The 143,167-nt window shown below is 44.1% G+C and overlaps 3 protein-coding genes across 18 annotated transcripts; 1 reads left to right on the top strand and 2 right to left on the bottom strand.

The window, feature by feature from the left end:
- Positions 1-21,721: 21,721 nt before the first annotated feature.
- Positions 21,722-67,267, bottom strand: ZNF207 (zinc finger protein 207). Of its 15 annotated transcripts, XR_004347475.1 has the most exons (19): positions 67,084-67,254; positions 65,498-65,624; positions 61,125-61,263; positions 60,257-60,424; positions 60,062-60,137; positions 59,499-59,546; positions 58,351-58,421; positions 56,366-56,523; positions 55,105-55,197; positions 53,868-54,110; positions 53,122-53,281; positions 52,796-52,979; positions 52,496-52,578; positions 49,649-49,703; positions 45,642-45,704; positions 44,486-44,563; positions 43,516-43,630; positions 26,213-26,362; positions 21,722-25,020 (listed from the first exon to the last, which is right to left on the bottom strand). XR_004347475.1 is itself a non-coding variant. In XM_032616390.1 (13 exons), the coding sequence occupies exons 1-12, from the start codon at positions 67,122-67,124 to the stop codon at positions 52,819-52,821; spliced, it is 1,488 nt and encodes a 495-aa protein (XP_032472281.1). In that variant the 5' UTR covers positions 67,125-67,248; the 3' UTR covers positions 52,130-52,578; positions 52,796-52,818. The 15 variants fall into 15 exon arrangements, 8 of the variants coding, with proteins under 8 accessions (XP_032472282.1, XP_032472286.1, XP_032472284.1 ...); XR_004347472.1 differs by having other exon boundaries at positions 21,722-22,006; positions 24,818-24,838; positions 24,955-25,020; ... (1 more) ...; positions 60,257-60,427; positions 67,084-67,247; XR_004347470.1 differs by having other exon boundaries at positions 21,722-24,938; positions 43,516-52,979; positions 60,257-60,427; positions 67,084-67,247.
- A 3,743-nt stretch (positions 67,268-71,010) lies between these two features.
- Positions 71,011-85,571, top strand: C20H17orf75 (chromosome 20 C17orf75 homolog). The gene is made up of 10 exons (XM_032617425.1): positions 71,011-71,273; positions 72,186-72,266; positions 74,718-74,843; positions 75,744-75,884; positions 76,130-76,187; positions 78,013-78,132; positions 78,913-78,977; positions 79,131-79,267; positions 80,284-80,387; positions 83,417-85,571. Exons 1-10 carry the CDS (start codon positions 71,134-71,136, stop codon positions 83,630-83,632), a joined length of 1,188 nt encoding a protein of 395 aa, XP_032473316.1. The 5' UTR covers positions 71,011-71,133; the 3' UTR covers positions 83,633-85,571.
- Positions 85,572-88,045: 2,474 nt separating this feature from the next.
- RHBDL3 (rhomboid like 3) lies at positions 88,046-134,279 on the bottom strand. 2 transcript variants are annotated; one of them, XM_032618073.1, is made up of 8 exons: positions 134,082-134,279; positions 118,615-118,773; positions 114,551-114,775; positions 111,222-111,370; positions 108,870-108,982; positions 103,268-103,368; positions 94,642-94,702; positions 91,330-91,728 (listed from the first exon to the last, which is right to left on the bottom strand). In XM_032618073.1, the coding sequence occupies exons 1-8, from the start codon at positions 134,190-134,192 to the stop codon at positions 91,457-91,459; spliced, it is 1,191 nt and encodes a 396-aa protein (XP_032473964.1). In that variant the 5' UTR covers positions 134,193-134,279; the 3' UTR covers positions 91,330-91,456. The 2 variants fall into 2 exon arrangements, with proteins under 2 accessions (XP_032473963.1, XP_032473964.1); XM_032618072.1 differs by lacking the exon at positions 103,268-103,368 and having other exon boundaries at positions 88,046-91,728.
- Between the last annotated feature and the right edge of the window lie 8,888 nt (positions 134,280-143,167).

Genomic DNA, 143,167 nt, shown 5'->3' with positions numbered 1-143,167 from the left:
GGGCTGTAAAATTCCAAAGCTGAGACCAACAGGCCATATGTATCCCCACCTTCTAAACAAGCGTTACCAGTTACAGCCCCAAAGAACTTGCTAAAAAGTGACTAGGCCAGTCGTGTAACCTTCATCCACTCCCTGCCTACAGCAGGGAGACATAAAAATTCTAAAGGAATTCATTAGAAGAAATCATAGGACAGAGTGCTTACCTCACTACAAAAAGGGGGTACTACAAAAGACTAGGGGAGTCTGCCAAACTTCTCTCCCAAGCTGGTGAGTCTTGCTGACTGTAGGAAATTTTAAGTTCATCTCTGCACAACCACCATTGTGAGAGTTGGAGGTGAACCAGGTATGTTTCTCCGGGAGTTTGGGGCCTTCGTGCACATTCATGAAAAGAGTCACCCACTTTTGGACTGCAGAATTCTAAATTAGTGAAGTTGGTTGATACACCCCACAACAGGACAAGGAGAAAGGGCAGCAGTGAGGCAGCCTCCACTACCTGTGTTTGACATGGGCCAAGTGCAAAAGTAGATTACCCAGGACGATCTTGAAAGGACCTACTCAGTAGGGCCATCTGCCAGAGTGAGGAGACCTATAATTAAAGGCTGGAATGATGGACTTCAGGAAGCATTCACTGAACAGGGATTGTAAGGTCCACCAGCGGAGCTGCCAAAGAACCCACAAATGCTTTCAACAAGAGAGAATCAGCACCTATACTTTCAATCCAGTAACCATGATAGCACTCTGTTTTACTTTCTACCTAGGACATAACACAGTCTGTGATTTTATTATTTCACCTGTTTAAATCTCATCTCCCTCCACAAAGCTTCAGGGACCTCATCAATCTTGTCCAGTTATAGTCCCAACTCCTACAATAGCAGCTTGCACAAAGGGCAACCACTCAATAAATATTTGTTGGGTGATGAGTGCTAGAATCTGTCCTTCCACAATCTTCTGCTGCCCTTAATGTCCACGTCCTACACTATGTGACTATTCACTTGAGCCATTGCTGACTGCATTAGGGTGACTATGAAAGGGCTGTCACAGATTAACCAGTGACCTAGGGCATATAGGGACTGGCCTGAAATGATTAGCTGGACCAATACAATTCCTCCTTCAGGAACTGGGGAATTGAGACCCTGAGCCAGTTAGCCAAGGGAATGGAAATCAAAATCTGTCACTTGGAACCAACGAGAGCCAAGTTGGTAGAGAGAAAACTCAGTAGATGAGTGGAGAGAAGCAGGAATATCATGGAAGGAAATCCAAATGCCTCCATAGAAGGCCACCTCAGTTCCTAACAACTTTCTACTTTCCAGTTCTTCTCCCATGAGCTCCACCCACACCATATTCCCCATTCTTGAAATACTGTGACATTTCCTTTCCAAATATCTTCCAATCCTTATTATTATGTGAAGAAGAAAGGTCCAGTGAGGTGTCATTATGTTTTTAATGGCTCTCTATTAAAGATATTCCTTTATCTTTCTTTCTAACGAAGTGAGAGGAGGCAACAGTATCTAGATGGAGTTTAGATTTCCTTGTTTTTGTTTTTATGGATACATTCTAGTTATGGCCAATAATACTACTGGTTTTCCATTGAAGGTAGAGACATAAAAGTACAACGAAAAACAAAGTGGGTCAATTTAAATAACTTTTTCCATGTGGACATGGAAAAAGTCAGGAATCTGTACAATAAGCAAATGACTATTTGGGCTAGAAAACCAAATCCTGATTTTAATACCACTGTGTAGACAGCCATCTACCTTTCCTTATCATTCTTTTTATTCCAGAATCACATCTCTAATTGGAAGACCCAGTTAGTCCTTTAGGTTCCTGCCCTAGATTTATAATCTTTAAAGATGACTTTCAAGTTACTCCTGGCAAAGGCACTACATGCTGTAGAAGAAGAGTACGGAATTTGAAGTCGGACAAACATGGAGCACAAATCTTTACTACCAACTAATTGTCGAATTACTTAAACTCTCTGAGTTTGGTCATCATTAAAATTATTTTAAAAATCTACTTCACTTTATGGTTGCACAACAATGTGAATGTGCTTAATATCACAGAACTGTACACTTTAAAATGGTTAAAATTGTAAATTTTATTATGTATGCTTTACCGCAATAAAAAAATCTACTTCACAGAAGTATTTGAAGATTATATTTTCAAAGACAGTGGAACACTCCACCACTATGACTGACACATATAAGTGCTCATTAAATGGCTACCATTAAAATAATCATCAAGTTGCTGAATAAATTAGCTGTGGCACACACTACACCCCTTCCTCAGAGAGCCTACTTGGAGGGCTAAACAAATCTAATTGGTGATTTTTATAGCAATAGAGGGCAAACAACTGTCAGTTCTGTTTCCCATCTTAGACTTCCTCACCCTTGGTCTGGCCTCTTTTCCCTCTCTGTCAAGCTTCTTTCTGTCTCAAGACAACTCCCAAACACACTACAAAGCCCTAGTATCCCCTCATGCTACCTATAGTCCAAAGCTATTTCTTTCCTCTCTATACTTGTTAATTTTTCACTGAGCTTTCTCTGTATCCCATAGTTGAGCAAATAGGGAAATGCTACAATGTACTATCCTGCTAATACGAGAGTATATACTCCTCCTCTTTCTTCTGTGCCTATACTCTATGCAGCAGACAGGAAGCTAAGGTTAAGAATTCTAAGCTAGTACTGATCCCTCAACTCTACACATTCCCTGCCATTGGAGCTATAGAGAGAGAAAGAGAGAGGAAAAAAAAAAGAATACACAAAGTATGTCATTATTATGTTTTCACCCCTCTTTGGAAATCCTTCTCTCTCACACTGCCACCTCTCCCCAGACCTCCAATACCTTGCTGTATTTGTGTTTTATTATGGTTCTCCTTCAGTGAAAGTCTGTCAGTGATAAACTTTGTCTTTGATTGAAATGTCTTTATTTTACTCTCACTCTTAATTGATCGTTCCAGTGGGTACAAAGTTCCTACACTGACACTTATTTTTACTCAGCATTTCAAAGATATTAAAGATGACTCTTCTCAGTGTAACTGAAGTTCCTTCATAGGTAATCTGTCTTTTCTCTGGTTAATTTTAATATCTCTTCTGTCCTAGGCTCTCTACAGGTTCACTACAAAGTATTTACACTCTGATGAAGACTTTCTGAGGATTCATGCCTTACATGAATCCTGGAAATTTCTCAACCATTATCTCTTCACATACTGCCTCCTCTACCTCTCTTCTCTCTGGAAATCTTTTTAGACATAAGTTAGATCTACATTGTCCAACACAGTAGTCACTAGCAACATGTGGCTAGTGAGCACTTGAAATGTGGCTAGTCCAATCTGAGCTGTGGTGCAAATGCAAACTATCAGTACACACTGGATTTTATTAAAGACAGTATGGAAAAAAAGTAAAGTATCTCATTCACAATTTTTTTTTTTGCGGTACGCGGGCCTCTCACTGCTGTGGCCTCTCCCGTTGCGGAGCACAGGCTCAGCGGCCATGGCTCACAGGCCCAGCCGCTCCGTGGCACGTGGGATCTTCCCGGACCGGGGCACGAACCCGTGTCCCCTGCATTAGCAGGCAGACTCTCAACCACTGCGCCACCAGGGAAGCCCTCATTCACAATTTTTATACTGATTATATGTCAAAATGATATTTCAAATTAATCTTACCCGTTTCTTTTTACTTTCTTTAATGTTGGTACTATGAATTTTAAAACTATATACTTATCTCACATTATATTTCTATTGGACAGTGCTGTTAGACTATCTGCTTTTCACCATATTTCTTATCTATTCCATCTCCTCATCTCTCTGTGCTACATTCTAGGTAATTTGTAGAAATTATTTAATAGTTCACTGATTATATCATCAGCTGCTTCTAATCTGCTATTTAGTCCATCCGCTAAACTTTAATTTGAATGAAATTTGAAATATATATTTCCATTTCTACTAGATTTATTTGGCCCTTTTTTCAAAGTATTGTATTATTATTCTTTGGGTTCCTTCTTTCATGTTCTTAATCATTTAAACCAGTCTATAATCTGTATCTGATAATTATTTGATGTTCTTGGGGATCTAACCCTACAGGTTGTTGTGTCTGCTGACTCTCCCTCCTGGAGGATTGTCTCCTCATGTGTTTGTAATTTTGGATTGTGAGCTCATCTTCAGCAGGGTTTTATCTTCCTTATTCCTAGGAGACCTGGGTTGGGTTTGCTTCTGCCAAACCATCCTAATATCACTGTCCCATGACAGTAATTTATGTTAGTTTACAGACTTTGGGGAATTCCTACACTATACAGATAATAACAGACATGAAGAACAAAGGCATCTACCAAAAAGATAACTGATGTCCCTGAGGTAAGGAACCTAACAAATAAAATGGGAAAATCATTCAAAGAAGTAATTTTTGAAAATTTCTCTTTTACAAATGAAGAAAGTAGTTACAGATGGAACAAACCATGTTCCAAGAAGGAAAAACAAAAAAAGACACAGAATGATGACACCGATCTCTACCCCAGTTGAGTCGCTAAACATCAAAGAAGTCTTTGAACAACCAGACAGACAAAGCAAGTCGACTAAAAGGGGTGAAGTGGAGTGAGAATCAGTCTTATCTCAGATGTCTCTAAGGCAAGATTCAATGCCAGAAAACAGTGAAATACTGCCACAAATTTGAGAAAGAAAAACGTGGCCCAAGAATATTGTTAAATATAAGAGAAACAGACAGATATTCTCAACCTGAAAAATATCAGGGAATACAGGACAAAGTGCTTTTCTAGGAAAAAAAATATTGACAAAAATCCATGGATTAGGGACTTCCCTGGTGGCACAATGGTTAAGAATCCACCTGCCAATGCAGGGGACACAGGTTCGAGCACTGGTCCAGGAGGATCCCACATGCCACAGAGCAACTAAGCCCGTGCGCCACAACTACTGAACTTGTGCTCTAGAGCCCATGAGCGACAACTGCTGAAGCCCGCGCACCTAGAGCCCGTGCTCTGCCAACAAGAGAAGCCACCGCAGTGAGAAGCCCGTGCACCACAACAAAGAGTAGCCCCTGCTTGATGCAACTAGAGAAAGCCCATGTGCAGCAACAAAGACCCAACCCAACCAAATAAATAAATATTTTTTAAAATTAGTGGTTTTAGGGCTTCCCTGGTGGCGCAGTGGTTAAGAATCCGCCTGCCAATGCAGGGGACACGGGTTCGAGCCCTGGTCCGGGAAGATCCCACATGCCGCGGGGCAACTGGGCCCGTGAGCCACAACTACTGAGCCTGCGCGTCTGGAGCCTGCGCTCCACAACGAGAGGCCGCGACAGTGAGAGGCCCGCGCACCGCGACGAAGAGTAGGCCCTGCTCGCTGCAACTAGCGAAAGCCCTCGCATAGAAACGAAGACCCAACACAGCCAAAAATAAATAAATAAATAAATGTTTAAAACTCTCCTACGATAAATTCTCTACCTGACCTTTCATCTTTATAAGCTCGGTACTTCCTCTCTGTTACTCAAACTCTATTTAAAAAAAAAAAAAAAAAAAAAATTAGTGGTTTTAAAAAAATTCTATGGATTAAAACAATGAACTCAATAATGGGAAGGCACTGCTGACAGTAAGCAGTAATTCTATTTAAATATAGAACTAAGACTGAACAGGACAAAAAGTAAATGTCATAAACCTTGACAAATAATAACATCAAAAACGGGTGGGGAGAGAAGACAGAAAGTTTATCAGTATTAACTTCAATTTCTTTCTCTATCCATAGTAAGATGTTAAGTATCCAAAAATAAAACATGTGGTAAAATATACAATGATTTCAATTTTTTAATGTTTTTAATGTCCTTTTTCTTAACTTTGAAGTGTCTGGGAAATAATAGCTCTTCCAATGAAGAAATATTTACGGAAGTTCAACCATTTCTTGAATTTTACTTTCTTTTTGCTGTTGTTGTTAATTTCTGAGGAAAAAAGCAGAGAAAAGTAGTAGGAATTATAAAACAAACTCTTACATTCCTACCACTCAGAATTAATAATTATAAATGTGTCGAATGTGATGCATTGTTTTAGGGAATAAAACATTAAAGAGAGATAGCTAATGTCCCTTTTAAGCTCCATTCTTAGTCCCATCTCTCCTATGCAGAGCAAAAACTTTTCCATTCAGTTTACGTAGATAAAGAGACAGATAGATAGATATCAGTAACTGATATATAGTATTGCCTTGTGCGAACAATCATTTTTTATTTATATAATGGTAGCATATCAAACATATTAATCTGCATCTTGCTTTTTTCATTCATTGTTCAATGAGCTGCATATAAGAGCTAGTTTATTCCTATTAACAGCATAAATTCCACTGTGTGACTATTCCACATTTATTCATGCATTCCACTATTAATGAACACTTAGACTGTTACCCTTGGATTTATTTTTTGCTGTTACAAACAATGCTCCCATGAACATCCTTGCACAAGTGTGAAAGCTTCTCAGTATACCTAGAAGTGTAATCATTGGATTATAAAAATAGGCACATTTTCAATTTTATTAGATACTGCCAAATTGCTCTTCCAAATGACCAGGTGTCAATACACCCAACCCTCAAAAAAAAGGAAAAAAAAAATTTTTTTAAGAAAAAAAAAAAATACACCCAACCCTTTCTCAAGTGGTGTGACAGAATACCATTTTCTCCATATCTTTGACAGTACTTGATATTTTAGGCCATCTAAGTGAAATAGTATCTTGTTGTTTTGTATTTGCCTAATAGGAATAGGGTTGAGATTATTTGCATGGCAGATGGAGTCTTCCTTTTTACAACTGAAATTTCCTCTTAAAAAATTTTTCCTCTATATATAACACTTTGGTATTAAATTGTTACTCTAGATGACTTTTGGCTACTATTTGCCTGCCGTATCTTTTTCTATTTAATATTTAGGTTTTTTATGTTGTTTTACATGTGTCTCCTGTAACTATCATATGGCTAGATTTTGGTATGTGTGTGTAATTTTAATCCAAGCTGAGCTTTTTTATAAGTAGTGTATTTACTGCGGTAACCTACATGGGAGGGAAGTCCAAAAGGGAGGGGGTATCTATCTGTATGTGTATGGCTGATTCATTTTGTTGTGCGGTGAAGGCTAAGATAACATTGTAAAGCAACTATACTACAATAAAAATTAATTTTTAAAAAGTAGTGCATTTAACCCATTTTCTTTATGGTAATTTATAAAATAAATTTTGAGCATTCTACTTAATGTATTTTCTCCTTTTTATCTCCCCATTGCCATATTCCTGACTTCCACTGGATTGATCATTTCTTCACTCAGTTTTTTTCTACTCTCTTTTGTTTGTTTTTGGTTTTTGGCCACACCACGTGGAGTGCAGGATCTTAGTTCCCTGACCAGGGATGGAACCCATGTCCCCTGCAGTGGAAGGGCGGAGTCTTAACCACTGGACCACCAGGGAATTCCCCCTCTACTCAACTTTTACTCTTCTATGTGGCTACCTTTAAATTGTTACACATATAAACATTATTTTTCTAATAATATCTAGAGGTAATCAATATCTGTATCTCCCCCTTGAAAAGACAGGGTTCCAAAATCCTTGGCATGTTTTCACTTCCTCTTGCTGAGTGCTTCCCTGCCCCAAAATACCATACCTACCACATTGTTATGACTGGAATTTTGGCTCATAACTACTTTAAAACTTTTAAATCCAATTAATATTTAGACAATAAGTTCTGCTCATTAATTTGTTTACTGTTTCTTCTTGTACGTCATCCTTGTTCTTGCAAAGCACATCTTCTGTCAAAGAAACCAACTTAAAAAATGACATACCTGTAAGAGTATCCTTTGTGTGCACCTAGGTTGGAGCACCCCTAGGGTAAGGCAGATGTTTCACTTCTGGATAAAACTGAACCTGGGTGTGAGGCTGCAGAAAATCTAACTAAAACAACTAAACGTAGTTATTTCAGAGTGAATTTATGCGTGGCAAATCTTCTAAGCTCCTTCTGTGCCTCTAATTATTTATATTTTCTCCTCAAATTTGTGTGATGGTTTGGCTGGAATATAATTCCTAACTGCAACATTTATTTTCCTTTCAGCACTCTAAAGAAATTGTTTGTGAAATGAGCAGGTATAATTCTGACTTAAAAAGAAATGTGGGACTTCCCTGGTGGCGCAGTGGTTAAGAATCTGCCTGCCAATGCAGGGGACACGGGTTCGATCCCTGGTCTGGGAAGATCCCACATGTTGTGGAGCAACTAAGCCCGAGCGCTGCAACTCCTGAGCCCATGCACCTAGAGCCCGTGCTCCGCAACGAGAAGCCACCTCAACAAGAAGCCCGCACACCGCAATGAAGAATAGCCCCCGCTCGCCACAAGTAGAGAAAGCCCACGCGCAGCAACGAAGACCCAATGCAGCCAAAAATAAATAAAATAAATTTTTTAAAAAAGGAGAAATGCGACATGAAAAAATTTGTCTCTTGGTTGCAATCTTGTGGACCTAAAAATACTTTCTTTACGCAAGAGTTGCAACATGCTGTGACTTGCCATTCTCTATGCCAATAAGAAATACAAAGATAAAATATTTACAATCCATCCAGCTAAAGAAAGAGCCTTGATCAAGGAGAGTAAAAGGTCTCAAGTTAAATTTGACATGCTCTGTTTTCTATCATAAGTTACAGCCCTTCATGCTGTGCTTTGTGGCAGAGATAATATCTCCTTGAGATATCAAATTGTTTTATGTCAAACCTTTTCTTTAACATGTGAAATAAAATCTCCTCACTCCAATGTTTGGGTTAACTCCAAAGCTCATAAAACATGTTTCAAAGAATTGCATAAAATCAAAATATCAAATGTAAGAAATATTGGTCCATAACATATGCCTGTTATTATTCAGTTAAATTATAAATTGTCTCAATTCCTTTATGTATGCATTTTCCCTCCAATGTATAAATAATGTGTAAAACTTCTGGGCAGAGAGAGCAGTTCAGTTTTCTGGCCTCCCTGTGCTATCAAGCTTGAGTTTAAAGATACATCATGAAGTCTTCTAAAAAAAAGAACATAGCATGAAGCTCTGTTTTTCCCACATGCTCCACAGCATTCTTGTGTCAGATGTTGCTTAAGAAAAGTCACATGCCAATCTGATTCTTATTCTTTTCTCAGAAATCTGCTTTTCCTCTCTGATAATTTTAAGAGTGTCTTTTATTTTTTGATGCTCTAAAATGTCATTATTACATGACTCTGTACAGGCTTTTTCTTACTTATTCTGTCCAGCAATTATCTCCAAATCTATAAATCACAAATAAAATTCAGGTTGTTTTTCTTTAAATAAAAACAGTAAAACTACTGTAAAATTTATATAAAGGAGAAAAGTCCATGAATAGCTGAGCTAACCTTAAAAAAGAAGAGAAAATGGGGAAAAGGAGGCTTGCTCTACCAGATATTAAGACATATTGCAGGGCCATAATAGGTGGGTATCAGTGCAATAGACAAAAGGAACAAGGTAGAAACCTCTAAGAAGGACCCATTTATAATGGGAATTTGATATACAATAAAGGAGCCATCACAAATCAATGGGGAAAGATGAGATCATTTATTAGGTGGAGTTGGAAAAACTTCCCCACTACATGGAGAAGAATAAAACTGGATTGCTACCTAACACCATCTATAAGGGTGAACTCCAGAAGAGTTAAGGAAATAAATGTGAAAGTAAAACCATAAATCCAACTGAATAAAATGTAGGATGAACTTTGTGACCTAGAGACAGGGAAGAACTTTAAACGTCAAAAGCACAAACCGATACAGAAAAACAATTGAGAACTTGATTATATCAGAATTATTTCTATCCATGAAAGATACCACATAAACAAAGTTAATAGGTGACAGAATAGAAGGAGGCATTTGCAAAGTCTAAAACAAATAGGGGATTAACACCTAAAGTATACAAGGACTCAAGGTCCACCTTTCTGTTCAGCCATTCTCAGCATTGCTTTTGTCCCCATGTGGTTGCAAGATGACCACTACAGCTCCAGATAGTGTATCCTCACACAACTGCATCCAAACACAGGAAGCAGTCGTTCCTTGTGCGTCTCTTGGTATTGTGGAGAAATACTCATAGAAGTCGCCTAGCAGAACTCCTGTCTGGTCCCACTGGTCAGGACTGGATCACACATCAATGCCCCAGTTGCAAGGGTGACTGGAAAAACAATTGGTGGGCATGTTCAGCAACTATGGTGGGAGACAGCCTGGCCAGCAGGGGAGAAGGGTTGGAGAACAGCAGTTAGAGGATTAACAAAAAAACGTTGCCATATCTGCCCTCCATTTTCTCCACTTTCTCCTGTCACTCCTATTAGATAGATGTGAGCACTTGATCTACCCCCCGCCAAATGGCTTTCATTCTCCACCTACTTTCTTTTCCTACTGCGTTCTGAGAGAATTTCTCCATCCAGTTTTCCAGAACAGTATTCACTCTTCTGTGTATCCACTCTGCCATTCAACCCACCTATTGTTTTATTTCAAAAAGTATGTTTTTCATTGTTAAGATTTCCAATTTACTTCATTTTTGTAATGCCTGTTCATGCTCTGTGGATGCAATATACTTGCATCTCTCTGATGATATTATTCTAAAGGTCTGTTCCAATTCTATTAGCTTTGTTTCCTCAAGTGAAGTTCTTCTCTTTTTAATTCTATTTCAAGGTGCTACTCAAGTATACAGGGATTATTTACCCAAGATCCAGTTTTTCCACTGAGATCAGTTTTATGATATGTGAATTATATCTCAATAATGCCTTTTTTTGTGGGTTTTTGTGGGTTTTTTTAAAGAAGGAACTGATTGCTTACACTTCTGCCTCTGAGAGGAGTACTGACTTTTCCTTGGGCCTCTGAAATTACACTCTGTACTAGCGAAGCTTGTTTGGAAACCCATCCTGTGCAATCACTGGAGCATTACTAGCCTTACAACCATTTATAAAGGGCTTTGTGGCATCTACAACTTGCTCCATTTGTTTTTCCTCCACTGGGCAGAAGTAAAATGATTAAAAATAAGGATCACAAGTCAGAACAGGACTCAAAGTGCTAGTGTTACTGTAGCTAGAGGCTAGCAGTGAAGTGACATCATGCTCTGCCTATCGATCTTAGGAGCTCCTTGGCAGAAGGGAGCTTATCAAGGATCTGATAGTGAAACTTTCACATATATTACTTCACTTCATCCTTAAAGCCGCCTTTAGTAGCAGGCGCTACAGATCTGTGTTTTACAGATGAGGAAACTGAAGCTAGTTTAGAGAAGTTAAGGAACTTGCCCAGAACCCACAATAAGAAAGTTGTGGAGTCACTGTGAAGCACCAGGGAATTATACAAAGATCAAGGAGAGTGAGAAGACATAAACTTACCTCACCTGAGACAACTCCAACAAACAAAGCCACTCAGATGTCACCATTCAATGGCTGTGTTCTTGGCAGGCATTTTGATACACAGGCATTTGGTAGCTTTTCTCTGGAAGTCTCCATTTCTCCTCGATTCTTTTTTTCAGAGACAATTTTTCATGACCTTTTTATTACCTGGATCATCTCACGAGTATTTCACTGTCCCTCTCTGAAGAATATTCTAAGCCAAATAAATGTCCTACCTTTACCTGATGGTCTGGTGCAAGCTAGTAAATTCGAGGACCTCTTCCCTGACTTTGCTTCTCAGGACCTGATGAACATTTCTTCAAGATATGGCAACACAGAACCACCAGCATATCATCAGACCTGTGAAGTCTAGTCAGGGTTTCGTGTATCTCAGAGAGGGTCTTTCAAACTCATGTTTATTCTTAGGCATCACAGGGAGTCTGTTGTCTTTTATCGATTAGAGGTTGCTGCTTCAGTCGGTTTTAGCCATCTTCAGTAACTCATACCGCCGCTGCCCCTCCCCCGCCCCACCTCTACCACCACACACACTGATGCACAGAGCTGCAAGGTTTCATCCTGCACAATGCTTCTCTGACCAGCCTATAGTTTACCATTGTTTTGCCACAGTAACAAGACCTATATAACAGAAGCCTGGTCTCAGATAACATCAGGACTTGCCTCCAGTTCTTCTGACTTCTAGCCCAGGTTCCCTTTGCATTAGTCCATGCTGCATCTTATGTAGATGATTCTGACATATTATGTGCAAAATCTGGACAGAGCTGTATGGTTACTAGACAAATAAGCCATCTGCATTAAGTTGGTAAATCATAAGCTACATTTTTAGAATGTTTCTCTTCTCGTTTGGCTAATTCAATAATATAGATATCTGTCCAAATTTTAAACAAGAATTTTGTCCTGTCAGAATGAATTTTCCTAGTAGAAATTGTTTCTGATACAAGGTGGTAGCATTTCCGTTATGTAATGTATAAAGTAAATGTATTCAATATGTATAATCTGAATGACTAGTAACAGCTTTTCCTGATATCTCACAGTTTCTCTTTGTTCATCAATTTAATCAGTGAGATTAAAAGACAGAGATCTTACATATGACTCCTCATACACCTGGGTTTTCGATTCCATCTAGTATCTATAAATTTCTCTTTTCAAACCACCTCCTTAGGATCCTTATCAGAGAGCAAGGAATAGAAATTCTATGCCATTATATCAGCAGAAGGTAAAAAGTACTCTCTACATATTATTCCATTTAATCCTCCCAACCCTTTGGAAATAGACATTATATAACAACAACAAAAAAGCACATTGCTATAAAAGATCAGAGGTAGTTTTCAAATCCAGGTATTTCCAACCTAAGAACTCGTGTTCTTCCTTCTATACAATGAGTTAAGAAGCAGACACATTCATGTAATAATATGACACAACTGTAACATAATTTCTCATAAGAGAAATATAAAAATGTTCCCCCAAACTCATGGTTCCTTTTATTTAGTATAAAGAGAAAGGATTCTTGTTAGCTAGTAGAAAAACTGGAGAAGACTTTGGGAGAAAACAGCAATTAAGAGAGGCCTTTAAGGATGGATAAAATGTAACAGGTCCTGAAAATATAGGCATCAAGTAAATTCACCATGCAGATTCACAAGGACTGTCTCTCATAATCTTATCACTCTGAAAATTCCTCAGGACTCTGAATCCCTGCGCATCTTCAGAGTTCTCTCCATTCCATCTGCAAATGCTCCCTGAGCCCCACCCCAAACCAAACTTTCCTTTATAAAGTTTCTTTCAAGACTCTTAGGGTTATCATCGTTTAAAAATAGCCTATTAGCTCTGAGGCATAAGGCTTTCTAACAGCACTCTGAATTCTACTCATCCCATGCATTCTGATTCATTTGCATCTACCTAATAGTGTCTTATCTTGGTTTGTACTTCACAAGATTTCTTTCAGAGTCTGGTCTCTATTCCTCCTCAATAGCAATTCCTAGTCTAAAAGCTAAAAGCAGTAGGCCTAAGGATGTGTTTATTTAAGTGTAATATGAACTGGATAAAGAGATCTAACAACAAAGCTAAAAAACAGAATGCATTTCCTTTGATGATCAAATGTTAACAACACACAATTTCAATAACTAGTACAGTAATATTTTCATGAAAATTTCTTTGTATTAACAGCAATGGAAAACTAATGTTAGAAGGGAACTCTAACTCTTTACTGAGTTTACATACCTTTGAGGTAAAAATAAAATGTGCCAAATATTGCTCCAGCTGTTTGTATCACTGATAGTAGAATAATTGTACTTACTATATGCTAAGCACTGTGGTAAGATTTTATTTAATTTCCATTACCCTATAAAGTAACACTAGTGTTTTTTTTTACAAATGAAATTGAGATTCAGAGAAGTTAAGTCACTTGCCCAGAGTTACAATGCTAGTCAGAGTCAGGATTTGAACCCATACACTCTTGATTTGAGCCCAAATCACTCTGATGACAAAACTTCTGTTCTTTCAGTTACAGAATGCCACCTTCATCCCCAAATCCTGCACAAAAGAGGAGGTCAAATTACAGAACCAACATGAGATTTTCCCAAAATTATCAATTATCTCACGATGTCCCCATATGTGGAATGATGGTTAGTCACTAATCAAATCTGCCTCTGAATTCCACAAAAGCAACCAGAGATTACTAGGCAATGTTAACACATGCCCTCTACCAGATATTGCAAATCTATCATCCAAAGGCCAGTCCTGGTGGAAAATCTTGACTTGGCCTTGGTAAGGAGACTAGCAGAGCCAGAGGATCTCCCTGAAGGCTAGCATTCTCTGATTGGATGGTATCACTGCTCAAAATAATTCCATTATTTCCTTGGGTAGAGGTCTTATGTCAGAATAAATTATCAGAATAAAGGGATCCCATTCCAAAAGAAAACCAACTCCTAACAAAGCAGTACTCTCTACAGTGCAGGCTCAGTAGTTGTGGCACATGGGCTTAGTTGCTCTTTTGTTATGGCGCTCACAGGGTCACTTCCATATGAAGTAAGGAACTCTACACAACACATGAAAGAATCTGCAGGGACTTCCCTGGTGATCCAGTGGTTGGGAATCCGCCTTCAAATGCAGGGGACATGGGTTTGATCCCTGGTCCGGGAACTAGGATCCCACATGCCGCTGGTCAACTAGGCCTGCGCTCCACAACTACAGAGCCCACACGCTCTGGAGCTCACGTACCACAACTAGAGAGAGGCCCGCGTGCTGCAACTAAGATCCAACACAGCCATAAATAAAAAAATAGATAGTTAAAATAATTTTTAAAAAATGAATCTGCAAGAGATTTGTATATTTTTCCTTGGTGTCAGATCTGTATCAGTGTAATTAATATGTATATATGCTTCTGAAGGAGCACAAGTGTATTTAATATGAATGGACTATTTATTCATCACTGATGCCTAACTGAAAAAAAAGCAAATTTTTCTGAGTATATAAGAGACATACCCTAGGGGCTTCCCTGGTGGTGCAGTGGTTGAGAATCTGCCTGCCAATGCAGGGGACACAGGTTCGATGCCTGGTCTGGGAAGATCCCACATGCCGCGGAGCAACTAGGCCCGTGAGCCATAACTACTGAGCCTGCGCGTCTGGAGCCTGTGCTCCTCAACAAGAGAGGCCGCGACAGTGAAAGGCCCGCGCACCGCAATGAAGAGTGGCCCCTGCTTGCCGCAACTAGAGAAAGCCCTCGCACAGAAACGAAGACCCAACACAACCAAAAATAAATTAATTAATTTTTTTTAAAAAAAGAGACATACCCTAGAGGAATGGTTTCTCTCTTTCTCAAAATTTAAAAATACCTTTCTACTTAATTATGTTATTGATATGCTGATCACTTCAACACCACTGCGGAGCTAATAATGATAATAATCACAGATTTTCTGTTCTTCATTTCAGGGGCTTTTGTTTTTGCTGAAGTTTGACTCTTTTCATCTACTTCAAGCAATAGATTTGCCATGTTTTATTTCTCTCCATCTTTTTCAGATCTAAAAATAACAACACAAGGGCTTCCCTGGTGGCGCAGTGGTTGGGAATCCGCCTGCCAATGCAGGGGACATGGGTTCAAGCCCTGCTCCAGGAAGATCCCACATGCCGCAGAGCAACTAAGCCCATGTGCCACAACTACTGAGCCTGCACTGTAGAGCCGGCGAGCCACAGCTACTGAAGCCCGCGCACCTAGAGCCCGTGCTCCACAACGAGAAGCCACTGCAATGAGAAGCCCGCACACCACAACAACGAGTAGCCCCCGCTCACCACAACAAAGAGTAGCCCCTGCTTGATGCAACTAGAGAAAGCCCACGCGCAGCAACGAAGACCCTATACAGCCAAAAATAAATAAATGTTAAAAAATAAAATAAAAATAACAACACAAAGCTACAAAGCATTAATTATCTAAAATATTTCTAATAAACAAAATTGCATTTTGGATGCAAGGGGCCAAATTATGCACATAGATTAATCACTCTTTCCACAAACACAATATCAAGGAGGGTGGCCTAAGTTCAATGTTCTAATATATCACTCAGATTTTTTGGAGGAAAAAAATTATAACTGTGGAAAATACAATTTTCAAAAGTATATCAAATCAGCTATATAAATTATGAAATATAATTCCAAAATGGTGTAAATACCAATTCTTCCTTGAAACAAAAAATGTAATATATCAAATCAACACATTGTACACCTTACCTTACACAATGTTACATATCGATTATTTTTCTCTCAATAAAGTTGGAAAAAAAAAGGAAAAAATATATAACAGAGTATGAGTGCCATCACTATCTATCATTAACACCTCCCAATAATCTGTCTCTCCCCTAATCACTGTTTTCATATAAACACTTCTGACTGTATATTCCAATGTTGTCTGTTGATGTTACCTGAGGTCAGAGTTCTTGTCTTATCTTTGGTTCCCCAAGATCTAGTACAAAACCTAGCACAAAACCTACTCTATAAATGATCACTGAACTGAAATAAACATCCTTTATGTATCTTTGAGGCACAAGTGAAATAGTATATGCAAAAGTACTTTGGAAATGACATTGGATTTGTCAATGGTTTCTTGGATACAAAAAAACAGACAAACTGGACTTCATAAAAATTCTTTTACTTTTGTGCATCAAAAGATACTATCAAAAGAGTAAAAAGGCAACCCACAGAATGGGAAAAAATATTTGCAAATGATATATCTGAGAAGGGATTAATATTCAGGCTATATACAGAATTCCTAAAACTCAACAGCAACAACGACAACAAAAAACCAACTTGATTCAAAACTGGACGAAGGACTTGAATAGACATTTCTCCAAAGAAGATCTACAAGTAGTCAAGAAGCACATGAAAAGACACTAAAGATCACTAATCATTGGGGAAGTGCACATCAAAACTACTATGAGGGCTTCCCTGGTGGCACAGTGGTTGAGAGTCCACCTGCCGTTGCAGGGGACACGGGTTCGTGCCCTGGTCCGGGAAGATCCCACATGCTGCAGAGCGGCTGGGCCCCTGAGCCATGGCCGCTGAGCCTGCGCGTCCAGAGCCTGTGCTCCGCAACGGGAGAGGCCACGACAGTGAGAGGCCCGCGTACCGCAAAAAAAAAAAAAAAAAAAAAAAACCTACTATAACACTTCATACCCATTAGGATGGCCACTGTCAAAAACAAACCCAGAAACAACAAACGTCAACTGTTGTTGGGAATGTAAGCTGGTACAGCTGCTGTGGAAACAGTATGATGATCCATCAAAAAATTAGAAATAGGGACTTCCCTGGTGGCACAGTGGTTAAGAATCCACCTGCTAATGCAGGGGACACAGGTTCGAGCACTGGTCTGGGAAGAGCCCACATGCCACGGAGCAACTAAGCCCGTGTGCCACAACTACTCAGCCTGCGCTCTATAACCCGTGAGCCACAACTACTGAGCCTGCGCGCCTAGAGCCCATGCTCCGCAACAAAGCCTGCGCACCGCAACGAAGAGTAGCCCCCACTCACCACAACTAGAGAAAGCCCGAGAGCAGCAACAAAGACCCAACTCAGCCAAAAATAAATAAATTAAAAAAAATAAAGTTGTCTTAACGTTCCAGGTTTTTTACTTTTTCACACAAATTTTTTTAAATTAATTTTTAAAATATTTTATTTATCTGCATCAGGTCTTAGTTGCAGCATGTGGGATCTTTAGTTGTGGCATGCAAACTCTTAGTTGTGGCATGTTGAATCTAGTTCCCTGACCAGGGACCGAACCCGGGGCCCCTGCATTGTGAGTGTGGAGTCTTAGCCACAGGACCACCAGAGAAGTCCCCCATATAAATCTTAGATTACTGTCAAGTTCCAGGGAAAATCATTAGGCATACTGTTTAATTTATAGATTTGGAGAGAACTGATATTTTTCTGATATTACATCTTTCCATCTATGAATCTATCTCCATGACGTCAGGACTTTTTTGCTCCCTAATAGTATCTTGCAAAATTTTCCATTGCATCTTTCATTACATTAATTTCTGAGTAGCTTATGTTTTAAGTCACTATTATAAATTGGATCATTTTTCTATTACATATACTAATTTTTACTTGTAAGAATGCTAACCTTTATATAAGTTACCTCTCTGAACTTTCTAATAGTTTGTAGATTCTCTTGAACATTTAGTGTAGACTTCCTTTACAATTAGGACAGCTTTTTTTTTACTTTTCAATTTTATATCCCTTAGTACTTTTTCTTGTCCTTGCACAAAATTGAATAGGTGAGAGCAGCGACTTCTTGTCTCGGCTGTCTTTGATGTAACTATTCCTAAAGTTTCACCATCAAGTATGCCATTAACTCTAAATTTTTTATCATTAGCAAGTTAAAGACATTCTTTTCTATTTATTGTTTGCTAAGTTCTTATCATGAATGAATAATTTTATCAAATTCCTCTGCATATGAGCTTATCATATGATTTTTCTCTTTTACCCTGTTGGTAGATTTTCTGATGTTGAACTAGTCATTCATTCATTCAACAAATATTTATTGAGTGACTGTGATGTGCCAGGCACCGTTTTAGACTCTGGGAAAACAGCAGAGAACTGAGCAGCAAAAAACCCTGCCCTCATGAAGCTTAAATTCTATTTGGGAAGACAGATAATAAACAATAAAATAAAATACAGCACAAGTTATAAGTGCTCTGGAGAAAAACAAAGCAGAGCAGGAGGGTAAGGAGTGCTAGCTAGAAAATGAAATTTAACTAGGATAGTCAGAGAAGGGCTCACTGGAGTGACATTTGAGGGAAGATCAAAGTCCATGGTAGGCTGAAGGAACCACAGGTGCAAAGCCCTCAAGGCAGAACTTTTAATTCTGCCACTGAAGAATTTTGAGAAGTGATAAATATGACTTATATTTTAAAAGAATTTTTAAATTCTTGCATTTCTAAAATACATCCTCTTTGCCCATTATGCATTATTTTAGTACACTGCTAACTTTGTGAGAATGTTGTTTTTCTTTTCTCTCTACTCCTGAGATTGGTTTCTAATGTTCTTTCTTGAACACCCTCGCTCATCCTTATATTAAGGTTGTAATCTTGCAAAAAGCATCATAGAATGAGTTGGTTGTTACTAGTGTTTTCTTCCCATCACATGTACTAACTGTAATGCATGTACAAGAATGCTTTTGTTTTTTGTAAGCTGATTTTTTTTTCTTTAATCTGCTATACTAATTTCTGATTGAGCTGCACCATAATTTTCCACCACGACCAGGGAGCCTGTCAATTTCTCCTTGCAGTTATCGACGAATACACTGGAAGGTATAGTTTTTTACTTTAGTATCTTCTTAGATTTCTTTTACCACTAGGTACTGTCCCTCCTTATCCTAATTAATGGTTTTTGCCTTAAACGTTATTTTGCCTAATAATAATATGCTGCACAAGCTTCCTTTTAGTATTTACCTGAATTGTTTTCTCCTTTATTTTCAACACTTTTCAAAAATTTGTGTCTCTTTCAAGCAACATATAAATGAATTTTTAAAAATCTGACAAACTAATTTTTTACAGAGGAGTTGATTCACACTTTTGACTACTGATGTAGCTGGACTTATTTCCCTACTTTATATAGTTTTCAATATATTTGTTATCCTTCTGATTCTTTTCTCCTGCCTTCTATTGAATTGATAGATTTCTATATTCCCTTTTATAGCTCTGCTTGTTTGGAAATTATAGATGCCTTCTTTTTCTTTCAGTAATTATTTTTTTTTTTTAGTAATTACTCTTATTTTGTTTTCTTTTTTCCTTTTTAGGCTGTGGCATGCAAACTCTTAGTTGTGGCACGTTGAATCTAGTTCCCTGACCAAGTATTGAACCTGCGTCCCCTGCATTAGGAGCACAGTCTTAACCACTGGACTGCCACGGAAGTCCCTATTCTTACTTTTAGAGGGCACACTTAACTTTACCTTTATTCTAAATATTCTTCAGCTATGTTTGCCTTCCTCCTGAGCATAAAGAGGTTCTTAGTGAAGAGGTCCTCTCTCATTAGAGCAGCTGTTCTCCGAATGTGTTTCCCGAGACCCATTCAAGAATCTGCAAGGTTAAAGCTATTTTATAATATTACTAAGATGTTGCTTTTCCCCCACTCTGTTGACATCTGCACTGATGATATGAAAGCAATGATGGGTAAAACAGCTGGCGCCTTACATGAATCAGGGCAGTGGTACCAAACTGTCCCAGCTGTCATTGTATTCTTCATTGTCATGCACTCACAGAAAAAAAAGCCAATTATGCTTAAGAGTGCCCTTGATGAGGCAGTAAAAATTACTGACTTTATTCAATTTTGACCCACAAATATGTCTTTTTTAGAATCTGGGTGATGATATAGGAAACATGCATAAAGCACTTTTGCTGCACACAGTACAGTGGTTGTCTCTTGGAGAAGCACTCGTGTGATTGAGTTTAACAAGCCACTTTTTTTCACAGAACATCATTTTTATTTGAAGAACGACTGACAGACAAACCATGGTTCTGCAGACATGGGTATGTGACAGACATTTCCTTGAAAATGAAGTGCTCTTGTCACTTCAAGGAAAAGAAAAAAATTTAAGCTGTCAAGAAAAAAGGCTATTAATATATTCCCTTCTCCAACTACATGTCTGTGTGAGGCTGAATTTTCTACAGGTATTTCAATTCAGAAATAAGAATTTATGAATAATGTGATTCATCTATAACATATACATGAAAATGAATACCTGATTCATATATAAGAACCCAGTTGTCTTCTAAGCCACACATTAAAGACACTGGCAAAAATGTACAAACAATGCCATTCATTAAATTTCTATCTTGGGAAATAGTTTTCATAAAAATGTTAACATGTAGTAGGTTTATTATTTGTAAATGAAATAGTATTTTTTAAATATTAGTTTTAATTTCTAATATGGCAAATATCAGTTGATATAACCCATGTAACAAAAGCTCTTTGGGCCTACAATAATTTTTAAGAGTATAAAGGGATCCTAAGACCAACACATTCTGGAACTGTTGGTTTATTTCAGCTTTTTTATCACAAAAAAAGTGTCTACTTTGCAGTCAATAACTGATTTAAATGTACTGACTTGTCAAATCATTTTCTATGCTCAGATTATTTTTTTAGCCACCATCTCTCCTACTGCAGAAACTGCCTTTGCTTTTTTTTTTTTTTTTGCGGTACGCGGGCCTCTCACTGTTGCGGCCTCTCCCGTTATGGAGCACAGGCTCCGGACGCACAGGCTCAGCGGCCACGGCTCACGGGCCCAGTTGCTCCGCAGCATGTGTCATCTTCCCGGACCGGGACACAAACCCGTGTCCCCTGCATCGGCAGGAGGACTCTCAACCACTGCACCACCAGGGAAGCCCTGCCTTTGCTTCTTTACTCCCACATCTTCTCTCTGGATTCACTTTTCTCCTTGCAGAAATGTATCCTTTAATAATTTTTTAAAATAAATTTATTTTTGGCTGTGTTGAGTCTTCGTTGCTGCGCGCAGGCTTTCTCTAGTTGCAGCGAGCGGGGACTACTCTTCTTTGCAGTGTGCAGGCTTCTCATTGTGGTGGCTTCTCTTGCTGCAGAGCACGGGCTCTAGGTGCCCAGGCTTCAGTAGTTGTGGCACACAGGCTCGGTAGTTGCGGCGCACGGATTTAGTTGCTCCGTGGCACGTGGGATCTTCCTGGAGCAAGGCTCAAACCTGTGTCCCCTGCACTGGCAGGTGGATTCTTAACCATCGCACCACCAGGGAAGCCCTCTTTTAATAATTCTTAAGTGAGGTTCTGTACTAAACTCATGTCTAAAAATGTTTCTAACTTATAGTCATTCTTGAATGTTATTTTAGCTGTGGATAAAGTTCTAGGTCAATATATACGCCTTCAGCATTTGAGACATTGTTTCCTGGACTCTATTGTTGCTGATGAGAAGTCAGCTGCCATCATAATTGGTGGCCCTTTGTATATAGTGTCTTTTTTTTTTTTTGCTGTGTTGTGTCTTCATTGCTGTGCACGGGATTTCTCTAGTTGAGCCGAGCGGGGGCTACTCTTCGTTCCGGTGCGCGGGCTTCTCACTGACGTGGCTTCTCTTGTTGCGGTGCACGGGCTCTAGGCACGCAGGCTTCAGTATTTCTGGCCTGTGGGATCCAGAGTGCAGGCTCAGTAGTTGTGGCGCACGGGCTTAGTTGCTCCCCAGCATATGGGATCTACCCAGAGCAGGGCTCGAACTCATGTCCCCTGAGTTGGCAGGTGGATTCTTAACCACTGCGCCACCAGGGAAGTCCAAGAACTAGGTCTTAAATAGTGTTTTGAGCCTACTTTGATACCCTTAAATCACAGATCTAGCTACTGAGTCAACAGGCTACTTGTCTGTTTTTGGTTTTAAAAGACCCAAAAGCCATGTTTTTCTCATTTACTCTCATTGGGCCCAGTTTTTTATAAAGCAGCAGTCCCAGGCCGAAAGTCAACAGTTTTCCCAGCCTGCTTTCACAAACTGACACCCATCCCAGGCCCTGGCTTTGATCACTATTCCTAGCTCTTTTGCCTCGGTCATGGAGCTCTCAAAAAGATTTTTACGAACAGAGGTCATGGTCTTGGCCACCCTGGTTCTAGACCCAGAGCCCGAGTTCCCACTCACCATGAGGGCTTTCTCTTCTATTTTTAGTCACATAAATATATCTGCTTTTATCTTAACCATTTTACCTGTTATTGTTAAGTGTGTGAGGCAGGGGAATTGTGTAGAAGCATGAACTCACTTTAATATCTCAATCAGAGGTAATAACTTTATACATTTTAAAAAATGATAATGTACTTTGTAAGCAGAAAAAAAGCTTTAACAATTTTAACATTTACTCTCTTTACTGTAACAGAGGCAAATAAAAAGTGGAGTTATGGATGTAAAGAGGAGAAAGAGCCAAATGCTTATCACGGGAACTGGAAAAAGCTTCACATTTCAACCAGTTGTTTGCCCACATCCTAAAATGGTCTATGGATTCACTGGAACCATAAGGGAAGAAGTGAAACAAATACTTAGTCATATCTAATGAACTTGTTAGAAAAAAGTGATACAATACTTGGTAGAAATGTCTCATCAGAGATGAAATGGAAGCTGTTCCCCTGCAGTAGCGCAGTGGAGCCAGTCCTTTGTGGGGCAGGAGGTGCACAAATATCAATTTAGTTTGCTTCATCTATGTGTCTCTGATCTGCTCTGTCCTTTGTTATACATGGAAACTGGGGCAGTTTAGCAACTCACTAAGAAACACACAAGAAGATGGGCAGCAGATGGGGAAGCATCATGGGCTGGGGCTCACAGCAGTGGTGAGAGCAAAGCAGTCCCCAGTGAACTAGGTGTCAGGTAGGTCAAGAAAGAGGGTCAAGTTCTGAAAACTGGAATATGGCAGAGAAGGTGGAAATAAGACAAGTGCTCTGATACTAAAACACACTAAAGTCAGAATGAGTTCAACAAATGAGGGCAGGGAGGCAGTCAGTCCCAAGCCTGAGGTTTAGCTGGGTTTGTGGTTGAGACTGAGTGGCTCCAGCAGTGGAGATAAAAGACCCAGGTCAGACAAGGAGCCATACGTGTTAAGTCCATACATTCAGAGCATGAGACCTATCACCAACATGGATGAAGATCCATGAAATTAAACTTTAGATATTTTAACGCTGTGCTCTAGTTCTATTTTTTAGTATTATAAGTGGACATTAATTCACAAACAGCAAACTATAGGAACCTGCCTAACTCCTCAAGAAAGAAGCAATTTGCACACAGAAAGAGATATGAATATAAATTCAAGGTATTATTAAAAACAAGTTCATTCCCTTTTCTCCTAGCTGTCAATTACCTTAAAATAGTAAAACTTTAAAACAATGTACCCCAGGCTCAATAGTACTATTAACTTTTTTAAAAACAGCAAAAAAAAATCTACTTCAGATCCAAATTTCTTGGTCAAGTAAACCTAAGAGATTGATCACTAAATTACAAAAACAAATCCGTATGTAATAAGCTCAACTTTTAAATAAAGGTTTCTTCCCACCAGTGCCGGAAAATAAAATTTTCATGAGTTGGCCTCACAAAGGTTGTATCTGGACCAGAAACGCCCAATTAAAACAGACATAATCGAAGGTGCTGAGTTCTGAGTGGTTAAGAACTATGGACAAGGTACTAGCTAGTCAGAATGGCTACTGGTAAGGCGAGTTTGAATTATTGCCTGGAAGGGTAACAGCAGTGTCATATTAAACATTTACCCAGGGCTTCTTTTAAGTATCTGGGGAGGTGACATACCTTAAATATTAATGTTGCTGTTTATTCATCAAATATTTATGGAACCCATACTATGGACCCAAACCCTGTATTAAGCACTAGATCTGGTTCTCAAGGAGCTTACCATGAGTTACATTGTTAATAAAAGCATATTATTAACACAAAAATTAAAATAAATTATGTGCTGTGTGCCAGATATTGTACTAGGTGTTTTATAATAGTATTTCACTTAATTCCATTTTAAATGTGAGAAAACTCAGGCTTAGAGGGTGAGTAACTTGCCCAAGTTCACACAGCTAGGATCTGGTGCTGTAATTAGAACTCCAATCTGTTCCAGAGCCCCAAATCCTATCCATTATGCGTATTACCTCTGGTAAGGGAGATAAGACATAAAGAGCATAATTATCATATAAGGTCAAAAGTGAAAAAGGAAAAAAGAACTGTAGATAATTAAGGACATTCAAGAAGACGAATTTCTTCCAAGTGGGTAAGCAAGGAATGGCTTTGTGAAGCAAGTGATATTTACACAAATTTTGTTCGGATGGATAGGATCTGGTTGTACAGAGAAAGGATATGAAGGACAAGGTGTAAAAAGTATGGGTGGTGGAAGGCGTGTTTCACCAGGAATCGGAAGATCAGGTTCAAGCTTTACTCCTCCTTAACTGTGGACAAGAAGTAAGCCACTTACCTCTCTAGGCTTCAGGTTATTCTTATGTAAAATGTCCAGTATTGTTCATTAAAAAAAAAAAAAAAAACATAAGCTATATGCAAGAAGATAGTCACAGTAGAGTCATTTATAAAAGTAAAATCTAGGAAACAACTTACCAACAATCAAGAAACGGGTAAATAACTCAAATTATTATGCAGCCTTTCTGACAATAATTCTGGATACTGTAGCAACACAGAAAAGTGTAACAAACAGCAAATAATAAAAACTATTCAATACTGCACTACGACAAACATACATAGGACCAAAACTAAAGTATAGTATACAGAAATAAAATTTGAAAAATAAAAATACACATGCCAAATCTGTTCCCCAGACCTCTTAAAGTAAAAAAACTCTAGGGGGCTTCCCTAGTGGCGCAGTGGTTGAGAGTCCGCCTGCTGATGCAGGGGACACAGGTTCGTGCCCCGGACCGGAAGATCCCACATGCCGCGGAGCGGCTGGGCCTGTGAGCCATGGCGGCTGAGCCTGCGCGTCCGAAGCCTGTGCTCTGCAGCAGGAGAGGCCACAACATTGAGAGGCCCGCGTACCGTAAAAAAACAAAACAAAAAACTCTAGGGATTCTCCAAGTGACTCTGATGTATACCCAGGACTGGGAGGCGCTGATAGGATATCTAAAGGTTAAGGAGGGGTTTGGACATCATGCTGTTGGCCATGGAAGGTTTATCTATAGCTTCTGAGCTAAGTAAAATAGTAAGAACAGCACCAGCTCTCTGGAGTCTGGAGTCTTAGCAGCCTTGGGGTTTCTGCTGCCTTTGACTGGCATCACTGGATTTAAAGGGCCCTCACTGGTCTCCAAAAATGTCCCTAATTTTCTTATGAAGACAATCTAAGATAGCTCTTAGGGAGAGCAGGGATGTCAGTTACCTGGCATATTAGGTAGTACTATATTCTCCCTCACCTGAGGCAGACTTCACTAACCAATCACAGTACTCTTTCCCAATAAGCCTAGTTGGCTTCAAAATAATTCTCAATACTTCTCATAGCCCTCCAGGAAGCCAGGAGACCCTTCTAGTGGCAGAGATTTTTCCATCTCCCTACTCTTGAGCCTTAGAAGCAGAACCTACTCCTTCAATCTGGCTAAGAAGTGCTCCAAGGATTGGACAGGAACTCTAACGGTTCTAACTTCCTTTTGTGTGTGTAAGTACGTCACAGGTTCATCTCATACCAAGGGAAAAAGAAAAAAAACGGCAAACAGGAACGTAATTCCTAGTTAAGGTAGTGAACTTTAAGGATTAAAAATAAATCATATAAAAGTACAGACAAAACTAAATTTATCTATAAAGGAGGGGTGTGGGGGGAAAGCTGGCTTTGGTCTCCTTAGCTACATCACATGCCAGTAGGTACAAAACTTACAGAATATTGATGGAAATTCTTTATCCAGACTGTTGATCACGTTTGAAGGCAACAGAAAAATGTTCTCAAATATGCAAAGAGTCAAGAAATACACCAGCTATGTACACTTCTTCTCAAAAATGTATCTGAAGATATCATCCAGCCAACCAACTAATGAAAAAAGAGAACACGCTTTTGATTTGGAATTTGTGACATGAAAGGACTAACAGTTAATATTTGAACTTTTAAGGCTAAATAAGTAGGAGGATGAGAAGAAATATTAAGTATGATCATTTCCTCACATTTAATACAGTGAACAAATAAATTTTATTCTTGATGAATCAAGAAATATATATGATTATTATTAAAGATACAAAAAAGTAAAAAACAGAGAAAGCGACAAGGATTTACTGTACAGCACAGGGAATTATATTAGGTATGTTGTACTAATCTATAATGGAATATAATCACAGAAAAAAATAACTGAATCACTACGCTGTACTCCTAAAATTAACACAATATTGTAAATCAACTTTACTTCAATTAAAAAAAAGAGAGTCTATCATTTAATTTACCAGAAGACGGGAAGATATACCAAAAATACATAGAGAAATGTGTGGAGGAATATGCAACAAAATATATTAACATGTTATCTCAAGATGGCTGGATCGAGGGTAAGTTCCGCTCTCTTATTCTTTAAATTTCACCAGAGTTCCTCACCTCACGGCCTTAGGACTTGCTGCTCCCACCACCTGAAATACTCTTAACCTATACTCTTAACCTATCTTCACATGGCTAAGTCTGTCTCTGCAAGGCTGTCTCTCTCTCATTACTTAGATACAGCTCACATATGATTTATTTCCTCAGAAAGGCATTCCTTGATCATCCAATCTAGAGCAGTCCCATCCCCACAAATCACTAGTATTTTACTGTCTTATTGTGTTCATGGCACTTTATCAGTATCTTAAATTAAAAATTATCTTATTTTTTCTTTGAATACTGTTAATCTTCCACACTAGAAATGGAAGCTCCATGAAGGGAGGCGCTTGTCCCTTCTGTTTCAATGCTGTATCTCCCCTTAGGACCTTGAAGCATACTTTGGCACATAATATTTGTTGAAAAATGTATATCCATAAGTCAATTTTGTAATCACAACAAAAAATAAAGTTATTTACTTTTGAGATATGAAAGAAATAAAAGCAGAGAGAATTAAGTTAGTTAAAAAAGTGGGGCTTCCCTGGTGGCGCAGTGGTTGAGAGTCCGCCTGCCGATGCAGGGGACACGGGTTCGTGCCCCAGTCCGGGAAGATCCCACATGCCGCAGGGTGGCTAGGCCCGTAAGCCATGGCCGCTGAGCCTGCACATCTGAAGCCTATGCTCCGCAACGGGAGAGGCCACAACAGTGAGAGGCCCGCGTACTGCACACACACACACACACAAAAAAAAGTGAAATATAAGACTATACTAGGATATCATTTTATGCACACTTAATTGGCAAAAAAAATATAGAAGTACGAGAACCTTAAATGTTGGAAAGGATATGGCTCAATGGGAACTCATATGTCACTGGTGGAGTATAAATCAATTCACTACTTTGGTAAACAATGTGACATTCTCTTATCGGGCTCATCATTTGCATATCCTATTACCCAGCAATTCCACTGCTGGAGAAACCTCTTCATATGTATGCACCAAGAGACACACGTTATAATGTTCACCGCAACACTGTAAAGGCAAAACAACTGGACTCCTAAACAGCCATCAAAAATAAAATGAATAAATTCTGGTACATCAGACAAAACTGGAAATGAATGTACTGCAGCTACACAGAACAACATGGATGAATCTTAGAATGATTTAGCATAATCCCCATGATTCCAATTTTATAAAGGTTAGAAACAGAATTAAATACATTTTTGTATATAAGTAGATGTACAAATTAAAAAAAAGCAAAAACATGATAAACATGTTCCATATATTCTTTTGTGTCAGCTATTTAAAAAAAGTTAAATATGGAGACTTCCCTGGTGGCGCAGTGGTTAAGAAATCTACTGGCCAATGCAGGGGACACGGGTTCAATCCCTGGTCCAGAAAGATTCCACATGCCAGGGAGCAACTAAGCCCGTATGCCATAACTACTGAGCCTGCGCTCTAGAGCCTGCGAGCCACAACTACTGAACCTGCACACCTAGAGCCCGCAGTCCGCAGCAAAAGAAGCCACCGCCATGAGAAGCCCGCGCACCGCAACAAAGAGTAGCCCCCGCTCGCCACAACTAGAGAAAGCCCGCGTGCAGCAACAAAGACCCAACGCAGCCAAAAAATTAATTTAAAAAATTAAAAGTAAGAAAAAAATTGGACCTCACTTTGGAGTTGACCGTATCTATCATTCAAATATGAATACTACACTTTTAGGAATTTTGGTTACAAACAACGAATTTTTAAAAAAATATATTAGTTCTAAAAAGAAAAACTTTAAAAAATTACAGTAGGCCTCTGACTTAAAGCTAAGCATATTTTACAACTGTATTTCCTATATATAGCAGAGTAGTTCTTCAATAAATATATATTTGCTCAATGAATGATAAGTGATACATAATTGAAGGACTATTAATAAAAACAGCTAACTTTTATCGAGCTAGGAACAGTTTTAAACACTTCACATAAAGTGTTCCATTTAATTTTCATAATAATCTTATGAGGCAAGTCATATATATTATCCCCACTCGTGGAAGTACTAGAAAGTTCTATGAGAATATAGAGAAGAGAGTACTTGTCTCAGCCCCAGAGGGTCGAAGATTATTAAAATGTCCTAGTTAGGAGCAAACTGGAGCAATTAAAATTATTTCAATACAATTTGAGTTTCTGAAGTTACATGCTTCACTTTCTTTTCTTTCACATTTTGATGTAGTCTGTCAGCAATAAAATTAAGGCAAATGTATTGTTAGGCTCATGTAAATTTTAAAAATTGTAACTGGTACCCTTTACAAATCCTGAATTCAAAAGTACAGCACTGGGCTCCCCTGGTGGCCTGCCGATGCGGGGGACACGGGTTCGTGCCCTGCTCCAGGAGGATCCCACATGCCACGGAGCGGCTGGGCCCGTGAGCCATGGCCGCTGAGCCTGCAAGTCCGGAGCCTGTGCTCCGCAACGGGAGGGGCCACAGCAGTGAGAGGCCCGCGTACCGCAAAAAAAAAAGAAAAAAAAAAAAGTACAGCACTATTTACGTTGGAGAAAAAAAAGGAAATTACTAGATATCATTTGGTTGTTATATATAGTTTAGTGAAAGAATTGAAGGCGTGTGAGGTATAATAAACTGGTTCATTTTCAGGAACTTAGGAAATTCTTGATAAAATGTGAATGCACAAAATTTTAAGGAAAACTTCTAGAATGAAATGGGGCTTTGTGATGACTAAATATTTTAGAAATGTGCATTACAAATTTCCAGTTTAAAGTGAAAAATGTCATATCACCATGGGAACCCTCTCTCCTTCACTTCTAAAAAGAATTTCAAGTAAACAAGACCAAAAAGTGAGAAACATATATGTTTAAAAGTCCACAATAGGGCTTCCCTGGTGGCGCAGTGGTTGAGAGTCCGCCTGCCGATGCAGGGGACACGGGTTCGTGCCCTGGTCCGGGAAGATCCCACATGCCGCGGAATGGCTGGGCCCGTGAGCCATGGCCGCTGAGCCTGCGCGTCCAGAGGCTGTGCTCCGCAACGGGAGAGGCCGCAACAGTGAGAGGCCTGTGTAGCGCCAAAAAAAAAAGTCCGCAATAAAAAGTCATATTATTTAAGACATGGTAGCCTAAAGTATCACATTTAAAAAAATAAACACTTGCTACTAGTTTGGGTGGGTTACAGGTTCTAATATGCCCCATCCTACATCTGCTTCAAACAGCTGCTTCAAGCAGTTCATCTCTGCATCTCTGTAAAATGAGGTTAGACTAGATCTTTAAGGTGCCTTCTAATTCTAACATCTTATGGTTCTATAAAGACAGTACTTTTAAGCAGGATAATTAAAAAAATTCCAATCTTCAAACCAGATACAGTAGTTCTGATCCCAAATGTAAAACTTTTAACTGCCAGGCTTAAATTAAAATACAAGCTAAATGTGTCTCCCTTTCCTGGTGGGAAGCTGAGAAAAACCAACTCAGGTGTCTTGGGTTTCCCAGGACTAGGGTTTTCCCACCACTAGAGTATTTCTTAAGAGAGAAAATACCAAGGTTGTGTCAGAGAAGCAATCGGAAGAGGTCATATGAAGAGGGCCAGGGAGAACAAGAAAAGAATAGAGGCAATATGGATAAATATCCAAGTAAACTCCCTAACGAAGACTTCATTTTGTAGATATCAAATCTCCTAATATTTGTATCACTTTTACCTACTTCCTACCCACTTTCTCTAAGTTTTTTTAGGTGAAAACAAAACACCTCAAATTTAGTTTTTAACTATGCAAAGGGGCGCATAAATATTTCTGAATGAAAATCGGAATTCTGTCTCTATCCCTGGAGATCTTAAAAATCTTTTTTCCAGTAATACAAGAGGCCCTAAGGTACTTGGTCAAGAATACATTGGTCTAGAACTTGTACTAATTTTTATCTAAAAGCATAATTACTTTGATGAAATTTATATAAGATGATACACATGGGACTTCCCTGGTGGCGCAGTGGTTAAGAATCCACCTGCCAAAGCAGGAGACACGGGTTCGAGCACTGCTCTGGGAAGATCCCACATGCCGCGGAGCAACTAAGCCCGTGTGCCACAATTACTGAGCCTGTGCTCTAGAGCCCGCAATCCACAACTACCGAGCTCACGTGCCACAACTACTGAAGCCTGCGCGCCTAGAGCCCGTGCTCTGCAACAAGAGAAGCCACTGCAATGAGAAGCCTGCGCACCGCAATGAAGAGTAGCCCCGGCTCGCCACAACTACAGAATGCCTGCACACAGCAACAAACACCCACACAGTCAAAAATAAATAAGTAAATAAATTTATTTTTAAAAATATATATGATACAGTATCTATTACAAGGGAAGTATCTTTCTATATCACCAACTTGATGAGGCATATTCCATTACGGAAGTCCTACATACACAATATATTTCATTTTCAAATTGTGACGTGCTTCTGGTAACAAGTATGTACATTGAAAATAAAATTCTAAATTTGAAAAAAATTTTAAGTATCAGAGAGCAAAGCTTCACTACTTGCATAATAAGGTAATAAATTATCGTTTATTACATAATTTTTTTTCAGCCACTGAGTAGTAAGCCCAGAGTAAGACTATCTCATATTTCATAAGAAAGACTTTCCAGGGACTTCCCTGGTGGTCAATGCAGGGAACACGGGTTTGAGTCCTGGTCCGGGAAGATCCCACATGCCACAGAGCAACTAAGCCCGTGTGCCACAACTACTGAGCCTGCACTCTAGAACCCACGTGCCACAACTACTGAAGTCCACGCGCCTACAGCCCATGCTCCACAGCAAAAGAAGCCACTGCAATAAGAAGCCTGCGTATGGCAACAAAGAGTAGCCCCCCCCCAAAAAAAAAAAGAGTAGCCCCCACTCACCACAACTAGAGAAAGCCGGTGTGCAGCAACAAAGACCCCAAGCAGCCAAAAATTAAAAAATGAATAAGGACTTTCCAAAGAGAAAAAATAGAAGGAAAAAAAACATTAAAAAAAGAATACTTTCCAGCAAAAACTCAGTCAAGTTTTTAATGATTATAAAAAAACCCAGAAGATATAAGATTAAGGAGACAAGTACCAATACTCTTTATCCATTCACTAACTTTACCAAAATGAAATCCTCAAGGAAGCACTTGAGTACTGAAATACACCCGAGAACACCCAGTTATTGGTGTTTTTGGCACCTTATACTTTAAAAAATTGAAGATGCCCAGATGAGGTCAAGAAGAAAGTATTTGTAATTTACTTTAAAATACTTCAGGGGCTTCCCTGGTGGCACAGTGGTTGAGAGTCCGCCTGCCAATGCAGGGGACACGGGTTCGTGCCCCGGTCCGGGAAGATCCCACATGCCGTGGAGCGGCTGGGCCCGTGAGCCATGGCCGCTGAGCCTGCACGTCCAGAGCCTGTGCTCTGCAACAGGAGAGGCCCGCATACTGCAAAAAAAAAAAAAAAAAAAAAAAATACTTCAGTATTTGCAATGTGGCAAAATGTATTATTTAGGTTAAGCTGTAACCCAGGTGCTAATCAAGAATACACAGTCCCTGAGAGGTCTAGTGATGTTTTAATTAGGAAACATATGACCAGAAGCTGTACCTACAGGCCAATCTGACATCTCTAGTTACATGGATCAGCTACACTTAAACAGTCCTCACTTCTGCAAAAACAGACTGGATAAGAATTATGAGGTCTGTATCCTTTACTCTTCGATTGATACTCTAGGTTAAATTTCCGTACGATCCTGTATCTAACAGTTAATTTTGGTTGTTGTTTGCCCAGGGCTTTCTATAAGAGAGCTCGACCTCTGAAATTTTATAATTTTCTCTGAATTCACTTTTCATGGTAGATGGTGGTTGGATTATCTAGAGGACAGACAGCTGCAACTTGCTTAGCTCAATCTGCTTCTTTCATCTGGACACGGGATAAATGTTTGCCATGCAAACAGTGGCGTTTACCATATGCTGACCTCTCTGCAATAGATTACCTTTCTCCCACTCCATCTACTGTCTGCCCAACATCCTTCAAGACTCAGAAGTAATCATTTCAGTACAGTCTTCCCTCTTCAACCAACCACCACCAGACTGAATTAAGAAGTACTCCATTTCTATTTTTACAGCCCTTCGCTCACCACACTATTTATACCACATTTTACATCACTAAAACCACTGTTTCTTCCAGTGGACTGTACGTTCAATGAGAACATGTACCATTTCCTTAATTACAAAATATTGCAAACATATATAAGTATATCCACATATACACCACCCAGCTTTAGCACTTTGCTGTATTTGCTGCAGATCTTTAAGAAATAAAATATGACTTGGGCTTCCCTGGTGGTGCAGTGGTTAAGAATCCGCCTGCCAATGCAGGGAACACAGGTTCGATCCCTGGTCCAGGAAGATCCCACATGCCGTGGAGCAACTAAGCCCGTGAGTCACAACTACTAAGCCTGCGATCTAGAGCCCGTGAGCCACAACTACTAAAGCCAGTGAGCCACAACTACTGAAGCCCGCGCTTCTAGAGCCCATGCTCCACCACCAAGAGAAGCCACCGAAAAAAAAAAAAAGAGAAGCCCGCCCGCAGCAACAAAGACCCAACAACACAGCCAAAAATTAAAAATATATAAAAATATGAAAGATAATAGTTGAAGCACTTTGTTTACCTCCACCTCCAAGAGGTAACTTACACCCTGTATTTGGTATTTACCATTCCCATGCAGCTCTCCATACTTTTGTTACATCTGTATGCATAAACACTAGTGTTGTATGTTTCCAACATTTAAATACTATAACATTGTACATACCTTTACTCAACTTGCTTTTATCACGCATTATTTGATATTCAGGTTGATAGTTAATTTTAACTATTTATTTTGCATTTACCTCTATTTATTCATTCCTCTACTGATGAGTATTTTGGTTGTTTCAAATTTTTCAGTTGCAAATAATATCACAGTATTTTTGTACATCTCCTTGTGCACGTATGGTTTCTGTAAGACATATATCCAGAGGTGGAGCTGGTGGATCTAGGAATATGTCATCTCCAATCTTATTCATAATCTTGCCAAAATGCTTTCCAAAGTGACTGAACTAGTTTATGTGGCAATATCTGCTCAGAGGTCCAAGATATTCTCTCCTTCTTCCTTTATTAACAGATCCTCCAAATTTTAGACGGGCGCATAGCCAACTAAAAATATATATCATTTCTCAAAATTTTTGTAACTATCTGTGGCCATGTGCCTAAGTTCTGGCCAATGGGATGTAAATAGAAGTTGGGCCACTTCTAGGTGATACCCTTAAAAAGATGAGATGGACCCTCCCCATTCTTAATTGGTATGTGGACATGATAGCCATAGCTGGAGTAGCTATCATGAAACCAAAGAATGAAGGTGCCTACTAAAGCTGACAGATAAAAAACTAAAAGAAGCCTGGGTCACTAACACTTTTATCAGCTCTATTCTTGGACTGTTACAAGAGAAAAACTTCCACTTCACTAAACCATGTTATAGTTGGATTTTTGTTACAACAGTCAGAACATGTATCCTAACAAAACACGCTCCCATTGGCAGTGTGTAAGAACATACGTTGTTCCGCATCTTTGTCAACATTTTTATCAGACCTTGATTTTTACCAAATCGATATAGGTTTTTGAAATGGTATTCTACTGCTTTAACTTGCATTTTTATGACTCCTAGTGAAGATGAGTCATCTTTTCATATTTATTGGTCATTCTAGTCTTCTCTTTTGTGAAGTGCCAGTTGATACTTTGCCCATTTTTCCACTGGACTATACTTTTCTTGTCAACTAAAAGCTTTAAATATTCTGGATATATATATATATATATATATATATATATATTGCAAAATACTTCTTCCTGACTTAACCTTACTGTTGTGAGCTAACTTCAGTTTTCTTAGCTGTCCAACAAGGAGGTTAACATGGCTTTACAGCATTTTCATTTGAGTGTATGTAGGCTGGGAACGTTAATTCTTAGTTCTGAATATGAAGACACCTTTCAGAAAGCATCCAGGATTTGCAAACATACTTCTAAAATACTACATGATGGATTTTTCTTATAAAAGGCACACAACAATCAAAAAAAAAAAAGAAAAGGAATTCCAGAGACTGACACTGTCCTCAAAAAATCGTTAGAACTAAAGGATGTAATAAAGTAGGCAAAGTGAAAGAGAGAGAGAGACTGACTCCAGGTAAAACAAAAAACTTTACTGAAAAGGAAATGTAATCACATTACACTTCGTGGCCTTTTGAGTAATATTTACTATCATAAGAAATCTGTCGATTTCTAATTTTAAAATCAATCTGTAAAGAAATTAAAAAATCAATCTATAGACAAAACATGTTGTTTTATAGAAAATGCAAATGTCCGAGCCTTGACACTGCAGAAAGTATAGATGTGCAAAGTAAAAAGTGAAAGGTAGAAAAGGAACAGAAGAGTAAACGATGATATCTTTATGTTAAGTAAGGAGTTTAGATACTGTCTTTAATTGATAGAACAAAGAATAAAGATATGTTATAGAGGTAACAAATAGTGGAACAAAAAAGTGATATAATTACATAAAGGATAGTATAGATGGAATAAGCTAAATCATTAAGACAATGGAAATCAACAAATGTTAATATTTATAAGTCAGTAACAGAAAGATGTCATTTATACATACTGAGAGGAAGCCAAATGAAAATACTATTAAAAGTAGTTCTTCCTTGGTACTGTGACTGTGGGTGGGGCAAGGAACTATTGCCTTTTTTTTGGCCACACCACACAGCTTGCAGGATCTTAGTTCCCCAACCAGGGATTGAACTCAGGCCTATGGCAGTGAAGACGCCAAGTCCTAACCACTTGGCCGCCAGGGAGGTTCCCTATTGTTTTTTATTTGATCCACATTGGATTTTTAAAAGTGATATGCAATACTTTAAACAAAAGTTTACTGTTTCAAAAAGGAACAGTATGAACTCTGTACAAATGTCCAGGGACCACGTAAAAGATTAGGCGCTCTTAGAAATTATGAATTTCTGGAGTTAAATTCCTGTTGTTTTTTTTTTTAGTCTCACCACTACTTGCTTGCTGATTGAGAAACAGATGCCTGAGGTATGCTTGTCAATATCCTGACAGTTATCACAGCCTTTTTGATTTGAGAATTGAGATCACAGAGATGAACCTATTCAATGCAACAAACATTTATTGCCCACTATGTGCCAGGCACTATGAACCAGAAGTAGAATGAACACCAGGGTAATAAATTTAGTCACCTATTTTAACTGTTTCCAAGATATGTCTTCCACCCAAACAATTCACTGGTTGTTCTTAAGTTTTACTTTCATGATCTCAACCCTCTTAGAATACTGCACTGCCACCAAAACCCTTCTAAGGAACTGAAATCCTGAGGCTGAACACTAATTTCTTTATTTATTCCCATCTACAACCTTCAACTCAGTCATAGTGGCCAATTACTGCCACTCTTGTTCCCTGACATCATGCTCCATGAAGGTGACATATCATTTGCTTGTCCATTATCAAACCTTCCTCTCCGGGACTATCTGGGTTTCCTGCTATTGAGAGCTGCTAGATAAATTCCCACAAACATCAGCTTCCATCCAAGAAGCCCCACACTGGTAACCCACAGAAGAACTGGTCTGAAGGTGTGTTTGGCTCATAGTGCTTCATTTAAGTTTTAAAACAGAACTACCTTTTTGTCAAATTCAAAAAGATTTCTAACTTTTCTAGGAAAATGAAATCGGACAACCCTGACCAAACGTTACGCATGGCATGAACCTCATTCAGAAGGGTCAGGACTTCACCACTCTCCAATTGGCTCGTTTCACTCATTTCTACTACCTATCTGGTTCTAGGTATTTTATTAATAGTTTGCAATCCCTAGTCCAGCCTACCTCTATTCTAAATTCGAGCTGATCTTGCACCATGTAGGAAAGGGGAACTTTTTATTCTGGTAGACATCCTATAGGAAAAGTTACCTCTCAAAAGTTACATCCTATAGGAAAAGTTACCTCTCAAAAATCTTTCTCATCTTCCTGGAAAAGCACAAACTACACTGTTTCTCAGAACAGTTTTGTCCAAGAAACTCTTACTGTTGGAAAGGGTTATTCATTAGCCAATCAATAAGTACCTTCTAAAATCCTACTTAAAAAAAAAAAAATCCTGCTCAAAAGAACAGCATGAGTTAGATTTAAACTGCGCAATGCTCAAATAAAGGCACATGTCTATTGGAACCGCTAGTCTGCTCTGATGAAATCAACCCACTATTGGCAAGTTAGTTGAATTCAGCAATTATTAAGTGCCTCTCTTTAAGTATTGAGTTGGCCAAAAAGCTCATGCGGCTCTTTCTGTAAGTTACAGAAAAACCCCAAATGAACTTTTTGGCCAACCTAATATCACGCAGCAGCATTCTAGGTTTTAGAAATATAATGAACAAGACACACACCTCCATTCAAGGAGGCTGCACTCCAGTCCAAACAGGCAACATTAACGGTTGAGTACTTGGTGTAATGAAAGCATATATGACGGTCATCGTGAAGGCTCAGGAATTTTTAAGAGGAAATAACCTCTAAACTAAAATTTGCTAAGTGTAAAGATGAGGATGTCAACCAAGACAAGAGGTAATGGGAGGAGACAGGGTGTTCAGCCTAAGAGAATTGAGAGTTTGAACTGAGTACAAAGGGGAAATGGAAAGAAGTGAAACTGGGAAGATAAGCAGTGGGTCAGATTATGAAAGGTCTTCCAAGCCAAATAAAGAAGTAAAACCTGAGTATCACTCTTCACTCCTACTCTTTATGGTACTTCCAATCATCCAAGTTTTATCCTGAGGGAAAAGAGAAGTCATTAAATGAGGGACAGGAAAAGAAGCTTAAGAAGCACCAAAAGGAATAATCTAGAGAGCACTAAAGAAGGTAGAAGTTGCTCTGTAAAGACATTACAAGACAAGTACAGAAAACAAGCACAGACTGGGAGAATACATTTGCAAAAAAAAATCTGATAAAGGACTTTGTACCCAAAATATAAAAACAAAATTATTAAAACTCAATAAGGAACCAACTCAATTTAAAAATGGGCCAAAGACCTTAACGGAAACCTTACTAAATAAGATATATGCATATGAAAAGATGCTACATGTTATATGAAGTTAATGCACAGTTAAATGAGATACAACTACACACGTATTAGAATGGCCAGTGTCTAGAACACTGACACCACCAAATGCTAGCAAGGATGCAGACCAAGAGGAGCCTGCATACATTGCTGGTGGGTATGCAAAAGGGCACACTTCGACAGTTTGGCAGTTTCTTATAAAACTAAACAACTTTTACTATACAATCCAGAAATTACATTTCTTCACATTTATTCCAAAGGATTTGAAACCTTACGTCAACACAAAAACCTACACATTGATGTTTATAGCAGCTTTACTCATAACCGTCAAAACCTGGAAGCAACCAAGACGTCCTTCAGTAGGTGAATGGATAAACTGGTACATCCAATTGAATATTATTCAGCACTAAAAAGAAATGAGCTAACAAACCATAAAGACATGGAAGACCCTTAAACACATATTACTGACAGCTTATCTGAGGCTATATACCGTATGATTCCAATTGTATGACATTCTGAAAAAGGTAAAACTATGAAAACAAAAAAAGATGTGATTGCTAGGGGTGGGAGTTGGGGAGATGAATAGGCAGAGCAGAGAATGTTTAGGGCAGTGAAAACGTTCTGTATATTACAATGATGGATATGTCACTATACTTTTATTCAAACCCATACAAAGCACATCTAGTGAACCCTATGGTAAACTACAGATCTATAGACTTTGGGTGATTATGATGTATCAGTGTACATTTATCCATAGTATTTAAAAAAAAAAAGTACCATTCTGGTAAATGATGTTGATAATGGGAGAGGCTATGTGTGGGGGCAGAAAATATATGAGAAATTCTGAACCTTCCTCTCAATTTTGTTGTAAACCTAGAACTGCTCTAAAATATGAAGGAAAAAAAAAAAAAGGCAGTTGGTGGAATTCCAGAGCACAGTAAAAGGGGTTACCATGAAGAACTGGATACTGACTCCAAAGCAATAAAGGGTGTAAATACAGGTTATTTTATTTTATAGATATGGTACCTAAAAGTTAAAGGCTTTGACTTATTACCTTCATGAATTAGGAAGCAAAGCCATGAGACATGTATGCCGTGTGTGCTGGCATGGGAAGGAAGCAGACAAGGATTTGAAGACACATGGAACAAATAAGCGGAAAAGGTGACTATACCCTTACACAGAATTGCTTTGCAGCACCATGGGCTCAGCAAAGGTTGAAATGGTTATATGTTATCCATCTACAGTGTATGATTATACCCTATCAGACAACTTGCAAAGTTGTGTGATTGCTTCACTAGTGTCACTACAACCCATATTCTTCAAAATATATTACTCAAAAAATCAAAAAAAAAACATTAAGCACCTATCACATTAAGTAGTGTGCCAAAGACTTCAATAAAAACGAACTTTCAGGAGTCAGTAAATTAAAGCAGAGGAATAAAAGTCATGAGGTCAAAAAGAACAAATGAGCTTATAAATAACGGTTTTGTTTCAGGTAATGAGCAGCTCACTGATCCTTTCAAACTCCAGGTACAAATAAGCTGGATGAACAGCACACTCACTCTGCCAACTATTAAAAACTGACTGTGGAAAACCAGTTTGGGGGAAGGTTTTGTGTGTGTGTGTGGGGGGGGGGGGTACACGGGCCTCTCACTGCTGTGGCCTCTCCCGTTGCGGAGCACAGGCTCCGGACGCGCAGGCTCAGCGGCCATGGCTCACAGGTCCAGCCGCTCTGCAGCATGTGGGATCTTCCCAGACTGGGGCACGAACCCGTGTCCCCTACATCGGCAGGCGGACTCTCAACCACTGCGCCACCAGGGAAGCCCTGGGGAAGGTTTTATAAATAGTTCAGTTATGTAAGATAGGATTTACCTGGGCCTAACAGCAAGGTTTTTGAAGCAGGGGAGCAGTCTTACTACTGAGAGAAAGTGACAGAAAAAACTGAGGGATTACAAGACAATGACCAAGTAAAGTGTGAGATACAGAGGGTTGCCAAAACGTTTTAAGCTAGCCCTTGTGAACAGGAGGAATTCTAGTTTTAACTTGACTGAGTCAATAGCAGTCAGGCCCAATTACTGTTCCTGAATCCTACTACTCCACATCACCAGGACAACAGTGGCACTGAGGAAATGGTGACAGTGTCTGGTGATCTGGTGGTAGACTGTGGATGCTTCTGAAGAGATGTGGAGACCAAAACGAAACTCTCATCAGTGAAGATCAAAGGCACTCCAATTTCTAGAGGAAATGTATATCCCTAATGTGGTATTCAAGGACCTTTACAGGCACACCTTAAATTTTCTTCTCATTCTTTGCAACTTTCACTCACATACCTCTTTATATTGTTGGGTTTTCCATTCATTCTCAACACTTTTTCATATTTGTACAAATCCTAACAACTCTTCAAGACCTAGTTCAAATGCCTCTTTTTCCCGACACAAGGCAGGTGGAATTACCATCCTCCAAACTTCCTCAGAGCATTTTCACTTTCCTGTGTTAGCATTTATCCTTAAATCTAAAAAGACTGAAGCTTTCTCAATGCCTTACCAGATCTTCAATAAACATTTCCTAAATGAACGGTCAGGTGTGGGCTAAACCATGTGTAAGAGTTTAACTTTCAAATCTGTTTTACTTTTTTTGTGCTTAGGTTCGGCATCATCTAACTTCTTCTCCAATGATCATCTAAGCCATATTAATTCATAACATCAGTTATTCTTGAGTTCTGTTTAGAGCCAGGTTCTTGGCCTTCTAACTAGTCCCTATACTGCCCACCAATCCCCCCACCCTCAAACAACTTAGAATGACCTTTTAAAAATCATTTATACTACTCACCAGTTCAAAGTCCTCAATGACTTCCATTAGAATAAAATTCAAACCATGACCTGTGATTTGGCCTACCTTTCCAAGCTGCACAAAGGCCATCCCAATCCACCACTCATATACTTCATTTTTTGTTCCTCCAAGATGCTATGCTTTTCCATCTCAGTTTCTGCACATACTATTCCTTCTGCCTGTAATACTGTTACCCAACAAGACTTTTTGCAATGGCTGGCTTCTTAAATCCTCAACTCCAAGGTCCCTTTTGAGATGCATTCCCTGTCTATCTGTACACAGGAGAGTATCCAAACATGTCACAGGCATTCATATTTACTAAATGAAATTTTTAGGTTTTCAATAACTGCCTACCCGTCCCTAGCCCTGTCATTTCCACTGATCCGTCAGGCAAGGCTAAGTTGTTTCACACAGTAACTTTTTCTCACAAGTCTAGGAAAATTACCATCATTTTAGAGAAGTTAGCTTGTTCAAGGCCATAAAACTACTAAATGATGGAGCAGGATCTGATTGCAAGGTCTAATTTTATGCCTATAGTCTAAACCACTATGCTACTCCTGGCTCCATCTACTTGTTCAACCTTATTACCTAATCACAATTACCCCATACCCACAGTCTAATCCTCCTCATTTACCCTTTACTTTCTCCCAATACACATTCCATATTTAATAAAAATAACTTTGTATTCTATTTCCCAAGGCATACCAAAAACTGTTCAGGACAGCTGATGTGTATCATTACAATTCATTCTCAATAGAATTTGTTCTGGATACAACTTAATAAAACGGGCTCAGACAAGTATCATAAATAATAAATGAAAAAAATTTTTACTCATCTTTGTTAAGAACAAGCACTCAAATGTTTATTAATGGTCGATCATTACCTTGGAACAAAAAGAGGCCTGCTTTTAATAATGCAAAAGCAAAAACCCTTCAACCTTTAAAAGAAAACACAAACTGAAAATTGCTTCCAATATGAAAATAAAGCACCATTTCTCAAATGGTAGTTTTGGCTTTCTTAAAGGCTAGCAAGCACTCCCAGATGACTTCAAGAGAAAGAAAATAAACACTTCAATGCCTTTTGTGACCTCTAATAATTACATGGCTCCATACACTAAAGAACACCTAGGAACATCTCTTCCATCCAAACCCTACCAGTAGGCTAAAATTTAATATAGTTAACTACTATAAACGTGATCATCCATTTTTCTTATGCACTAGCTTCCAGGTGCTATGTCAAAGTGACAAAATGCACTACTGGGCTTCCCTGGTGGCACAGTGGTTGAGAGTCCGCCTGCCGACGCAGGGGACACGGTTCGTGCCCCGGTCCGGGAAGATCCCACATGCCGCGGAGCGGCTGGGCCCGTGAGCCACGGCCGCTGAGCCTGCGCTCCGCAGCAGGAGACACCACAACAGTGAGAGGCCCGCGTAACGCAAAAAAACCCAAAATGCACTACTACTTGTGTTAAGAAAAAATTTTAAACACACCCTGCCCAAAAAAATTCCAAGTATTAATTGCTAGTATTTTCCTTTTGGAGGGGTAAGGGGTGCGGTGGGCCCAAGCTGCGGGCTTGCAGGATCTTAGTTTCCTGCCCAGGGATGGAACCCAGGAATTTGGCATTGACAGCGCCGAGTCCTAAATGGACTGCCAGGGAATAATTCCCCCATGATTTTTTTTTTGTGGGGGGGGGCAGCTAGAGTTTTAAAGTTGGTAATAATTTAAAGCTAGTATTTAATTACAACCTTTAAATCAGAGAGTTCACTTACTTACACTAAAGGTTATGCCACTAGTCAATATCTTTTTGTTTAGCTAGACCATTTAATCATACACATGGACTAGCATTTATCCTCCCTTGTTTGTTTTGTTCAGGTCCTCCTTACCATCGTATCATACCCCTTGTATGACTTGCTCTTCACTTCCCTCCTTGCCAGTACAATGCTGGAGTGAAACCTGGAGACTGAATGGAGGGAAGCCACCCACCCCCAACACCCCAACCCGGGTCCCAACCCTTTAAGATCTTGTACCACTTCACAAAATAATGCTATACCAGTTTAGAAAACTGTAGACATACCGCTCAGATATAAATCACCTTCCCTGCTGTAGTAATTCAATGTTTTCACTTTAACCTCTATCTACTCTTCTTATTAATAGTAATGCAGTTCCAGGGAGGAGAGATTCCAAAATCTCACCACCTTTTTCTCTTATTTAAAAACCACTCCTTCCATGAAAATCCAGCATTGGCTTAATATTATTATACGATGATTCCTACAATACTCCAGGAAGAGCACAAAGATTTCTTTCCCATTTTTGATCAGTTGTCTATTGTCAGCTTTAACTGGAGCTGAAAAACAGAAGGCCTACATAAACTGAAAGTCATCACTGAGTTTTAAGATAGGGAGGTTTAAATAATTCTTCTTGAAGATATTTTCTTTACCCGCCACTTATTTCTACCCTGAAAAAACCCTGAAATATGAAATTAGTAAAACACCATACAAAATAAAAAGAAAACAATGCAGACAAAGGAGTAAGGTACATTTCAATTTAATCAGTGTGCACAGAAATTTGTAAAAATTCTAGGCACATTAAGTCGCAATGAAGATTTAAGAATTCTTGTTCACATCTAAATATTAGCTTAAACTGTGGAAATTTGGCTACTTATTCTCATCACTATTACATGCATTTAGTTACATACTTACCAAATTTTCAGTGTCTGCTTATCCTTGCTAGGAAAGGACAGAGTTCCTTAGAAATTTACTTCACTTTAAATCTTAAAGACATAAATTGAGGGTCCACACTTTGTGTAGTGCTTATCTAGAAGAATACATTACCATTATCACATATTCAAATTTTCAGATTTATTTTAGAAGACTATCACTGTTCATACTAAAAAGCATGAGCTGACTTTTTATTATTGGCTTACAAAGTTCACAGCAGGAAATACAATGTGAAAACATCCTTAGAGAAACTGATGTTAGGTAGGATGTGGCTAAAAGCTAGAGAGAAAAAATCCATGTGTTACAATGACGGAGGGATTTAACAGGGGATCAAGTAATTACAAATATGCTCAGGCTAATTTTCACGGGTATACACAATCCCAGAAATCAGTAGTCCAACCCAGGTTTTTCATGCAAGGTTAGAATGATTTAAGAATACATTTGAAATTCTCAAGCCTCACTCAGAGACTCCTGTAAGCAATTAGTCTGCATGACCATTTTGGGCAAGCTTTCCTTCAAGTCTATTCCCAGCTTAACTACTCAAGAATCACTGGACAAAAATTCTGGTCTTTAAATTTTAAACCTACGCAACATGGCAACCAAAAGCATTGAGGAAAAAAGCCACTTTTGCCTGTCAACTAAAAAAATTTTTAAGTTAAAATAAAAATTTTTTTAACACTAGTTTCGCGTAAAAACATCTTTCCTATCTCACCAAAAAGAAATAATTTACATGTTAAAGTTTTTGTAGTTACATAGTCTATTAAGTGAAGGTCAGGAAAAAAGTGAGCCCCAATTATTAGAGAAACATCAGGAGGTAAAATAATCACCTTCTTAACATTCTCAATTCAGGTAATAAGAGTGTAGAAACTCATACACTTTGATCAAAGTGTCCAACTTAAGTTAAATTTAAATGGAAAAATAGTGATATATAAAAGTATAAAATAGTACTCACCAGAAAAGCAGCTTTAAAGAGATGGTTTTAAGGAAAACCATTTCCACTGTATCTACGCCATTTCTTATACAGATTAAACTGTGAAAGGCAATGAAACTTAAGCCCTTAGGCAATTTTATATGTTAAAAAACAAGTGGATATCTTATAAAATATATTTTATTATAGGTTGATAAATCAAGGTCTTTATCACCATCCCAGTTTAATAGGAGTAAAAAAATCAGTAGTTGTACGGACAGACTCACATTATACAATATTACACTTAAGGTGAAGAGGAAGCCATACAGAATAGCAGAATGGTTCAGGTAGGCTTGTATAAACTAAATTGTATACTTTCTTCTTCTCTCCTCAGTATTTAAAATTTTTATCAACATAAGAGCACAATATTTAAAGGTTAAAGGAAATCTCTGAAGGATGGTTCAAGACAACAATGAACGCTGGTAGAACCAATGAAACTAGTAAAAACTTTAACATAACTTTCATAACCTGTTATGTCCTCACTGCTCCTCAAAAGGAATATACAAAGAATGTGTCTAAATTTCTTGATGGGTAGTCAGCTTTCATCTGAATATTAAAAAGGTTCTTCTTAGTTCAAATTAAAATGAACCCACAGTGGTGGTGCACCAACAGGTTATAGTTTACAAAAAGGATGAACAAAATTAGTACTTACAACAAGAGTTACTAAAAATATCTAAGAACAAAAAAGCAACATAAAAATATATTCTGGCATACGACTGCACACCATTTATCACTACTAGAGGTGAGGAAACTTGACTTTTTATCTGTTGATTCATACTGTAAAAAGTTAAAAGGTAAGTATGAGTACCAAGGAGCAGCTTAAGTAGGAGACCCTGGACCCAAACCCCTGTACTCCATATACCAACATGAGCATATGGCCAATTAAAACTTTCAGTCTTCCTTCTATGTACAACGTATCTATTTAGGTTTAACCGTAACCCAATAACAAAGGAGCAGTATTACACCTTTATTACGACTCAGGTGAGCAAACCTAGAGCTACTTTGGCCCAAGTACTGAGTGTTTAGAAGTGTCCAATGTCATACTCACATTTAAGTAACTGCACAGCTTTCTTCCTGGTGTGGGTTATATGGATATGTTTGAAAAAAATATGAACATCAGGTACTTACAGATTAAACTAACCTGTACTGGCAGGGCTGTGGGATTTTTCTTCTCTACCAGTAAGTAGCAAATGCTGAAATTCTGCTGCTAGTTAACAAAAACACAAATTGTATTAAACTGAGGAGTTCAATTCATAGTTTAAAAAGTCAATGTGCATAAAATTTCCTCAGAGCCTGACATTATTACATTAAAAAAAATTTCCCTGTCTTACAAAAAGTACCTTATATTGGCTATTAAATTTAGAGTGACCTTATGAGAATGAGTTAGTAATACTGTATATCTCTTGGACACCTCTCAATTTTAATAAATTACATATTCCAGTATGTGTACTATAAAGATATGGGTTCCTCTAAAAGGAGAGGGGGGTACATATATCTAGGAATAAAAATCTCTGCATGGTAATTTCTAATTTAAGTACATGTAGACACATCCCACAGAAACAAGCAATTTTTAATATTTTAAATTCAACTTCTAAAATACTTGACTTCATTTCTGTATATTAAAGATTTTCCATTTTAAACACATGGGCTGAAAAGCACACTCTATTGCTTCTCCTAGAAGTACACTAACAAGCTAATAGCTAAAAGGCAGGCTATGCTCAGTAACTAAATCTCCCATATTTTTCTAACTCAAATTTACAGAAACTTTAATAACGCTTCCCTTGGTCCACTTGGGTAGTTAAGCAGACTTGTTTTATTAGTAGAAACTGGAAAATGACGTGGCAAACCTTGTTTATTTTCATCTGATTGCCAAATTATTTATAAATAAAAATATTAAGAATGAGCTACATTATAATAAATGATTTGATGATAAAATCTTGCATAACAAATGTAAACCAAGGCCAAAATACTATTACCTTTCATTACATTTAAGGTTCTTAAAAGTCTAACAATACTGTACAATGGCCTCTCACCCAATAATCACTACTGGTTTGTGTGTAGTAAGCTGGGCAAACAACATTCTTCATTTTTATCCAAGTTGGGCACCAATGAATTTCACTGCCAGTTCCTCACATTTAAACAAAAACGAAGGCATATGATTCTTAACTATAATAATGATTAAAAAAAAAACCCAGACACAGTAAGAATGCCAAAAGGCCCGGAGAATTCCAATAAAGGACTTCCCCTTTTTTACAAACAAAGCATTACACAAACCCCTAACCAAACACACAGCACATTACTGAAACTGTGCCATATCACAACCTTACATACCATTACAGCATTTGGAATTAATGGCTGGGGTCCAACTAATCAATTGTTAAAACAGTTTACTCACACGTATCTTCTCTGTAAGTTAATGTGCCCAAAATTACAACATATACACAAACATATTCTCACGATAAAGCTGGTGATTATTTGCCTCCTTAAGAACCTAACCATGAACCAGTCTTCATTTATAATAGTGTTCCATTTGCTTCAAATAGAAATAGTTCAAATTCGCTTCAGTGAAGATCTCCTTTGGGTCTCCAATTTCTGCCTTAATATGATTTCTATATCCTGACTCGTAAAATGTAATTTCCCCTGAGAATATACATGAGATTAGTTGAATAGATTTAAAGAGAGATAGTTCAAAAATTTCAAACTAATACAGTTTCAAGCTATTATTTTTCCAGAGTTAGGAAGAAAATGAAAAGCTCTTTCTTTTATGGCCAAATTATTATGCAAAAATGTATGAAGTCCACAGCAAGAAAAACAATGCTTATAAAAAACAATTCTCCTCTGAGCCTTACTGAAGAAATCTAGTTTTTTAAAACATGGTACTTTCAAACTTATTTTCCTACAAAAATGCCAAGTAAGAACATGAAAACACTTGGAAATGTTGGAGATGTTTAAAGTATTAGGGAGCTCAAACTGAGGTCCTGCTTTCCCCATTTGCTATGTATTAGTTTGAATTAGATTCATAACAGGGGATGCCTAAGAGCCAAGATATTAAAAATATAGTTCTCAAAATACAACATTAATTACAAAATTGTGAATATCCACTATGTGCATGACACTATATATAACATCATTAAAATAGCTGCTTATTTTGCCAAGAAATATCAGATGATTGCTATGCTATTAAAACAAAAGATCATTAAAATGATTCAGATGACAGAAAACAAAATACTGAGAAGGCTAAAAAGGAATAACCTATACTAATATTCAAATCATGAGATAGCAGAAGTATAAATGGGAGAATGTTTACTTACAAAACTCTGCCTTATAGTCAATAGTCTTATAATGAATCTCTTCTTTTAGAAGACTTCCATAAAAGAGTAAGAAAACCAGTTTCATTTTGGAATAACATACAAAGGTTATTCAATAGGGTAGATAAATACCGCCTTTAAAAAAAGACATACTTGATTTACACAAAATTTTAGGGAACATGTTTACTACTTTTTAAAAAATCCCCTAACCGATACAAGTGTCAGTTTACTTAAACAAAATTTCATCTCAGTAAAGAAGTGACTTCAACATTTCCTTTCAGTAATTTACCAAGTTTTACCTGTGGATATAATAGATACCTGAAAGTTACTCTCAAAACTGTATTTGTCTGAGTCAGAGGACTACAAAGATCGAAGAACCTACATCTTAGATATCTGTATCACCTTCAACAAATTATGTCTCCCTTAGAAAATCCCTCCCACCCCAGTACTCAAGCGTTTAAGAGGGTATTTCAATTATAATTATTTCAATGATCACTATTAGAATTAGGACAAGCAACTTCACTCTTGAATAGTTCAGTATATTGGGGAATGATGGATGCAACAGAAAACAACTCCAACTGAGGAGTCTTAAAAGATGCAGTTATTGAGCAGGTAGTAAAATATTCCAGTGGAATTTTTTTGTTGTGACACAATTCTTTTTTCAAACATTAATATCTTTTTTCCATGATTCAGTTACAGAGAAAAGCTTATATTCTAATTACAGAGGTGAAAATTTGGAATTCATTTAATTCGTTTTTCTTCTTTATGTTTCCAAGAATTAAAACCACATAGAAACACAAGCCTGGGTTTGCTAAACATTGTACTACAAGTGAACTGTTACTGTTCAGAGGAAAATGCTATCTGCATAAAACAGTGGCTTTAACACGGGAAGGAACAAAAGTAATCCAAGTTAATGTTCTGGCCTCTCTTTCAGTTCCCCTGTTACTTGCCCACTACAACATACACACATAAACACAACTTTTCCCACCAAATAAAAGCAATTTTTAGTTGGAAACAAACACAGGTGTTTTTCATGTGTGCATATTGCATCAAATATTGTTCAGTAAGGATAAAAATGAAACACAATCGTTCCAAAACCACAATTCAATATACTAAACTTTACTATGTGAAACAATTTCAGTTTGGCTGCCTGAAAATTTGTAATCCATCCATACTGCTAAGTGTGTAATACCCAAACTCTTTTATTATATCAAATGTGTAGTGTATACGCATACATACCACACATACACACCATCTTCCCACTTTTCACAGGGCTCTACATTAACATTTGCTCTAATGTGGTGAAATTTGGAAATATTAAAAGTCACAAGCATTTCCAGATGACCTTTCAACCTTAACGTTCAATGCATAACTTTGGGATTAAAAATGCAGATTTCAGTATCCAGTGGCATTTCCAATGATTATTATCCTTGAGGTTAAATTTAATAGTTTGAGGAGAAAATAACCAGTAAGGTTTTCCTAAAAGTGAAAGGGAAAATTTGAATGAAAACATTTCATGCCTCCAAATCAAGAACGTCAAATTTTGTCAATTTACTCAAGTTCAATATAAATAACATCACCTTTACTGAGGCTGTTAAATATTATGTAACACAAAGTAAATTACATAAAATTACATGTCAAATACTTTTTTCTGTTTATTAACACCACAGTCAAACGTGAATATTAATATAGAGCCTTCTCTGCCAAAAGAGTATAAAAATCCTAAATTTAATTAAATTTAGGGGCCTTCACCAAACTTGCTGCAAGTTTGGGGACATGAATATCCAACAGCCATAAAGCTGTGAAAGCCCCTATAAGGAATAAAATAAATCCCACTTGCCTCAGACTGAACAGGGCAACACTGAGACTCAGCCTCAGCCTGTCCTATGGCAGGGCTATAGGAAGAAGAAAATTTTAATTTTAGAAAAACATTACCCAATTAATTTAAAAGACATGCATTTAAAAAAATCCCAATGATCAAGCAAGCAAAGGAAAAAAAGAGTAGCTCTTTAAAAAAAAAAAAAATCTATTGTCCTATAATTCCACTCTGAGCCCATACTTTTACTGGGAATCTCGCCCCCCTCTGCAAATAATTAAATTTAATTAAACTGAGTTTAAGTTCAGTATGTGACTTGATCAGTGGAACAGGAGTGCTCAAAGAATATTTACCCCATTCCTAACAGTAAAAGTGTGAAAGATTGCTAAAATAGTATTCAAATCAAATGATATCCAGCAGCCACTCAAAAGTTGGTCCTCACCTGCTGGTCTTGTTACTGTCATACACACAATAGAAACTAGTGCCAGACAAAAATCGTTTTTGTTTCTTTAAAGAAAGTGGTAACAGTGGATGTAAGGTAGAGCCAAACTGGCAGCCCCATTAATCTTACAACTTCCTAAATTATGGCAATCACAATGCCTGCCGGTATATACCAAGTCCCAAAGCTGTCTTCTGTGAGGGCAGATGAAGTTTATTTCAACTCCATCTATTCTTTAAGAAAGCGTAAGTCAGAGTTAATTATTTCAACATAATTTGTTCCACTCGTGATTTACTATGGACCCCAGAAGCAATTAGGTAAAAGATATTTTCTAGAAGCTTAATTACACTCTGATGCATGCACAAATTACACATACCAAATGGGCACCATCTGAGCCATATACCTACAAAATACAACAGATGAATGATGTGCCTAAGTGTTGTGCATAACATTTTGAATTAACTTTTAATTAGAATTCTATCACTTCTTTAAAAGTGGCAATATTTTCTCCTTTCTGACCTCAGAAAGCAACAAACCTCAATATATCAGTTCTCTTTGCATCAAATGCAAATCAAGCTTTGCATAATTTTTGAAACATTACTAACCCATTTTTTTCCCTCTTCCTGATTCCTCTCCCCCACTGCTATAATCCATTCGTAGTTTGTTGATAAGCCTGTACATGAAATGCTTGAGAGACATTTGGTTTGGGAGAATATTTCCTATTTAATAATTCTAAACTTAATTATGCCATTTTTACCTTAAAAGATTTTCAACACAGGTCTTTCTTTGGCAGTATGATAAACATGCTGCCAAATCTAAGAAGTATATGATAATTTCAAAACTATTTACGTAGACAGGCGTTTGGCGTTTGGTGAGAAAGGGGTAGAGACATGGCTGCTGGCAGCAGGAACAAATGCATTCTTGGCGATACATGCATGTTGCCTTTGCAAACTATGAAATTTTTTGACCCTCAAAAATAGCACAGGAGCTGTAAAACCACTGGAGCAGAATAGCAGATTTAAAGTAACACTCAGCTTTGTTAATACTTACAATGTTTTGTTTAAGATGAATGACTTTTACTTGTCACTTATATACACTCTTTTATGATAATTAAAACATCTTTCAGTATTTTCTTACATGGTTAAAGCTTTCTTTTGTTTAAACAAAACTTCAGATTCTGTGCCTTATACCTACACCTTCACATAAAGGTTATAAAGAAATGCTATTTTCTTAGCTGTCTTAACTTTATATTGAGGAAAACTAAACCTGAGTTCATAATATATTAATAATTATACTTTGTAACAGGTCATTTGATACTTAGTCATAAAAGTACTCTGCAAAAATGAAGATCAAAAAAATGGATGCCAAAAAGAGGTCAACAAGGCTATTAATATATGAGACTTGCAACATAAGATACTGAATAATAGCGGTCATCTCTACAGAAAAGTTCTCCATAGAACACAGTTGAACATTCAAATTTCCAAGGATGAAAAGGTTAACAGTAAAAAGCCATTTAGGCTTAATAATAACAGAAGGTAGCCATTTAATCAAAGAAATAATGTAATCTTCCAGGAACATAATAAAATAAAAAATTTCAAATCCATCTGTTAACCATCTTAACAGAGGCACATTTAGATTCTCATCATAACATTAGAATATATACCAGTCATTAACAGTACAGAAGGCTATTACTGCATGCACCTAAGCTTCTAGAAGTTTGCACCTGAAAAGCTTCTGAGGTCCACACAGTACCGCAGTCTCAAAAATAATCAGAAGGAAATGAATGGGTCTGGCACTAGGCTCTAAACATCAGCAGGAAGGAGGGAATATTAAGGTTTACATTTCAAATATCTATGATAGCTAACATATATTGACACACCAAGGGGGTGGAAAGGTGACACAATACAAAGATTTCATACCCATGTAATGACTCATAGGTATATCTAAGTTTTTCTGTCAACTGAAGGACTAACATACAATTCTACATATACTGCCCAGTTTAAAACATGCAGCTAAGGAACAACCTACAATTCAAAGACAGAATCCAATGATATATCAAAACTGCATTGGTATAACTACGAATTTTATTATGTGGACGTCTACTGTGGCATGCATCTGTACAAACCTTTCAGGCAGTGGTCCACAGCTGGGTTATGAATAAAAAGGCATAAATTTTTCTCTCATTTTATTACAATGAAGTTTAACAGTACAGAAAAGTCACATGACCTTGGTGGGTCAGATTTCTTAAACCCTGAAACATGAGGAACTCTAAATACATTAAATATTGTTACACATTCAGACTTCCAATGTACAGGTACTTGAAGACAGTTACAGCCCTCACCAAGCTAGGTTGGGGACATGAAGTCCAACAGCATCTGAAATGCTGTGAAGGCATAACTTTACAAATAGCAACATAAGCTTACAGAACTTGCCTTTATTAGGGTGGTATGTTCATGTAATTCCAGCGCCTTCACAATATAACGAACCAAATTTACTATACTTCACTTCTAAAAACCTAGATGAAACATGAAAAAGAAGCCATACAGTATAAATTGCAACTTCAGGAAAAGTTCCTGCTTTATTATTCCAAATAAATTTTCCCATGTAAAATAAATGTCCAATAGTTCCTGGTATGTGGGAAGATAATGTTTGTTAAAGTCACAATGAAGCCTTATTGACGGAAGCTTGGCTATATAAACAGCACAAGTTGAGAAAAGGTTTAATCTCCAAACCTATTAGACTGGATGAAGTAAGATCAGTAACGGCCACCTTGCGACATTACAGGAGGTCTCATTCCCATCGGAGGTCGAGGAGGCCCACCTTGGTAAGGGGGCACCATTGGCGGTCCCTGCCCATACGGCGGCATAGCACCAGGAAGATAACCTGGCATGCCCTGATGATGACCACCATACTGACCTAAAAAACACATTTAAAACACAAAAAAATAGATTGAGTCTGTGCCTTGTACTTTTAAATGCAATGCATTTTGCAGATAAATCTGTTTCATGCGTACACTCAGAATATCCACTAAATAAAATAAATGTAGAAAGAGGAATACCATGAGGCGGCATCGGGGGTCTCATTCCTTGTTGCTGTGGGATGCCTGGCTGTGGTGGCATCATACCTCCAATTGGTCCAACAGGTGGATTACCAATGGGAGCCTGTCCTGGTCGAGGAAGATTACGTTGATATTTAGGTAACTGTGCTCTTCTCTCTTCCTAGGAATAAAAATATGTGAAATGTGAACATCTGAACACAGGGAGTTAAGCATGAAGGTAAGCATCTGAAGTCTTTATAGAGTGAGACTAATTTTTAAATGTTCCCTTACATCCCAATTACTTTCACCCCACAAACCAGTCCAACTTAAAATCTTGATGCCTTCAGAAAACGTTACCTATTTTTATATTTGAAGCACGTTATATTGAACAACTTTCCAGAAATTATAAATTGCTTCAGCAAGAAACTGTGTAATGAAGAAGGTATATGGACTGCAAGGGACCTGCAGACTCTATCTCACACTTGTTTCTTCAATTAATTAAATTTATGAACAAAAATAATTTTTGAGAGAGTAAGAACCCAACTTACTGTCTTCTTTTAGAAATAGTCTTAGGGGGGATGTATCTAAGATCAAAACATGCAATATTCACTTTGTTTTGTGGTTCTTAAAAATCAGAATGATAAAAATCACTTAGCATTCAATCAGATCATAAGACCACTGGTATACAAATTAAAACTTTTCAAATGGACAAGTTGCTACCACAGTACTCAATCAAACTCTGCTACTAAAAAATGTAAACAACTTACCAGCGATATATCCTCATCTGGATGGATCAACTTACTGGTTGCACTGGTCGTCGTAAGTGTAGCAGGCTTACTTGTTATTGAAGCTGCTGGTTTAGCTGCAGTGCTATTTGTTGTACTAGTGGTTGAAGCTGTAGACTGTGTATATGCAGGGAATGTAGGCTTTGGGGGTTCTGTAGTTGTTGCAGGGGTACTATTTAAGGGCTTGAAATCTGTACCAACAGGTCCTTGGACAGCTGCCTGAGCCTGTAAAACATTATTTTTCATCAACAAAACTTCAAAACCCAAAAGTGAATATATCTACTACCTATTTAACTTAAAAACAAGACACTAACATTCAATAAGGGACAAAACTTAAAGTTAAAATCACGAACAATCCACAAAATTCAAGATAACACATAATACCAAAAGATGTACATCCAAACCACAGCAGTGGAAACAAGAAACAAGTTAGACTGCTTATATAACTTCTCAGATATCATCTATCTCCTCACCAGAAATTACTTAATTTACAAAGCTTTGTATTTATTCCTAATTGAAGATATTATCATATAATGGAATAGTATATTTTCTATTATCATCATTCTAAATTCCTTTTTAAAATTAATCTACCAAGGAGCTCAAAAAAAATTGTTAGAAATTATAGAATACAAATGTTTGGATAAATTTCAGTTACTAAGTATAACAAATAATAACTACCAATGGTGACATATTAAAGATATGCCCTTCACAAGTATTCTTTATATAGTAATACAATGCCCTCCCAATTAATGATGGCTAGATTATTATGATGGACTAAAGGGTTTAGTAAGCTTTTAAGTATAAAGTTACCAAGTAATCAATTTGTTACTTTTCATAACACTGAACATCTGAAACATGTAAACTAGGCCAACTTTTAGAATCAAACGCAGAGTACTAAATTTCCTTACATTATATGTGATGCATTAAACAGCATAAAACAGAATAGCTTAATCATGCATCAGGCTAACCACTGGCCACTAAAATGCATTTACTGCTTACATGCTTTTAACCCTTTAGAACCATAGAAGTTTGGGGTATATTTTTTTCTATTAGTATGCGGTTCAAATTTTCAAATACCATTGATTTATAAGCCATTAATTTTACTTTAGAAAAATTAAACGTATTTTTGGGAAAAGATTTAGTTTTAAAGTAGGGTCCAAAGGGTTAATGAAGTTATAAAGCCATTTTTAACAATTTTAAACTGCAACTTCCTGCGTACTTGTGCTGCGCTAGGAAACAGAGCTTTAGAAGACGCAGACAGACTTTCTGAATTGGATGAAGCTGTACTTGAGCTTGTTACAGGTGTCCCCATCTGTAGCATAAAAGAAAGGAAACAATGAAAAGTCTCCAAACAAATGGGTGAAAATAAGCCACGTGGTAGACTTTTTTTTCCAGTATAGATTGCATTTTTCTAAATGCAAAATACAATGCAATCAAATCTGTTTTATAGAGGCAGGCAGTTAATGCATTTACAATAAACAGAGTGACACTATGAGCCTCAAAAAAACTTTTTAAATTCTACACCAATAAACCTAATTAACCACAGGTTTTTTCCCCTAAACTAACGTTTTACACTATGATATTTCAAAACTGAAACCTTAAACTGAGAATTATGATGCATTATTGACACTTCAATCCAATTCTCCATCGATAACTACAATTTTTGCCCAAAGTTTATTAATAGGATAAACAAAATAAACAAAATCCCCCCACCTCAAAAACATGTTAATGTACTTAAAAAGTAATGCTTTTAATTTAGCAACTACAAACAGAAAAAAAATTGAAAAAAGAAAACATCTAAGGGATAATTTTAAGGTGAACAATGAAGAACATACATCCTCAGTGTCTCAATTCTGAATGAATTAAATACATCTGAATCAAACTGGGGGGAAAAAGTGAAGGTAACAACCATTATATACATACTATATATAAAAGAAGGATTTTTTGCTTCTGAGTTCTGGGGAGGAAAAAAAAAAAAAAAGGACGAGTAGGAAATATGAGTGTGACTAGGTCAAAAGACGTTAAATGATGCCCTTCCAGCAACAGTGAGGCACTACTGTCTGTCACAATTCTAGACTAAAGGAAGAGCCCCAAAATTATTTGCTAAGGTCTTAGGATTTTTTGACTTTGGTTTTCATTCTGCTCATAGCTCATTAGGTAAAGGAGGACCTCATAACATTTTTATGTATTTAAGTTCCCAGAAATTAAATTTTCATTTCTAACTAAAGCTAAGAATAACCAGAGTTCACAACTACAAAAAAATAACATACTACACTATTTTCTGGTTCCAGTCAACATTTTATGAGTAAAGGAAATCAATGTGTGCAAAAATGGAAGAGAACACCACTTCTTCAGTATAGTTAATAAACTGTATTAAGAAGATTACAATTTTTAAAATGACTTGACATTTTCAAAGAGTTCAGTGAACTCCACTTTACCTTTAAACATAAGCACGCTCTTTTTCAGAAATTTCACCTTACCTGTCCTGCACTGGGGAAAAGAGGCTTAGTAACTGGAGGCTGTGGAGCTGGAACTGTTGCTGTTGGTGCAGGTGGCCTGTTAAGAATACCTGGCGCTGAAACAGCCTGTGCTTGAGTCATTGGAGGAATTCCAGGACGTGGAACAGGAGGGGGCATACCTGCAGAGGAGAAATACTTGAGTGGGACCCTGTTGCTGAAACATTTAGTTCAGAAAAAATACTTCCTCAAAACTTTGCCATTAAGACATACTAAATTAAATTAAAAATGAATCAAGGAAATTCCCTGGCAGTCCAGTGGTTAAGACTCGGCTTTCACTGCTATGGCCCGGGATCAATCCCTGGTAAGGGAACCAAGATCTCATAAGCCGTGAGGCACAGACACACACAAAACAAGATTCTATACTATGAAGTTATCAATACTGATGACTGACTGCTGAACTCAATGAAGCCCAAAGTACTTGGGCACCTGCCCCCTTGTAACAGTTTTGCCTCCAACTTTCTACACCTTTGCGTCTCTTCAGAATTTGGGGACATGAAAGATACCACTAGAAACCCTGTATATGGGCAAAGCCACAATTAGGCTTATTGATATTACTGATGCAGCAAATTTTTGAAACATACAGAATTATTTCAATCATCTAACGACAGATGTTTCCAGAACTCTAATGCGAACTACAATAAAAACTGTTAATAGGTCAAATACCCATAAAAATTATTCCAGAAACTTAGTTATTCCTTTAAGTGTGCTTTAAATACACAAATTTTCCTAAAATATACCACTAGGCATTCTTTGAAGTTCCTCAATGTAACTTAAAACTTTTACCGACTTCACATTACCAAATGAACATAGGTTATTTTTCTGTATTCATTTAAATGCCTAAAATTATCTCAGAGCATGATGTATGTGAAGCTGTTGCCTATAAATTAATGATTGCACTGGCATGATTCAAATTTTGCTGCTGCTTTATTTTTCTGTTCCCTTTAAACCAACTATCACTTGAGTACATCTGAATCTGCCATGGACTGCAAACCAAACTTGCTAGGATTAAAACGCTAGGCAATGGACTCAGAAAGCCTCATGAAGACCTCTGTGGCACATTTACTGGGCTAACCAAATCCCTTTCCCCACACTGTAGGCTAAAAAGTCAAGGTACTTTATTTCCCATGCTTCCCTGCACCTAGAAGCTCCATTAGACCTATTTCTGGCCAATGATATGTAAGAGGCTAAGGAGATTCTGGGAAAGTTACTTTGTTCCCTAATACAAGAAAAAGGAAAGCACCCTTTCTTGCCTGAGATTTTGTAACTTCTGAGTTACATGTCTGAGAGAGAAAGCTAAGGTTGGCAAAGTGGAAAATTTTTTAAGTATGGGTTCTTGTTATCACTGGAGCCACTGAGTCTACCACTTTTAGGTTGAGTGAGATAATAAACACCTACGTTGTTTAATAGTTTGTTGGATTTCTCTATTATTTGTTAAGAGTCTCCAGTACTTGCCTAAAATATTCCTAACAGATATAACCACTCTTAAGTCACAGGCTCAGTGACTCATTCTGGTGGCTTTGAGGACTACTTTTACTATCTATTTCAAAACTCGGAACTCAGAACAAAACGAGATCATCACATTTCTCAAAGTAATTTTAAAAAGAAGTCACTAACCTATAGAAACTTTAAAAATTACACCAATTTTAAAACTGCACCTCGCAGGGGTTTAGAGTCCGCCTGCCAATGCAGGGGACACAGGTTTGTGCCCCAGTCTGGGAAGATCCCACCTGCCGCGGAGCAGCGGGGCCCGTGAGCCATGGCCGCTAAGCCTGCGTGTCTGGAGCCTGTGCTCCGCAACGGGAGAGGCCACAACAGTGAGAGGCCCGCGTACCGCAAAAAAACAAACAAAAAAACCCTGCACCAATGCCCACAAATCTGCTGTCTAAAATATTTAAGAATAAAGCACTTCTGTCATATTAAAAAGGAAACTGTCTAACATTTCATACCTGGTGGCATACCAGGCATCAGAGGTGGTATTCCCGGTCCAGGTGGCATCATTCCACCCATCGGCATCATTCTATTAGAAAGCAAATTTCAAGAGACAACTAAAGTTAATTAACAGTATAAAACGTTAGAAAATATTTTGGCTAAAGCCTGAAACAACAATAGATAAGACTTGAATTTGACCCCTAATATTGAAATCAATCAAGCTGAAAGAACACACAACACACTAAAACAATTCTATCAAAATAAATTCCCTAAAAACCAGCGAACTCTTTGGTTTACCAGTAAAATAGGGGAAAAAATTCAGTCTTTGTTAACAGAACATTTTAATACATTTAAAGTCATTGAAAACAATTATTATACTCTCCTTAATATAAACAAGAGGCCTTATCCAAAATGTGCGTTAACTGGAAAACAAAATCACCTTTTGTCTCACTTGGAAAATATCCACAGAATATTAATCAAAAAAAAAAAACCCTCTATATTTTAGAGTTATCAGATTTTTTCAAAAAGAAAATACTGAATGTACTCTGTGGAGTAAAGATTTGTTTTGGACAGGCACGGAAAAACTACCATCAAAATTAAAGATAATCAAAAGTAAACTCAGAATCCCTACTTCTCATGTACAAAGTTGCTATCACTAAATCAGGACTTAAAAACACAACCCATATTTGTTTTCCTTTCCTTAAAAGAGCTCACCTTCAAATATCAGTGTCCAATTCACTTAAAAAATTACCAAGTTTGTGAATTAATGATTTAGGATTCTTATCAGAATAACTTCTATATATAGGTTTTATTAGAAGAAAAATCAATTACCTTCTATAGTAACACAGCACGTAATTTGGCAAAGGAATATATACTCTTTCTTAAATATCACCCCTTTTTACTAAGTCCCCTTACTTTTAGCAGTTTGGGGAAAACAGCTGCACAATTAGAAAATGCTTTGTTTATATGAGTCTATTACGATTTCCTCACAGATGTTTTAGTTCCCTCCTTTCAGAGATCTGTGTCAATCAGTTTGCAAAGTTTAGAAGTTTTAGTAAGGAAGATTAGAAAACTTCTGAAGTCAACTTAATAGATACCATTAAACACACAAAAAAATGACATTATGATTATACCTCCTGAATTACATTACGAATGAGATGCTTACATGTTTTCACCGCAAAATGACTGGGTGTATTTTCTCTGATGATGCAATCTGTGAAAATGTATGACAAAATCAAAATCTAACTGATTTTCAAAATACAGTGGGAAAGTGTATTGTATACCTCTCACATCCAACAATATTTAAATAAAAGTGATGGGCACGAGCACCTCATATTCATTTTAGTTCTTGATGACTTGACAAATAAATACAGTTTGCTTCTCACAACTACAAAGTGTCATGGACAGTTTTGAATCTCAGAAACTCAAATCTACAACCAACTACTTTAATTACATCAGATGCAACTGAAGCAGATGGCTGCCTACATACATCCTAAAACCCAAAAATCTATTCTCTTCAGAGTCAAATTTATATTCCTTAAATTTATTAGTAGATCCCTTTATTAGGTAAGTTTAATAGTTACAGAGCCCATACCTTTTAGAAGCAAAAAGAAAAAAAAGAAAAAAAAAAAAACACAGCAAAGTAACATTTAAGTGATGTAACACACCCAAGTTGAAAAAGATCATTCTAGGCACAAGCCCACAAGTCACTTAAAAGAGTTTTCTTACCCAGGTGGCATTCCTGGCATAACTGGTGGCATTCCTGGCATCAGAGGAGGAACACCTGGCATTAACGGAGGTATGCCTACAAACAAGTATTTCAACCAAAAAAATAAAAAAGGGTTAAGAGGAAAAAATTAATACTTCTAAACTGTATCAACAAAGACCTGAGAATGTTAAGTTGTAAGAAGCCTTATGTACTACCTGGAGGCATTCCTGGTGCTCCTGGAACTGGTGGTAGTCCTGGTTGTGCCATTGGGGGGATATAACCTTGTTGAGGTTGAACAGGCTGTGGCTGAAATGAAGTTGAAGCTGCAGAGTCATCATCATCATATTCATCAGAATCCTCTTGTTGCTTCTTTTTTTGACTCTCTGCTAAAAAAGTTTAAATTAATTTTTCCCATAGAGTAAAAAAAGAAAACCTAAGCAAGTTTAAGACATTCAACATTTAAAATTTTTATTTCAGTGCAAGTAGCTCCTGAGATTTTTCTTCCAAAAAAACTCAGTTAACACTGCTCTTTACTCTTTAAATGTTTTTTCAATCTGTATTAAGCAAGAAGGTTAACATCCTTTCCCTATTCTATGGTAGGTAAAGAACATTTTCCTAAAGCAGTTATACTTTTAAAGAACAGCTTTCTATTCCACTCCAAAAGGTGAACTATGACCTCTCCAGAATGCTTTCCAAAACAAAAGATTTCATAGTTTATTAGTAAGTTTCTATCATTTGGATAGGAGAGGGCTGCAAATCCCAAGTCAAATACACCACTAAAAAAATTTACAATTAGTGGTTTCATAAATCAAAACAAGCTACCTTCCTTTTCAAAGGACTCAACACTTGCTAAATCCACCTGGAATTCAGTTACGAGTAAAAATATAATAAATGTATGGAATGATCCAAATGCTACCACATATACAAATAAGATACATTAACTTCAAACATAAGACAAAAAAACCTCAAATTGAAATTCTGAATAGAACTAACATCTACCATTAAATTTATACTTGAAAATATTGTAATAATACTCTCACTAGTTAAGCTGTATCAAGAAAAAGCACACATCTTAGCATTTACCTTGTGTTTTCTGTTCAAGAAGTCGTCTTCTTTCATCCATGTCTTTTTCTGGAATACCTTCCATACCATATATTTCCAACTCTATGTCTGTTCTCCCAGGTATTGCATTTGGTACTGCATCTATTGTCTCTTTATGCACCTAACATTAAAAAACCAAAAAGACCCCACACAAACAAAACAAAAACCTTCCATTAGATAGACAAAAGTGCCTCATGAAAGTCTTTTAAAGAGTAATTTTAAATTACTCAGAGACCACTTAGTATAATGGTTAAGAATGACGGGTTCCACAGTGAGACTATGTGGATTCAACCCCCAGCTTTATGGCCTATTAGCTATGTGAGATTAGGCAAATTCTTTGACCTAAGCCTCAGTTTACTTCACCTATTCAGCACCTAACTTCTGGGGTCATTTTTAGGATTAAAAAAGATACTGTGTATGTAAAAAGCACTTGGCAATGTGAAGCACATAGCAAGGGCTCAAAAAACAATTTCAAGTTTACCTTATAACCTTGATTGCTTGAATTATTAACAATGAACTAATAGTGCTACTCAAATCAGGGAAGTGTGAAGTCTGAACTAAGTAAAGCTTATGAAGTCTTAAAATTAAGTATTAGAATAAATTTTCCAAGAATGTATGCTGAGACAGCTAGTAGCTACAAACCACAAAAGTGACATTTCCAATTAGCATTACCCGTAACCCATGAGTCACCTGAAGAGCTTAACACTGCCACAGTATTGATCCTGTCACTTTCCACCTCTGAATTTATTTGGCAGATCACAAAAAGAAGTCCTTCAGAGGTTTTATTGTAAAATAAAACACTGGGGATCTATCTAGCACCTTTTTTCACTGTATGGTTTTGCTACATCAAACATTTCTAACCCTAAAACGCGAATAACTTTTGCCAATATGCTAAAACCCCTGTCGGTCTTGGTTTCTTCCACAAAAGGTATTAACTTAGGCTAAAGGATGTCAAAGTATTTTGCCTAAAATATCAGCTTCACCTGGAAGCTTATTAGAAATGCAAATTCTATGCCAATAAAAATTTTAAAACAATAAATAAGAAATGCAAATTATCAGGCCACACCTGAGCCCTACTGAATCAGAAACTCTTGGGTGGAACTGCAAATCTATCTAGCAAGACTTCAAGGTGATTCCTTTGCATACTCAAGTTTGAGAACCACTTATTTAGGTTAATGACTTGGATATATTGGTCCAAGTAATACTCAATTTTTCTTTCCTTCCAAGACACTTTCATGGAAGAATAGAAAGGTAATTAAAGAAAACTAAGTATTTTCCTGGAGGAGTATCTCAAAGATTTTTAAAAGTGATATGCAAATCAAATTCACAAATTATCTTATTGTGATTAAAAGATCCAGGAATAAAGCTACTCAATAAATGACAATCACCATTTCCTAAATTTTTTGTAACATGTTACTTCTCTTGATGAAGGCAGATGAAGTAACTCATATATATGTTCTCTGAAAAAATACAATTACATTCACATACACATTAACTAGTTTTCACTACATTTCTAAGTGATGAAAGAAAGAAATATCTTAATTAAAAGGTATTGGAAAGAGAAGAAAAAATAACGCCATTCACTCAAAATCTTCCCAACCTTATGTTACAGCCAGAATTAGATTTCTTAGTCTTACATAGTAGAAATTAGTATGGTCTCGGCTGAAAAGATAGGCGCAAACATTGATGTAAAGTATCTAAATTACTAATGTCCTAAACTAATCTATAAAACTCCAGCATGTGTCTGATTTAACTGCCATGCCTATCTCACAAGCTCCTGTGAAATTATGGTAAGAACATATAAATAGAAGCACTTAGTCAATTAAAGATTATTACTAATAGTTTCTTAACTAATCTTCCAGTTTCCACTCACTCCATTTCTCTGCTCTTCCCTATAGTACAACTCCTTGAAATAGCACCTCTACTTTCCCCTCTCATTTTCCCTTGCAAGCATTCCTATCAGCCTTTCATCCTCTACATTCTAGGAAATCACTCTGGCAAGTAACCAATGACCTCTAGTTTGATTAATGCAATCTTAGTCCTGGGCTTAACTAACCTACCACCAGTGTTTGACTTAAATAAATAACTCACTCCTTGAAACACTTCATTTGACTTCCACGGCACTACTCTCTTGGTTTTCCTACCTTTTCAACCTTGATTGGTTTCTTTTAATCTTCTGACCTCTAAATGCTGGGAGTGGCGGCCCAAGGTGGTGTCGTTGGCACCACTTTTCTATCTATATTCTACTCCCTAAGGACATATAATATCATGGCTTAAAATAGCCATCCTTATACTGTATCCCCCCCAAATTTCTATCACCAGCTCCAACCTCTCTGAACTGCAGACCTGTAGATTCAACTGCTTATATGACCTCTCCATCTGGATATTCAACAGACCTCCTCAACATCTCAAAACTAACATACCCACACTCAAATTAACATAAGATGATCTTGATAGCCTCATCCCTAAGCCTATTTTTCCTGCAGCTTTCCACATTTCAGTACAGTCATCCCTTGATATCAAGGCATGACTGGTTCCAGGACCACTCCCCCCAATACCAAGGATGCTCAAGTCCCTTATATAAAATGGTGCAGTACCGTTAGCCCTCTGTATCCACGGATTCTGTACACGTGGATTCAACTTACCGATTTCAATTGCGGTATAATACGCAGATGTGGATACCAAGGGCCAAATGAATACAGTAACTCACTTTTCACACTGCTCAGGCCAAAAACTTTCAGAACATCCTCCACTCCTCACTTTCTCATACTCCACATCTAATTCATCAGCAAATTCTCTGTCACCATCACCTCTTGCCTGAACACTCTTGCCTGGTCTCCTAAGTGGTCTTACTGCACTCTACAGTCTACTCTCAACCCTGCAGCCAAAATGACTCTTTAAAAAATGTGCCAAAGCATGTTACATCTCAATTAAAACCTCCCATTTCACTCAGTATTAAAGAAAATGGCCTACAATAGCCTGCAAACCCTCCTATGTAAAGTAGCACATTGCTGTCCTTGCCCTCAATAGAGGAGAATGCTCCTGACGTGAAGGTCTTTCATCTGCTGTTCCCTGGAATCTCTCCCTCACCTCCTTTCAGATCTCTGTTCAGATGTCAATTTCTCATTCAGGCCTGTACTACCTTGTGGCCCTCCCCTATCCCCCCTACCTAGTTTTAGTTTTCTCTGTCACATATCAGCATAAAATTAAATATTTATAGATTGTTCTCCTCCACAATGTAAATCTAAACTCCACAATGATGACTTTAATTTATTCACTGCTGTATATTCAGTGCCTAAAACACTGTACTGTCTCACAGAAACTTTGTGATAAATGGTAATGTTCTGCATCTGTACTATCCAATACAATAGTCATCCACCAGTCACTTGTGGCTGAGCACAGGAAATGTGACTATAATGTGACTGAGAAACTGAAGTTTTAATTTTTAAATTTCTGTTTAAATAGCCACAAGTAACTAGTGACTACCACAGTGGAAAATTGTGGGTCTCATATTTTTTAATGGATACTGAATTGCTACTATAGCGACATAATTGGAGTGAAACAGATCTTTATAAACTTATTTTTAAACTCAGGGAAGCAATATCTTGTTTTAATTTACCTCCCTGCCTCCTACCAACAATAGTTTCCAATGAATGGGCATTTGCTCATCTCACATCTCTCTAGGGTCCAATTAGGCAAAAATTCAGGCAGCTCTAGGACTGGCAAAAGTAGAAGAAATAATGTTGAATAAAAAAGGTACTTATTAGATCTTCAAAAATATAAATTACAAAGCCCTCCCCACCTAGTAGTGAAAGAACTCAAGAAACCTAGAAAATAGTAAGTGAAACACCACGCCCCACGCCACCATTCCAAAAGAGGTCCATGGAATAAATCGTAGCTTAGCCCCAGGCAACAGATTTTAACAAATCGTTCAAAGACAGCGAGTAATGGTGGTTAATTATGTACTAATTCTTATGGGATTGGATTTGGTCAGACTGCCCACAAAATTTAAATCACTGATCCTTGTTCTCTTAGCCAAGTACTGACGAAATACTTCGTGATCTTAACCTAATTGTCACCCATCTAAATCTAGGATAAAAGGTATTATCAATAATTTAAAGGTAAATAGTAGCATAAACTCTTTATAAACATGAAAAATCAATTGTTTATCTTCTCAATGGCTAAAGAACAGGTTTTTTTTTTTATTTTAAAGCTGACTGGTCATCTTATCTAATCTTTTGCAATAAACAACAACAAAAAAAACCTCTACAGCTATCAAAAAGAAATTCAAGATTTTTTCATGTTGTTTCCAAACTACAAGAGAGCAAAAATTAAATACAGAAGAAACTCCTTACCTGCATGCAATGAATAGCTAAGCCAGGTCCTGTATACAATTTCTTATGACATATATGACATTTAAAATGCTTTGCTTTTTGGTGCTGTATAAGGATCTTCTCATCATCAAAATCTCTATTACAATACCTGATCACTATTGTTAAGGTACAAAAATAGCACAACAGTGACACTGCCTATAAAAAAATAAATCTGTAATGAAAGAGAATAGTAGTAACATTAAAAACAAGCAACAGCTAAAACCAAGAGTACTTTATATAAAGTCTACTTTTGATAATTATTATATAACTAAAGATTAACCTACCACATAATTTTGGAATTTTCAATGTCCTGGAAGCTCACAATCTCACATTATCTCTTCACCACCCCTAAATAAACACATCTCAGTAGGCAATATAATTTTGTCAAATTCCCGCGTTTCACACAGATTTATGTTAAATTAACTTTTCTTTTGTTCAATGTCTCAACATTTACAAATGCACACTGTGAACTGGAAGGGTTCAAAATGTTTAAAAAAAAAAAACCGAAGTTAATGTGGACAGAACTTCAAAAATTAGAAGATAAAAATAATCAAAATACTAAGAATTTACCTATTTAAAATTTAATGTTTATATTATTTAGAATCTGAAAATAAGTTCATTGCGACAATTTCCTATGAATAATCCACAAAGCTGCTTGCAATTCCGTACGAATTTGTCGCCCAAAAATGTATATAAACTCACAGATAAGTTCTGTCAATAATACTGAGAATTCTTCTCTCCCTTGTCAGATTTTCCTAAAAGCACTTTACAAAACCTGTAACCAGTTTTCAACTATTATATAAATAAATGCAGCGTTTTAGGTACCAGACAGTAAATAAAACCAACTGAAACGTAAAGTTTACTAACGTTTCGGGGGGGGGGGGAACCGACGCCACGTTTCCTTATTAAGAGGCACTTTCTCACTCCAATAAAACAGGTAAAAAGATAACAAGAAACCCCACCCTGTAAGAGAACGCTTCTCCAAGATTAAGGCGTCAGTGGGTGGGAGGCGGAAGCTAGATCTTCCCCCCAACCCCCCCAGCAAAAAAAAAAAAAAGGGGGGGTGGGGGCGTCGAAATCAGGGTTGACTAACATAAGCCTTTACTAAACCACCGATTCTACCAAAAAAAAAAAGAAAAAAGAAAAGAGTGGGTGACCGACTCCGGAAGCTCCCCCCTGATCCGCCACAGAGTCAATAAGCGTACTATACTCGAAGCTCATGTCCCTTTGTTGAACCGTCACCAAAACAACGGAGTGTGGCAGAAGACTCCTCAGGGGACTCTGTCCTTGGTGAAGGGGGTCCAAGCCGCCTCCCCGCGGGTCAACGCTCGCACCAAACCAAGACCCTCCTGAGTCACGGAGTCCCACGACCCCACAACTGACAGAGCTTCTCGTCCCAGGGACCCCATTTTCCGAGAAACCTTCCCAAATCTGAGCCCAGCCACCAAACCACCGACCCCGAGGCCTAAATCCCACTCTCCGCCATAGGCCAAAACCAGGCCTCCCCGTCCCGGTCACCACCAACCGGCGCCCCCGCTCGGCCTCGACTTCAAACCGACAAAGGATACCAGCACCACGGCTTCAGCTGCTTCTTCTTCTTGCGACCCATAACTGCGCTCTACCAACAGAAAAAAAAGGAGAAAACAAGCAGGAAAAACTAGCCAAACACTCTCTCACTCTTCCGACCCAACCGCCACCTCCGCGTCCCACAGGAAACAGCCACAAAATGGCCGACGCCCTCGCTCGCTGCTCTGCCTCCCGTCAGGCACTGCGGCCGGGGGCGGTGCCAGGCAGGGGAGGGTCACATGACCAGGCCTACGCCCTGAGTGGGCGGACACTCGCGCCAGCGGAGGGCCGGCTGCCATCTTGTCCGTGTGTCCGGTCCGGGTTCTCCCGTGCGCGCGAATTACTCTGGGTTTACTTTGTTTATAAAAGAGCCGGTGATACGTAGGTGCGCCGAGACAGCGCGAATTGGAGAAAAAAAAAAAAAAACCTCAATAGGTTACCAGAGTAATTCAAGGTAAACTACAAATAAAGGATAATTGAGACAGCGCCCAATTTTTCTTTTGTTTCATTTTCCGGATTACTCCTTTCTGTAGTAACTGTCGGACGTTTGCCTACTAAGTCGAAGAAGTCGCAGACTTTGCCTTGTAATTCACAGATCGGTGACGGATGCGTAAACGACGCAGCGTGACCACCGCGGTGACGGAAATTCGAGGTGCTGCGGAACCTCAGAGGAGAGGAACCGTTTACAGGGCCTTGGCGGTCATTGGGGTATCGAGGAAGGTTTCCTGCAGGGTCAATGGGAGCAAACGAGGTGGAGGAGAGGGTATCTCACTAAGGGCGCAAAAAGTGCACGTCTTTGAGCCTGAGCACCTGAAAAAACACTAGAGATAGTAGGGTTGGAGCTCGTAGTGAAGGGGCTGATGGCAAGAGATAATCCTAGGGAGGCTGGCAAAGGCGACTTCCGGAGATTCTCCAGCAGCCTGAGGAGCTGGATTTTATGCTGAAGTCTCTGGGAAGCAACAGAAGAATTTTAAGAGCGCAGTTAGAGAAAAACGCAAATAAGAGTATAGCTGGTTAAGAGTCCAGTGCTTGGGTTCATTTTCCACCAGTGCCACTGCCTATTTGCGTGGCTTTGGGCAAGCCACTTAAACTTCCTCTGTCTGCACTTATAACAGAGTTTGGCATAGAGAAATAACCAGTAATGTAAATTAGATGTTACTATTAAAAGGAAAAAGTAATAGTAGATATCCATGGAGCGCTTATCGTGCGCCAGACAAGGTGGTAAGTTTTACATTACTTGTCTCAACAAACCTGTGATGGAGGTGCCATTGTTATCACCCGGTTAACATAGATGAAGAAAAAGAGGCTTAGGGGAGTTGAAGCAGGGAGTTCCCTGGTGGTCCAGTGGTTAGGACTCCTCACTTGCACTGCCGAGGGTCGACCCCTGATGGGGGGGAACTAAGACCCCACAAGTTGCGGGGGGAGCAGCCAATAAAAGGGGGGGAGGGGAGTTGAAGTAATTGACACAAAGTCACAGAGTTAGTAAGCATGAAGCTGAATTAGATTTGAGTTTTAGAAAAAATCGTTTTGCCTACAGTGGGAACAGTGGATTGGTGGAGGCTGAAAGGCAAGTCATAGAGAATGTGACAGTGATCTGGATAAGAGATGAAATTGGTGTGAAGTAGGGAGTGGTTATATATAGAAAAGCATTTATTCATTCTTCCTAAAATAAAAAATAAGATAATTTTAGATGGTGCCCAGTGCTCTACCAAACACAAAAATGAAGAAAGAAGGTGATGGAACAATATAAGGATGTCCACTCTTGCCACTCTTATTCAACATTGTACTGCAGGTCCAGCCAGGGTGATTAGGCAAGAAAAAGAAGTAAAAGGAATCCAGATTGGAATGGAACAAGTAAAACCATTTCTATTCAGAGATGGCATGAGTATGTGAATAAAAGAAAAAGCCCGCAAAGAAAAAGTAATGTGTTGAAATCCTACCCCCCAGTACCTCATAATGTGACCTTATTTGGAAATAGAGTCTTTACAGAGGTAATAATGCTAAGGTGAGGTCATTGGGGTGGACACTGGTGACTGGTGTCCTTACAAAAAGGAAATTTGGTTGCAGAGATAGGTATAGAAGAAAACACTATAAAGAGATAGGAAGGAGACCACTATAAATCAAGGAAAAAAACCTGGAACAGACTTTTCCGCATAGCCCTCAGAAGGAACCAACCCTGTTTTCACCTTGACTTTGGACTTCTAACCTCTAGAACTGTGGGACAATAAATTTTGTTGTTTAGGGTGCAGTGGTTAGTACTCAGCACTTTCACTGCTGGGACCCCAAGGTTCAGTCCTGCAAGCCGCACAGCCAAAAAAAAAAAAATTGTGTGTGTGTGTTTAAACCACTCAGTCTGTGGTACTTTGTTAATGGGAACCCTGGAAAACTAATACACTTGTTTGTAGAAAATTCTAAGGAATACATGTTTTAAAAATATAGAGCTAATAAGAGTTCAACAAAGTTCACAGTACAAGATCAATAAACAAAAATCAATTGTACTTTTTTCTTTTTTTTTTTTTTTTTTTTCGGTATGCGGGCCTCTCACTGTTGTGGCCTCTCCCATTCCGGAGCACAGGCTCCGGACATGCAGGCTCAGCGGCCACGGCTCACAGGCCCAGCCACTCTGCGGCATGTGGGATCTTCCCGGACCGGGGCACGAACCCGTGTCCCCTGCATCGGCAGGCGGACTCTCAACCACTGCGCCACCAGGGAAGCCCCAATTGTACTTCTATACACTAGCAACAAGCAATCTGAAAATAAAATTAAGAAAACAATTCTGGTTACAATAGCATCAAAAAGCATAAAAATTAGGAATAAATTTAACAAAAGTTCTGAACTATATTCTGGAAAACCAAAATATTGTAAGAAATTAAAGATCTAAAGAAGTGAAAAAAAACAAAACAAAACAACCCTGAGATTAATTGTCCAATAATTTTAGATCAACAAGTCATCCTCAATTCAATTTTGCAGTATTAAGGGTTCTAGAGGGACTTCCCTGGTGGAGCCGTAGTTAAGAATCCGTCTGCCAATGCAGGGGACACGGGTTCGATCCCTGGTCCGGGAAGATCCCACATGCCATGGAGCAACTAAGCCCGTGCGCCACAACTACTGAGCCTGTGTTCTTGAGCCCACGAGCCACAACTACTGAAGCCCACGCGCCGAGAACCTGCGCTCTGCAACAAGAGAAGACAGTGCAATGAGAAGCTCGCGCACCACTCGCCGCAACTGGAGAAAGCCTGCGGGCAGCAATGAAGACCCAAGGCAGCCAAAAATAAATAAATTAAAAAAAAAAAAAGTTCTAGAGCCAGAGTGGGTTTGAATGCCACTCTGCCACTTATTAGCTATTTTACCATGGACAAGTTAAGTAATACTGGCCTTGGTTTACTCATCTGTCAAATGGAATAATATTTACCTCATGGAGTTGTGAGAATTAAATGAGTAAGTATTTGTAAAGCACTTAGAAGGGTCCTCACAAACAGAAACTGCTCCGTACATGTTAGCTATTATTTTTCTGTATAAAGTTAACATGGGATGTAGGTGTACTTTAATATCTTTGATATAGTGATAGGGTGAAACGTGCAAGAAAAACATGCCTAGGCGTTACAAAATCTTAAGACGAATTCAGCAAACAGTTCTTGAGCACCGTAGGCCGTGGGCTAGGACAGAGGATATGGCAATGAACAAGCTGACATTCTACTGGGAGAGACATAGTAAACAAATACATAAGGTGGGGGCAAGTGCTATGAAGAAGAAGTAAATATAAGGGGACAGGACAGAGACTGATGGGACATCAGTAGAGGTGCGTGTGGGATGTGTTTTGCATAGGGCAGTCAAATTCTCTCTGAGGAAGTGACGTTTCTGCAGAGACCTGAATGATGTGAGAGAAGACATGAAAATCAGGGGGCGGTCCAGCTTCCTCGCCTGAGAGCCCGGGAAACCGGCGGAACGCAGATACGCGAGGGCTGGGAGCCGGAGGAGCCGGGCCACCGAGGACTGTACGGCAGCGGGGGAGCGGTTTGGCGGGGACACAGGACCATTCAGTGGCCGCCGCGATGCTCCCCTCCTTGCAGGAATCGCTGGATGGGGATGAAAAGGAGCTAGAGAGCAGCGAGGAGGGTGGCTCCGCTGAGGAGCGGAGACTCGAGCCGCCGCCCAGCAGCTACTACTGTCTCTACAGCTACCGCGGAAGCAGGTGCAGCGCCCGACCGCCCTTGTGGCCCCGCCCCGGCCCCACCGCTCGGCCCCACCGCTCGGCCCCGCCGCTCGGCCCCGCCGCTCGGCCCCGCCGCCCGGCCCCGCAGCCCACCCCAGGTCCCGCAGCCTGGCGGCTCTCAAACGCCGTCTTCTCCCCTCCCAGCCAAGGTCTCTGGCCCTCAGGGCCCTCCTCGCCTTACGCGGTACTTCCGGGCCCCCATCCTGGACTTTTGTGCCTGGCGCTCCCATGCCTGTGCGCTCTGTCCTTAACACATTCCAGCCCCTTCCTGTCGCCCCTGCCTTTTGTTTAGCGCAGTGCCACACACGCTCAATAATGTCAATTCCCATCCCCTGTCCTTCCTGTCATTGTCTCCCCACTTTCCTCCATCCCCAACCCGCCATCCCTACCCCCACGCCCACCTTCTAGTTACCCTCTGTCCTTGCTGCCTCTTTTCCCTCTGCCCCAGCAGACTTCCTGGGGTTCTTCTGGCCCTTGAAGTCTGTTTTTGTTTTTGTTTTTGTTTTGGCCGCAGTGCGTGGCTTGGGGGATCTTATTTCCCCGACCAGGGATTGAACCCAGGCCCTCAGCAGTGAAAGTTACGAGTCCTAACCAGTGGACCACCAGGGAATTCCCTGTAAAGTCTGTTTTTAAGAGTAAATTTCCTTGACTCTTCTGGATGTTTAATTTAGCCTTTCCTCCACCCCTTAAGTGGCCTGGAGAGAGAAGGAGCCCTTGTCAGAGCTGTTTTATGGGTTTTCCCTGTCAATGGAGGCAGTGGAGGATTCAAGCACTTCTACCTTGCAGCATTTTAGTTGACTGCCCCTATCCTGCTTGCGGGGGGTGGGGCCGCATACTCCGCTTGAGTTAGAACCCATAAGTTGATAGCTGACTTGCTTTTGCGGCGTGCAGATTGGCACAGCAGCGAGCGGACAGCGATGATGGAAGCCCAAGTGGCACAAATGCAGAAACTCCCTCTGGTGATGATTTCAGGTAAAAACAGCTTGGCCATATCCCGCGTATGTGCTTTTCTCTTAAGAGCATCTCTGGCCTGCAGATGTCAGTGGGTACCCTGTCTCCACGCAGCTTTCCCTGAGTCAAACCATCAAGCCCGCCTCTCCCCTAGGAACCTCATCTTGATTTCATTAGTTCATTTAGTCAAGGCTGGGGCAGATCCAAATACCCTTGTGATTAGCCCCAGGGTGATTAGCCACACAGTTAATCTGAGCTTCTTGATTGGAACTCCAGTAAATATTCAATATAGGTATCAAGAAATTTAAAATCCTCCTTTCCCCCCCGCATTGAATACCCTTTCATAGCTCCTTTGCTGCACGCTACAGTGTAAACTCCAGGATAGCAGGGATTGCCGTCTCTTTTGTTCATCGATGTCTCCCTACCTAGTACCTTGAGTGGTACCTGGCACAGGGTAGATATTTAATATATACTTATATATATATGAATGAATGAACCTCAACACTTGATGGATGCAAAGTGTAGTATAATACAAAAATATGTTCACTGAGTGACTGGATGATGGATGATTTAAGGAATTTTCCAGGTACTGTAATAGGACTGTGGAGATATATATATATATATATATATATATATATATATATATATATATATATATATATATTTATTTAAGTCCTCATTTTTAGAGATACCTAATGAGAAATTTAGGGATGAAATAATATGATTCCAGAAACTTGCTTCAAAATAAGTCTGGGAAGTGGGAGGTATGGACAACATGGGAGTACAGGTGAAACAAGATTCTTTTAAAAATAATTTTTATTGCAGTATAGTTGATTTACAATGTTGTGTTAGTTTCAGGTGGACAGCAAAGTGAATCAGTTATATGTATACATATAACCACTCTTTTTTAGATTCTTTTCCCATATAGGCTATTACAGAGTATTGAGTAGAGTTCTCTGTGCTATATACTAGGTCTTTTTTCGTTATCTATTTTATATATAGTAGTGTGTAAAAGTCAATCCCAATCTCCCAATTTATCCCCGCCACCAAGTGAAACAAGATTGCCCATAAGCTGATAATTGTCAAAACTGGGTGGTAGGTACATGTGGGTTCATTATACTATTCTCTCTACTTTTTGTATGTTTGAAATTTTCCATAACATGAAACCAAAGATGTGAGGCTTACTGGGTTTATATTTTATATTGGGAAGTTTGATGACAGAAAAGCTTTTCTTCCTGCATATTCAATTTATAGTTTCTGTTTATATTCTAATCTCAACCAAACTGAAGTGTTTATGTTTAGCTCATAAATGATCACTAAGCTGGTGTGTTTATTCATGGGTAGTAGGTAGTTGGAGGATTGAGGAAAGAAGAGGAGGCATGAAATAGTGATCTCGAGGGACTTCCCTGGTGGCACAGTGGTTAAGAATCCGCCTGCCAATGCAGGGGACACAGGTTCAAGCCCTGGTCTGGGAAGATCCCACATGCCGTGAAGCAACTAAGCCATGTGTCCCACAACTACTGAGCCTGTGCTCTAGAGCCTGCGAGCCACAACTACTGAAGCCCGCGTGCCTAGAGCCCGTGCTCTGCAACAAGAAAAGCCACCACAATGAGAAGCCCGCGCACTGCAACGAAGAGTAGCCCCCGCTCGCCACAACTAGAGAAAGCCCACGCTCAGCAACGAAGACCCAATGCAGCCAAAATTAATTAATTAATTAATTTAAAGAAAAATAGAGATCTCAAAGAGTTGAAGAATGAGTGAACCAGGAAATGTGATAGCTGGGCAGAAGTAGGGCCCACTGGAGGCTAGTGGTCATTTATGTATGTATGTATGTAATGTATGTATGTATTTTGGCTGTGCTGCACGGCTTGCAGGATCTTAGTTCCCCGACCAGGGATTGAACCCGGGCCCACGGCAGTGAAACCACCAACCTAACCGCTGGACCGCCAGGGAATTCCTAGTGGTCATTAATTTAAAATGAGACTAGACACTGTGGATATGGGTTTTTGTCCAACCACATTCAGCTGCATAGGTGCAGATGCAGAGTAGGTAGAGAGCTGGACTAACCAGGGCTGAAGTTTTGCTAAGCAGGTACAGGGAGGTGAAAACAAAGGGGTTGAATGAGAATGTGTGCAGGGGTGTGATTACAATGACTGGAATTTAAGCTGGGTAAGGAGGAAGGAGATGAGGATGAGAAACTTGAGGCTACTGTGAAAAAGATATAAGGTCAGTGGCTTGGGGGTCCCAGTGGAGTCATAATACTAGAGAGAATGAGCTGGAAAGATAGAACTATTTTAAATGGATGAGGTAGATCATACTTGGTGATATACATTCCTAGAAGCCTCACCAACAGGAGTCAGATAGAAAGCTTTGCCGAGTCCTTAGTGAGGGCTTTTAGCGATGTCCTGTCTGACTTACGGGGTGTAAATGCAGAGTCCACTGGTAAGGAACGTGTGTCTTTCATTTGTCAAGCCTCTCCTTGGCGGATACTAATCTACCATCTGAATTGGAGCCAGAGCTGTGCAGTTTCATTGCTAAGCGTCTTTCTAAGGGAGCAGTCTTTGAAGGGCTGGGTAATGTTGCATCTGTGGAGCTGAGGTAAGTATAAAATGTGCTGTATCCTGAGATTTTATTTCTGAGCTAAATACGAGAAGTGGTGAGAAACTCCAAAAGATCAGTACCTACTAGACCTGCAAAGTTCATCTTTGTTCTCTGGCAGCTGAGCACTGGGCCTCACATTTTTGTGGAATGGACTTAACTGAACGGCAGAGACTGCCTCCTCAGTGTACATATTTAGTCTTGTACTTGGAAGAAAGGAGCTCATTACCAAAACTATAACTGTATACTTTACAGTGGTAAAGGGCTTTCACAAACTTCAATGCCATTCTCCTTACAAAGGGGTGATAAAGCAGATACTCTTCCATTTTCAGATGAAGTAATAAACTCAGAGAAGTTGAGGTCCCAAGGCTGGTCACACTGATGGAATTCAGGCTTAAATATAGGTGTCCTCAGTTGAATTCCCGCCATCTTTCTACTACACCCCTTGATTGTAGTTCACTTCAGACCATGATATTGGCATCAAGTCCTCTCAGGAGTATGAGGCCACATACCAAAGATAAGGCCATCGGATAAACACTTCACATCTGCCTGGAGCTTCAGTGATTCATGAAGGTTTAGGGGAGGGAGAAAAGATGATTATATTTATGTGAACATGGATAAACTATGAACAAGAGTGAAATTTGCATGCATTTTTCACATAAGACAGGAGAATTCAAAGAAATTCCATGTTTGTTAGGTGCTGCTTTAGCTAAAGCCCATTATGGTATATGTTCATTTTCCTCTGTTGTTACAAGTAAACCAAGAAGTCTGGGAAGCTCTGACCTACTGAGCAATCTAATGGTATTGCCAGATCAGGATGACCAGGGCTCAGAGGAGTCTACAGAACTACATGCATGAGTTATCAAAATAATACATTTAACCTTTTTCTTTCTGTTCTAGAGCTCCAGGTTACCGAGTTGGTTGTTATTACTGCCTTTTCCAACAAGAAAAACTGCTTTCCCAAACAACAACAGACTCTGAACATAACTGTTCAGAGTATGTGGTCTGCTTTTTAGGAGGGTCTGAAAAAGGACTTGAGCTATATCCTTTCTTTGGTCTTTGAGGGTATCAGGAAGGAAAATGTTGGCAGGCAAGTAGAGGATTATTACTAGCAACCTCCGAAAAGGTTTTCTACCTCTTACGCATTAACTTCAATTTCAGACCTCCATACGACCAGTTTGTCTTGGCTTGTTTTAATTGACAGTTATTTGAGAGATTTTTATATTATCTATTGAGAAATAAAACCCTTTCTTGATTCATCCTTTATTGCTTCCTTAAGAACATACTTTCAGGCTTGAATTGGACAAGTATATTCAAGGGCTGAAAAACAACATGAACTGTGAGGTAAGATGATTGCATTAATCTTTTTTAAAAGAGTTTCATTCTTTTTTTTAAAATATTTATTATTTATTTGGTTGTGCCGGGTCTTAGTTGCAACACGTGGGATCTTTAGTTGTGGCATGCGGGATCTAGTTCCCTGACCAGGGATTGAACCTGGGCCCCCTGCATTGGGAGCGTGCAGTCTTAACCGCTGGACCACCAGGGAAGTCCCTGCGTTAATATTTTTAAAGACTGAGATGATTAACATTATGCGACTGCTATACTTGTCAAATCATCCAGGTGGACACAAACACTTAGAAATTCTGAAAATGTGCTACTTTGTGGGCTAAAAGAAAGGTGCTTGGGGGCTTCCCTGGTGGTGCAGTGGTTAAGAATCCGCCTGCCAATGCAGGGGACACGGGTTCGAGCCCTGGTCCGGGAAGATCCCACATGCCGCGGGGCAACTAAGCCCGTGCGCCACAACTACTGAACCTGCGCTCTAGAGCCCGTGCACCGCAACTACTGAGCCCGCGTGTCTAGAACCCGTGCTCCTCAACAAGAGAAGCCACCGCAATGAGAAGCCCGCGCACCACAATGAAGAGTAGCCCCCACTCCACACAACTAGAGAAAGCCCGCGTGCAGCAATGAAGACCCAACGCAGCCAAAAATACATAAATTAATTTAAAATGGATTTCTGTTTTAAAAAAAGAAAAAAAAAGAAAGGTGCTTGTTAAGGGAAGCAGGGAACATAGTCCTATAAGTGCTGTATGTTTCACAAGACTGCTTCTGAAGTTTTGCATCTGTGAAAAATTCAATTAAATTCAAAGGTATATAGTAACATGCCAAGCAAGGAAGATGACGTTCTTTTCTCAATTTCTAGACACATAAGATTTATATTCTGGTCAGAACTAATGGCCCACAAAGCCTCTGGCACCAGAGACATGCTATGCAATGGGATGACTGTCCTTGAACTCAACCTCAAAGATTTTTAGAAACATCCCAGTTTTCATTAATCGATCTTTTATGAATTAGATACCTCCGTATCAATTCCTTTATCTGTACCTTTTAAAAACTATGTGTTTGGTTGGTGGCAGTTAAGTCATAACTCTTAAAATTTACTCCCCATTACACGTGGTAATAATTCCTTTCTTTCACTTGTGCATGTGCTTACAAGACACTGCAGGAGGGGAAAGGATAGCATAGGAGTGAGCCGGGGATACGAGTCTAGGGGGAGCTGCTCTCCCAGGCTGGAGCTCTCCCTCCAGCCCCAGGGAGCAGCACAGCCAAGGAAGCCAAATGAGCTCCTGGCAGCGTGTCTGACACCCGGAGTGGGCTTGAGTGCTTTGATGCGATGACTTGTATCCTTCCCTGTTCGCATTTCGAGTGTGAACAAACTATCTGCATTCTTTCATTCAACAGGCACTTTATAAGCTCATCCATGGACGTTTCAGACGCTGTGCCAGGTGCTGGGGAGATGAGGATTATTAAGAGAGTATCTCCAAGAGTTCACAGTACAGTGGGAGGAGATTGACATGTAAATGCCCCAACTCCTTTCAGTGATGAAATAGCATGGAACCCTATTAATTCAGTCTCTTCATTTTATATAACGCATTTCTTAGTGTGTTTTTAAGAAATGCAGTACTGAATTAATCCCCACTCTGCCCAACAAGCCCAGCAAAGTTATATCACAATTCCTTTTTTAAAATTTGTGGTGTTAGCTTAAAAGAAGGTGTCTGTCCCCAGTTCTTTTCACTGTCAAGAGTATCATGAAGAAAATGTTAAGTCCAAGGTGAAGGCTGTCCAAGGTGAAGGCTGATATCAAAGCAAATGACATTCTCTCTCGATCTAGGAAAGGGGTGGGGAGAACCACATACAGTCCTACCTGAGCAGCTGGTTTGAGGATGTTGTATGCCCAATCCAAAGGGTGGTTCATCTCTTTCAGGAGCAGCTTACCTTTCTGCTACATGCTGTAAGTATTGCCCAAACAAAAGCATTTCCTTAATTGAGAATCACTTTGGCCGAGTTTGGATTATTTAAAGACATATTTATTTTCTCTGAACATTACCTTCCCCCCGAATATTCATTCAGACGATGCCTGCATTAGGATAGACCACACTCTATTTATTCAGATCTAGAAAGTTACACTACTAAGGTAGAATTGCAAATACTGAGTCTTCTAATAAGATAAAACGTTTTAAAATAATTACCTTTTTTTTTTTTTGGCCGCGCTGCACAGCTTATGCGGTCTTGGTTCCCCGACCAGGGATTGAACCTGGGCCACGGCAGTGAAAGCCCCGAATCCTAACCACTAGACCAGCAGGGAACTCCCTAAAATAATTACTCTTTGAAGTGATCTGGAAGACGTGTAATTTCCAAAATAATTTGAGAAGGAAAATGGAAATCAAAAGTGATTTTACCTATATAAAAATGTCCAAATAAAAAATGAAAAATTCACTAAAATATCTAGACAATGGGGTAGGCTCGAGTAAATGGCCAGATTTTTCATGTAAATATGTGGTAGGTAGATGCAGCTGAGGCTGGATGGCCCCACAAGCCCAGGTGGTGAAGCCAGGTTTCAGACCATTAGTGAGCAACAGCTGAACAAGGCTCTGGAGAGCTCCCGGACAGTGCCGAGCAAGCATCGTCTAGCATGGTGGTTATTGGGGGAGGTGATGTTTAGTCACAAGTGGCTGCGCAACAAGGAAAACTGGAATACATGTATCAGTTAGGCTTTATTTTTCTCTCATAGGCTCTGAGTTATACTCCTGTTGAGGTTAAAGAATCAGATGAAAAAACAAAGAGAGACATTCACAGGTAAAGAACAGTTTTGCAAACAGAGAACCTTTTCCACAGCAAGCCTGATGTTTATGTTTTTAACACCCACCCCCACTCCCAATGCAGAATGAATCTGCTTCCTCCCTCCCATCCTATAATATAGTTTGTGCAAAAGGATTGTGTGTGTGGCAGGTTTCTGAGTGTGGCCAGTCTCCAAGGCCTTATTCACGAAGGCACCATGACGTCTTTGTGCATGGCTATGACGGAGGAGCAGCATAAGTCTGTGATCATCGATTGTAGTAGCTCCCAGCCTCAGTTCCACAACGCAGGTGAGCCACAACCCCGGGAGCAGGCTTGTGAATCTCCTTTTTTGCGCTGAGAACAAATGATGCAAACTTATCCTTCCTGTCTTTTGCAGTTTTACATGTTTATCCCCAAATCACCAAAAACAATAGCAGTTCTAGAAACGTGGAAATCATGTCATGCCTAGCAATTCTTCTCCTAGGTATATAGAGAACTCTTGTACGTGTACACAAGGAGACAAATACAAGATGTTCATAAGGGCACTGTTTGAAATAGCAAAGAACTGAAAGCAACTTAAGTGTCTGTCAACAGGAGAATTGATAAACTGCTCTATTCGTACAATGGCATACTATATAGCCGTGACAATGAGTGAACTAGAGCTATATGTCTCAGTATAGCACACAAACGTATTATATAGTGCAAGAGCCATTAAAGAAAAATACAGTTTTAACATATGCAAAATAATACTATATAGGGCTTATAGATAAAGTATGTGGCAAAAGTTTAAAGAAAGACATGGGCAAGGAAGGGGAAAGGAAGGGGATGCGATTGGGAAGAGGCACATTGGAGCTTCAACCATTTTGGTATTTCTTAACCAGGTGGTGAGTTAATTTTTTTTAGACCATTATAGAAGTCTTAAATAATTCATTATAAGAGTTTTTATAAAGGAGGAAAGAATATCACGATGTATACAAATATTGAATCATTATGTTGTGCACCTGAAACTAATATGTCAATTACACCTCAATTTAAAAAAAAGAAAATAGGGCTTCCCTGGTGGCGCAGTGGTTGAGAGTCCGTCTGCCGATGCAGGGGACACGGGTTCGTGCCCCGGTCCGGGAAGATCCCACGTGCCGCGGAGCGGCTGGGCCTGTGAGCCATGGCCGCTGAGCCTGCACGTCCGGAGCCTGTGCTCCACAACGGGAGAGGCCACAGCAGTGAGAGGCCCGCGTACCGCAAAAAAAAGAAAATAAGTAAAAAGAAAGGACGAATAAATGTCTTGTGATTTCACGTTTATTTATTTTTCTAAAATATTTTATAGGAAGCAATCGGTTTTGTGAGGATTGGATGCAGGCTTTTTTGAATGGTGCTGAAGGAGGCAACCCTTTTCTTTTTCGACAAGTCCTGGAGAACTTTAAACTAAAGGTAACTAATTGGCTGTGTGCCGAGTGCCACGCATAGTCTTTGTCTGAATTGTAATTAGTACCGGTGACTGAGTAACAAATCTGCTTTATAGCTATGATGTCATTCTCAAAACTAGAATCCTCAGTGCCAGTTTTCCCATACCCAGTGACCACTGGGTACCTAAACTTTTCATGTTTGCTAATCTGACAGGGTGACAATGGTATATCACTGTTTTTATTTGATTTATTTTTTATTTTTTTTCTTTTTCGGCTGTGTTGGGTCTTAGTTGCAGAGCGTGGGCTCTTCATTGCAGCGTGCGGGCTCTCTGGTTGTGGCGCGCGGGCTTAGTTGCCCCACAGCATGTGGGATCTTAGTCCCCTGACCAGGGATCGAACCAGCGTCCCCTGCATTGCAAGACAGATTCTTAACCACTGGACCACCAGGGAAGTCCCTTTATTTGCATTTAAAAAATTCAGTTTATTTCAACCAAAACCAAAACAGTTCACCCATTTCTCCCACTCCCTACCTCCTGCCTCTGGTGGCTACCAGTCTGTTCTCGAAGTCTATGAGCTTGTTTGTTTTTTTAACTCTATATATTTGGATTCCACATGTAGAAGAGATCGTGTGGTATTTGTCTTTCTCTGTCGGACTTGTTTCACTTAACACGATGCCCTTGAGGTCCATCCGCGTTGTCACCGATGGCGGGATCTCATTCTTTTTCATGGCTGAGTGGTATTCCACTGGGTATATATACCACAGCTTCTTCGTCCACTCGTCCGTCAGTGGACACTTGGGTTCTTCGGTGATGCTGCAGGGAACATGAGGGTGCAGATACCTTTTTGAATAGGTGTTTTGTTTTCTTCAGGGAGATGCAGAAGGAGCATTGCTGGATCGTATTTTTTTCATTTGGATTATTACCTTAGGGTATATTCCCTAACGTGGGATTACCAAGTCAAAGGGTTTGAATGCTTTGGTTCCTCTTACAAATTGCCAGCTTGCACTTCAGAAAAATAGGAACAAATTACAGAATGGCCAGCAATGTGTGTGGGTTTTCTGTGCAGAACCTAATACAACAGGTTTTTTATCAATCTTATTTATTTTTATTAATTTAATACTGGCACTCCATAGCTGTTCAAGTCTGTCTTTAATTATTATTCAGGCTGAACATTTTTTCATGTTAGTTTACTCTTTGCAGATAAACAAACAAAAAGACACATTTCAATGGAGCAAATCTATCCACTGTGATATAGCGACATTATAAATTGTAAAGGCAATACTAATGAAAGATGTTACCTGTCATTCTTTATATGTAAACAATCTTTATTTCTTTTTAATTTTTTTTTTGGTGTTTTTATTTATTTATTTTTATTTTTTTAAACATCTTTATTGGGGTATAATTGCTTTACAATGGTGTGTTAGTTTCTGCTTTATAACAAAGTGAATCAGTTATACATATACATATGTTCCCATATCTCTCCCTCTTGCGTCTCCCTCCCTCCCACCCTCCCTATCCCACCCCTCCAGGCGGTCACAAAGCACCGAGCCGATATCCCTGTGCCATGCGGCTGCTTCCCACTAGCTATCTACCTTACGTTTGTTAGTGTGTATATGTCCATGAGTCTCTCTTGCCCTGTCACAGCTCACCCTTCCCCCTCCCCATATCCTCAAGTCCGTTCTCCAGTAGGTCTGTGTCTTTATTCCTGTCTTACCCCTAGGTTCTTCATGACATTTTTTTTTTTCTTAAATTCCATATATATGTGTTAGCATACGGTATTTGTCTTTTTCTTTCTGACTTACTTCACTCTGTATGACAGACTCTAGGTCTATCCACCTCATTATAAATAGCTCAATTTCGTTTCTTTTTATGGCTGAGTAATAGTCCATTGTATATATGTGCCACATCTTCTTTATCCATTCATCCGATGATGGGCACTTAGGTTGTTTCCATCTCCGGGCTATTGTAAATAGAGCTGCAATGAACATTTTGGTACATGACTCTTTCTGAATTTTGGTTTTCTCAGGGTATATGCCCAGTAGTGGGATTGCTGGGTCATATGGTAGTTCTATTTGTAGTTTTTTAAGGAACCTCCATACTGTTCTCCATAGTGGCTGAACCAATTCACATTCCTACCAGCAGTGCAAGAGTGTTCCCTTTTCTCCACACCCTCTCCAGCATTTATTGTTTCTAGATTTTTTTATGATGGCCATTCTGACTGGTGTGAGATGATATCTCATTGTAGTTTTGATTTGCATTTCTCTAATGATTAATGATGTTGAGCATTCTTTCATGTGTTTGTTGGCAGTCTGTATATCTTCTTTGGAGAAATGTCTATCTAGGTCTTCTGCCCATTTTTGGATTGGGTTGTTTGTTTTTTTGTTATTGAGCTGCATGAGCTGCTTGTAAATTTTGGAGATTAATCCTTTGTCAGTTGCTTCATTTGCAAATATGTTCTCCCATTCTGAGGGTTGTCTTTTGGTCTTGTTTATGGTTTCCTAATTGTCAGTAGAGTCCGGGTCTTAACCATAAATTTGCATTATTCTGTATCTATTTTGTACCATAAGCCTTATTCACAATAATTAAAATAAGTTTTTAAAAACAAACACGAACTAGAATCCTCAAAAGGCATTCCATTTATATTTTTCAGTGGCTTCTGCATATGTACCATTGCATATCCAATTAATTGGATTGAATGCTTGCTTATATTTCAAGGACTTCAGTCTTGTAATTCGTGACATATCTTAGTTGGAAAGGAGTTCCATGCCTAAGGGTTCAAAAAAAGGAGTTCCATGCCTAAGGGTTCAAAATTTTGGTGGGGAGGCATGTTGTCACCTTATTTAGGAGATTTGTAAAGTATTTTTACTTTATATATATAAAAGATTTTGTTCTACCAAGGGCAAAGCATATTAGCAATAAAAATGATGAAAATATTCAAAAATAAAAAGCAAACATTTCAGTAACATATGTTGAGTTCTCAGCTAGATAGGAGGTCTTTTTCAGGCTTCATTATTATCTCACTAAACACACATTTAACTGGGTAATCTTTTTCTAGGCCATACAAGACACAAATAATTTGAAGAGATTTATCCGGCAGGCAGAAATGAATCATTATGCTTTGTTTAAATGTTACATGTTCCTAAAGAACTGTGGTAGTGGAGATATCCTTTTGAAGATTGTTAAAGTGGAACACGAAGAAATGCCCGAAGCCAAAAGTGTGGTAGCTGTCCTCGAAGAATTTATGAAAGAAGCTCCTACCCAAAGTTTTTAATCACATGTTTTGAGATGATTATATTGTGAAGTTATGCAAGCCTTGGTGTTTGAAATTGCAGTTGTTATAACTGTCATAGGATTGCTATTTCAGATTATTTGAAACATTCTAGGTTTTTTCATGTTGTACTTTTAAGATTAAACCTAATAAGACATATAAATCTGATGCAAGTCTTCACTGAGCCCTAGATAGATGTGTGTTAGAGTTGTGAAAATTTTACATTTGCTGGTCTCATAAATTCTAGACTTCAGGGAGTTAGTTGTTCCTTAAAAAACTTCAGAGGTGATTTTGTGGCTTCTGTGAGGAGTTTGCTGCAGTATTTAGCAACTTTTCCTCCCAGAAAAATGATAATACTTCTTTCTCAACGTACTATAGCTTCTTTTAAAAAAAGTACTCCTAGTTTTAGGACAGATTAACACCACGACACCATTTCAAAAACAGATCTGTGCATCCTGTGGGTGCTTGATAGATTTTTTTTGTCTGATTGATGATGGATGATGAAGCCAGCTTTCGTGTCAATATGCAAATAAATCATGAGTGCGTAGGGAGGTAAATGAGCTTTAAAAATAGATGTACTAGCTTCAAGATAAAACATTATCTCTGATAGAAAGCTACTGCAGAAGTGGCCCCATCACTTTTCTTCATTTGTTCACAGGTATTTGCCAAGAGCCTATATTTTCTTTTTTCTTTCAGACGAAAATGCTGGATTTTTTAAACAGAGGGTCAAAAAAGAAACAAAGTACATAAATTTTACAAGCAAATGTAACAGAGATTCTTCATGTCAGGGTTAATCATTGCTTTTAGTTTTTTGTACATTTGTTGCAAGCCTTAAATTGTTTTATTCTGAATCAGTTGAAAGTGTTCTCAGAGCCGTTTATAATTCCCATGGAAGCCAACCGTAGCTACACACATATGACTGCGGTTTGTTCTGCTTAGCTCTTTAATAAATCCATTTGATAATGATTTTCGTTTAGAAGATCAGAAGTCTTGTGTTCTCACTGCCCTCAGGATGCTCAGAGGAACACAAGCCCATAAAAGTCCTCTCCTACACTCATCTAAATTCACATTAAGTGCTGAGTTTTAACTTTCCAAATGACTGACAACGGCCTTCTGCTTTCTCTTATACTGAAGTCTAGAGACATGACTCACTGAGCCATTTCTTTTCTTTAATGAGAAATACAATTCAGGATCCTCATAAAGGCTTTCATATGGTTTTAAACTTTAATAACTTGGATCACAGTCAGTGTAGAAAAAAAAAAATCCAAGTAGCATCTTTTTTATAGCATTAAGTTCAGAATGACTATGGAAAACAAGCGATTTTATGGCACAGCCCTTGAATCTTTTTCTAATGTAGGGTTGCCCACTTGGAAATCAAACTTTTAAATAAACAATGTTAAGACATCAACATTTTGAGTCTGGAAAACATATTTTTCATTTTCAAATTCACATATTCAAGAGTCCATGTTGTGAATAGCATTTAAAAGCAAATGTATTACCTGCTTCAAGTCATTTATGGATAGAGTCAAGGCATAATTACATATTCTTTATATGTACTTTTATATATACTTTTTGTAATGTAAGCTCACCACATTACACAGTTATATATAAAACAGTCTTATTTTAAAAGTGTATGATGAACTGTGTATCACTACTGTAGACAAGGAAAATAGTGACATGGAGTTGAATATCTTGTGGGCCATGAGAAGAAACTCAAAGAGCTCATGACCAAAAACATGTACTGTATTCAAATTTTAATAAGCTAATATATTAACTTTTAAAGTTTTAAAAAGCATTTGTTCAGGTGTGGAATACATTATGTATTATCTGTGTGCTATACACAGGAAATGTATGTTTGTCACATATCAAAAATGGTCTCAATTTATCTGTAATTATATTTATAATAATAATAATAAAACAACACCAGCACAGTCATTTTTATTCAGTGAGCTCAATTCTCCAGCCTGACATTTTTATTAACTCACAACAAGTTTATGGGGGAAATTATACTCGTTAGGCTAAGGAATTTGTTGAAGAAAATCAGATCACCTGCTGGGAGACACCTTTCTGCAGCTTGCAGGAGGCATCAGGCAGAGTGTAGGAGCAATTTCCATCACAATGTTTTATTCATTGTCCAGTAAAGTTTACCTTTCAAACTCAATAACCCAAGTCAATTCCTTTCACTCTCATTCATTATTAACCACGACAGAATGCCTCTCCTTTACCAGAGGATCCCTTATACCAGATGCCAGAAAAGCCTGCAGGCATCTCAGAAATAAGATTCAGTTACTAGGACTACATTTTCCTAACCATGTGCCTTCTTAGTAATGGAAACCCCACTGGCTTCAATGAAGTCTTTCCATTTGGAGGTCTAAGAAGGCAGCTCCAGTCCTATAGCTGCTAAACTTCTTAAATGTGCCTCATGGACTTCGTACCACTCTGCGCTGGCATAAATGCTAGATTCTGGAAATTGGGGGGTGATAGGGGGTGATAGCTGCTGATTTTCTTGTGACCTACCTCTGGGAGGGCTGACAAAACGGAGATCCTGTTAAGTGAACACCGAGTTAATGTTCCAAGGTTCACGGCTGTGACCGATGGCCCTAGGCCCAGGGCAATGAGACTGGCTCTTTAAACAAACACCCTGATGCTTCTACAAACTTAGTGTCCTCAAAGTTCTATACAAACACCCGAAGGCTAAGGACACGAACTTTGGAAGCAGGCAGTCTTGGGTGTGATCCTACTAGCAAGTTACTGAACTTCTCTAAGCCTTCCCCTCAAGTGTCAATACGGGTGTACTTATACCCACTTCACACCAAGTAGCTTTGCAATTAAATGAAAGATTGAAAGTGCCTCTCGCCCAGTGCCCTGGCACGTAGTAGGTACCCAGTAAATGGTCTTCATAATTACCTCATTATCGGTAAACATTAAGTAATGGGAAGAAAGAATCTTCCCATTACTTAATGGTAGAAGGGAGGAAGGGAGGAAGCCGAAGAGTGAAGAAGGAAGTGCTAAGAGGCCAAGTCCAAAGCTGGCTTAACGACTTTTGGCTGCCAGGGAGCTTACCTTTAACTGCCTCGGGTGTCGGAACCTGGAACTGAGTCCTGGGAACACGGCTGCAGACAGGGTCCAGACTTTCCTTCTAGGAGAGTCAGTTCTCCACACTCCAGACAGAAGTGGGTTCCTGGACCTTTAGGCTGAACCCTGCTCTCAAGTTTGTTCTGGGGTGACTTCTGCCATTCCAGAAAGCATTTTAAAATATTTGTAAATGATACACAGGAGACTGATGTGAAAACATTTAAGGGAAACAACTCCCACAGTGAATTTAACAGGGTAGTTTAATCCTCCAGAGAAAGTTATGAATGGCAAAACTACATACACTGCCATCAGCTTAGAAAAACTGGTGAGAACGGATCACCTTCTCAGGTTTCATCCATTCAAAGCCCACTCGATTGTTAAACTTACCAAGCACCAGACTCTACCTTAACGCTTAATGCTCCTCTTATTTTCCCGTTCTGTATGTGAACTGTCCATGCCCTTTTACCCTGAGAACATTCCTAATCGCTTCTCAAGATCAGGGTACTGACAGCCTCTAGAAAGACCTAAAGACTAGGTCATTGGGGTAAAAAAGGAAGTACCTAGGATATTTTGAAGACAATTCCCCCAATAATAATAGTCAAAATATTAAGCTCTCATTGGGGTACCGTGTAAGAGTGGAAGGGGAAGGCAGGGCACCCACCAGGACAGCTGGCACAGAGGTTCTTGACCTGAAACTATGGATGAGTTTCCTTATTCACAGCCCTTTCCCCCCAAATCGTACACAAAATTGTCTATCTGTGCATTTTTATGGGCAGAGAAATCGTGCTTTCATCAACCAGTCAAAAGAACTCAGTAATTCAAGAAACGTTAAGAACCACCAAGCTGGGCTTCCCTGGTGGTGCAGTGGTTAAGAGTCCACCTGTCAATGCAGGAGATGCGTGTGCGAGCCCTGGCCCGGGAGGATCCCACACGCCGCGGGGCAACTAAGCCCGTGAGCCACAACTACTGAGCTCACGTACCACAACTACTGAAGCCCTGGAGCCCAGAGCCCGTGCTCCGCAACAAGAGAAGCCATGACAATGAGAAGCCCGCGCACCGCAACGAAGAGTAGCCCCGGCTCGCCACAACTAGAGAAAGCCCGCGCGCAGCAACGAAGACCCAATGCAGCCAAAATAAATAAATAAATAAATTTATATTAAAAAAAAAAGGAAGAACCACCGAGCTGGAAACACCAGCACGGAGCACGGATGCCCCATCTGTAGCGCATACATCGTAGACCCACCCCCACTGCTGTCCACACTCTCCCCCTCCCTAACCCAAACTGAGATGAAATAGAGTCCAATGCCAGCCCTTCAGGTCACTTCTTGAATAACCAATGGCTTAAAGAAAAAAAAAAAAATCTTTAATGGAATCTGTGCTCAAATAATATGTTACAACAAAAATATACACAATATACACAATATAAAAATATTTCGAAACAAACATTGCAGCTTGTGTTTTTTGTTTCCACTTACTCAAGTCCTGGGCAGAGGAAGATCAGTGTTGGGCAGTTTTTTAAGGCAGAGGAGTTTCAGAGCTTTCCAGCCAGCACTGGGAGCAACATGAATGATGTCAGGAAAGGGTTTCCACTGCACCCGGGAATCATCATTATTTGCAAACTAAATTGGACACTGGGGAAAGAAGATCCAGGCTTGGCGAGCAGCAACTCCCCTAATCCTCTGGGCAAGAATGATCCTCATGGAAGTTGAGAATCCCATTAGCTGTCAAAAGCGGCTCATTAGGGAGCTTTTCCTAATTAAAAAATGAATGATGAATGGTGTCATTAAAACGAAATTTCTCCTCTGAAGGTTTGTTTTCCTTTCCCCAGTTTCCATGATTCCTCTTGCATTTAGGGAGGGAGGGAGTGAGTCTAGGGCTGCTGTTTGGGGAAGCTCAGCTTTCAATCTCTGGAGCCTGCGGATGAAAGGCAACTGGCCTCCACAGCCTGAAGATTCACTCTACCCTCTGCTTCCCAGCACCCTGGCCAGGTGGCCATACTAGAGGAGGGAGGACGGAGGACGACGGGGACGTGCTGCTGGCAGGTGCTGGGAGCTCGGGAACAGAGGGACTTGCCGGGGAAAAAGCCAGACTCCAAAAGTAAAGCCTTCTTACCGGACAGCTGTCTCCCGGCCCTGGGTTGGAGACCTGAGTGGTGTGGAGTGACTGCCGTCATCACTGGGCAGTCTTGCTTGGAGCGATGGTCGGGAGAGGCGGTGCAGGTGGGCGCTGAGCACAGCAAAGAACTTCAGGGCTGTTTTTGGACAGGGAGCAGCTGGGGCTGGAGGCCTGAGGTGTGGACGAGGCTCCCTCAGCGCATCCCAGACCTTGCAGGGCAGACTTAACAGGATGGGAGGAAGGACCTCCGCCTCAGGCAGTCCATCTCGGTAACAGGCTTCAAACTCTGAAGGAACTGGGTACTTCTCTGAGGGCTTTCTAGACTCTTCTGGTTCACAGTCTTCTTGCCCCTCTCCAGGCCGCACCAAACAAGAAGGCCCCTCTCTGCCTCCTCCACCCACATCCCAGAGCTCTCAGGTGCCAGGGTCTGGAGGGGAAGCCCCTGCCTTGCAGCCAGGCACCAGCAGCTTCTGTCCCTCCAGGAAAGGACAGCGCCACTCAGGGTTAGCAGTGGCGGCAGCCCAGGGCTGAGCCCCGCCCCCATCCTCACCCGAGCCTCTTGGCCCCCATTCCAGCTCAGAGTCTCCTAAGAAGCAGACTCTTCCAGCTACAGCTGTCTCTCAGGAGGGCAGAGAGTGGCTGGCAGGGCACAGACTGGCACAGCTCAGCCACACCCAGGCTCACCCCCCACCCTGGGGCTGGCAGTCCTCAGCACAGCGTTGGCACAAGTGCAGCAGGACCTCGGGAGCCAGACGCGGGGACCAGAACCATCTATTGTTGGGCAAAGCCAGGGAAGGGCTTGGCATGGCTTGGGGGTGTCCCTGGCTAGGAAGACCCCTGACCATTTACGTGCGATCACAGTGGCCCAAGACCCCCAAATGCTTGGCCTGGCTGACTCTGGACCTTGGTATATTTAAGGGCTCTGTCAGGCATGTGGCTGCCCCATCCCTGCACGAACGCAGCCTCTGGGCTGTCAGTGGCTGTGAGTTCCCAGAGCGGTAGAAAGGGAATGGCGTAGTTTGTCAAACGCCATCCTCCCCACACCCTCCCCTCAGGGTGGGCACAAGCTTCTATCAGGGGTCGATGCCTCAGCCTTGTTTGCCACTTGTGTAATGGGTTGGGGGATGGATTTGATCATCTCCGTATTCCCTCCCAGCTCTGAGCATCTGAGTCTATGGGCTGCCCTCACCTCTGACACTCACCCAAGCACCCTACAGTTCTTCTCCAGGAGTAGTTTTCCATCTGAATTGAGTTCCTTTTCTGTAGCCTCCTGTGCCCTCAACTCAAAAGGGCACTTGGCCTCAACATTCCTGCTCCAGCCTCTCCTGCGCCCCCAAGGCTCCTAAGGGAGATACAACAGAACCTTTTCAGATAGGGAGTCTATTCTAGATGGGAATTGGAGCAGAACTTGGCAAAGGCGAGGAAAACCTCAGCATCCTGAGGGTCCCTGGAAAGGCCCGAGGTCTCCCTCCACCACGGCAAGTCTCCCACGGTCAGTGATTCTCAGAGAGGCTCCCGGGAGCCTCTCTGAGAAAGGCAAGAAAGCCCAGTAGCCTCTCTGAGGAAAGCAAGAAAGAAGGGGGCAAGCTTTTTCCCATCTCTCAGCACCCTCCTTCCTCTCATGCAAACTCCCGCCCCATCCCCCTCTGCCCCTCACAGCTTCCTCTGCTGCCTCCAACTGGCCTCACGTTGTCTTTCCCATCCCACGTGCATCCGCCCACCAGACCACACACACACGCACACGCACACGCACACACTCACGCATGCACACACGTATCAGAACACTGGCTCTATAAACAAAGGACAGGCACATTGGGGGGTCAGGGCAGTGGAAGGGGAGGAAAAGGCCCTGAACATAAGGGTATGGATGCTGGGGCACTGGTGTGAGATGTCAGCACCCAGGAGACACCCAAAGCGGATACCCTTCCTCAGGGGGGAACTTGGAACAAAGTTTATTCCCTCCCACTTGGGTTCCTCTCGCTGGGTACCTGCAGGGCAAAGGTGGGGCCTGGAGTTACAGAATTGGCCTCCTCTGCCCACCCCACCCCAGGCACTAGAGGCCACATCCCAGCACCCACTGACATGCATGGGAGGGCACCCTGGGCCCCCCAGACCAAAGTCGACATGTCCTCCACCACCAGGCTCCCTTCCACTCTAGAGCTCCAGACCCAACAGCTATGGAGGGAACACTTCCTGGCCCACAGTGACCTCTGGGCTGGACAAGGGCCTGCCTGGCTACTACAGACTCAGGCCCTCCTTACGCGCTTAGGTGTCTCAGGGTGGCGATGAGTGAGAAGGCTGGTGCCCAGTCTATGACAAGGGAGGGGACCCCTGTACACATGGGACACGCCCAGCCCAGGGGGACGGCCACTCTCATCTCACCCCAGGCCTTCACCCTGGCCCGAGGTTTTCAGAACAATCTAGAAAAACTACAGAAGCCACATCCAAACCCTCCAACAGGTGCCTTTCAGAAAAATGCCTCCACTCTGTTCAAATCGGAACACAAATATTACAGCGGCCCAGCGTCTCTCGTCCTCGCCTCCCTGGCCTCACTGAGCTGGTGATGAGAAGAAGAACACGGCTGCTCCTTGCCCGACTGCTTCTCCCTCCCCTCCCCGACCAAGGTCCTCCAGGCCCTTAGGGGGGCGGCGGCAGCTTTAAGTCCAGCAGGGTGTAGGCAAAGATGTTCCAGAAGACAGCGAACAGCACAAAGACGGTGTACATGGCCACAAAAATCCACCAGAGCGACTGGTCCTGCAGCCTCTGCTCGTAGTTCCTCAGGATCACCACGCCCAGGGTGATGCCTACAGCCACGCCACCCAAGTGTGCCACGAAGCTCGGGTGAGGGCACGGGGGATAGGCTGATGGGTGGAATCGCAGCCACACGGCCCGCCCAAACTCCATACTCACTGCAAGGGGAGGAAGCACAAAGAAGTCACAGGAGGGCCACGGGGCGGGGGCTGAGCAGGAAGCCTTGCAGTCCATCCATTCATCCAGCCGTCCACCCACTGATGCATTCACTACCCATCAGGCCAAGCACTGTTTGCTCTGTGCACTGGAAATATAATCGTGACGATAACACACAAACCTCTGTCCTCCTAGAGCTCACAGGGTCTGGAGATGGACCAGCATATAGTTACGTATGTAAGATAATTTCAGTAAAAGAAATTCTATGGGGGAAAAATAGGTGATTTAAAATCAAGGCCACATTTAAGGAGGGGGATTCTTTAGTTTGGGGAATCAGATCTTCCTAAAGGACTGACATCTGAATATCAAGAGAAGACCCTAAGAAGAGCGTTCCAGGCAGAGGGGACAGCTCTGTGCAGAAGCCCAAAGGCCCTTGCACCCCTGCAGGTGTGAGTCCTGCAGGTTCAGTTTCCCCATCTGTATCAAGTCTCAGCCTCTAGGTACCAGGCTGCACGGCCGGGACATTGATAACAACCTCAATACGTGCTAGCCCTTTACATTTTATAAAGTGTCTTCATGTACTAGTTCAAAACCCTTAAAGAACCCTCAGAACCAGTGCTTCTGTGGTTGGAAGGAAGGGATGAAGGGAAAGAAGGGCAAAGAAGGAATGGAAATAAACAATCCCAACAAAGTGCTGGAATTTAACCTTAACGGATTCTAAAACGCCCCCATCCCACTCTCCAATCCATCGTTCTTGCACGAACTTCTTGGGTTGGCCAGTCCAATGGGGATGTACTCTCTTGAAAGGATAAGTGCTGGGAAATTGTGCCATTTCATTACCTACCACCCAAAAAACACCAAGTGTGGGGATTCTTATCCCTATTTGACAGACTAAAGCCTTTGAGGGGAATTTTCTACTTATTCGTTACCAGTTAATTAACCAGGGCACCTCTCTCCACACTAACCGTCCCAGAGATGCCAACACCTCGAGGGATGATCCTTCCCCCGGGGAATTGCCCAGCCTCCTGGCCTGGATCCTGCAACTCCAGGGGTGGCCAATAGATGGCGGAAAAGGAGCGGCGAGGGACGCCCACAGTGCCCTCCCACATGCCTCCCCAGGCCCTGGGGCATCTTCCTGCCTTTGCTTCACAGGCCCTGCGGTCCGCAAACGAGGTTTGAATGGCATTGGTTCCAGCTCCAAAACCACATTTCAGTTTTTATGCTGCTTGGAGTTGGATTCTTCTAAACAGCAAGACATCATTCTGTTCCTTTCCTTGCAAACAGACAAACTCAGTCTGAGCAAACTGGAGGCTATGCTCCCCAACTGCTCCCAGCCCACTGCCCCCCCACGGCCCACCATGGCCCCGGCTCAAAGATTCTGTGAGTTTTAGGGCTGGAAGTTCCTCTCTGGGATTAGAGATCCTCCAACCCCATCCAGGAAACGGAGACCAGAGGGCCCTGAACGCCAGGGGTACAAGGGATGTAAAAGTGGATTTAAGTGGAGCCCACCCAGGCCCCTGCTCCTTTGTTCTGGCTCAGTCTTCCTCCTCCCCACACAGCAGGTAGCTGACCCAGGCACAGACCAGGAGCTCCTGCCCAGCCTGGCTGAAGTGTGGGGCATTAGAGATGGCACAGGCTGGCTCTGAACACTGGCTCTACCACCTCTAGGGCGGGTGACCCCAGGCAAGGAACTTCACGCTCTGAGCCTGTAAATTAAGCCTGACAATAATCCACTCTTCATAGCCATGTTCTGGGGACTGAATGAGAGTCTGTGTGTCCCTCTTCTCTCCTCTGTTCAGACTCATTTTTCCCATCTCACAATGAGCCTCTTGGCCTCTGGTCTCATCCCCCTCACTCAACATCCTCTGCATCCTGCAGCCTGATGAGTGACTGCAAACTCAAAACCGTCAGTCTCTCTCTTGTTTAAAGGCCTCCAGTGGCCTCCCAGTACATTCAAAATGAAGCCCAATTTTTCTCTTTGCATTTAAATCCCTCCATGATCTGACTCCAATGACCTCTTACATAATCACACACAGTCCTGAACCTCCTGGGGCAGTTTTGTTAACTGACTTGCCAGCCATGACCCTTCACCCACCCGTGTCTTTGTTCCCGCTGCACCTTAAGTGTCCTCTTGCATCCTGTCTATCTGGCAAACACCTGCCTGTCTTTCACACTCAAAATGCAGGTGGACTGACTTCTCCCAACTAAGGCCCCCATGGCACCTGTTCACGGGGGTTCATGGATTAGCTACAGTTTGTGAACCTGCTGAACTGCGAGTTTTAGAGTGTGTGCATGTGTGTGTGTGTGTGTGCGCGCTTCCAAGGAGAAGCTTCCAAGGAGATCTCAAAGGATCAACTCCATGACCCAAAAGGTGAAGAAGTTATTTTTCTCACAAGGAAAAAATATTTTTTTTCCATTTCTTTAATTCTTCATCTGTATGAGATGACGGATGTTCGCTAAACTGACTGTACTAACCAGTTCATGATGGGTGTAAGTCAAATCATCACGCTGTACACCTGAAACTTACACAGGGCTGTATGTCAACTATATCTCAAGAAAGCTGGAAGGAAAAACATTTTTTTAAATAAAAATACTGAAACCAGAAATTTTTTTGAAATAAAAAAACTAAAAGCCAGAAAAGGTTATTCTTCTTGGTATGACCATTGAGCTGGACACTAATCCTGCATGCCCTTTCCCGTTTGCAGATTATACATCAGTGAAAAGTTGAAGAAAGGTTAGGTAGCAGCATCGTAGGCCAGACCCTCTCATAACATCCCTACCATGTTGCACATTGTGGACACGTCTCCCTTTTCTTTTTGACCACAAGTCCCAGAAGGGCAGGGACTGTGCCGTCTCTACATCCCCCAGGCCCAGTACAGGGCTCCCCTCCCCCAGCCTGCCCCGTCAGAACTTACTACAGATCAAGGCCACAGCCATCCGAAGCAGCTTGAATTGACACTTCATGCCTGACCAGTTCTAGGGAAAAAGGAGACAGAGTTCCATTAGTTCCAGATCAGACCACTCCTCTGCAGAGGGAACCCGCTTAGGAAAACCTGACATTTAAACAAATCATCTCCATTAAATCCTGAATGAGCCGGTTGTGGTTTTGTCCCAGATCACACCAGCATGGCTTTGAGATTTCAGGCAATGGTAAGTTTATTAGTGTCATAAAAGCTCTCAAGCTGCACGAACAGAGGAAGAGAATCTAGATCCTGGGAGATGACAGTCCTTGTTTCCCTCACACAGATGTCTTGACGGTTGCCTCAACTGCTGGGTCCCACGGTTGCAAGGGGATGCAGGACAGCAAAGCAAGCCAAGTTAAAGCAGGGCCATCAGGATGATAAAAGAACTCAAAATCCTCCATCTGAGGAACGAATGAGGAGACGACTCAGGGGTCAAATTCATTGCCGTCAAGTATGAAGTGAGTCAACGCAGGAAAGGGCATATTCAGTGTAACCTGTAAGCGGAAGACTCAATGGATGAAAACTTCAGAGATTTTTTTTTTAAGCTCAGGATAAGCTTTCATTTCTAATAAGCTGAGCTGTCCAAACAAAGATGAAGTGATCCACGGGATGGTGAGTTTCCCAACATCGAGGGCTTCAATGGGGGCTTCGCATCACTCAGAGAGGATGCTCAAGAGAATCAGGCATTGGAAATGGGGTGGGCCAGACGGCCTTCAGACAAATCCCTCTTTCCCCTGAGAATCTCTGAAACTCCAAAGCAGATAATCGAGTACAATTACTCACTTTATGAAAGGACTGTTCAATTTACAAAAGACTGCGCCACAGGGCTCCTTTGAGGGGCACTCCTGCAGCGCTTTCAAAGCTCGATTCCATTTACCCAGAAGCAGAAATGAGCCTGGAATCTTCCTGGAACACATCAGTCCTAGGGTAGGAGGCAAGTGGGGACAGCGAGGGCTTCTGTTCCCTCCCACCCACCTCCCCTGCTTCCGCTGCCTGGCCCAGGCCCAGCTCAGGGGCACGTCTTGAACTCCTTTGACATTGGGGGACCCATGCGTGAAACTTGACAGAGGCCCTGAACACTGGCATGTACAATAATGTCTATGGAAGCTTCACTGGACCAAGCAGGATGCGGGAAGCTGCCAAAAGACAGAGAAATCCTGCCACATTCGGCTTCTTGCCCTTTGCCTCCCTGTTATTCCCTATTATTCCTCAATGACCTGAACCTCACAAAAGGCGAGGTGAGTGACACACGGCCCCTCTTTAGGTGGGGGAGTCTAACCTCTGCTTGCTGACATGTTCTGTGCTAAAGGAGCAGACGGCAGGACAACACTGTCACCTGCTGGCATCTGCCCCCAGGGGACCCTCGCTGGGAGACAGGCAACAAAACGGGAGTTGGTGCCCTCCACTGGATCTGGCCACCTAACCCGAGCTAGCTCATTTGGCCGAAGGTCAGTGGCCCCTCAGCTCCTCTCCAAGATGAAGCCCAAGGATGGGAGGGTCCTTGGGAGTCACCTGATGGGCCATCTCCACCCAAAGGGACACCCCTGCCAACAAGCTGACAAGATGGCCCTCCAGCCCCTGTGACCAGGAACTCACCACGTCCTGAAGCAGCCCCGTGAAGAGGCTCCACTCACTGAAAAGTTCTTCCTGCTATTGTCCAGGCAGGCTTTGTCTCCCTGTGAGGTCCACCCATGGGTTGTCATTCTCCCTTAAATGTGACACCCATGTTCACAGCAGTGTTATTCACAACAGCCAAAAAAGTGGAAGCCAGCCAAGCGTCCATGGATGGATGAATATAGAAACAGAAGGTGGTGTATCCACACAATGGAATAGTACTCAGCCTTCAAAAGGAAGGAAACCAAGACACATGCTACAACTTGAATGAAACTTGAAGACATTACGCTAAGTGAAATAAGCCACTCACAAAAAGACAAATAGTGTTTGATTCCACTTGTACGAGGTACAGACTACAGAGGTAGTCAAATTCATGGAGACAGAAAGTAGAATAGGGGTTTCCAGGAGCTGGGGGAGGGAGGAATGGAAGTTGTTAAATGGGTACAGAGTTTTTGTTTTGCAAAATAGAAAGAGTTCTGTGGACAGTTGGCGATTCATATGGATATGGAACACTTCTAAGATCCCTTTTCCTCACAAAAACCCTCTGAAGGGGCTTCCCTGGTGGTGCAGTGGTTGAGAGTCTGCCTGCCGATGCAGGGAACACGGGTTCGTGCCCCGGTCCGGGAAGATCCCACATGCCGCGGAGCGGCTGGGCCCGTGAGCCATGGCCGCTGAGCCTGCACGTCCGGAGCCTGTGCTCCGCAACGGGAGAGGCCGCAACAGTGAGAGGCCCGCGTACCGCAAAAAAACAAACAAACAAAAAAAACAACCCTCTGAATATTTTACCTGAAGTCTCTTTCACTGTGTTCTGAGTGACAGTATCAGGCAGAGTTAAGTCTAGAATGTATTGGCCGCTCTCTCCTTCAGCTGAGGTCCAGGTCCCTCTGGGCCCTATCTGGGACCTGTCTAAAAAAGCACTGTCTGTATTTTTGGTCTGGCAAGACCACTGGTGTGGTGGCTCAGAATTCCTTTTTTCTAGTGTCCTCATTTGTAAATCTGAGATAACAACAGTACCTAACTCATTACCCACCTCATGGTTTGTTGCGAAGGTGAAATGAATTAATATGTGTAAAGAAGAACACTGTCTGGCACGTGGTAAGAGTCATCTAAGTGCCTGATAGTATCTGGACCTGGGGCAAAGATGGTGAGTTTGCCCTGCAGAGCGGCTTCAAAACTTCAGAATCTCTGCTAAGTCAGACAGAGAAAGACAAATACTGTATGATATCACCTACATGTGGAATCTAAAAAAATTCAACAAACTAGTGAATATAACACAGAGAACAAATGAGTGGTTACCAGTGAGGGGGGAGGGGAAATATAGGGATGGGGGAGTGGAAGGTACAAACTATTAGGGGGTAAGACAGGCTCAAGGATGTATTGTATAATATAGCCGATATTTTGTTATAACTGTAAATGGAAAGTAACCTTTAAAAATTGTATAAAAATAAAAAAAATTTTTTTAAAAGAAGCTTCAGACTCTCAATGACCTTGGAGGAGGCCGGGGGGCTCCAGTTTTGCAACATGGCTCCCAGGACCAGCTTCATCTACCATACCTGCCGAGCCCTGGAAGGCTGTGAAGTTTGCCAAGCTGATCTAGTCATCCCACTCTGATCTGCACTTGAGGGTCCAGGTGGGCAAGTGCAAGGTCACAGTGAGTAAATGTCGAGCTTGACAGGGTTCCCAGTCCAGGGCTCTGTCCGCCCACACTTCCAAGGCAGGGTCACATTCTGTCTGTCCATGCTGGCTGCCCCCAGAGCTGAGCAAACATCAGTAAATGAGCAGCCTCCCAGCAGCTGAGGGGTTAAACTAGAAAGTCACTCCTTTCCACCAGCTGCCTCATCTCCCCCCCTCCTCCCCATTATTCCCTCCAATAAAATAAGCACAGTGAAACAACAGGAGAGAAGGAAAAAAATCTCACACAGAGCCAGCGCTGCTGCTGCTATAAATGTTGAAAAGCCTGCAGGCCCCTGGGGAATATAAACTTTTTTCAGGTCCTTTAATTTCATTCTCTACCAGAGCCTCACAGGGTGAGATGGTAACTCACAAACGACAAACAAGGCAGTAACCAGTCCCCTAGGCATCTTGCTCACCCAGTCAGTCAAGAGCTCAGAGGCTGAAACCCAGGAGAGGTTCTGTTCCCAGACGGCTTTACATAACCCCAGTGGAAACAATTTCTTGTCAAATCACTTCAAGAAAACCCAACACAGGAAACAAGGAAAGCGTGACACAGATAAAAAAGAAAGCACGACACAGATAAAATTACATTTTATTAAGTAAAAATCCTACAGAAGGATTTTTACTTAATAAAATGAACCTTATAACAGAAATCTTCTGTGACTTTTCGACAACAATCTTTCCTTGTGCTTTGACAGTATGGTTCCATTTACAAAAATTTAGATCTCAAATGTTTTAGAAAAACATCTATCATATGGGGCAAAGTTAAAGAAAATATCTTGTATATTTAAAAATGAGGGCTACCCTGGTGGCGCAGTGGTTAAGAATCCGCCTGCTAACGCAGGGGACACGGGTTTGAGCCCTGGTCTGGGAAGATCCCACATGCCACGGAGCAACTAAGCCCGTGCGCTACAACTACTGAGCCTGCACTTTAGAGTCTGCGGGCCACAACTACTGAGCCCGTGTGCCGCAACTACTGAAGCCCACGAGCCTAGAGCCCGTGCTCCACAACAAGAGAAGCCACCGCAATGAGAAGCCTGCGCACCACAACGAAGAGTAGCCCCCGCTCGCTGCAACTAGAGAAAGCCCACGCACAGCAACAAAGACCCAATGCAGCCAAAAATAAGTAATAAAATAAAATAAATAAATTTTTAAAAATTAAAAATAAATAAATAAAAATGAAACTCTGTCCTATGGGCCCCAGCAAAAAGCAATTAATAAATTATTCAATTATGTGTGCCTTTATACTGCTAGAATTTAAAATAAGAAGTCTTGATTACAGGTCTTTAATGCCATCCAGATCATCTGCTGAAATATTTTTTAGATTTATTCCCTTGATGTAAACAAGCGTTTTGAAACTCAGAGTGTTTTTTATGAAAAATAAGACATACTTTAATTTAAGGCAGAATCTCTCACTTAAACAGAGTCCTGAGAACAGAAGTGTTCAACATTTTTCTGTTATGTATCTGTAATGTATCAACATTTTATCTGAAGCATAAAGGACACATTTTCAGATTATTCTCTGTACAGATATCAGGTGGAATTTATAAAGATAAGGAATTATATGTATAAAAATATATAGGGCTTCCCCTGGTGGCACAGTGGTTGAGAGTCCGCCTGCCGATGCAGGGGACATGGGTTCGTGCCCCGGTCCAGGAGGATCCCACATGCCGCGGAGCGGCTGGGCCCGTGAACCATGGCCACTGAGCCTGCGCGTCCGGAGCCTGTGCTCTGCAACGGGAGTGGCCACAACAGTGAGAGGCCCGCATACCGCCAAAAAAAAAAAAAAAAAAAAAAAATATATATATATATATAAATACACACATATACATACAGGGTCTCCCAGCTGTCTGGTGATTTGTCACATGAAAAACATTTTCACATCCAATTTTTTCATGTCTTTCTCACAACTACCTTGTGAAGAAGGGATTACAGATGACAGAACAGAGTCCCTGAGAAGTTAAGGGACTCAGAGCTATCAAAATGGTGATACCAGTCCTCAAATCCAGATTTCCTGGATGTCAAGTGCATGTTCTTTTTCCTTTTTGTTCTGATGAGGTGCTTTATTGGGACACACAGACAAGTCTTCATTTTGGAATTAAAAATCAATAGTCTAGGGCTTCCCTGGTGGCGCAGTGGCTGAGAGTCCGCCTGCCGATGCGGGGGACGCGGGTTCGTGCCCCGTTCCGGGAAGATCCCACATGCCGCAGAGTGGCTGGGCCCGTGAGCCATGGCCGCTGAGCCTGCGCGTCGGGAGCCTGTGCTCCACAGTGGGGGAGGCCGCGGCAGTGAGAGGCCCGCATACCACAAAAAAAAAAAAAAAAAAAAAAAATCAATAGTCTAAACATATACACACTACTATATATAAAATAGATAATGAACAAGGACCTACTGTATAGCACAGGGAACTCTACTCAATATTTTGTAATAACCTATATGGGAAAAGAAACTGAAAAAGAATAGATATATGTATAACTAAGTCACTTTGCTATACTCTTTTTTTTGTTTTGGCCGAGTGGAATGTGGGATCTTAGTTTCCCGAGCAGGGATCGAACCCCTGGCCCCTGCAGTGGAAGTGCAGAGTCTTAACCACTGGACAGCCAGGGAAGTCCCTGCTGTACTCCTGAAACTAATACAACACTGTAAATCAACTATACTCCAATATAAAATAAAAATTAAAAAATAAAAGAACTCTCCCCACACATTTGCTAACATTCTGGGGAAAAACAAATCGATAGTCTATCTATTAGGTTGAACCACATGAAATTGCCAATGCCTAAATGCTTCTGACCCACAGAAACAGCAATTTCATATGGTGTGTCCTAATGTGTCTCTGAATTGCTGGGCACTGAGCTAGCTTGGGTAAAGACAGCCTCTTGATGAAAGGAAACTGACCTAAGGAGGAAGTGAGTGTTTTTCACTGTCCAATAAGCACCACACAACTTTCTAAGGGAAAGGCTACCTTATGTCACACTCCAGGGGACCCCAAAGCTCCCCGTTGGTCAGGGAAAGCCACGTCCTTCTGTAAGACCGCTGGGCTCTTGGGTGGGACAGCTCATCTGCACAGCCACAGGCTACTTGCAGAAAGAAACATAAACTGGAAGAAAACTGCTCTCACACCCCCCTCCTCAACCCCATGCCCCAGCCCTCGGTCCGGGTCCTAGAGGTGGTCTGCCCTCACCACAGGAACTTCTGGGTCATCGGGGCCGCTTCCCAGGCGGTGGGAAGGGGTGGAAAAGGTCATCGTTATGAAGTCCTGTTTGCCTCTTCTTCCTTAGTTGTGCTGGCTCATCCCCTTCATACACAGATGCACCTTGGGGGGAAGGGGAAGGGGAGGGTGGCCTTTCCTCCCCCTGCAGAAAGGAATTGGGGCAGGGGGAGGGGGGAGTGGCAGAAGCAGAATTCAGAGGAAAAGCTGTATCTGGGGAAAGCTGTGGCACTGATACAGAATGACCCATTTAAAGAGCCAATGTGAGGCAGCCCTGGGCTCCCAGGTGTTTAGCAGACCAAGCCAAGCACCCCGTGTGTAAACATACTGTCACACACCCACCCGCCCCTGCTGTAGCTCTCTTTCTCTCTCAGTGTACAAAGGGGACTTTGGTGCAAAGAAAGGGGATGGTGCTGAGGAGCAGGCTAGGTGACAGTGGCAATAATAATGAAGAAATGGGGGTGGGACTTCCCTGGAGGTCCAGTGGTTAAGACTTGTGTTTCCAAGACCTCCATAAACTGCTGTCACTGAGCATTCACACATCTGCCACGTGGGTGACGACAGTGATGGAGGAGAGAGGTGAGAGCAAGAAGACCCCAAAGAGAAGCTACTCCTTTCCTGACAGTCCCTCCTGCCCTCCCTCCGGCCCTTCTCTCCCTTCTTCCCCCCAATTTAGTGGGCACCCTCTGCCATGTGTCCAGCCCTATTCCAGGCACTGGGGAAAAGATGAGTAAGATCTGGGCTCTGCCTGGAGGCTCCTGGGCAAGTGGGGGCATCAGACAGGGTGAGCCAAGCACTGCCAGTGACTCCTCTTTCAGCCTCCAAACTTCAGACTGCTTCTAAAACAAGGAGGCCGTCTTGACCTCCTCTGAGACTATCAGGTGGCTTCCAATCGCTTGCCTTGAAGATCCTGTCTCTATTCTGAGTCTACCCCGGCCTCTTCCGTGGGGAGTCAGGAATTAAGTTCACACTTAGACTGAGTGGTTATTTTCACTTTATGTCATTGATCCCATCTCATCCCATTTCACAGATGTAGACACTGAGGCACAAAGCAGTAAAGTCATTTGCCCAAGGTCACTCTTTAGGAAGTGGGGAGCTGGGATTCAGATCTGGGAGGAATAACAGCTCCTGCTCTTAGCTAGTTACACTAGATTGCTCTTCAGGAAAAGGCAAGGAAGAGCATGAGAAATGGAATGACGGCGACCAGTCGCTTTGAAGGGCTGGTGGAGGAGAGCGACACTAGAATGACTGCCAGGAGATGTGGGTTCAAGTCCCCATTTTGCCACAGATTTGATTGTGGCTTTGGACAAATCACTTAACCTCTCAGAGCCTTCTTTCCTGTTTGGGACTTTTGATGAGATCATCTCTAAGATCCCTTTACTTTTTTTTTTTAATTTTTGGCTGCGTTGGGTCTTTGTTGCTGCAAGCTGGCTTTCTCTAGTTGTGGTGAGTGGGGGTTACTCTTCGTTGCGGTGCGCGGGCTTCTCATTGCTGTGGCTTCTCTTGTTGTGAAGCATGGGCTCTCGGCACGCGGGCTTCAGTAGTTGTGGCATGCAGGCTCAGCAGTTGTGGCTCACGGGCTCTAGAGCGCAGGCTCAGTAGTTGTGGCACACGGGCTTAGTTGCTCTGAGGCATGTGGGATCTTCCCGGACCCAGGCTCAAACCCGTGTCCCCTGCATTGGCAGGCGGATTCTTAACCACTGCACCACCAGGGAAGTCCCTAAGATCCCCTTACTTTTAACAGCCAATGACAAACAACAAGTTACAATCACAACGCATGCTAGTGGTCAAGGATTTAAACTTTTTAAAGTCACTGAGTAGCAAACAGTTGGAATAGGAAGATGGGCAAAGCCATGGCTGGAGAAAATATGAATCATATATGGAAGGGTCCCACTGGAAGTATCCCGGCAGAGGGCGAGGAGTGTCCTTAAACTCAGCTACTGGCCAAGGCCACCTGGCGCTTGCCAAGCCCGGGCTGGAGCGTGAAGGAGGATCTAAACCCCAGCTCCAACAGATTAACGCCAGGCCCAGCGACAGCAGAGGGGAGGCCAAGAGAGGGCTGCTGGGACAGGGGGTGCTCACCATCACGATGTTGGCCAGATGGGCAGAGACAAGCGCATACACCCCTCCAGAGGAGCCCACCACTGGTGCGGTCATGTCAGCCACAGACACCGCCAAGGACCCTGGTACAGAGAGAGATGGAGAACTCAAGGATGCTGGAGTCGGCTCCCCACCCCAGTCCCAGGCCGCTGCAGCCTCGGGGCTGAGACCCCAGAGCAAGAGGCTCGCTCTCTTCCTCCCTTGATCGCATGTCACCTCGGAGCTTCCTAGAAGATTCATTTATGGCCGAAAGAACCATTTGGTTCAAACTTCTCCTTTTACAGCCGGGAAGCAAAGTCTCAAGGAGAGAAGTGACTTGCCCAAAGTAGAACTCTGCCACCCAGATCATCTTGCCTGGCAATCCAGCCTCCCCTTGTGCTATCTCAGGGTTCTGAGCAACGACAAAAATAGTAGCAGTAGTTCTTGCAGAAACAGCTACCCCTTATGGGGCACGGTGTGTCAGACACCGGCCAGGCATTTTACAGACATCCTTCCCTTTGACCCTCAAGCCCACCCTCTGAGGCAGGCACTAGTAGCCTCACTGCAGAGATGAGGCTGAGCCCAGAGTCACCTGGTAGGAAGGGCTGGAGCCAGGATATGAGTCCAGGTCTGCCTGACACAAAGCCCGTGTGTGCTCTCGGCCTCTCTAGCAGCCACTCCCCAAAATGGGTCAGAGGTCGACCTCCACCCTCTACCCTCGCTCTCCTCAACAGCATCCAAAAACCTGCCTAGCATCACCTCCAACCGAGTGAAATGACAACAGGCCAACAGGATCTCCAGAGCGGGGCTTCTTTGGAGGAAAAACGTCCTTGAGAAGTCCCGGGGAAGAGAGAAAGATGATGTCATACCCTCTGGGGGAAAGGAATGGTAGAGACTCTTGGTCTGGAGGATGATAAACTTTCATCCTGGGAGGGAAGCTTGGCAGAGAAGAAGATGGGAAATGTGTTGTTCTGGTCTCATTTAAGTGTGATCAATGCTTTGGCTTTCAGGGAAGGACACAGGAGACTAAAAATAACTGGGAGTTAGAACCCAGGGCTCAGAGGATGAGAGGTGGCCGGCCTGGGTGAGTGTGCAGAAATCACCACTGGAAAATGCCCGCAGGCTCAGGAGCCAATTAGCTGCTGCTTGGGTGGAGAGAAGAGGGACAGGCAGAAGGCCAACTCTGCAGGCCCTACAGGGCTGGAGGGTTCACTACTTAGCAGGAGGCAAGGCCCGGCCCGGGAACCAGCGTGCCTGACACCCTGGGCGTGGAGAGGCCCCTGCAACGTCATGTGCCTTCTCCCTGGCTTGCCGTCACCCCCAGACCACTCTCAAGGCTTCTTGTCTCACTGAGATCCTCGGAGAAAGAGATCCCCACAACAGATTCTTAGTCTCAAGGGGAATGTCATCTCTCAGGAAAATACAAACCGTCATGAACTAAGGACACCCAAGTCCTTCTCCCCTCCCAGGGCAACTATAAATCTTTCTTCTCCCCTTTCATGATTTCCCTCTGGCTTTAATTAGGTATTGATCTATTGTCAGATAACTTTCTTTTTTTTTTTTTAACTGCCTAGCCATGGGGTCAGCCCTATATAACAGGAAAAAGAAAAAAAAAAAATCCCAGGGTGGCCAACGGGCAGGCAGTGGAATCTGCATGACAAAGGATTCCCACGCTCTCACTCTCCCTGGCGGCAGGGCTGGCCGCAAAGGCTGCACTGCAGGGCTGCACAGGGCTGGCTGCCCATTAACTACCGTCTGGACAGAGGAAGCCCCAGCCTCCTCGGGGCTGGCCTCTCTCCTCCACGTGAGTCCCCACAAACCGGGGCAGATTCTGCTCCCTCGGCCTCCCTGGTGGGATCCACCAGGACAGGGAGGCGGCAGGGAAGCCCCCAGGGTCCAGCTTCCGTGCACTGACCTTTCCCTCACCCTAAGGATGGATGAGAGTCCTGACCCCAGGACCAGAGGTCAGTCTGGATTGTGGCAGGATTATGGGATGGGGGCGTGACTGGTTACTTGTGTGACCCTGGGCACAGCTCCTGAATTCTTTGGGCTTCAGTTTTCACATCTGTGAAATGAGGAGGTTAGTCTAAGGCTTTCTAACTTTTGAACAGTGAGACACTGTTTTCAAAGAAACCTGACTCACACCCCTACCCCATGGTGCAGAGAGCTGCTCTGGCTGAATGGGGATGGGACCTGGGGAGTAAAGTCTGCCACCCACTGGAGGGCATCTCAAGGGTTCCTTCCAGATCAGAAATACAATAATCCAAGTCTTGGCCTAAGATCCAGGGTCTGAGGTTCGGATCCTGGTTCTAGAATCTGGAAGGTGACAATCTGGATCCACCTGCCCTCCATTTGTGGTAGAAAGACTTTCCTTGGGCTTCCCTGGTGGCGCAGTGGTTGAGAGTCCGCCTGCCGATGCAGGGGACACGGGTTCGTGCCCCGGTCCGGGAAGATCCCACATGCCGCGGAGCGGCTGGGCCCGTGAGCCATGGCCGCTGAGCCTGCGCGTCCGGAGCCTGTGCTCCGCAACGGGAGAGGCCACAACAGTGAGAGGCCCGCGTACCGCAAAAAAAAAAAGAAAGACTTTCCTTAAGTGACTGCAGATTAGACCTGGACTATAGGGACTAAGAGAGGTCAAGTATAAATGTACGCATGCATATCAATAAAGTAAGACACGTCATCCCAGGACAGAAAGCCAGGGCCAGGCAGGATTCCCGATGAACGGAATGGATCACAGTTCAATAAAGGCCAGTGTGAACTCCTGGAGGTCATGGGAGCAGAGGACGGGGAGAGAAAGGCGAGCCGGAGTGACACGCCACACCTGTACACAGCAGCAAACCAAAGGATCAGTGCTAGTCAGGGCTATGAATTTTCCCCCAAAACCCTGGGTCCATGCCAGCACGGGGATGAATTGGTGACTTTGCCATTATGCACAGCTGCGATAATTTTAGCCTGGAAAATTTAAAGCAGGTGTTCTCCAGCATCTCCCTTAGCCGTTAAAAAACCCCCAAACAAATCCAAATAAAAATTGGCAGAACATCTACCTTTAAGCAGTACAACTTTATCTATGTATGTACTCTTTCACTTAGTTTACAAATATTTGTTGCTTACCATGTACCAAACCCTGTGCTAGGCTCTGGGGATGCATCCATCGCTTCTGATCTATATAATCTATCATAAAGCTGGGCAGAGCAGCGAAGAGACTGGATCTTAAAGTATTTAAACTCAGCTCTGTAATCATTAGCCGGAAGTGAGATGCACGTTGGCTTTCAAGCATTGGCTAGAAGCACCGGGCGGAGGAAGGGTTTCCACCCCAGTTCTAGGGCTTCTTGGCTGAGCAAATAGAGTCATTTTACCTCTTTGAACTGCCTATAAAATGGGGGTGTCAGCACCTACCTCATAGGATGTTGTGATGAGAAGAGCAGATAACATACGTGTGAACCATTTATCACATACCTGGACTACCAGACACGCTCAGCAGAGGTTAGTTATTATGGTTACAAAATGCGATGGCCTTGGATTTGGAATATTTTCATTGGGCAGGAATTAGAGAGCACGGGTCAATGTCTATTAAGACCTCCCTTGGTTTCTGACAAATTATGTGCATAAAGGATAAGGCCTTTTAATTCTCGTAACACTGTGATAGTGTTAGAGCACAGCCTTTGAGGTCAGATAGCCTGGATTAGAGCCCAGCTCCACCACTTACGACTGTATCTTCTTAGGCAAGTCACTTAGCGTCCCTAAGTCTCGGTTTCTGTATCTGTAACAGATGGAGAGTTAACAGTTCCTGCCTCATGGAGTTGTCGTGGGGATTAAAAACAGCCCGCACAGGACAGGCACCTGATAAGTATCGGCTATCCGGTCAGGGTCTGGCTGTCTGAACAGGACCCCTTCTCTGAGGAGGGATGCACACAGAGCAGAGAGGGAGGAAGGGGTACAGGCAGGTCAATCAACTCAATCCTGGAGATCAGTGATTTGATGTGAGGTGACCAGAATGCCCTCTGCTCTGAATCAATGACTCAGATAGAACAGCACGTGTAATTTGCTTTGCAATACAGCCCCACGCCCTCAGGTTTAGTTGGAAAGCCCCCGTCTGCCTTTACACCATCTCCTTCTGCACTGGCATCACTGGGAGGTGATACCTGCACTGTCTTCCCACTGGGTGTCATCTGGTTTGGGCGAGGCCTGAGTCATCTTGAATCTATGTCTGTCTTCTAGGTTACTGGCACTCCCATCTAATTAACTACCAACTGCAAGTGTTACGAGCATCTTTCCTGTTCCTCGCCATTAACCATCTGGGTCTCTGAGTATGTCGGCATGGAAAATGTGGCTCTAAATCCCCAGATGTCGACACTCAGGGGTGTGTCAGTGGCTAAGTAAGTCTGGCACACAGAGATGTTCATCAGACCTTTTTTCAAGGATGCAGACGGTGCTGGATTCTGGGAGAAGCTGGTGTGAGTGCTGTCCAAGGTGGCCAAGTTTTTAACCTCAGCACAGGAGTGAAGGAGACAGCGCTGGGCCAATCTCCCAGGCTGAGGGTTCACGAACTAGCAGACCAGCCTCTCATGGGATGGGGGTGTGTGGTGGGACCCTTCCCTCTTTGATTCCTGAAGTCATTCCACTTACCTCCAGGGTCCCTGCCTGACCACTGTTTACAAAGCTGACGCTGCCCTGCTCTCCTGATGACAACTTCAATGCCACTCAGAAAGGATTAAGATCTTACTTAAACGTACACACAAAGCTCCCCAGGGTACAGCTGTCAGGGGGGAAGAGCTGAGGCGGCAAACCTTGTAAAGAGAAAAGCCAGCGATAAAGGTGGAAACATCACGAGGGAGATCCCTCTGTTCAGAAGCCCAGTTGGTGCAGACTTTTCCTGTAGAAGTCTGCTCTGCTCTCCCCACCTCATCCCAGTGCACCTCCCCTGCCACTGGGGAGGGGGATGGGGGCTGGCCACTACCCTCAAGCCCACAATGATCACTGTCATCACCTGCCACATGAGCTGAGCCAGCCAAGGCCCCAGACTCCTCCAGCTGGCACGAGTGCCCACTACCTCCTAGGCCAGACTCTCTCCGGCCAGCCGTGGGTCAATCAAGGGCCAGCCCGGGCAGAGGCAAGATCCCCCTTAGGGTACAGATGCTGGCCTGGCCAGGGCAGGCACCTGGCTCCACCCACTCCTTGGATGTCCCCACAGGGATCTCACCTCCCTTGCACGGTTTATTTCATCCTTCACCTCACTCCGCCCTCCTCACGCCTGGCAGGCAGATCTCATCAGTTCCCTCTTAAAGCTTAACAGGGCCAAGAGAAGGTAAGGCATTTCCCCAAGTTCCCACAGCTGCAACACGGCAGTGTGAAGACTGAAACTCCGGTCAGTCTGCCTGTTCCAAATGCTGTGCTCTCCCCTCCTTTGTCATCACATGCCTCCCTCTCTGGGTGGCAGTTCCCAGTATCCCCAGGGAAGTGGGGAGATTTGCCTGGAGGCCAAGCCTAGTAGTCAGGAGCCTGGATGGTGAGGGTCCTCTGGAAGTTGGGGCTTGCTTGACCTCATGGGGTCTCCTAGACGCCCTGGGGAGGTTCACCCCTGGGGACACGGGGCCCACCTGCCTACCTGCCACGACACCAGCCACATAGACAAGCGCAATGCGGGTTGCTCCGTGCACCATCTCCAGGGGTACCCCCACCAGGAGCTGCAGTACCACATTGAGTCCCAGGTGTTCTATCCTGTACAGAGAGATCACATTCATTCATCCATTCATTTAGCATGCCACGATGCTGGGGATCCAGTAGTGAATAAGACCCTATAGCTGGGAGACCTGGTGGTCTAGTGGTTAGGACTCAGTGCTTTCACTGCTGTAGCCCGGGTTCAATCCCCGGTTGGGGAACTGTGATCCCACAAGCCGCGCTGCATGGCCAAAATTAAATTAAAAAAAAAAAAGACCCTATGGCTGCCTTTGAGGAGCTCACAGTCTAGGGGGTGGAGGGGAAGGAATTACAACGCAGACAGACCATTTTAGAGTGTTCCTTCCACCCTCCCTGCCAGCTGGGACAGGAACACAGGTGCAGGGCTGGGGGTGACTGGCAGTGTCTGCACTTGCCAATGAGGGGCTAACAACGGTCAAGATCCAGCAACTCTAGGGAGGGTGGGAGGGAGGGAGACGCAAGAGGGAAGAGATATGGGAACATATGTATATGTATAACTGATTCACTTTGTGATAAAGCAGAAACTAATACACCATTGTAAAGCAATTATACTCCAGTAAAGATGTAAAAAAAAAAAAAAGAAAGATCCAGCAACTCCATCAGTTGACACAAGAGAAGCTGAGGCTGTGTGACTTAAAGTCACACAGCCGGTTAGTGGTCAGGCTGGGACCACGGCCCCGGTCTCTGATGTGCGGGACCTGGTCCATTATCCAGGCTACTCAGTCGCTCCGGCTCGCTATTGTATTTGTAAGACCTACTGATATTTAAAGAGAAACATGTTTTCCAAACAAGTGCAAGCACGAAAGACATCTGTTAGAGCTTAGTATATCAAAGTTATCCTCCAGTTCCTGTGGTGTCCAGATCTTGGTTCATGAGGAGACAGAAGCATGAAGTGCCTCCCCGACCCTGCTCCTCAGCCTGTGAAGCTGAAGCTGGGACACAGCAGGCAGGGCATCCATCCGCTCAGGCTCAGAGTGGAGACGTCCATCAACAACCATCCAGAAGTCTCCTCACGCCAAAGCACCCTTCCCAGCACGCGCAGCCAGTTAGGGGGTGGCTCTTGTGCCCCCTTTAGCGGCTCAGCAGGAAGGGAGGCTCACAGGGGAGCTTCCTCTTGGCCACTGTGGGTCTTTCTGCCAAGGAAAGAGCCATGGGGGCTGGGATAATCCTCTCCCCATTGGCAATCCCAGGGACAGGCACCCACAGGGCTTTTCCATCACTTCTCTAGAAGAGTCTGTAGAAGACACCACAGAGGTCTGGTGTCCGGGGACTCTGATTTCCCAACTCCATGCTTCTACTGTGTAAAAACAGTCTCCAGCCAAGACCATGCTCTTCAAGGGACTTGGACCTGGGTGGTCGCCTGGTCCTTATCATGGGGTAGGAGGTACCAGTGAGAACTGATTGCACTCCAGGCCCCAAAAAAGGCCACACGGCTCTACAAACAGAAACTTTAAGTATTGCGAGAGTTCCTCAAGAAGACTCATGCCACCATATTGCGAGACCTCCTTTCAATAAATCTGTCCTTTATTTCACTTATGGGGCACTCACACACATGGTTTATGGACAATGAACCTGGCGGCGGACCACATTTCCCTCTTTGCTTTGGCCGCTAGGAAGTTCAGAATAAATTTATAACCCACTTATAGCAAGTACATAGCATCACATGCTGTGTATATGCTAAAAAGCTCTCTGCTGGCTTTTTAGCATTTTCCTCTATTTTCCCTTTCCCATACACTTTTTTTTTTAATAAATTTATTTACTTTATTTATTTATTTTTTGGCTGCCTTGGGTCTCCGTTGCTGTGCACAAGCTTTCTCTAGTTGCAGCGAGTGGGGGCTGCTCTTCATTGCGGTGTACATGCTTCTCATTGCGGTGGCTTCTCTGGTTGAGGAGCACAGGCTCTAGGCATGCGGGATTCAGTAGTTGTGGCACACGGGCTCAGGAGTTGCAGCTCGCAGGCTCTAGAGAGCAGGCTCAGTAGTGGTGGCGCACGGGCTTCGTTGCTCTGCAGCATGTGGGATCTTCCCAGACTAGGGCTCAAACCTGTGTCCCCTGCATCGGCAGGCGGACTCCCAACCACTGCGCCACCAGGGAAGCCCCTCCCATACACTCTTAATAACTTACTCATACAGTTTGGTATAAGTTTCAAGAAGCCACCTCAAATCCTGTGTCCAGGTAGATAAAAATAAAAAATAAATTTCAATCCAGGCTCTCTGGACCAGTTATTTTCCCACAGGGACTCTTGATAGAGTGTACTCACCCCGCATGCATGAAGATGTAGGTCAGGTAACGCCAAGCCTGTGCTCGGAGCTGTGGATGGTAAACCAGTGAGTTCTTCAGGTATCGTGGATGGGTTACCTGCAGCACAAATTGGTCCAGCGACACCCCATTATAGAGGAAAAAGGCAACCTGGATGAGAGCACAGAATGAAGAGAGCCTGTTACTAGGTGTGAAACTGCCCAGGAACCCCTCTTGTGCTGGCCTTTGGAATCCCTACGGAAGGAGGGACATCCCTACGACCAGAGCCAAGCTAGCTCTGCACCATCTCTTACCCCACTTCTGTTCGATTATTTTGTTAAATGTTCACAAAATGGTCTCTGCCCACATTTCCTCGGTGTTAAGCAGGAAGGGTTTGTAGGATTTTAAACTTTAATTCAGATAATAACTCACATACCCACTTGGGGGCTGAGGCAATTCCACATAAGTTGATTAAAAAAAAAAAACTCTGGTAAAATACACATAAGGTAAAATTTACCATCTTAACCATTTTAAGTGTACGGTTCAGTGGTATTACATACATTCATAATGTGCAACCATCACCAACATCCATTTACAGTATTCTTTTCATCTCGTAAAACTGAAAGAAACTCTATACCCATTAAACATTAATTCCCATTCCCTGCCTCCAGCCCCTGGCAATCACCATTCTGCTTTCTGTTTCTATGAGTTTGACTACTCCAGGGACTGCATATAAGTGGAATCATACAGTATTTGTCTTTTGTGGTTGGTTTATTTCACTCAGCATAACGCCATCAAGGTATAGCCCTGTTGTAACACATGTCAGAATTTCCTTCCTAATAATCCTCTGTATGTATCTACCACATTTTGTTTATCCACTCATCTGTCAGTGGACACTTGGGTTGCTTCCACCTTTTAGCTATTGTGAACAATGCTGCTATGAACATGGGTGTACAAATATCTCTTTGAACCCCTGTTTTCAATTCTTTTGGGTATACACCCAGAAGTGGAATTGCTGGACCATGTAATTCTGTTTAATTTTTTTGAGGAACTGCCATACTGTTTCCCACAGTGGCTGTACCATTTTCCATTCCCACCAACAGTACACACGTGTTTCAATTTCTTTGAATTCTCACCAACACCTCACATAATTGTCCTTCTTTTTTTTTGGCTGCACTGTGTGTCATGCGGAACTTCCCCGACCAGGGATTGAACCTGTGCCCCCTGCAGTGGAAGCGTGGAGTCTTAACCACTGGACCGCCGGGTAAGTCCCACATAAGTTAATTTTAAAGATGACTAAAAAATAAATAAATAAATAAATAAAAAGATGACTGATGTGTACTTGTTTAAGCCCTAAGAGAGTATTTATTTGAACTATTTTTTCCTGGAACTCTTTTTCTTTCTTTAAATATTATTTATTTATTTGGTTGCGCTGGGTCTTAGTTGCAGCAGGTGGGCTCCTTAGTTGCGGCTCGCCAGCTCCTTAGCTGTGGCATGTGAACTCTTAGTTGCGGTATGTATGTGGGATCTAGTTCCCCGACGAGGGATAAAAACCAGACCCCCTTCACTGGGAGCACGCCACCAGGGAAGTCCCCTGAAACTCTTTCTAGAATGTAAAATTCACGTCCCTTAATTTTAAGGATGTCTCAGGTATTGATCTGGGCTATAGGAGTGATGTCTTCTCCAGTAACTGATAGGGGTTTTGCTCCTATACTAAATGGTCCCAAATTCTTGTTTCTTTACGACTCAGGTTTGCTTTTACATTTTATTTTGTCCTCTCCCGCAATGCCTGGGTGTCAGCATGTTGTTGACCAGGTACTACAAGGTTCTTACTTCCTATTGTTGGTTGGTAGGGAGACCCTTCTAGTAGCTTCCCACCATGTTCACTCTGTTATGGACTCAGAAAACCAGGTTACTAGAACTGTATGTAAAACAAAAACCTTGGGCTTTAGTATAAGGACTCTGAAACAGTTATTTCATCATTTTCCAGTTTCTTCTAGATTGGTGGCTCGAGATTACACAGCTGAGGTTTCTGAAAATCTGAAACCAATCTGGACACAAGATCGGACTCCTCTGGATGACCTTGGGCAAATTATTTTAATTTACTGGTCCTCAGTTTCCGCATCTGGAAATGGGGATACTAATTCTTACACTTCCACGGTGATCGTGAGGTTTAAAAACGATAAAGTACGTGAGGAGCAGGCATGCACTGAGGGAAGGCAGCTGTAATTAGTGTGTGGCTAAGCCCTCGCGGGCTGAGCCTGGGAATGGCTCAGGCCTCCCAGCAGCTGGACTCCCGGGGCTCTCTGGGAGCCGTTCTGTCCACCTAACACCATGAGTACAGGTGGCCTGGGAGCAAATACAGCTTCCAAGACAGCTTGTTATTATTGGTCCTCAAATAGAAGTTAATAAATAGACCAACACAGTAAGTGCTTGGAAAACAAGTCCAAGAATATCTCAGAAAAATCACAACTTCCACATGTACTTGGATGAAGCCAGAACAACACAGGAGCTCTAGCCTGCAGTCCAGATATTACGACTTAGAAAAAAAGAAGAGCGACGCCATGAAGCTTAATGATCCTGCGGTTTGATTCAGCAGGAACTTTACAAGAACATATGCAGGGGCGGTAAGTAGGCCCCTGGTTCTGGAAGAGAAACGATGGAGATTATAAAACGCCCAAGGGAAACCAAGCATTGGTTCGTTCAAGACCCGGGGTTGGGAGGCCCGCTGGTTCTTGGGCTGAGGAGCGGAAAGCATTCAGAGTTCCTCATACAGGAGCGCTGATGCAGAAGGTGGTACTTTGGATTCTGTTATTTTAGAATAACAATAGGTACGGATGATTTCCTAAGGGGAGAATGTTCTTGCAAAACACGTGAAGCCCACATCTACCTGTTCATATAGGCTCCCTCCCATATGTATTTGTGCAATGCTTTTGTGTTCAGAAAGCACCACCTGCCGTTCTCTGGCTCTAAATAGGGGAGTCCTGTGGGAAAAGGAGGGCAGGTCTGGTTATTCCTACTTCACAGGCGTCCCAGGGGAGCACATGACTCGTCCGGGTTACTCACTCCAGGAGGAACTAAAAGAAGGTGTCTTCATGAGTTAGCCTGGCTAAATCCCCCGAATCAATGAACTAGCGACATTGTTTTTGCTGCTGTTGGTTTTGGTGGAGGTGGTCACATGGGGATTTTGCTGCAGGGTAATGATCTCTGTAATCTCTCTATGGTCCGGGGGTTATAACAACACTTGCGTGCCCTGTAACAGGGCCTGACTTGCAGTGACTTGCCCTTCCCCTCGTGATCTCAGATGTCCTCTTGACCCTCCGGCAGCCCCTTCCCCACCCTCGTCCTTGCCTCCAGCAGCGTTACTGTGATCATGAACCAGGGCGGTGGGCAGCAGGTGTAGCTGTCATAGTACCACTTCCGGTCAATCTCCCGGGGCAGGGTCTCGTATGCCACGTGGCGGATCAGTCGCTGGGAGAAGTTCAGCCCCTTCTCCTCCAGCAGGGCCTTGCTGCAGAGCCTGCGGTTGCCCTGCAAGATGGCCTGGCGGAAGCTGTTGGACCGCTTGTTGCTAATCTACACAGGAAACAGGGCAGGGGAGGGGGGTCAGAACCGGAGTCTCAGGGGAGCCCCATCCCATTTTCCCAGCCAGCACATTCCTTAGACCAACCAGGCCTGATTCTGCCTTCCTCTTTCTTCTGTAATAATAGTTAACAAGAAGTTAAATGTAATAGTTAACAAGAAGCAATATTCACTGAGCTCTTATGTGTCAGGGGCTGTTCTAAGCACATCACAGCTTGGCTCATTGATGCAACTAGTCTGCCTGCTAGATAAAGACCATGAATATCCCCATTCCACCAGACAGGAGACCAAAGCACAGAGAGTTTTAGGAACCCATCAAGTTCAAACCCGGTAGGGCTCCAGAGCCTGTATTCATATCCACTATACCTCCCTTCCACCCACTTGTCCATTATCCATCACAATTTCCTGAGCAACTACTAAGCATCAGGTGTTGCCAGACATGGGGATACAGTGGTGCTCAAGACAGATAAGTAACCAGCAATAAGTAACGGTTCAGAGTGAAGGCTGCTGTGGGAGCACACAGGAAAGAGTCCAACCCGGTCCCAAGGTAGTCAGGGAGGGCTTCCTGAAGGAGGTGGCATGAGTGAGAACTGAAGGATAAGTAGGGGTCAGCATCCTTGGTCCCCGGAACCAGAACCCAAAGCTGTGCTTGTGGAAGATCATCAGCCCTGAGTGCCTCCAAGGGAACTGTGATGCTCAGGGAGCCCCAGGACTGGCCCCTTCCCAGGCAGAGTCCTGGCTGCCTCACCCAGTGGTCAGCCTGACCCCCAGAGATCAGAGGCGGTCCTACTGACTTCCAGCCTCCCAAGGCTTCTGTTATCTCCCACCCACCCTCCACGACCACACTCTAGACCCTTCCTACGGGGAGATGTCCTAAAGACACAGCTCTCCCAACCCCAGAGCTCACAGTGCCACCCAGGGGCTGCTCTGTGGTTGCTGGGTGGGGATTATCAACATATTCCTGGGACTGTGGGCCCAGCAGGGACATCAGGTTAAAACTGAAGGCAGGAGTCCAGACAGGGCTGGGGAGGTGAGCCAGCCCAACCAAGGCACATGGGTTTGAAGCCCTGTCAGGGGGCAGGGAGCTGGGGAGGATCTGGGTTCAGACCAAGCCAGGTGGAACAAGCCTCCATCTGCAGTACCCCGTCCCCTCTCCTGGGTTCGGCACACACCTGAAAAATCTGGCTTAAGCCTCCCCCATCCAGCAGGCCTTCCTGGATGAACCCCTTCCAACGATGCCCTATTCCCATCCCCTCCACGCCTGCAAAGCTTGGGTCTGGTTCTTAGTGGCTTGGCGGTTCTGTTATTGCGGATAGGACTTGGGGCTCCATGATCACTACAAGCCCAAGATAAGACCATGTCATCAAATTAGTTTGTAGCCGTCCTCTCCCCCAATCCCTGGATGTGTACATGCACATGTGCGTGTACCACACATATACTCACAAACAATACATCTGCAAGACCCGTGGTGGGAAGGAGCTCAGCATAAATACAGGAGAAGCAGTGTGTACATACACACTCACCATTCAGCTGTGCCCCGATGTGCCTAGAACTGTGCCGGGCACAGCAGCAGCCATGGTCTCTGGCCTCACAGAGCATACAGGAGAGACAGATGCATAAACGGCAGCAAAAGAGGATGTCATCTTCATCATTTGGTGCGTAGTATCATCCCCACGTTATAAAGACAGGGATGAGAGCTTGGAGAGCGTAAGTAATTTCCTCAAGGACCCACAGTTAGTAAATCACAGAGTCAGGATTCAAATCCAGATCTGCCTGACTCTGGAGCCCATGTGGAGCTTTTGTGCCAATTAGATAAGGGAGCCTCTCCTTCCAGGTGGATGCACCCATTCCAGGCCTTGCTGAACAAAGCCCAGGCCAGATTTCAGTCCCCGTTCCTCTCTCTGCCCGGCATCCTTGTGCAGTCCACAACCTGCACACCCATACATGATAACCCTGGCCACTCAGCTGTAATGCAATGTGGTCTGTGCTATAAGACAGGCCTGTGCAAAGCACTGCGGGGGCTCTGGGTAAGGTTGGTTCATTCTGCCTGGGATGGGGTGGGAAAGGGCTCACAAAGGATGCAGAGGAGTTAACCTGGTGGAAGAACATTAGAGGCAACAAAAACTTTCAAACACTTCTTATTTAATCCTTGCCACAACCCTGAAGAGGGTCTCCTTTGGCTTCATTTTACAAATGGGAAAACCGGGGCTCAGTTTTGCCACTGAGTGGCAAAGGCAGAGCCTGTCGCAGGACCCAGGCCCACCTGACTCCAGCCCCTGAGCTCTCTGCCCTGCCCAGAGCTTCCCCCACTGGTGAACCCCTTCTTAGTCTTGGCCTCCAGGGCAGCCCTGCTCACAAGAATCCAGGCTATGGCTGGCTGCTCCAGCTCAGAATTCAAATAGGGAAATCTCGATGGTAACAAGTAATCTGCTGTTGTGAATTCACACGGACGACTCCACGAACCCCCAGCTGGAGAGAAGCAGCTCCCCTGGCCCAGCCATGCCCTCACTCTGCCCTGGGCTGAGCAGGGCATGCAGCAAACACGCTGGCGCTGGGGCTGTGGACGAGCCGATGCAGGCTCAACTCCGTGGCCTGCTCTTTGCTGGCACTGCTGGGTTCCCAGTCACGGGGCTCACCTCCATGGCCCATCTCATGAATCCCAACTGTCCCCAACTCCCCTGCTTATCTGAGCTCTGCACCCCCGCCCTCTGGGAGATCTGCTCCCTGGGTCCACTCTGAACAGCAGGTTTCTTCACCACTAAAAGCCCTACAGCTGCTCCCTGCAATCACGCTAACCTCTGGGCAAAGGCAGGTCCTTAATCAAGAAGCAATTAAAACAATGCCAAAGCCCACACATCCACATCAGAGAGCAAACCTGGCACGATGGCAGGTCCTGGCTCCTCCATCACTGATGCTTTTGAATTCCAAGAGCCTGGGGACTTCACACCGGTCATTTCATGGGTGACAAGAAGAGGGGCGACTGTTTCCATTTCACCGATAGGGAAACCAAGTGGGGCCTTCCAGCCTCGTGTTCACGCTGCTAGTTCATGCAGCTTCGCTCATGTGCCATCCACCCCACAGAGGGATGCTTCCTGCTTAACCCCTCTGAACCCCACTCCAATCCCGCCACAGTAGCCCCCGGAACAGCACAGCAGTAACCCCAGTGAGGAGGAAGTCCTGACTCAAGACACCAGACCACTGGGCAGGACTCACGGGCCTCCCGTCTCCAGCCCCTCCGACAACTCAGGACAGCTGCCAGCAGGTGTGATGAGCTCCGGCCTTCACCCATGTGCCCCGTTGCACCTGAAAGGTCTGCCCTGATCCTCCCAACATCCACTCCCCAGCTCCTCTCCTGCCAACGATAACCTCCCACCTCCCACTCCAAATCCTTCCTTTCCGTGGAAATGACCCCACTCCCAGCTCCACGGGTGGGCACTGATTGGTTTGATTCAATCGGCACAACCCACTGACCCAATCTAGGCCAACTGGAGGAAGGAAATCCCAGGCCTCACGTGGGAGCTACCACACGAAGAGTCCCTCTCCTCCCCTGCGTGGTGAGGCCTGAGGGCATGAGGGCTGGAACAGCTGCAGCCACTTTGCTGCCACGATGGTAGGGTCTGGAATTGCCTGGGGCTTTTTTGAGTACTGCTGACACTGTAGAAAGCACTGACAGATAAAGAGAAATTGGGTCTTTGGTGATTTCCTTTCACCTGCTGAAGCCTGGACTTCTTCAGTGCTGCAGACCAACAGATCCCATTAATTATCCAAAAGGATCCTCTAAGCCACACCCCCAAACAGGCCTCTCCCAGTGGCGAGGGGCCCAGAGCGCTCACCAGGTTGACAAAATCCTGGTAGCAGATCTGCCCATCGGCATGGCTGTCGGCGAGAGCCAGCAGCACCTCCCTCTTGTGCGGGTCCAGCTTGGAGCTTTGGCTCTCCAGGAGGCTCCGGAACTTACATGTGCTGATGTAGCCCGTGTTCCCAGGGTCAAACTGAGGGAGAAGCACACACACCAGCGGGGTCAGCAGGGCTCCGTCTCCCTCTCCACACTGCCCCGGGTGCCCCATCACCGTCACCACTCACGGCTCCTGTCTCCGGCCCTCTGCTGATAGAGGGCTAGGTGGCATCTGGGATGTTTCCAAGGCCCCCAGGGGAAACACCCAAATAGGGCGGACAACCACTTACAACCCTAGAAGGCCCTGGAGACCTCTGAGGTCGCCCAGCGCAGCCCTGTGGTGCGTGGAGAAGGGAAACGGAGGTTCAGAGAGGTTATTACTCTCTGCCTTTACTCCTGACCCTGGACAAGGGGAAAGAGGGAATGAAAAGGCGATGAGTAGAGGAACATGAGGAAATCTGGGGCCTGGGGCGGAGGGACTGAGCGGGGAAGGCACGAGGCCCCGGGCAGCGGGGAGCACAGCCTGCACAGCGCTTCCGCATCTGCCTGCCAGCCCCTCTCCCACGCCTGCACCCACGTACACCCCACACAGGGCTCCCCAAAGACACTGTGCTCTGTTTGGTTGTTTTTATTTGGGGGCCATGCCACACAGTATGTGGGATCTTAGTTCCCAGACCAGGGATCGAACCTGCGCTCCCTGCATTGGAAGTGCGGAGTCTTAACCACTGGACCACCAGGGAAGTCCCTGGTTGGATTTTTGACGCTGCCCTTCTCCCTCTGCAGCTTTGCACACGTGGGCACCTCTGCCTAAGACTCCCTCTCTCCCCTTGTCTCCCTGGGAGACTCCGACTCACCCTTCCGACTCCTCAGATGTCCCGCGTCCAGGGATCCTTCCCTCAACACATGATCTGCATCCCCTGCATGTCAGACAGCCCTCTGGCCTCCACCCTGCACTGTCCTCCATTTTCAACTCCTTGCTGGTTGGTGCACAACTTTCCCCGGGGCTTATGGCACAGAGCCGGGCAGAGTCGGCACTCAGTGAAGATTTGTTGGGTGAACAAGTAGATGTTTGGGTGAAAAGACAGGTACCCATTTTCCAAGGAAAGGCTCACAGGTTCAGTTAGAAAAGGGGCTTATTCATCTCTCCCAGAGAAGCACACAAGCTTTCTGTCACCCTTCCATCCCCTCTCCTTCCCTGCAGAGCCCAGTGTCTCCACTCAGTACACACTAACGAGCTGCCAGGTTGCCCAGGGAAATCCTGTTCACAAACCCCGTCCCCACATGAATTCACTGCACACGGAGGTGCTGCTGAGGGTTGCTGAGATTTTAAAAGGCAGACAGACGTCCGCGTGCGCATGACAAGGGAGCCCGAAGACCGAACCCACCCTTCCCTCTCTTCTGGATAAGGTCAGTGAAGACTATTTTCGGAAGGCTGATGCTGTGTGCAGCCTGTCTAAGACAATCCAGGAGAAACAGCCAAGAGTCACAAGTCATGACTCCTTCAATTCTGCCCAGATCTCAACGAGAGAGGACATCTCTAATGAGGCCTATTTAAACATCTGCCTGTGTACCCAATCCTCCACCCAAAATACCAGATTTCAGGGATGACACCTCTTCGGTTCCCACCATCGAGTACTTTAGGAAACTCACCTACCCTCTGTTCCAGAAAGACCTTCACGAGTAAACACGCCTAATATTTGCTGAGTGTTTTCATGGGGCCAAACACCACACCAAGCATTTCATGTAAATATATGATTTCTTTGACCTCCTGCCGCGACCTTATGAGCGGGTCCTATGGTTATATCTCCATGTCACAGATGAGGAAGTAGAGACACGGGAAAACGAGCACAGAGAGGTTAAGTGACATGTCTGCAAGTGGCAGAGCCAGGATTCCAGACCCGGGCAGCCCGGCACTGCCTCTAACCACTGGCTGCCGCTGACCGTCAGCCTCTAGGGCCTCTGCTCTGCTGCTCAGAAGCCAGATGTCAAGGGTCAAAGAGGTGAGTGCAGGCCCGGGAGTGGAGGGGCTCCAGGAGCTACACGGGCCCACTCTACACAGATTTTTTAAGCAGGAAAGAGCTCATACAGGAACAGTTCTGATCTCCTTATAGCTCAGACAGGAAATGACGCCTGGGGTGGCAAAGCGGAGACGGCAGCTAGGGAGGGTCTCCTTCTCTGCCTGGGACCCCTCCCGTCCCCACAGGCTGGCACTGGCTACAGGGACTCACCAGCCTGGCCCCTGACTGGGCCCACGTGGCCCTCGTACTGGGTGGGCTGACGTGGGGGATGAGAAGCAGCCCCGAGCCCTGGGAAGATCCATCCCCTCCCTAACCCTCCCCTGGTGAGCACGGCAGGGGGCAGTGGGCTGCTCACAGCAGGGAGCCTCTGCTGCCCAGCCCGGGGTGGGGGTGGGGGTGGGGGAGGAAGCCAATCCCCGCCCCGGGGGCCCATCCGCGGCTGGGGTGGGGGGCAGTGGGGTGGAGGCGCTGGGATCAGGCAAGGGCCCCTCTCCCTCATTCCAGCTCCAGACAAAGGACCACCTGCTCCCCTGCTCTCCCTCCCCTCCAGGGCTCCCTGCTGTCGTCCTAGTGACAGGGGCTGCCCTGTGGCTCCTCCTCCTACCCCCCACCAGGGCCTGCCAGGCCTGCCCCTAGCACATTACAGGCTCCAGACCGCAGAGAAGGGGCTGGAAGCCGGCCCAGCCTCCCTTCTCTGCCAAAACTCTATCTTTCGTGCCAGGGCCAGACAGCCCAGACAACGGGGGGGCGGTCATCGCTACGCTAATAATGAGGCCTCAGGGATGAAGGAGGGGGACTGGGGGAAAGGGTGGGAGAGGGAGGGAGGGGCCAGCTGCCTGGGCTCCACAGATGTACACGGGACACCTTCCAACCACCACCCCAAACACCTGGGAAGATGAGGGCAAGAGCCCCAGCTGACAGGGGGCAGTGGGCGTGGGGCGGGGGGGGGGGGGTAGTGCAGAGAGAGGGAGCAAGGGGGAGACAAAAAGAAACACACACAGAGAGGATTCGTGCAGAGGCAGAGAGAGGTGGGCACCACTGCCCTGATGGAGCTTCTAAAGGAGGCTGCGAGCAGCAAGGCAAAATCCCACTCTGGTCTCAGCCACTTACCAGTTTGTGTAATTGAGGGTAAACATCTCGAGCCATAACTGCCTCAGCCTCATTCATCAAGCAGGGGCGAGCGTGCCCTCGGGGTGCGGTGGGTTGAAGCAAACGCAGGGCTGTGCTCTCCAGGGCCCAGGGCCGCCCGGACTCAGTGTCCGGCTCCACTTGCCTCATTCGAAGCTAGGAGGGAGCAGCCCTGCCATGGAGGCTTGGCCGACCCTCCTGGACACCATTCCCGCCTTTGGGCCTCCTCAAGGGCAGCTTTGGGGACAGGATCATACAAGCACCGTGGTTTGGAGCTTTGGGGGAAACAAACCCTACAAATGCAATTTCCTTGTCAATAATGTACTGAAGGTCCCGAAGCTCCCCGTCCTGGGTGCTCCATGACCCAGATTCACCCACTTTGGACTGAAGGGGGGCTCTTGGAATGAGGTCTAGGTTGGGTGGGTTGGAGACAACCTGACTGGGGTTAGTCTGGGGGTGGCGGGGCAGCGGGAGGAATGGGGCTGTGAACAGCCGCAGGCAGAGGCCCCTTGGAGAGCCAGGAGCATCCTTGCAGCTGCCTCCCCAGTGCTGTGCAAGGCCAGGTGTGTGTGTGCGTGTGTGTGTGTGTGTGTGAAGGGGGAGCCCACATTCAGCATGCGTGGAGGCTGCTGACACAGAAGAGGAGGAAAACACAAAGTGACGAGTGACCCTCCCACAGCTCCCGCCCACCTGCCTTGGCCTTGAAAAGAGCTTCAAGACTCCAGGGGCGCTTAATCCCACCAGCACCCAGCCCTCTGGCCCCTTAATCCTCTAGGTCGCCAGTTCTCCCCACCCCCGGCGCCCCACGCATGCTCTGCCATATATATATCCCATCTCCCGCCCTGGGCCCCCCTCCTGGCTCACCTATGACCTTGGATGCAAAAAGGACCCACCGGATTCTCTCTGTACTGTTGCCACCTAGGGCTCTTCCCCTCCTCTGGGGCAAGGAGTTGGGGGAGAGTTCTGGAAGGAACCCCGGCCCCAGCTGCTGTGCCACCTTGGGCAGATCATTAACCACACTGCCTCACTTTCCCCATCCACCATGTAGTAGGAACTCTCCCTTCCTGGGGCGATGTAAGGTGGTCCCGTCCCAGCCTAAGCATACCATACGCAAATGGGGTCTGGGGAAAGAGACATCCACAACCCACACAGCCCATGGGGGCAGCTGATCTTCAATTCTGCATCTTTGCTCGGTCAAAGGGCTGACGGGAAATTTGGAATGAGGATGAGGCAGCTCACATTTGGTGGGGGAGGGGGGAGGTCTGTGCTGTAGGAAGGACCTGGTGACACTGGAAAGAAGGACAGCAGGTCAGGAAATGACAAGTCATGATCCAGGAGAGCTGAACGGAACCTCAGTGGTTTTCAAACTGCTCTGCAGAGTTCTAGGGGCGGGGGGACTTCCGAAGCCCAGCGAGGTGGGGCAGGGGTTGCCAAGCGGCCCCGTTCTGAGTTTTCTGTGTTGGCCTTCTGCATACTGCCTGGTTGAACAGCAACGATGGTGGCTGTGTATGCAGAATACCTGCCAGGTATCAGGTGCTACCTCACTGAAACCTCAGGTCACCCCCCTATGTCCTGGTTTCTCTGGGACAGTCCTGGCTTCTTACACCTACTGTCTGAGTATGACTTTTTTTCTTTTTTGGTTGTGCCTGCGCAGCTTGAGGGATCTTAGATCCCTGACCAGGGATCAAACCCATGCCCCCTACAATGGAAGCACAGAGTCCTAACCACTGGACCGCCAGGGAAGTCCCTGGGCATGATTATTAACAGTGTCCCTTTCACCCTCAAAATCATCCCAATTTGGATAATAAATTATGTGGTCCCCCCATTTAAACCTCACAACAACCCTACGAGGTAGGTGCTATTTTACATGGGGCACCAAGAGCAGAGTTGCCCAAGTTTGAAGAGTTGGTAATTGGTGCAGGTGGACTCACATCCAGGTGGACGGGCCCAGAGCTCGCACTCTCCCATCATTAGGATGCCGTGGCTAAAAAGGGTTCGAGAGACCCCAGTTCAGTCCTCCCATTCGTTCATTTAACAAATACTTGCTAAGGATCGACTGCGTGTCTGGCATCACACTAGCTTTATGGACAGGGAAACAGGTGCAGAGAGCAAAAGAAACTAGCTCAAGGTCACAGAGCAAGTTAGTGGTCAAGATGGAAATAGCTCAGGGTTCCTCCACAGTGGTTGGCTGGTCCAGCATTGCTCTTCCTTGTTTTTCTCTGTCCTGTTCTGTCGTATGAAATATAACTGGCTCAGGGTTTCCCAGTGTGTGTTTTGTGGAACACCAGGCCCAAGACGGTGCATGAAATAAGGGTGCTGTGGTTCCAGAAGTTTGGGAAACCCTTTTGGAAGGGCGTGATGTATAAAACCATATTAAAGGTTCTTCAAGATCTTACAGTGGAGAATCCTGTCTGATTTTGTTCAGCCCAGCATTTCCCAAACTTACTGGGTCTTTGATCGTAATATTTTTTCACAGTAACACTCCATGGGACACAATCTGGGGAAAATGCATGAATCCACAGCAGAGTTACTTTTCCCTTTTGTGAAACCAGGCCCCTTTGTCAGTGGTTCCGAACCAGCCTTTCGCCTCCATCTCATGAGTGGCACAGGCCCTTGAGGCGGCTGACACTTTGTCCGGAGTCCTCCAGCCAAGTTAGAAGCCTGCCGGATGCAGGCCCCAGCCAGAGGGTTGAGGAGGGTGCCGGGCCCTGGGAGTGGCCGAGGAGGAAGTGACTGGCCTAATGGGCTGAGCTTCCAGGGAACCAAGCCCGCAGGGTCTGGGATCTGCTTGCTCAGCACCCAGGACAGCAGCGCCACTTCTCCCCTCCCTGCTGCAGGCCCAGGAGCCCGGCCAAGGCGTCAGAATCCACCCACCGGCAGCCAAGCAGAAGAGAAAGAAGAAAGGAACACGTCTATTTTATAGCTCTTATGTTATGTGTGATCTACACCAACTCATTTCCAGGACAATTCCATGTCTGGTCCCTTCTTCTCTCTCCCAGGGGGACCTCTCCCTCTCCTTCATCTCGAGAGGTCCATGTCCTCAGTGAGGGGTGTGGGAGCCCAAAGGTAGCACCTGGGGAGCCATCCTTGTGCAGACCTCTCACGCCTGGAAGGTCGGGACCTGGAGTCTAAGGAAGCCTCCCATCTCAGGCCCCACTGTCCCCCTCTGTCCACTGAGACAGAATAAGCCCTGGGACAGGACCACATGGTGTGCGTGCCGGGGCAGCAGAAGGTGCAGACAACTGCCCCTCCCCACTCAGGGCTCATCTGCTGGCTCCCTGCATCCTCACCCGGCTTCTGAGCAGAGCGGAATTAACGAGGCTGCCCAGGGGTCTCCAGCTCAGCAGAGCAGTCCCCATCCAACAGCCACAGCCCACCAGGGAACTCAGGCCCATTCAGGGATATTTACAGCCCCATAAATTAGGCCCAGGCCTGCAGCTGCTGAGGTCAGGAGGCGAGGTTAGGGGAGTAGCAGCTTTCTCTAGCGCTTCTACCTTGCAAATGAAGATGCTAATTCGCCCCACAGAGGAAACCACCTCACACCATCCCCTGACTTTCCCCCCACACCTGAAATACTCATTGGCACAAATATTCGATTGCTCTTATTCTCACATCAACCCTAGAGTATAAGTGTGATTAGTCCCATTTAACAGATATGGAAACTGAGGCACACAGAGACGAATGACTTGTCCAGAGGCACTTCAGTGAGTAGAACAGGGTACCATCGGGCCTGCTTTCAGCTGAAGCTAGGAGTGGATTTATAAAGACCTCAAGCCTCCCTGGGCAGAAGAGAGACCAGTTCCTTTTAGGCCAGGTTCTGACCCCTCCTGCTCTCCAGTCTCCCCACGTGGAGGCACGAGGGGGCTCTGGTGCTCCCCTGGGATTTGGCCAGGCATCTGACAGCTGGGGAAGCTTCAGCAATTCGATGATTCCCAGTTACATTATTTCTGTTCTTCCAGCTGCCACCCCAGGGTTCTGGGGGAGGGAGCTCATCCCTCTCAAGGGGCTTCTCCCAGAAGCTCCAAGTCAGGCTCCTGAACATCCCCCCGATAAGTCAAAGAGCTGAACCCCAGGATCTGAGGTGGGCAGGCTGATTAGGAAGCTAGAACACCCTTCCATCAGCAGAGAAGTGGAGGACATCCTGGCCTGAATCCAGGCTGAGCCGCTGGACAATTGGCAAATTTCCAGAAAACTACCCAGCTCTCTCTCTCTCAACACCTGGGCCGTGAGAAGAAGAGCTCTCAGACTTTCCCCGGAAGGCAGAAAGCTGGGGTCAAGTGGGGGCCGCCTCTTTCCTCCAGGCCTGCCCATCTCCACCCTGAGAGAGAGCCTCCTGGAAGACCCTGCTTCTCCCCCTTCAAACCACAGAAGGCCTTGGAGGCACACAGACTCTGAGGGGGCAGCCGGGGGTTGTGACTCAGAGGCAGGCCTCTTGGGTCCCAGGAGCCGACGTAACACCTGTGCTGCCTCGCCCAGGTCCAACCATCAAGGACAACTGGGGACTGAAGCCAAGTCATGGCCATAAAGGTAGGAGTCCCAGGGGAGCTGCGGGCAGGGAGAGGTGGGAGGGTTCGAGCAGGGAGGGGTCTTAATCTGCCCCATCCCACCCCCTTCAGCCTAAACTCATTTCCTCTTGCTGCTTCTCCTGGAATCCACCAAGGGATCCCTCTGGTTCCCCAGAAAAGAGAGATCCAGGGAGAAGGAGGGGAGTGGGTTGTCCACAACTCGAGATACACATCAGCTCACTTCCATAATAGAGAACAGCGCCCTGGGCCCAATCTCACAGTCCATCACCAGGAACTGCCAAATCTGAACGCTGGGCAGAGCAGGCCCGCCCTGGGGTCTGGCCTCGTGGTGCCCGATGCCTCATTCTCGCCCTCACCCTCTGCCATGCAGGCAGCCAGTGAGCGGAGGGAAAATGCTTGGGCATCCACATTCCCCCAGGCAGCCTCTATCCAAACACTTCTCTCCTTTCTTTGGAAAGTTCAGGGGGAGCATGGTTTTCCAGCTCCTGCCCTGAAGAAGTCAGTTTGATATGGTGGAAGGAACCCCAGACTGGGGATCTGGACACTTTGATTCAAGACCTAGAACTATTACGTGGCCAGAGGTTATTTTGAAAACAGTGTTAATTTCTTTAAATTCCAGTAACGCAGTAACCACCACCATATTTATCAGGGGCTCACCGCACACTGTGCCACGTGCTATACACACACCATCTCATCAGGCCTCACCACAGCCCTGAGGGCAGGCAGCTTACTGATGAGAAAACCAAGGCTTGGAGAGGTCACCCGACTTGCCCCTTGTCACACGGCGAGGAGGAAAACTGGGACCCGAGGCAGACTCCGTGTCCTCGCCCCTGCCTGAGTCACTCAGGGTGCCAAGGAAGCAGATGGAAGCCTGCGAGGCCCGGGTACAGGAACACTGGTCAGAGAGGGAAAGAAAGCAGAGCCGGGCTCTAGTTCCAGCTCTGACATTACTGCACCAAGTGACCTCAGAAGGTCTCGGACCTCTGTTTCCTCATCTGCAAAATGAGCAGATCGGACAAGATGCTTCCACCGACCTTCTACTAATCCACAGTCCTTGAGGTGGTGGCAGCCCCAGAAGGGCTGACACAGGCGAGGTGGCCGCACAGTCAGGGCCTGCCCCTGGAGAAGACATTAGAACCCAAGACAACACGTGCAGGGACGTAGCTGGACTTGTTCGCTCCAGCAATGTGCGTGCCTGTTCCGTGTCAGGCAGGCAGGAAGGCAGCGAGCAACCTCAGCTCCCTCGGCCCCACTGCTCAACCGCTATCAAATGCATTTCTGGGAGTGGTCAGGGGTAAAAGGGTTAATTCAGCATGACTGCTGGGGTCACTGGGCCTGGAGCAGGGTAGGAAGCTGGCTTTGCGGTAGAAGGAAGTCCACAGACTCTAGGGGCCTGGATGCCACCTGATAAGGGGTTGGAGATGCAGAGCCTGAGTAAGGGAATCCCTCTCTGCTGGTTCATCCTGTGTCCTGGGGGCTGACTCTGGGGCAGGTGCTTTCTGTGCGGCTCTTCACTAATCCATACAGCAGTCTCATCTGAACCTCTTTCCACCTCCCAGAACCCTCTTAAGCCAGCCCGCAGGGCTGTAAATGAGGCAGGCTTCAGGGTCAGGCTAAGGGAAGACCCTCAGGCTAGAGGCAAGGAGGCTGGAGAGGGGAGACACTTGGGAAAAGCAAGCAGAAAAATCCTCCGGGCGCAGAAGTGGCTCTCTCTCCAGGAGCCGGGATTGGGAAGGAGCTGGTTTAGAGGCTTCGGACTTTCCTATAGGGGCCTGGATCTCAGAAGCAGCCCTGTGCTTCTTCCAGCAAATTCTGGTTCCTGGTCAAAAGACAGTTGTCAAATGTCCACTGGGGGTTAAGACTCTGCGCTTGCACTGCAGGAGGCACAGGTTCGATCGCTGGTCGGGGAACTAAGGTCCCACATGCCACTCGGCGTGGCCAAAATAAAAAAGTCCACTGGGTATCAGACATCACTAAGAGAGTTTCCACTTCCATTTAACTCCCACAGTCATCCCTGGAGTTAAAGATAACCCTCCCCATTTTAGAGATGAAGAAATTGAGGCTCGGAGAGCTAATGTTGCTTGACCCCAATCACAAAATCAGTAAGGCTTGAACCCAGGACTCTGACCCCACTTTCAGGGTTCTCCCCAGCAGCCCACGCAAGCAGCTCCGTGCTGTGTTTGTAGCATGTTTATAATTTTGGAGGGATAGTCAAGACTTGTCTGCTTCCCTTCTGGGAGATTAGCCAAGTTAGGGTCCCTCCTTGAGGTCTGGAAAATGCATGCTCCTAGTCGGAGGGAAAAAGGGAGACAGGATCAAGTTCCTTTCAATTCTCCCTTTTCCCTCTTGCTTGCTTGAGCTTGGAAAGCAATTGTGCTCTGTTGACTTAACAGAACTCTGCTCCAAACCCTTTTGCTCATTAAACATTTGGAGATCTTGAAGGCATTTGTAAGGGTGAACCTGGAAATGGTTTTCCAACCCTGGAAACCTTTTATGGGTTAGCGGGCTCCAGCCCCATACCTGCCATGGATCTGCTATTTGACCTTGGGTCCTTGAGGGCACCTCCCTGGAGCTCAGGAAGGGACTGGGAGTGAAACTATCAGAGCATAACCTGAAAAAGAGGAGCTTGTGGGAAACCTATGGGAGCAATAACTAAAGGGTACATTACCTGGGCACAATTGTCAATATCAGGGGAGAAGATCAGAAATCAAAAATAAACCTAACCACATATACAAATTTACCAAATGATACAATTTCTCAATATATAAAGGAAGGCTTTCTTGGGACTTCCCTGGCGGTCCAGTGGTTAAGACGCTGTGCCCTCACTGCAGGGGGCATGCATTCAATCCCTGGTTGGGGAAGGAAGATTCTGCATGCCTCGTGGAGCAGCCAAAAAGAAAAAAAAAAATTTAACTAAGTAAATAAGTAAGTAAATAAATTAAGCCTTTCTTAATAAGTGATGCTGGTGTAACTGGATAGGAATAGGATCTGGATGGAGTAAAGAGTCAGACAATTTTTTTTTTTGAAATCAGAGAAAAAAACAGTAGGAAACAGAAGCACATATTTATGCGATCTGAAGAGGGAAGAAAAGTGTCTCAGCTCCAAAGCAACATAAGGAATCATGAAGAAAAGGCCCAACAGATTCAGCTGTAGAAAAATAAGACATTTTTAGCATGATATTACACTATAATGACAGGTTAATATTTATGGTAACTTTAAAATCTAGTATTTAGGGAAACCACCCAAGGATATGAAAAGATAGTTTCCTTAAGGAGAAGTTCAAACAGGAAACAAACACCTGGAACATCTGGGGGTCAACGTGACGATCTTCAGGTTTCCTGTCTGTTGTAATTTCTGGGACCTGTGAGGAAACACTGGGGAGGGGGTGAGGTTGGGTGGCGTGTTACACCCCGGCTTGAGCAGACCAGACAAATGTCCAGGATGCTGGGGGTGGGCGGCAGCCAGGTAAACATCCAAGGGACTGGGGTCACCTGTTTTCTGCACCTCCAACTCCCCAAAAGGCATTCAGGCCATTGAGTTGAGGGGTGACCACATAGGACCAAAAGGCCAAGGTCATGGCTTCGAGCCCTTGGATCCAATTAGGGTCATGTTGGGTCAAAGCTACTCTACATGCTGAAGAGCGAGACAGCACAGAGGCACCGGTCTAATTCCATTCCTAACACCTGGAAAAAGGTCCCAGCTGATCCTGGTTTGAAACCAGGTGACCACTGGCATCCCCTTGACCCAGGGTGGGAAGGAGGACTGACTGGGGCCAGCCTCCCAATCCAGTGACCTCGGGAAGGTGAATTCCAGGGCCACATTAGTTTACAGGGATTCTGACGGATGTCATGTGAATCCTACCCCATTCAGCAGAGTTTGACCCATCAGGGCTATTTCTGTAAGAAATTGTGGGAAGGTTGCCTGCAACCACCAGCCAAACATTCTTTCCTGAGTACACCAAGTTCACCATCACCAAATCCTTCCTTTAAGTAGGCCCAGAGGAAGAGTCAGAAAGGATAAGACCCCTCAGCTTTCCAAATAACCCGGCGTCCTTCTGAAGTTGTACATCCATTTATGAAGCTTCACACCGGCTTTGCATTCAGCCCTATCAGGGGACTGGTCCAGGTGGGCTGCACAAAGGAGGGGGAACAGACGCAGAGGGACTGGATATCTGCCAGAGGTCAGGCCCCCGCTCAGGAGCAGTTCTTCTCAAACACTAAAGCACCCATAGGAAGGAAAACAACAGAAACAGGCTGTTAAAGCCCCGTGAGGGCTGGGGAGCGGACCTAAGGCAGAACTTATCATGAGAGAAAAAACTGTCCAGAGTTAAGTTCTGGGAGTTTCTTTCTGAGAATGAATTCTGTCTGTCCAGAATGGTTTCTGAGTGGGCCTTCCCAGAAGCAGGCGGATGCTCTTTGTGACACCCAGGATCTCCCTACAGTGGGAAAAATGGGATTTCACAGACCACGCGCTGATATTAGGTGCTATACATTCTCTCTGCTCCCTCAAGTTCCAGATTCTTTCTCCTAAAAGTTTTCCTCCATTCGCCCAAATAGTTCATTTTACAATGTAAACACACACACACGCAGGGATTGGCAAAGGAAATTAATCAAAACGAGAAAGACACAGACAGAGGGAAAAAAAGAATGATACACTTTGTTCTAGGTTTCAATTCTAAATCTGGCAGGAGGTGTGAAGGGCTGGCAGCTTGCTGGCCGTGGTATCTGTGGCAGCAGGCAGCTCCCTCCTGCCTCAGGGCGTCAGGCCAGAAGTTTATGTACTCTTAAGAGCCGGAGGGAGAGATGGTGTACCCCAGAGGGACAGGAGCAGTAGGATGCTCCCCAAGCCACAGCCAGGCCTTGTGTTAAGGTGGGTGACAGCCCCCAATCCCCACCCCAGGCACACCGTGCCTTTCCAGCTGAATTCCGTGTTGTCAGTCCCACTTGGCCGTCTGCATTTAGCTGACTCCTCAAACTGAACTGGTCTGAAACCAAAGTTGTCAATTTTACAAACCCCCCTGCCCCCAGCCTGACTTTTCCTTCTCCTCCTAGGTGCAGAACCTCAAAGTTATACATGTGGTTCACCTCATCTATTTGGGTCTAATAACATCTTCCAATTCTCCCATCACCATGTCCCTTTTCCTTTCCGCTCCCACTGTCATCTTCCAAGTCAAGGGCTTGTCTCCATTCATGGCAGCAGGCTCCTGGCCAGTTCCTCTCATCCCTGCAACCCATCTCACCTCTATCCCACTCTCACACAGGATCTTCCCAAAGCACTGCCTGGATCTGGTAACAAACTTGTCAAAAAAGCTTTAAAGGCTTCCCATGCCTCCAACAGGACGAGGTCTGGTCCGTGCTACTTTTTCAGCTTTATCTACCTCTCCAACCCAACACGCTCCCTCTGGCCCAACCAGACTGGTCTCTTAAAGTCACACACACTTCATGGTATAGTCATTTTCACCCCAGGACCACAATGCTCACTATTCCCCCACACTGGGACAGCTCTTGCCACCTCTCCTTCTGCATCATGAAACGGGGAGGGAGAAGGAAACACATAACAGCACACAACAGGAGTACCAAGCAAAGAAGAGAACCATTTCCCCGCTGAAGGTCAAATGTCCGTCTCCCGGTTCCAAAGCCAATGCGCAGCACTTCCAACTCCATCCACCACGCCTAGGCTCTAAGCATTGCGAACAATCACATACAAGTTTCCAGCTATGACTCCCCCATCCCTGCAGCAAAATTAGAGTAGAGTCAGCTTTCAGAAGTGCTCATATCGAGTCGCCCTTCAAGGATGGCAGAGATTTGACTTCAGTGGCTCTCTGATGGTGGAGGGGGGAGAGGAAAGGGGACGTTAACCTAAGCCCCTCCCCCTCCTCACCAGCCCCAAAGGTGATCCCCTGGCATACAGAGAACGTCCCAGGCTTTCAATACATATTATCCAGTGTCTCCCTGGTATAAAGCCGGTCCTGGTGAAGTGGCGTTGGGAGGAGGAGGCAGGGAGGGAGGGAGGGATCTCTCAGGGGAGCCCCCCCGCCCCCCAAACCTGGAGAGCAGGACCGTTCATTTCCAGAGCTGCCTTAAGCCACGCCCCCACGTCACCGTCTCAGGAGTGCAGAGCTGGGGAAGCCCACGCAAGCAAGGAGACTGCGGGGAGGGCTGGAAGGAACGCGGTGGGGGGGGATTTAACTGCTCACATACCTGATCAAACAGGACTTTCCAGTGCTGGTAGAGAGGGAGGCCATGCAGCAGAGGAGGAAGAAGAAAGAAAGAAAGAAACACACTTATCACCAAGGCCTCTGTAGCCTCCCAGCGGCTGCCCAGTCTCAGGGACCCGTGCGGACAAGAGATCAGGAAAACCTGGGAGAAGCTTCCCAAACGAGTCTACACATAGCGAAGGTGGAGAACTCAGGTTGGGGAGAGACAGCGTCCCTCATTCTGGGACAGGGAGGAGGAGACATCAGCAGAACAAGGGTGATCCTCAACAATTGCTAAACAGAGTCGTCCAATTCTGTCCGAGGGCCTCTAATAACTTCGGCTGGCTAAAGCTTATCTCCGTGGGAATACACGCCCAGGTGCAATTCCTGCAATTCCATCAGACCTGCTGCAACGGTCTCCACCTGCTGGGGGCCAATGACCCCTATCAGGAAAATCCACCCCTGCATAAGCATTAACATTTTGCCTGTAGTTTGGGAGGAGGGGGTTTCCGCCTGCACTGAAACCCACCCCCGGCCTCTTTCCAGACTGAGTCTAAGTGATGAGCACATGAGAGTCAGCCAGAGTGTTGGGGCCAGAAGCAAGTGAGGGGTTTAATCACAAGAGTTACAGGGGATACAACCCAATTCAGACTTTCCGGCTGAGGTCTGGCAGGTTGAGGGCCTGGCTTCACTTCCTTGTCCCCACCCTGAGAGGGAACGGGCAGGACGTCTGCCCAATTTTTCACCTCTGTTAGCGGGTTAACCTCGGGAGGAAGAAGCTTAAGAAACTCCAGTTCCCAGGACTCCCCAGTGCCGGCTCTGCCCACGGCTCCCAGGACCGGAGGGAGGGAGACACAGGCAGCAGATGGCAGGGAAGCCCTCTAGGGCAGCCCCTCCCTATCCTCGCCCAGGGGACCGTCGCTGGCACCGACGCGGTCTGGGGCTCCTAAGCCCCACTCTGGGAGTAAAAGCGCTCCCAGCACTCCTTCTCTCCCTCCTCCGGCCGGGCTCAGGGACAGGGGCCAGCTTGAATTTCAATCCCTGTCGCGACAGGGCAGGTGCCGGGCGGGAGCTAATCCGGGAGCGGAGAAGGGGGTCGCCAGACCGGTCTGCGCCGCCGGGTTCCGGGGACTCTGCGGCGCCCGCTCCTTCCCCGGACTCGGAGAGCCCGCAGGTCGCGAGTGGGAGGGGAGGGGAGCCAAGCCACTGCTGTGACGCGGCCGCCTCTGCGGGAAAACGCCGTGTCCCAGGCACTGCACCAGCCGCGAGGAGGGGTCTCCGGCGGCCGACGGGTCCCCAGCACGGCGGCGGGCGCTGCGTTCCGAAGGGAAGCCCGGGGAGCCCAAGCAGGGGGTGGCGCGCGCGTTTCGGGGAGCCCGGTCCCTCCGCCCTCTCTCGCCCGTGGGGACCCGGCCAATCCGGGGCTCTCCCGCGTCACCCTGAAACCTCCCAGTTGCCCCGCGGGGGGCAAGCCGGGGGCAGCTCTCCCCCTGGAGCCCCCCAGAAAGTTTGCCCGGGCGGGGGAGAGGGCACTCACGTCCTCCGGCGCCGCCGGCGGTTGCTCCTCGGCCTCGGGTTCCAGCTCCTCGATGCGCTCCGCCTCGGCGCAGGCGGCCACTGCGGGGCCCGGGCTGGGGTGCTCGCCCATGCCGAGGCGGCGTCCGGGGCCGGGCGCGGCTGCGGGGCTCGTCCCGGGGCTCCAGGCTAACTTTGCGCCGCGGCGGCCGCGCCGCTCGGAGCTCTCAGTGCGCGCCGCGCCGCCTCCGCCTCCGCGCCCGCCCCCATGGTCCCAGCCCCCGCGCCGCCGTCTTGCGACCCCGGGACGCCCGGCCCTCCGCCGCAAACTTCTCGGCTCCCGCGGCCCCGCCGGCCTCCGCCTCCGCCCCGGCCCTACGCCCGGCTCCGAGGCGAGGGCGCCCTTGGGCCGGCCCCGGCCTCCCGGCTCCCCGCGCTGCCTTCCCGCTCCCCGCTCCACACCCGAGTCTCCTCCTCCCCGCGGACTCTTCGGGGGCGGCGCGCAGGCGGGGGCGGGGCTGCTCCCGGGACCGCCGTCCCCTACCCCCACGCCCCCACCCCGGGCGCCACCACCCGGGCCAAATCGGTCAGAGCGCCGCGGCCCAGGGAGGAGGAGGGCTGCGGCGGGCTTGGCGGGGAAGTGGCTGCAAGGTCCCGGGCGGGGATGGCCCCATCCCCACCTGCCTCCACCCCGGGTTCAGGTCTGTCTCTCAGGACTGGGTCGGGGGTGGGGGTGCAGCGTCTACTTGCCGGGACCCACCGGGTTAAAGATGACTTGGAGGCAGCAGACGCGTGACGGTGGCAGGGGCGAGGTTTTCACTAAGTTGGCAATGTCGGAGTTAACTGGGAGTGAATTGGGGGCCGGAGGCTGGGAAGACAGGATGCCCTGACCACCCTTCCATCTCTCTTCACTTCGGTCTCAGATCCTGGGAGGTCCAGGCAGGCTCAGTAGTTTAGGGATGAGAGAAGTCAGGGGAGTCCCGGACCCCAGACCCTAAATCTTTCCCTCCCCACACCGCAGAACTATGTGACAGTGCCCTGGCTTCATTGGACCAGGTTGACAAAGGTAAGACCAGGGAAGTGCCCCAACTGGGAGAGGGGAGGTAAGGCAACTACAGCGAGTAGGAATCAAGTTAGAGCAGAGGAACAGGGGTTCTAAAGAAAACAACTGGTGCCATTTCCTTGCAGGAAAGACCTCCCAGGAGAGACTGTGTCCCTTAAGCAGAGGCCGTGCTTGTAAATGGTGACAGTGGCCGGCTGGGACAGGTGCCCAGCTCTTCCGGGGGGCTCAGGGATTCACTTCTGGTGATGTCCCACAGTCAGTCCCCAGCTCACACCTCCTTCCACCCCTCTTACCACCACCCACTCACCCACTGGCCTTTGCTCCTCTCCCTCTCAGAAACTGATGCTCTAATCCAGTAGGGAAAGTTGCAATTAATGCTCTCATCTTAGTAAAGCAAACACATGACCCCAGCCCCAGGATCCAACCTGTGACCATCTCACCTGACAATGACTGCTCCCCCTAAACATAGAGAAGGAAATTAACTCCCTTCTAATTAGTTGAGTTTGCTACAGACACCAATTTTCATCTCGGTTTCAGAAAGTGTGATCATTCCAACTATTTTTGTTTCTCACCACCCTCCCCCCAACCCTACTCTACTAAGTCAAGATCCTGCCAAGATTTCCTTGTAAATAAAACTGCATAGGGTGTGATTTTGAAAACAGCCTTCAGCGGACAGAAGAGAGGCCGACACACTTCTTCGTGGAAAGAAGCCCAGAAGGACAAGGTGTGGCTGGGGGCCCTGAGGTCAGTGTCACTGCCGTTGACACCACCCGGGTGCTGGATGTGTTACACTTGGATCTTTGCGGCTGGATAAGTGGCCCAGGAAGTGGGCGGTTCCAGGGGAGGGGGGAGGAGAAGAGCTCAGAGAGGGCTTGGTCTCTGTGAGATGCCCAGCAGCCCTGGGCAGTGTTCTGACCCCAGCTGCCCTTTGGATTCTGCCTTTTCTCCAGCCCAGGAACAGCTCTTATCAACCTATCCAACTCTTTCATCTCCTCCAGTGGAAGGGACCTCAGCAGGCTCAGTTCAGTTCCCTGAACACTCCTTGAGCTCCTACTAAGTGCCAGTGACAGAACTTTGGGAAGGGAGAGGTGGATAGCACCCAGTGACCTTCAGAAACTGTTTAATTGGGGGTGACAGCCAGGGAAGTCCAGGGGGTACAGAAACCCAAAGGAGGGGGGTTCCTGTGGGTCCAAGAGGGCTTCCCAAAGGATATGCCCCAGAACCAGGCAAAGTGGGACATTCCAGGAGGGAACAGCATGGGCAGAGGCTGGGCTTGGGAAGCAGTAAGGTTTGGGAGGGGAACTACAAGCAATCTGGCAAGGCTGGAAATGAGAGCAAGGTGCTCAATGTAAAGAACCCAGCCTGAAGTGGAGGGTCTGAAGGGCTGTGAGTTTCCTGAGAAAGGGGCTTGGACTTTACCCTGAGGGCAATGGGGATCCATCGAAAGATTGTGAGCAGGAAAGTAATATTTAAAAAGATCCCTCTAGGGACTTCCCTGGTGGTCCAGTGGTTAGGACTCCAAGCTTTCACTACTGAGAGACCGGGTTAGAACCCTGGTCAGGGAACTAAAAAAAAAAAAAAAAAAAAAATCCCCTCCAGAAGGCTGGCCTGAGCATAGGGAGATGAGAATGGGAGGTGCCATCCAAGAGACTTGAGGGCAGCAGCGAGACTCTGGAAGTATCCAGAAGGGTATCTTCTTCTTCCTTCTGTCCTAGGAACATTTCACCCCACCTTGGCAGACTGTTCCCAAAAGTCTCCTAGGGAAGAATTCCTGACCTCTAGCCAGAATCCTCCCTTCGGGAGATGGCTTCCCTCTCCCTGGCCCCTGCTGGAAGGAGCATGGCCATCTGGACTTGGAGACAAGCTGTGACATCCATCATCCCCTGTGGACCTGAGGCCACACTCACCTTTTGCCCTCAGTGTTGCCTCAGCCTCACCAGCCAGCTCATTGCACCCCTCAGCCCCAGGGGAATGTGCAACTGGGAATAACCCACTCCCCAGCAGGCAGTGGGACGTAGAGCCTGGGTCCCGAGGCCCGGAACCTCTGAGGGGTGGGAGTGGCCAGGCTGTCTGATAGCTTTTGTCCCACTCTGACACGACCTGAGGACCAGCACATTCTGAGCCCTGCTGGGGACAGAGGAGAGAAAGGGCACGGTGACCACTCACTTTCACTGAACGGTGCATGGCCAGGCACTCAGAGATGTTCAAGGGCTCTGCCCTAGGGAACCCCGGGGCCTTCCTGGAGATGACAGCAAGCAAGGGCTGATTGGCATTTACATCCTGCTCTTCATTTTGTAAGAGCTCTGCACTCATGACCTCTCTTGAAGTTCCTATCCAGATGCTAAGTCAATGCAGAACAGGATAAGAGCTTCAGAGAGAGCAGTTCAAACCCTGAAGGATCAAACTGAGCTCAGAGGGGCAGGAGCACCTTGAAAGGGGGGCAGCTTTGTGTAGAAGGGTTTCTCTGTGGAAGGAGCCACTGCAGTAAAGGCACAGAGACAGGAAAGCCACTGACTGTCCTGGGAACAACTCAGTGGGTGAGCACAAAGTGGGGATGGCCAGGTGGGTGAGAAACTGTCACAAAAGTCTTTGAGTACCAGTCTGAGGAGGCTGGACCTTGCTTAATGGGCGATGGAGAAGCAGTGGTGGCTTCTAACTGAAGCATTTTAGGAAGATTAAGTTGGCAGAAGCCCAAGAGAGCAATTCATCTAACACATTGCGAGTGTCCATTCTTTGCCAGACCCTGGCCGAGGTGCTGAGAATACAAAGGGAATAAGACCCAGGCCCTGGCCTCCTGGGAGAAAATTAGATAATCCTCTAATTACAGCCCAGTGGGATAAGTGAGGAAGAGCTGTCTGGGGGCTGAGTGTCTAAGATGCACCCACCAAGACAGGGAGGGGATTGCTTTAAGGACCTGATGTTCTGATCTGGGGTGGGGGAGGGGCTGGAACAATGGGGCTGCCATGGGGAACCAGGAAAGCCAGGAGGAACCACTGGGAGAGGGAAGGCGGGCGGTGAGGGGAGTCCGGAGTTTGTTTGTGGACACGGTGAGCTAATTAGAAGGCAGGGAAGAAACATTAAGGGCTGTAATTACTGCTCAAAGCAAATGGCAGCACCGAGAAGGGGGGTAAACGGGGTGACTTTCTCTCCAGAACCTCTCGGGCTTCAACAACAGTTTCCCACCCAACAGCCCACACCCTTCAAGGTCCTTTCTCTCCCCAAAGCAAACCTAAACTGACCCTCACAGTCCCCCCTGCCCGCGTGGAGCTCCATCTTCTGAGAAACCTGCAAACAGCCCAGAGCTGCCTGAGATGAAGACATGAGTTATTTTTGACTGAGATCCAAGCCCCGGCCCTGAATTCTTTTGTCTTCCAGGAATCCCCCAGTCATGTTTGAAGTCTGCAAGTCCGAACAGCGGGCGCAGCTCAGGGAGGAGACCGCCACTTGGAATCCAACCACCCTCCATCCCCAGCTCCAGCATTCTTCCATTATTGCCCGCTGTCGAGGAGATCAAACGGAACATGACTGCTAAACGGACTTTTTTTCCCCCCCGCCTTTCGTCTCTTCCTCTCTCACGCCAGGGCCAATTTTCCAAGGAACTTAAATCATTACTGAAAGACGTCTAGGTCCACAGACACCAAGCCCTTTCAGAGACAGGCGTGGGTACCCAAAAGTGAAGCTCAGAAAAGCAGAGGAAACGTTCCTGGTTCCAAGATTTAGCCAGCCCCACATTCAGGGAAACTCTCAGCTACTTTGCTGCGTCTCCCCTTCCTTCTCTGCCGTCCCCAGGGTCCCATTTCTGGATTCTCTTTGGGCCTCCAACAGTCTGTGTGACCTCTGGTTATGCCATAGGCAGGCCCTGTGTCCTTAGCAAACAGCACGTTCATGTTCAGGCGTGTGCCTCTCTGATGAATGCTCTCTCCTCCAGAAGCCTTTCCTCAACCCTCCAAGCCCAAATGGACCACTGCTTCCTCTGGATCACTTTTTTCTTTTGACCTTGCATTAAATTATCTAAGTTTTGTCTTCCTTGTATGAAAATATATTTTCCTTGAAGGAGAGATTATGGCTTATTCAATTTTGCACCCATCACAATACACAACATTGCACACCGTAGGAGCTGAACAAATGTCTGTTTAATGAAAAACAGAGCATGTGTCTTGATCTGACATGGAGTCTAATTACATAGTTATTACTCTCAGCCCTCAACAAGAAACAAGTTTTATGTTATAGAGAAAAGATTTTTCTGCATAATAAAAATACAATTGTATCCCTGCTGCCTTTATTTCAAAGCACTTACACATTTGTCATTTCATTCCATCCTCAAAAAGCTGGCCTTTTTGAGGTAGCAGAACAGGTACAAATGGGGACAGTAAGATCCCCAGGCCCAGAGAAGGTTCGATTCTCCATTCCTCTCAACAAATTTCATATTTTAAGAGTGAAAGGCCAAAGCCCCGACCACTGCCCGCAGTGACCTTCTCCCAAGGCAAGCGGGTGGGGTTAAGTCAGGGCACCCGGGGGGGCTTGTCCAGGTGCAGGCTAGTAGGAGTCAGAACAGGGGGCGTGTCTCTGGCTGTGGAGCAAAGCCATTGGATTGTTTTTCTGCTTTGTTTCTGTTAAGCTACATGTGCAGTGCCCCCAGGAGGGGGACTGCTTTGCTGTCACTCCCCACTGCACAGCACCAGACATGAGTCTGTGCAGAGTGAAAGGGACAGAGAGTCTGGAGGCAATTTGTCCCAAAGCCCGTGGTGAACGTCCTGCTTGAGGGGCCACTTCACGAGGACAAGGACTTGGTTCTGTCTGCTTACAGCAGAATCTCTGACTCCTAGAACGACTCCTGGCACCTAGAAGATTCACAGCAAGTATGTGCTCAGTGAATGGACCTGTCCTATTCATACTTCTCCAGGCCTGGGGAAGGCCTCCCAGATGTCAGAATTCCTGGGAACTCTGCCCAGCGTTTGGCCTCAGAGGACTTCCTTGGCCTCCTTCGGGGAAGAGTGTCCATTTAATCCAGCACCTCCTCTGGTGAGGCGCTATGGGGAAGAATGCCTTGGGGTCCACAGGCAGGCTTGCTTGCTTTTTTAAAGAAAATTATTTACTTATTTATTTATGGCTGCATTGGGTCTTCGTTGCTGTGTGCGGGCTTTCTCTTCGTTGAGGTGCTTGGACTTCTCATTGCAGTGGCTTCTCTTGGTGTGGAACACGGGCTCTAGAGTGCAGGCTCAGTAGTTGTGGCTCATGGGCTCCAGAGCGCAGGCTCAGTCGTTGCGGCGCATGGGCTTAGTTGCTCCGCGGCATGTGGGATCTTCCCGGACCAGGGATCGAACCCGTGTCCCCTGCACTGGCAGGCGGATTCTTAACCACTGCACCACCAGGGAAGCCCCACAGGGAGGCTTTCTGATGATGAGTTCACAGCAGCAGAAGCAGCAGCAAACACCAGGCAGAGGAGTGAGACAGCGGGCACTCAAATCTGTTTCCTCCATCTCTCAGCCACTCAGCCCAAGTGAGGCTGTGTGAGAACTTCTCAGTGCACATTGTAAATACCATCTGTCACACTGCCTGCCCAGACGCGGCTTTCCTCCCTGGAAGGGAAGCATTCTTTATTATTTATGCAGAACGCACCCTACTTAAGTGCTGTGCCACCAGGAGAGGGAGAGAAAAGCCCAGAAGAGTCGAAGACTCCAGGGACCCGCCCCTCGGACAGCAGCTGGTCATGGGGGCTTGGTCATCCTCTTTCTGGGGTGCGGGTGGGAGGTGAGCTCTCAAGTCTCCTGGGAATTAGGAAGCCTGCATTCTCGTCCTAGTTCTGCCACCAGCTGCTGTGCGACCTTGGGCAAAGCGCTCAACCCCGTGGGGCCTCTATTTTCTCATCTATAAATGCAGAGGTCAGATTAGATGACTTGTGACACCTCTTCCAGCAGCTCTGCAGTTCAAGTGTTCTCACTCTAATCCTTTGCTCTCCTGCTGTTTGCTCAGAAGCCTGTTCATTTTCAATCATCCCTTCCACCCAGGCTGGCCAGGGCAAATACAGATCAGGATGTGATTCCTCCGCACTTGCGAGCAGGCCCAGGAGTCAGCAGACCTGGGTTCTTGTCCAAGCTCTGCCACTATTTAGCCATGTCACCCTGGGGAAGGCACAGTTTCCTAACCTCAGTTTTGTCTTCTGTGAAACATGTGGGTGGGACTAGGAGATTTCAGTAGGAGAATCCACCTTGAAATTCCGTGATCTCTGATTTCCCCTCCCAAAACACTGCTGATAAACATCTTGACAGCCTGAGGCTCCAGACACAGAGATGAATTAGACCCTCATTGAGGTCTAAGACAGGTGGAGAAGACATGCTAAAATGCTAGGAAAAAAAAAAAAAAACTGCAGGTACAATGTGATGGGTACTGAGTAGAGATATATACAAAGCATGTGGCGGCAGAAAGAGGGTCCAAGTAAATGATGCCAGAGCTGAATCTTAAAAGACCAAGTAGGAGTTGGCCAGGTGGATGAGGCTTGACGCGTTCAAGACAGAGGGAACTGCATGTACTAAGGCAGGAAGGTGTGAATCTGCATAGAAACTGCCCGCTTGTTGTTACGGTGATGGAGACATTCTGGGAGTCTTTGCATTGACTGCTTCCTCTCCCACCCCTTTGGAACAATCCAGTACTCCCTGGATGGGGGTGAAGGGGCTTATGGTTGATGGCTCAGCTTGGCCTCCCTGTCCATAAAGCATATCACCAAGGAGATGAGAGACTCATAAGTCTCCGCTTCCATCTCCTGCCTTTATCAGTTCTCTGAATTAGAATCAGTAAAGTAGGCTGGAAATAGGGGGCTGGCTCCAGGGGCTCCAAGGTGACCCACAGTTCTCCAGCCTTGTACACCATCAGGCTGGGTCAGAGGAGGAACGTGGCTTTGTGCAAAATGGGGGCCAGCGGCTGGCTGGCATGGGCAGTCTGGGTTTGCTGGGCAGCCTCCCACGTGCGGCCAGAGCATGTGATCTGTCCTACAGCTGTGGCGGCCTGTTGTGGCTCCTTGGGGAGCTGTCCAAGTCCTCTGCAGAGAGATGGAGTTGACCTGTCCCTTCTCCGTGAAGGACGTCCTGCAACAGAAATGTGCTTCCCCCCCCCCACCCGGCCTCTCAATCTGGCTGCTGCGGCTCCAGTCTGCAGCTTGTATGCCTGCTCTGCATACTCCCATAGACACAAGAACAGCAGAGAGGAGAAACGCACGCATCCAAGGAATCCATTAGCTGTGAACAGCCTCACAGGCTGTGAGCCATGGGGTTAACCAGGCTCGGGGAAAGCCTGTGAAGCACCAGTAAGCATTCTGCTGGCTTGGCTTGCTGCAACAATTTATATCCAAGAGAAAAGGGCTGCAGGTCAGGGAAATACCAGAACCGCTGAAGGAACGGGCACATTTGCCATATGGTTCCTTGGAGCACAATTGTATCTGCAGAGTGACGGTCTGCAGGGGGTGGGGTCCTTCCATTGGAGAGCAAAGACACCGGCTGATGGCTCATTCATTATCCTAGGCCTCATCTGGAAGAGCTCTGATTGCCTGAGGTTGAGGTGGTGATGGGGACTGGGCCTCTCCAAGTACTCCTAGCTCTGTTTCTTTAGATACCTGCCACCTGTATCTTCTTTCCCAGCTTAAGCCACTCAGTCCATTCTCCTAACTGCCAGCTGTCATTCTCTCTCCTTAATGTAACTGTCGGCATTTAGTCAATTATACAGCTTGGGCACCTGTGATGTGAGTTTGGTTGTGCCGCCAGGGCTGAACTGTGAGGTAATGGGGACTTGTCTTCCCCTGCTAACACATGTGTCTGCCTTTGTCTTCCTCCGTGAAACTAGATTGTGAGCGGTATGTGCTATGTCTGTCTTGGCTTTGCTACATATTCCAGGTGGAGCGGTCACAGCCTGAATCCCACAGATGCTCCTGAAAGCCTTGGTTGCTAGGCAGATGGGGGGAGGGTGAGTGGGCAGTCAACACAAAGGCATCCCTACCGCAGAGCCCGGTGTTGCCCTTTTACTTGTGGTCAGTGGCCTCCCCCTGCATAAGGACA

This window comes from Phocoena sinus, chromosome 20, assembly GCF_008692025.1.
Source record: "Phocoena sinus isolate mPhoSin1 chromosome 20, mPhoSin1.pri, whole genome shotgun sequence".
Taxonomy (NCBI): Eukaryota; Metazoa; Chordata; class Mammalia; order Artiodactyla; family Phocoenidae; genus Phocoena; species Phocoena sinus.
This window is presented reverse-complemented; position numbering and strand designations above follow the sequence as displayed.

Bases quoted from the DNA above. Each gene is read 5' to 3' on its own strand.
- RHBDL3 (XM_032618072.1), bottom strand. From the start codon at position 134,192: ATGGGCGAGCACCCCAGCCCGGGCCCCGCAGTGGCCGCCTGCGCCGAG. The intron at 111,371-114,550 runs GCAAGGACGAGG...GCTCTCATCCAG, and splicing joins TCACAGTAACGCTGCTGGAG to GTTGCCTTTTTCCTCTATAA. The intron at 108,983-111,221 runs GTGAGTACACTC...CTCTCTGTACAG, and splicing joins TACATCTTCATGCATGCGGG to GATAGAACACCTGGGACTCA.
- C20H17orf75 (XM_032617425.1), top strand. From the start codon at position 71,134: ATGCTCCCCTCCTTGCAGGAATCGCTGGATGGGGATGAAAAGGAGCTA. The intron at 76,188-78,012 runs GTAAGATGATTG...CTCTCGATCTAG, and splicing joins AAAACAACATGAACTGTGAG to GAAAGGGGTGGGGAGAACCA. The intron at 80,388-83,416 runs GTAACTAATTGG...ATCTTTTTCTAG, and splicing joins TGGAGAACTTTAAACTAAAG to GCCATACAAGACACAAATAA.
- ZNF207 (XM_032616390.1), bottom strand. From the start codon at position 67,124: ATGGGTCGCAAGAAGAAGAAGCAGCTGAAGCCGTGGTGCTG. The intron at 61,264-65,497 runs GTAAGGAGTTTC...TTTTAATGTTAG, and splicing joins TAGCTATTCATTGCATGCAG to GTGCATAAAGAGACAATAGA. The intron at 60,428-61,124 runs GTAAATGCTAAG...AAACTTTTTTAG, and splicing joins TCTTGAACAGAAAACACAAG to CAGAGAGTCAAAAAAAGAAG.